The following is a 135,367-nucleotide window of genomic DNA, read 5'->3' as shown; positions in this document are numbered from 1 at the left end:
GCACAGACTTTTGAGTTTATTAGGAGCAGTCATCACTACATTCACGCCAGCTTTTCGTCCTATGCTTTTCAGGCGATGGGAAACGTTGTGAATATACGTTATTGCTACTACCGGTCTCCTTTCTTTCTGTTTCTTTGCCTCATCTTGCTGCTCAGGCATAGCCTGCATGAAGTGCTTTTTCATCTGCTTGGCAACAGAAACCAAAAGGTGCGCGGCGTAACCAGAGTTGCCAAGCCGTTCCGCCTGGCGATGAAAGCTCACTTCCATTTTGTGAACACAGGATTTCCTCAAGGCATTTGTGAGGCACAAGTTCACAATAGCCCTCTTGGTCAGCTTGGAGTGAGCTCATTGGAAGGGCATTGGCGCTTTCTCCCCTCTGGGCTCATAGGCCCAGCAGGCATGCCCTCTAGCGAACTCAAGTCTCAGGTCTAAAAACCTTAGTGACCCTTGAGCAAGAAGCTCGCGCGTGATAATAAGTGGCTGCAAAGCCTGCGCAAAGCGACCCATCTCCTCCATTACTGTTCCTAGCGTATTCGCGCGTTGGCCATCACAAAGAACCAGGTAGTCATCAACGTACCTAAATACCTTTTTAACACTTTTTAACGAAAGGCTACTAGAACACGAAACTAGTTTCGAGCAAGCTTGCAGGAACCTGGGAATTCATTGCCAAGATTGTCCTTCAACAAGTTGTGCACCTGTTTTCCAAAAATGCAAAGCTTTGGCTAATCACAAAGACCAGTTTCCGGGAAATAATCGAGGCAGCTTCGATAGCGAGTCTGCGGGACGATTGTTTCAGCACGCCGTTGGTTGCTCTGACAAAGAAAGAATTCGAAATGTTAAAAATGTGATTATAAATCTCTGTGATTATTTGTCTTATGGTTTTTTTTGCACGCTTGAACGATATGGTTGTGGCGCATTTGTTTATTGAGGGGGTGAAGAAGGTATAAGAAGCAGTGTTTCTTCGAAATAAAGACCAGTTGTAAGTCAGCGCTTGTTTTCTGTCCCGGTGTTTTGCGCTGTTGCGTCACAAACTGAGCCATAAGATGAACCTTACCTCTCGCTACACATATCCAGGCATAACTGAGTTAAGCTATGGCCATTTTTTTCTTTTCTTGTGTTACTTTCATTTTTGAGAGAAAATGTTTTTAGATGCACAATAGATTAGAAGGATCTAGAAGAAAGACAACCACATGCTGCCGGTGGGATTCGCTCGCCATTTCCTCCGCATTGCGCGTATACAGTGCTCTGCCGACTAATCCAAATACTATGGTGTGACTAAGGTGTATAACTGTGGTGTGTATAATGATCATCAATAATAACTTTTTTGCTGGGATGGCTTAGCTAATGAAAATTAGCAGATGCAATAAGCATGATAAGAACGCCGGACTTGGGTATGTTCGCTACTGGTGGGCGGGTGTGGAAGAATTTCAAGAAGATGGAGGGAAATGGTAGCTTAAAATCTGCTACTGCGGCATTTGGGGATATATGACTGAAGGTTGATTTGAAAAGGTAAATTTAAAAAAAGAACAACAAGACACCCCCCCCCCTCCCCCCGCTGTCTCGTGATGGGTGCTATGAATGCTGTTTTGGCCGGGAAAATTGTGGCTGTAAGCATTTTTGCGTCACATAATGTCTATACGGGTCCTTGTAGTTTTGTGAACGGTTTGAAGCTATGCTTATTATAGAGCATGTTTATCCCAAGGTGGTCAAGGGTTTTGACGTGGTTTCTATTGGTAAATGTGGTAATTGTCTAGTGGTGTGTGTTTTGGGGTGGTCGGGGTTTGTGGGGTTTAACGTCCCAAATCGACTCAGGCTATGCGAGACGCCCAAGTGAAGGGCTCCGGAAATTTCGACCACCTGCGGTTCTTTAACTTGCACTGACATTGCACAGTACACGGGCCTTTAGACTTTCGCCTTCATCGAAATTCGACCGCCGCGGCCGGGATCGAACCCGCGTCTTTCGGGTCAGCAGCCGAGCACCATAACCACTGAGCCACCACGGCGGCATTAGTGTGTGTGTTTTGTCGCTTCTCGGCCTTTTGGCTAAGATCAAATTGTGTATGTTTCGAAAAGGAGTGTATTTTTTGTTTATTGTGAATTACAGTTTTGGCTATTTGTGCTCATTGTAATTCATTATATGGTTTCAGATATATGGCATTTTAATTTAGGAATGAAAGTGAAGTAGCATCAACATGCAATTAACTTTGGAATTTGAATCAAGTGGATATAAGGATAGTAGTTAAATCACTGCGCTCGGGAACTTTTACAGTTATAGGAGTGTAATAGTGTAGAAGAGCTTCTTGCTGGTCCAGTTGGTGCACAGCTTTCTAGGGATGGGGTTGCGCACACGAACAAACATACACAGGAAAGAGCAGAAGACTGAAAGAGCGCAAACTATCAACTGAATTTATTGCTTTCGCAACAGAATATATATTGCCACATTCCTGTACATTCTATTGGCGCCGTCTCCCGGCCGAACTGCCTTAACCGCTATCCTGGTTAGCCTTAGCCATGGTGGCGGGCAGTGCTTCTTCGGGTTCCGCTCGGGAGTTCGCTGCTGCCTGGCGCTGCCCAGTAAAACGTGACCTGGCTGTCCCGACTGTCTAGTCGTGACATATTTGGTGGAGGTGCTGGGTAACGTCCCATGTACACTGACTCTGAAGACACCTTTGAAGCCAGCTCTCAGTGCGTGGACAAAGCCCCCGTCTACAAAGCGAGCCGCGGATTTAGGCAGCGGCTACCGGCAAATAGAGGTGGACGAACGTGACCGGGAGAAGACCGCATTTATTACCCCGGACGGTTTGTACGAATTCAGGGTGCTCCCCTTCGGTCTATGCTCAGCTCCGGCAACTTTCCAACGGATGATGGACACTGTGCTTTCTGACCTCAAATGGCAGTCCTGCCACGTGTACCTGGATGATGCCATCTTCTCCGACACTTTCGAAGAACACCTCAGCCGCTTACGCGCTGTTTTCGAAGCTATCCGTTCAGCTGCTCTTAAGCCAGAAAAATGTCACCGCTTTCCAGGAGCTGAAGTTTTCAGGCCACATTGTGAGCGCCCAGGGCGTTAGTCCAGACCCCGACAAGACTGCCGCCGTCGCTTCTTTTCCCATTCCTGCTGACGAGCGAAGTGTGTGCCGTTTTCTGGGTCTCTGCGCCTATTATCGGCGCTTTGTGCAGAAATTCTCCCGAATAGCTCAGCCCCTTACCCGCCTCACCAAAGATAACGAACCGTTCTTCTGAGGTCGGGAGCAACAACATGCCTTCGAAGAGCTACGCACGCGTCTTCAAAGTACACCCATACATGGGCACTTCGATGAGGCAGCTGGCACAGAACTACACACAGACGCGAGTAACGTTGGCCTTGGTGTGGTACCTGTACATTGGCGGGACGGTGTCGAATGCGTAATCGCTCACGCAAACCGCACGTTATCACGGTCTGAGGGGAACTATTCCACCACTGAAAAATTCAGGGGGCACTTCGACTGTCTAAAGTGGGTAGAGGCGGAAGCGTTTTCCGCACCACCTTCGCTGTTTCTGTGGCACTGGCGGCGTCACATATAATTGAGTGCTAATTACTAAGTGATGACAAATCACTAATCAATGGTTAATTACTGATTAATGCCTGAATACTAATTAACTGCTAATTAATGACGCTTAAGCTTCGCGTTTAGGAGTGGAACGCGACAGCGCGTTGTAGCGCTGCCAGGGAGTCCACGGAACGCCACCACTCGTTCGGCGCGATGCCTTGCCCTTTGAACGCAACGCTTTTTGAAGAAAGGAAATGGCGCAGTAATTCTCTGTCATATCGGTGGACACCTGAACCGCACCGTAGAGGAAGGGAGGAAGTGGGAGTGAAAGAAGATAGATAAAGAGGAGCCGTAATGAAGAAAATGAAAATTGTATTTGAGGAAAGGAAATTACGCAGTAACTGTCTCACAAAATTCAGGGGGGCACTTTTTTGACCTAAAGTGTGGTCACTGATGTGTGGTTAAGATGTTAAGCTTCGCCCCTAAGAGTGGAACGCGACAGCGTCTTGCAACGCTGCCAAGGAGTCCATAGAACGCCATCGCCCATTCGGTTCTACGCCTCGCTAGTCGGTAAATTGGTTTTTGAGGAAAGCAAATGTATCTGTCTCTCATTTGTCGGTGGACACCTAAACCTCGCCGGAAGGGAATGGAGGAGGATGAGAGTGAGTGAAGACACCGTATTCACTAGACGCGCCGTTGTTCATTCCAAACCATCGAGCTGGCATGGCGAAGTGGATAGCATGCTCGTCTCTCACGCCGAAGACCGGGGTTCGATTCCTGAGCTCGACCAACCTCTTAAGAAATCGGTTTTATTTATTTATATGGCCTGACTAGTAAAGCTAATTAGGCTAATTGGGTAATTAAGCAATTAACTAAGCTCAGTACCACTTACTTGGAGCATCACTATACGATCCCTTCAATTGGTTGCATGCTTACTAGCCAAAGTACAATTGGCCCCGTTTGAAATTCGCGCACTGTGACGTCACGACCGTTTCCACCGATTGAAAAGCGCGACATTTTCTGTCGACAACTGCTGCTTACAACGATGAGACATTAAAGGCTTCCGCCTTAAAAAGAATGTCTAGCTACTATGTGGGCAGCAACGAAATTTCGACCCTATTTGTATGGCCGCCCTTTCCGAGTTGTGAGCGACCACCACTCGCTGTGTTGGTTGGCAAATCTCAAAGGATCCCTCTGGGCGACTCGCACGCTGGAGCCTCAAACTGCAAGAATTTGATGATCATGTATAAATCAGGGCTAAAGCACAGTGATGCAGATTGTTTGTCCCGCACCCCACTTCCAGCACACACCGCGGACCTCGACGACGATTCCCTTTTCATTGGTGTCATCTCCGCGTGTGCATTGGCTCAACGCCAACGAGACGACATTGAATTACGGTCACTGATTGACTATCTGGAAGGAAACGCTCAGACTCCGCCCTGCATCTTTTCAGTAGGCCTGTCGTCATTCTGTTTACGGGAGGGCATCCTGTACAAATAGAACTGTAGGTCCGCGGAGGCTCTCTATCTGCTCGTTATACGCAATGCCTTTCGCGATGAAGTCTTGCAGGCGTGCCACGATGACCCTTCCTCTCGTCACCTTTGTTTCTCCCGAACGCTGACACGCATACGGCAAAAGTATTACTCGCCCAAGCTCGCGGAGGTTCTGAAACGCTACGTTCCAACATGCCGCGAGTGTCAACGTCGCAAGACGTCGTCGACTAAGCCGGCCGGATTATTGCAGCCTATTGATCCACCACAAGTTCCCTTCTACCAAGTCGTAATGCATTTACTCGACCCCTTTCCGGAGTCTTCGCAGGGTAACTGGTACAATGTGGGCGCCACCGACTACCTCAATCGATACTGTGAGACGAAAGCTCTTCCCCGTGGAACAGCTGCGGAAATTGCCACCTTCTTCATGCACAACATCGTGCTTCGTCATGGCGCACCCACGGTCGTTATAACTGACAGAGGAACGGCCTTTACCTAGGCGCTGACACGTGAAGTTATGCGACTCCGCGGCACGAGTCAGTGACGAACTACAGCTTATCGCCCCCAAACTAATGGACTCACTGAGGGCCTGAATAAGACGATCGCCGACATGATTTCCACGTATGTCGACGACGACCACCGCAACTGGGAGGCAGTACTCCCTTACGTTACATTCGCATATAACACTGCGCTGCAAGAGACTACTCACTTCACACCGTTTCGCTTAGTCCATGGACGCGAGGCCATGACTATGCTCGATGCAATGTTGCTTCCTGGTAGTGAAAAGTGCACTGTTGTGGGGGCCGACCGCTTTGATCACGAAGCCGAGGCAGCCCGCCAACTTGCTGGGCTGCATATCCGGCATCAACAAGAAAAAGACGCTCGCCGTTACAACCATCGCCACAGGGATGTCACTTACCAGCCCGGAGAACATGATTGGGTGTGGAGACCAGTCCGCCAACGAGGGCGCTCTGAAAAGCTGCTTCGGTGGTACTTTGGCCCCTAAAAACTGTTACGCCAACTCGGCGAGGTAAACTATGAAGTTCTGCCTCAAGGAACTGTTCGTTCCTCTAGACTACCAACGTTCGAAGTTGTGCATGTCGCACGAATGAAGCCTTACTACGTCCGCTAGCAGCTCACTCGTCTCTACCTTCTCTCTCTCTTCTAAGCTCTTCACCGTGCACACCCATCGAAATGGCCATCGTGCTGAACCGCCTCATGGAATTAGGCAACTTCAACGTCCATTCCACACTTGCCGTGCTGCTCAACCACAACACGCTGCAGCCTGAATATTTCGTCGGACAGAGTACCCATGCTTCAGTGTCGGGAACGCTGAACGACCGCGTGCTGCTCGCACTGGAAGTAGCCGCCAGGACTACTGCGCCTCTGCAAGGGCACTCCATGATCAGCAGGTGTTCGTGCCCTAAAAGCCTGTGGCCGGGCAAGCGGCTGTCGGTCCACACGCCCTGCCACGCCGACGGCGGCGCTTTCCAGAGGCGGGGAGCAATGTCACATTCCTGGACATTCTCGTGGCACCGTCTCCCGGCCGAACTGCCTTAACCGCTATCCTGGCTAGCCTTAGCCATGGTGACGGACAGTGCTTCTTCGTCGTCGCTTCGTCGGCTTCTGCTCGGGAGTTCGATGCTGCCTGGCGCTGCCCCGTAAAACGTGACCTGGGTGTCCCGACTGTCTAGTCGTGATAATATGCAGCATTCACACGTGCAAGAAAAAAATGGGGAGAGGGAAAAAGGGGGGACAAGTGGGGTGGGGAGGGGAGAGCAAGTGAAGCCTGCATAGGTCAGCAAAAACCGCGAACCTCCCCCCCCCCTCTCCCGCTTTTTGCCACGAACCTTTTTCTCTCTCCCCATTCTTTTTTGCACGTCTGAATGCTGCACATATATTGTGCTGCGAAAGCAATAAATTCAGTTGATAGTTTGCGCTCTTTCTGTCTTCTGCTCTTTCCTGTGTATGTTTTTTCGTGTGCGCAACGCCATCCCAAGAAAGATAGGAGTCTAAGTTGGCTACTCATTAAGAGGGCTTTATTAATGTTTAGGAAGTTTAACACGCACGCACACAGAGACACACTGACGCACACACACACAGTTGGTTATTTTAAAGTATATACAGGGTGTTTCAGCTAAGACTTGACCCAAATTTTAAAAAGGCATTTTGAGTTAGAAGAGCGTTTTTTTTTTCGGCATAGCTTTGTCAATCATGTAGTACATCTGAATACATCTAAAACGTGCTATTGATATGGCTAGGTAACTAATATTCAATAGTCAACCTTTCAGCCAATACTGTTAGACTCCTTAATTTCTTAAACCGGTGGACCCCGCCGTAAGTAATATCCATATTACTTTCAAGAAATTACAAAACACCCTTGGCTCTGCGGCACAACACATTTTGGCTCTATATCCACCAGTTAGGCCAACTGCAGAGGTCGCTCTGCCTGCAGGCTTCTCAAAACCGAATCTTTTTGACCCAATGCAGCTAAAATTTGCTGCGCCCCAGCGCCAATGGTAACCGTTTTTTCGAAAATCTGAAAACTCGTATGAATATCACTTGGGGTGGGCTACGCGCCTCTGAAAATTAATAAGCCCAACAATATATTTAAAGATATAATTACTCATCATTAGTTAACCAGCCTTCTAGTTAGCACGTCGTAGCTGTATACTAATCTTCTATACTGCTGGTAATGCTACGGCGAAGAAATCGCTCTTTAAGCTCAAAAAGCCTAATATTGAAATTGCGTTCAGTCTGAGATGAATCATATTGTACATCCTGCGCACGTCCTCATGTTTGAGCCACCAGCCGTATGCACCTGGGTGCTCTCTCTCCCCCTTTCCTAATTTCAGGTTTCTGCTTCCTGCTGTCACTCAGGCACTTTCTTTCGGTCCATCTTTTGGCTCTCGCTGCGACCTCTTTCCTGATTTTTACCTGGTTCCCTTCCTCTCCATATGCTCCTCCACACCTTGTAGCTGCCACCCGTGAATTCCTGTCCCTGTCCAAGCCTGCTTGACCTACTCTGCGTTCACTTCCCACGCAGGTGCAGCCCGCACCCACCTGACTCGGGCGGGAATTTCCGCCATAGCAGTTTCCGATGACAGTGTCCGCCATGTTTTCTCGCATTTATACACATAGATTTTTTTTTTGAAGGGTGTTCACACGTGACGATAATGTGGAGTTTTCTTCGCCAACTCTGTCCGACGTGAAAGCGCCCTCTTAAAAAAATCTCACCAGCATTACAAACCAATACAAAGCAAACAACATCACAAAGGCTTACTCGCACTTTTTTTGCGCCTACAAGGTTGGAACCTGGACACTGCACGTGAGGAGTCCCAGCCCGGCCCCAGTGAAGGTCAACGTCGGGGTCGAGACGGAACCAAGGAACAACGACGACGAGCCGTTACGAGTCCACTGCGAGATGGGCGTAAAAGAAGTGGACAAGTTCAACGAAGCGGTAGTCTATGTCGAGGTCACCAAGGGCGAGATGCCAGTTCTAGATGCCGTGGTCGTCGCCACAGTAAACCGCCCGAACAACGATCCGCACGCGATAAAGATCCGCCTTCATGACGACGGACTTGGTAAGAGCTATTCATATGTATGGTAAGAAACATTCGACCCTCTTCCGCAGTGTAAGACTAAGAATGGCTAAAACACTGGACTTCTCTCATAAAACGAAGGCTGTGCTCGGAACTTGTCCTGCTTCTTTTTGTCTCACTTGTTTGTGTTGAGCCACACAAGAAAGCCGAAGGGATTACCAAACACCTGAACCTACCCTATATCAAGACTTGAAGGGGATATCATGCTACGGAAAGATCAAAAAGCGCGATAAAGAGAGAATGCGAGACTATAGATTTTTTTTAGATGTCAATGGTTAGCGTCAAGTATCTAATAATGATTCTGCAAAGCCGCAGGCACGTGATACGGATCATTTCTCGTAACCAGTCACTGAATATCGTGATCCATATCAGAAATGCGCTGTGACGTCTGTTACGTTGTTGTTTCCTGTGTTCCGGTCTCCTAGCCTTTCTTCCTCTCTTTCCTTCTTCCTCTTTCTCTTTCTCATCTTCGTGCTCTCTCTCTTTATTTCTTCCAAACTGTCGCTTTCTTTCCACCCTTCCTGCTTGCACTCTCTCGCTTTCATTGCATCCTTCTTCCTTTCACTCTATCGCTTTCGGTCATCATGTGCCTTTCCTTACTTTTCCCAGCCCCCGACAATCACCAACATGATGGCATCTACAGCGGCTACTTCTGCCAGTTCATAGGCAAAGGACGATACACCGTCACGGCGGAGGTCTCAAACCAGAATACGACTCGTGTGCCGTACCCGCCGACGGTCTCGGATTCCTTGACCGTAATAAGAGTCATTGATCGTGAGTCTGGTGAGTTTTCATGTACTCGACACATTTGCCCGCTCAGACACTCGCATATCCTCCACTCGCACTAACGAGTCAACTCCTGTCCTAGGTGCAATCACGCGGGCTGCCCCCCACGAACAGGATATCTACCATTATTCGAGCAAAATGCAACATTGAGCGAGTGCCGGCTTTGCTGACTCTCGAATGCAGAGGTGCGGTGGAAGTTAAGACACTAAAGGTGGCGTAATGTAACGTCGCTTTTCTTTCGTATATATCGTATCTTTATTCCCAAGCCTCGACGAAAGGCTGGTGATTTTAATAGCAGTAGAGTGTCGCTGCTTGAGCTAATCACGAATGGCGAGAACGATGTGAATAGAATAGATACGGAATAAGTTGGTTTCTTTATCAAGGCTATGTCTTCATCATAAGGCCTTGTTGTGGGTGATGTTCGTGGTTGCGGCTAGGCAGAACCAAAGTACACACGACGCCCGTTCCCACCACCAGGACAGGAGCGCCGCTGAGCGAAGGAGTCCGAAGGTGGCGAAAGAAGACTGAATTTATTCACATTTTTAAATGGGTCCGGATCAGAAATTTGGTCCTCGACCGCATTCGACACCGAGTTTTACAGCGTGCTCCTTCCCTAACTTCCCTACGTTGATCACGCCGTCGTCAGGGTGGGAGTGGCCAGAAACTCTCACTCGTGCGGACAAACACGCTCAACCAACACTTGTGGACACGCCCCGTCAGGTGTTGAGCCTGGGAGAGGAGAATCCCTCCGAGGTAAAGACGACTGCGGAATGCGACGTTCTCGGACCCGCCGATGGGTTCCCCTTGCTGCCGCGAACTGTCCGTCAGGAGAAATCCGTCGCGAAAGGGGGCAATGCGAGGTCGGGAAAAGACTTCCGGAAGTCGTCCTTTGTCCTTCGGGACGTTCGCGTAGCTTGCGGAAGTCCCCCCAGCCCGCCGCGGTGCTCGGTCCGCAGAAGAGCCACCGAAACGAGGTGCCTTGAATTCCGCCATGTTTATTGCGAATTGTGAGAGGTAACGTCCACCTGCTTGACGTCTCCCGCACGTGAGCCCACCCCGGAGAATTGGGCGCTTTTGTGTTCAGTTGTTTTTTTTTTGGGGTACTGCGCGGAGACGCAACAAATTGCGTTACCCTCACTTCACGGTCAATCCGGCACGCCCTGAGGCAAACGTCGTCGAGTGGACAGGGGTTTCTCGAAACCATAAAGGAGAAACATGGGTGCTGGTTGCTTCCTGCTCACGCCGTTCTTAACAGCCTGGAGAATAACGGGGCTCTCCTGCGACGACCGATGTCGAAGCTTCATCCGCTTCCTTTACCTTCTAAATGAATTCAATAAATAGGAATCAGTTCAATGACAGCGCTTGGTTCCCCGTAACACTTGCGATAGTGCAGCCTGTCTGTGCATATATGCTGTAATAGGTGTGTGCGCTCGAGTGCGCGGCGGTAGGGGGCATCTGTGTCGCTAAGACGCACTGGTGCATACGTAAAAGCTAGTTGGAATAATACCGCTGCTAGTGCCATTTCGCCAACTGCCAGGTGGGCGTATAATTAATGTTACTGTTGAGATTTTCGTTCATCTTTGCTTTTAAAGGGGCAACTTTAGTAACAGGCAATTTGAGTTCGATTTCTTCATATGGTTGGACTCAACGCGGAGGCTACGAGGTTTCTGCGTTGGGCTACTTATACAAGATGGCCAAAACGGGACTCGGTCGCGGGGCAGCATTTGGATGGAGGCAGAATTCCAAAAAACCTGGACAGTCTGCGGTGCGAGGGCACGTCAAAAACGCCCACGTGGTATAAAATATTAGGTTGCGATCCTCTACGGCTTCGCCACTATAAAATGTGTGTCCCACTGGAGCGTAAAACACCGCACTTCTACAACGATTATTTCGTCAAATTCCTGTCTACTTGCCTATGCATGTGAAGCATCGGTCTCATGGCGATATGCCCCGGCTTGTGCATGAAAGTTTTAGCTCATTTGTACTCATGTGAAAATCTGCTTGGCCAAAATAATTGCTGCGCTCATTTTAGTTAGAATAAAAAGTTGCAGATATCTCACACTGCGCTAATGCGCGCTGGTTTGGTCTCCTGACATGGGTTCTCAATCCTAGAACGCACCTCTGAAAGCCGATTACACCAACTGTTGCGGGGCTGTACGCAACGCCAAGCGGGCCGAGTGGTGCGCGCTATTAAGGCGAAAAAAGCCTTTAATGCCTCATACTGTCGTTAGCAGACGCGTCGGCAGGAGTGTCGACAGACGCGTCGGCAGCCGTGTCGACAGACGCCTCGGCAGGAGTGTTGACAAACGCTTCGGCAGCCGTGTCGACAGATGCGTCGGCAGATTCTTCCGCCTTTCGGCGTCACTGCTTAAGAGGCTCAAGGTTCCAGCATGAATAAAGGCGCATCTAGTGAATGCATGGGCTTCATAAATAAAATAAAACGAGTAAAGTCAAGAAAAGGAAAATAAAAAAATAAGAAGATAAACAACAATAAAATAAAAATAAGATATGAAAATGAAAATAAAAACAATAAAAATTAAGAAAACGAGCAAACAATAAATAAAAAAAGAACATATGAAAAATAAAATAGTAAATAAAACAAACAGTGGCCAGGAAACGCTTTCGCCTTGCAGCACTTTAGACGAGCCAAAGTGCCCCCTGAATTTTGTTGGCGACAGTGGCGAACGGATATACCGGTTGGAATCGAATGCAGCGATAACGTAGTGTCCCCGAGGGCTCGAAGGTCGGTGTAACCGCCTCGCAGTGGTCTGTTCCAAACAAAAATAAAGATACAAACGAGATGGCAAGAAACTATATGGACTGGTATTCGAATGCGGGTAGGGGTTGTGTGCCACTACCGTTATGCAATACCAACGAGGTAAATACAAGATGTGGCACAGCTTCCATAGCATTCATGAACGCGCCATTAACTTGCGTTTCCAGAAACATATCCTACATGAGGTTGGAGAATACCATCTACCGCAAATCACCTTCTCATGCGTCATGGTAAGCATGAATCATCACAAACGATACATGCTTAGAATTAAAGGTCCACAAGGTCACTTTAATATCGAATGATTTGGGCAATGTCACCTTCCCTTCCGCGAACAGGCACCTTGCCACTAGAGCATCAAATAAACCTGATATTTATAAAGCGGTAGCTTCACTTCTGGAGGTCCCGGGATGAGACTGCCGTGCGTTGCTGATGACCTTCAAGGCTCAACCAAGGTCAATCCTTCAGTTCATAAGTTTGTAGAACGGGTGGATGTTTAGTGATCATGCCAATGGTCAAGCAACGGGACATGTCAAGGTCAAGTGAAGGTCAAGGCGGGGCTGTCAATGTCATTTCAAGGTGAAGTCAAGTTCGAGCAGGGGACATCGAAGTCAACTAAAATTAGACCATATCATCGACCATGGTCTCGAAGAACAGCCTAAACGCGACGTTTACTTGATACGGCGTGACGTCCCGCCATCTTTAACTGAGTACATCACGGTAGGAGCAGCGGCGTGCCTACGAATAAGTCCGTGTACACGTGCTAGGCCGTCACGTCATGGCCTCCTAAACCGAATACATAACGGAAGGAGCACCGGCGCGCCAGGCACGAAGTGCACATGTCGTGTTCACATGCTAGGCCGTGACGTCCGGGTCTGCAGCAGCGGCGCGCCTACGCACGAAGTCACACATGTGGTGTTCGTGCTAGAGCGTAAGATCACGCGTTCAGGAGAGCATGAAAAATTTACCTTTGCTTAGATTTGGTTAAGGATGGAGAAGCGGTAGCTCCGCGCTGGTTTAGCGAGGAAAATACCTAAGAAACGCTCTAACGAACAGCATAACAAGACGTTACATGGCTAAACCAACGTGACGCTACCGTTTCTCACTCTCCTTAAGCAAAACTAGAACACCGCTAAATTTTTTTTCCCAAGCTCAATCTTTAGTTTGCAGAAGTAAGGATTTCGTTTTTCTGGTAAGGGTTTCACACAAGTAGAGACGTTTGCCCTTCTCTGCAAAAGAACTCGTGTTTTGATTGATTTGGCTTGGTTTTGGGGGTTTGTAACGTCACAGAGCGATTCAGGCAATGTGACACGCCGTAGTGAAGGGCTCTGGAAATGTCGACCAACTAGGGTTCATTAGTGTGCACTGGCATCGCACTGTACACGTGCCACTAGAATTTCGCCTCCATCGAAATTCAATCGCCACGGCCGGCATCGAACCCGAATCATTTGGGTGAGCACCCCGAGCACCATAACGACTGAGCCACCGCGGCGAAGCTATTGGTTTCTTTCAGCCTGTCGTTGAAAGCGCTGGTGTTGCTCGGTTTTGCCGGAAGCCGGTCGTAGGCCTCAATGTCGCCCTCACTAACGTCTCCGACATTAATTTCTCTAGTCACTTCGTTCACTTTGGCTAGGAAATTCTCTGGCTAACTTTCAGAAACACCATGAACTTTTATCATCTTTTTTCCTACTTTTGAATTCCAGCTCCTCCAAATCAAGGTTCGGCTGAGCGGGTTGTTCTTCGCAGCGCGTATTTTCTACCCGTGCCGTTCTTTTCCGCAGGTGCATGATTTCTTTGGCTTGATTATCCACACGTTTCATGATTTCAGCAAAGTTCTCAGGCTTTGTCTGAACGAACTGCTCAACTTATTGACTCTTTCTTTCAGTGGCATTAAACTCTTGACTTTTGATTGAGCTCAAAAAAAGCAGAGGCGATAACAGAACCAGGAGGCTCGGCCGTGGGGGGCATATTTCTGCAGCGAAATGATTCTGTTTTGCGCGTTGGATAGTGGAATGCTGTGCGAGAACGAGAACTCAATGGTTTGCCCTACTCACGAATTGCTGAACAGCCTTCTTCATTATGTGGGTAGCCACATTCTTTACATAGGATTAGGCCCTGAAGAGTGTCAATGGGTCTGTTGCAGGCAACGAAAACTTATTCATACGTACACATGTCATACATTTCGTTTGGATTTCATGCACAAACCACTTTACGACAGGTTTGGCCGCAGCAGTGGCGATACACGGGAACTAAAAAAACAAAAAAGAATGCACCAACCCGGAAAAAGAGCCAAAGAACGTTCAAGCCTTGTAAGAGTGCGTCCATCGCTCGCCACTGCCACCGAAAAACACGATATTTTTAATAGAGCAACTTCTATGCGGGCCTATAAACTCGAACGAAAACGTAGTGCAATAATGCATTTCTGTGCTAGCGGTGCTCTTGCAGGAGTCTTTGATAGCGGTATTAGATACGTTTAGCGTAGTGTTTATCGAAGTCGCATGCCTCGACCACGCAACGGCATTGCGCATGCGCAGATCGTCCCAAGAGCGCAGGTGCGCATTGTGCTGGCCTGCACCTGTAGCTTGTCAGAGCCATCTGCGTGAGCACGTTACCACCGGGGGTAGCGGTGCGGGGTAGAAGTGATACCACACGCAATGCTGACGTTTTTTTTTACGATAACATGTTGTATATAGGACTCCGGTCCGCCAGCCTGATTTACACTCCTTATATTTACAACACTTTTCTGAGCGCAGCTCTAAAGCGCTCTTTCTTAGATGACGCCGTGGGAGGTGTAACCGAGCTCAGGGGGAGCGAGGGGAGATCTAGCGCGCTTCCCTCTCGACCAGCCATAGAACAGTAACACTTCTTCTTGGCGAGTTGGTGCATACTTGATTTGAAAAAAATAGCGCCAGAGCATGCAAACCATAGATCAAATCAGCCGTAGAGGTTCTTCCTAATACTTAGAGCGAAAGCTGGCGCCCCTCTATGGGAGTCTGCATGGAGATCCCTCAAGTCCACTTCAGCTACTATGGGCGCTGAAAGCTTCAAGAGCCGTTGAGTCCGACTGCTGAACCACATATTCCAGCCAGAAAGTAATGCAAAAATAAACGCTGTTCGATAATCAAGGGTGCCCTAACACTCAATATACTTTCTTTAAATTGCAGCAAACGAGCAGTAAAGCATGTAAATGCAAAGTCTTCCAGAATAAGAAATGGCTAGCTCTCCTATTGGCTAAATATTGAACACTACAAAAACGAATATTTCGTGCTTAACAAGCGCACTTAAAAAACAAATATGCTTAAAAAACTTAGTTGGTTAAACACTTTAAGATGTTTTTAAATGGCGTTTCGAATCAGAGAAACCTTTTATTGACGTTCTGTGCTGTTGCGTTTTCGCTACAATGGCGTTTCCAGACGACGTTCGCGCGAAAGTCGTCTGCATGCGGAGCGCGCCATTTGTACGACTCTTCTCGCTCTTCTCTGACACGGAGAACTGCGTTTTAAAGCAACGTAGTAGTGCCACTCCGTGTTCCCGAAAAAATCTTTCTCGCACCAAGTAGCTCACCGGCCCATGATGGTTTTAGCGCCCATGGTGGCTCAAGTGCAGGGCAGCCAGCTTTCCCACTAGGTGATAGTAAGACACTATGAGACCAGCGATGCCGAGCGAAGGAAACTGCCGCCGCTCGCTCACAGATACCGCCAAAGTGGTGCGCACCCCGCATGCGCATCCGTCGTCCATGGCTACTACACGTGTGGAGATAGGGCGGTTGAGGGAGATGTTGGGGGGGTGTCTACGGCGGTGCGTAGAGGAGTGGCTTTAGCGGTGTGCGCACCCACGCGCTGCCACGTGGCCGTGGCACCGCACTCGTCTGCGTTGACCGGCGCTGCTGGGAAATGTGCTGCACGCGAACGACTGTCCGCGTCAGCCACCACTCACAGCTTTGTGTTATAGTTTATGGTTCATGGGGCTTAAAGTTCGAAAGTGACTGAGGCTATGTGGGACGCCGTAATGACGAGCTCGAGAAATTTAGACCAGCTGAGGTACTTTATCGTGCACTGACATGTAAACCGTCTGCTTATGAATCTGTCATTGTTGGAGCAGGATGAACACATCTCCATATACATAAGTGATCGGGAAGTCACCTTCATTGCATTCAAAGACTGTTAGAGGAGTAGTACATGAAAGTAGTGTGTGTGTGTGTGTGCAAAATAACGAGAAATTCTTTACCTTAATACATCGGAAACCAAAACACCTAGAGAGCTGAAACTCAAATTTAGCAGTCAGGACTATCGTGAGCGTGCGTATATTTTTTTTTCTGAGCTTTCAAACTGCGCTGCTGGCCTGAATTCTTGTCCCCGTTCACCTTATGCACCTTTGCCGGCTGTGAACCACGCAGATGAATACAACGAATCCGAGTTCCGGAGCGAGTGGCCGATGGAGTGGTTCACGATTGTCGACAGCCCCGCCCAAACCGAAGACACCACCGGCCCACCCGGTGAGACATTGGGCGATTTCCAGAGGGTGGTGTCCGGAGGTTCCTTCACTGTGACGACAGATATTGTGGAAGCGCAAGTGCCTCCAGCATACACCAGTGACCTCGCCGTGAGAGACACGCGGCCGGGAAAGGACAACACTCTCCTGGCGCTGGTAACTTGGACGTGGCCAGGAGCTCACCTGACGTTTGGAAAGGGTAAGCACTTTAAGAAGCCACGTGTACTGTGGAGCTCACAGGCGCTTAATCTACTTATTAGGTGCAGTATTCCTGAATGAAAAACTGGGCAAGTTTGAATCGAATCTTGGGACAGTCTCATCGAAGACGTGACGATGGCTAATGAGGGAGGGAGGGGAGCATTTTAAAGGTTTTTTTTTTCTACTCTCATTACACTGTTCGCGCTATGTACCCCAGCGTTCATGAATACTCTATAAAAAATGAGGTTTGTTTTCAGGCATGCTGCATTATGTTGATGTTTGGTATCCACCGCATAAAACCTTCTCTACATACAAGTGTATTCTTTCAGAGAAATACAACGCCGCATTTTACTTCATGAGGCTAACGTACACACACCGCTTTTTGCACTGAATTCCTATCCACTATCGCCGCAATACTATTATCCTGTAGTGCTATGGAAAACTAGGAATATTTGAAGGAGCCATTAGAACGGTTGGTTGTCCTTCGGGCACCTCAGAGAACCGTCTCATATCCCCTTTCAAACTTTGAATCAAATATCACAGTGAATCCGAAATTTCGCTTGTAGTTTCCAAAAAAAAAAGGATAGTTCCCATTGCGTTAACCAACAGCCTAACCAAAGATGCGCGTATGTCTGCAGTGACGGGATGCCGGAAATGGCTCGTGATGTGCAGCGCCTTGCGTTTTCGGCAGCATAACGAAGATAGCAACTGGCCCCAATAGCTGCACAGCATTACTGCGGGTGTTTATTATTATTTGTGCCTAATTTCGCAGACAGGTTTAACACGAATCCTGTCGTCAGTAAAAAACGGAACGAATATCACCGGATAACGAAAATTTGCCCGGGAATTTTACATTTTTTTATATACAAGTTGCAAAGTCAATAAATTGAATTGAACTCTTCGACAATGACATACAGGCGATGGGAAACCGATAGCACAGCAGAGAGTTATACCTTAGCAACTATTTTCACTCCATCACAACGGATGCATCTCTGAAAAAGGTGCTAGCCTAAGCGCGCCCGGAATTGAGGATCATTTCCTGGTTTTGAGATGGAGTTGTTTCAACATGCATCAATTCTAAGCGTGATCGTATCACTTTACAAATGTGACGAAACACATCTCCGGATGTTTGGCACGCCATTAAGCACAGTATCTTTCATCTTCATAAGGATTTAAATGACGTGAGGATAGCTATTTGGGAAAAAGTTAGCTCACGTACTTTTGGCCCACCACGACTACTTCATGTAAGAGGACAAGCAGACGCCCGTGGCAACCTGACCAAGAATGACCCCTTTTAAAGTTCCCTCGTGAACTATATACAGCCAGAACGGTCACATGACTTCTGTGAAATCTAGGTGAGGGAAACGAAAGCATAGCTTTTATATCAGTGATTATCAGTAGCACAGCTTATGATGACGTCACACTGGATGGTGTCCTGTTTCTCCTTCAACGACGTTACTTTTTTGCAGCTTCCGCCGTGGATATTCGAGTCGGAAAAGAGTTCGAAGACGTAAAATTCGACTTCGAAAACCAGGCTGAAATCACAGAAGCCGACGTCGTCGAAGGCAACCTGGATCCGTTGCCATATGGTGACCGGCATTTCGTCACTTTGTCACTTCCTCGCAGCTTTTCCTTCCTTGGGCAAGATGGCGCCTGGATGTGGCACGCTCACCTGGGAGTCCGAGTGGCTAACAGTGATGGGCTGAAGTCCGATGTTTCGAACGTTGTTTCCGTGTTTTACGCCCCTTGGGCTGTTAAACCAACAGTGGCTACCACCGCGAAATCCACAGCGACAAAGGCCACGACGACGCAAAGCACGGCGACAAGGGCCCCGGCCAAAGACGCCACGACAACACAAGCTATGGATGCACCAAAAGGAACCAGTGAGGAGTCGCCTTTCATTGCGTCGCCCTTATTCTGGGTTCCACTTTCCTGCATAGCAGCGCTGATCGTGATTGTCATCGTGGTCGTGGTATCGATAATGCTGAACCGCAAGGAGGAGGAGGAGGAGACAAACCGCATGGAAGGACAGGGGACAAGCTCTACTTCACAAAACTAAGGAAAAATAAAAAACACGGTTCTTCCACCGTGGGAGGGCTCCTGAATGTCCAGGAGCCCTCTGGCCTGCGACTCATGTCTCGCCTGGGTGATCAGTCTGCGCTTGATCACCAGGTCCGCGGCAAGCAGAGCGACTACCAGGAAGAGCGAGATGGGTTCAGGGTGGGCCCGACGGCCGGTGGTTTCGGGCACGCCCACGGATAATGTCCACGTGCAGATCTTTAACGTGCCCTGCCACTGCATAGTACAAGAGCGCTATTTGCGTTTCGCCTTCATTGAAACGCTGCCGCCGCGCTCGGGCTCGAGCCCGGATAATCATACTGCGTAGCCGAGCGCACTATCCACTGGGCAACCGCGGCATGTTAAGTAGTTTGCTGCAGAAAGGGGTCACGAAGAATTAGCATTCGGTTAACTCGCCGTTTTCTTTTTCATGAAGTAATTTTGATTGGACCGGATGTCAAAAAAGGTGAGAAAAATGACACATGCGATATTTACCATTGCGTGTTACGCCCTAGATGGCTCTACACGTGGCAAGCAATGCAAAAATGTCTAAAGCGGCCGCTGTTTGTACCGTTTGTTTCGGTTATCTTATGCGAAATTTTGAGCTGCAGAAAAGTAGCCTCATATATAGAACAAAAACACCTTCATTTGTTTATTTTTATTTGTGATCATTTCTTTTTTTGCTCGCAATGGAGCAGCTATCAGCTAAGCGAAGCCTAGCACAACTGCGCAGAGAAAATGCCTACTTTAAAAGTCCATGACGCACGCGCGTCTCTACTGTTGAAGCCTCTCATTTCTTTGTGACCACCCTATTCTGAAGCTCTCTAATAAGTGCTGACAGCATAATAGTCGGGTGTGCAGTCGTCGTCTCTGCCACGGGGTTCGCGAGAGGGATCGAGCGGCGCTCGGAATGAGATTTCTCGTGTGTGTCTAGGACCGCGCACATTATCGAACGTACCCTCTTGGCCAGGTCCAGACGTGACAGTCAAAGTGTTGCGGAGGGATGGAGTGGTGAGGCACCCTGCGGGCCTCAGAGGGATGTTTCCGCGGAGAAAGTGTTTGCATGCGGTTTGTGAATTGGTGCAGATTGTCGGTGTGTTATGCTGCCTCGTCGACAGGTAGGGCTAGGACGACGCATTCTATTTACCCTGGGTCCCGAGTGCACTGGGCCGAAACGGTAGCGTGTATCGCCAGTGTGAAGAGGCCGAAGCGACGGCTCCAATTCTACTACTGATACGGAGAGAGAAAAAATAATTTATATGGCCCATATGTCCGGGTTCGCCTTCTTTTGGGAGCGGTGATCCGGTGCTGCAAGAGGTTGCGCCAAATAAGAGGCCGTTTTGCCGAGGTGGTCAAACCAGGCCTCCCACATGGGTATGTACCGAGAGCGTGCGCGACGTGTTGGCTCTTGGACAGTTACAGTATGTGTGATTAAGCGTGGTTATGGAGCCACACATTTTACAGTAGGGTGTATGGGGTCCTGTGTAAGGTGAAGTCGCTGGTTAGTGAGGGTTTTTGGGCGGTTCTGGGAGGAACGCCGCAGTCTGTGTACATAACATCCTGCTGATTCCCATATGGCGAGTGAGGTGTTGCGCGGGCTCGCCTACTGCTCGGGTGCAGATCCGGATTCATCCTGCGTGGCAGGGGCTGGAGTCGCAGTTGTTCAATTATAAGAGTAGGAATGGGTCTCGTTGCAGCGTCCGTAGTCTCCACAGGATGTGATACCCGAGCTGTCGTAGGAGTCGGGGGGTCATCGGGTGGGGCACGCAGACGCTTGTGATGGTTAGACTGATGGGCCTCTAAAAGTTCTCGTCAGCTGTGAGTTCTAGAATATTTCCCGCGTAGGCGAGAGAGAGAGAGAGCGAGAAACAACTTTATTTGCTCGAGCTAAATACGACGTCTGCTTAGATGCCGTCGATGGGAGTGGTTCCCTCTTCACGGGATCCATATGCATCCCTGGCCGCCTGGCCGCGTATTCGTCAACTGCACCCTGTACAGCCACAAGGCTTGAAACCACGGTGCATTGATCACGGTGACTGAAGATTGTCACTACGCCTTACCTAAAAGGTATAATAAATCCTCTTAAACGGCGTTATATGCCACTAAGCATCACGATTTGCGACCTAAAAGGGAAAAAATGGAAAAAAATGAAATTAAAAAAAAACAATAAAACTACAGTACAGAGAGCGGAGTCGAACGGCCGACCTTCCATACGCAACACGAGCCTCTAATCCACTGCGCCATAGCAGCGATGTCAAGCAGTCGTTCTCAATGAATATTTATAACCAGCCTTAATGTGCTGCTACCTGCCGGTGGGCGGCGCTGTCATCGCTGGCTGTACCGGCTGCATTTGGCGAACACGCCGCCTGGCCCCTGGAGATCAGGACGAGCTGGTCTTCCGCGGCGGGGCTGGTTAGCAAGGTCTCCCATCGCTCGGTAAGGAAGGATGAGGGATGGGGTGGGGTAGTGGGGCAGCTAAGAGGTGGGGGGATTTCCTTGATGAAGTTGCATACTCTAATGACATGTTGGAGCGTCCCGAACTCAGTCTTGCAGAAATCACATTCCTTCTGGTACCTTTCCGGGTACATCTTGGTGCTGAAGGTAAGGGTGCGGGAAGGATCCTGCCTGTATCTGCCTGTAGATCGCTTGCCGTGTAGGCGAACCAGGGCATGCGCAAGGCGGTCCTTACTGGCCTCCGTAGGATCCGTTGAGGACGGAGGGGCTCTGGATTTCGGTGTGTCATTCAGCACCACAGGTCCCGGCTTTAAAGAACGATCTCGAGCTCCATTAAGGAGGAAACTGTAGAGAAGATTTATTTTAGATACTTACAGTCCAGATGGGAGTGCTCCGGTCACAAAACTACATCCCATTAAATAGGCTTTGTATTCCCCAGATCCCGGACTGGGAAATAAAGCACGAAGAATTGCCTAAAAAATGAATAAATAAATAATAAAGAACGGTATCCAATCGGGTGGGCAGTTGTAGACGCTGGTCGTATTACCTACGGCAGGGGCGGTGCTGCGCTCTCTCGCTCTCTCGCAGCTCGGAAGATGGGAAGGGGAAGAGACAGAGTCATCAAACACTGATGAGTCGCTTTGATCACTGTGGCAAGTCTTCTGCTCGTTCCCTCCCAGCAGGTGAACGAACGTCCTCCTGCTCCCCCCCCCCCCCCCCCCCCCCGGGTGTCCGAAGCACTAGACTTCTGTCGAGGACACAGCCGTATTTCAATTAACAGCAGCAACCTGACCTTGTGCAGCACCACTCCGTCGTCCGGCGACCCGAAGGTAGACTCGGCCACAGGACGCCGCCGCCGCTGCTGCCGCCGTCGCCAGCTCTCGCTATATCTTTGCTTCGCGATGACTCACGTCTGGAAGTAATTCTTCCCAGGACCATGTTCTCCGATCTTAACAGCTCCTCTGCGCCAGGAGAATCTCGATCGCCCAGTGGTCACAATCATTTGCCGAGGTGAGATAGGCTTGGGTTGTAGCCTGGGAGGCCTTTCTTGATTTTCTCGGCGAGCACACAACAGAGTCCCAATCATCGCACAATGGAGGTATTAGTCGAAACCAACCTCCCAACATAGCACCACTCCCCAGGCCGTGCAAGAAATTCACCTGGGAGCCGCCAGGCTAGTATGCCCTACGAGTGCATTGTCGGCAGGTGCCTAAACACAGAATTTCGTAGCTGACAGCAATAGTCTCGGCTACTTAGACAAGCTTCCCTGTTGGCTAAATTGGTTGCCAATGCCCGACTTGCCGTTCACGACGCGAAGAAGGGTAGCAAAATGTGGAAGCAAAACAAGGATAAGAATGATGACGTCACTGCGCAGACAACAACAAAAAAACTGGCACCTAAATAAAAAGAGACGAAAAGGCGCCGAGATTAGACAGAACGGACGCCTCAATTACGGGAATAACCAGCTCAGTCCATCGGCATTGCCATTGCAATAGCCCTTTTTGTACCGCTCCAAAAAGTTATAATGCTGGAGGGCTGCACTCCATCGCAGCAAGCGCCCATTCATGGGTGACATTTGAAGGAGCCATGTAAGCGGATAATGATCTGTCTCGAAAGTAAATTTCGCCCCATAAACATAGCAGTGTAGCTTTTGTGAGGCCCAAACCAGGTAAGCTCATTCTTTTTCCGAAGCGCTGTAGGCTTCTTCCCTTACGGTTAAATTCCTGCTGGCGGTCCTGATGTGGTTCCTCATGCAGGTCAGTAATCTTGGCCAGCATTCGCGTGAGTGGCAACATGACAACATTAAAAAACAAAGGATCAATTACAGCTCCCTGTGGAGTGCCTTGTTTTGGGGAGGTAAAACGTTGGGTTCGACACCGCTGCTACGCTAAATTGTGCCGTGTCGTGGGTACTAGAAGTCTTCATGTATTTGCAGGTTAACGTCCCATATCCGGTGGATATGCGGAGGATGTGCTTGTGCGAGGCGTTGTCGAAGGCCTTGTGCACATTTAATGCCAATGTGTCTCTGGTATTGACCAGGAATTCGCGCGTTTGGCGAGTTTCTTTCAGCTGCAGCAGCATGTGCTGCACCGAATGGTTCGGCGAAAGCCATATTGGGTCTTGGAAAAGAACCCCGCAGATTCGATGGGCGTTTGCAGGCCGTGGAGCTCGACGTTTTAAAAGAATTTACCTGCGCAGCTCGTATTCAAGGTGACCGTTAGGCTCACGTGCTTCAGTTCCTTGCCCATCTTTGATATTAAATCGATGTGCGCATGTATCCAGGCAGCGGGAAGCGCAACTGCCCCTCAGTGTCCATTGAAAAGACCTGCCAGCTCTGCGAGGGACATATCATCCAGGTTTGAAAGCATACATCCAGGTTTGAAAGCATCTTCAAAAATATCTGATAGGGCCCCCGCGCCGGCCTCGCTGTATGGGAGAAAGGCCTGTCGGACTAGCACAGGCGTTATATACGCGTCGATTTCTGCGTTCCAAGCTGGGGGCTTCGGGGAGGGCTTGCTAGTAACTAGAAAAACGGGAGCCGGTACATATCGCTGTTTTAGGTTGCTGAGATTTGTGTACCCACAAGCGTCTGGATGTGAATAACAGGATGTGTGTTTGCTTGTGAGCGCGTCTTACTGATGGAGGGGTCCAGCAGTGTCCTGAGGTAGTTCCACAAGCGCTTGGACCCCAACGTTCCGCGCAAACAGTTTCACATGCTTGACCTGTTGGACTTCGTGAGCTGCGCGGCTTAGTCAGCCGCTCTTAGAGAGATTGCAGAGATGAACAGGTGAAGTTTACGGTTGAAACCCTGGCGTTTCCAGCGGCAGTCACGGCACTCCTCACCTCCTACATTTGGAAAACGTGCCGATCGACCAGCAGCGCATACGAGGTGTTTTGCACGTGTGTCGCCGTCTGTTGTACTTCCTTACGGAGGCGTTCCTTTCTTGTATATATGACGTCAATACTAGCAACAAGCATTTTCGAAGGGAATGTGGCTGCTTCCATACGTCATAAGGTATATATGTGCTCTAATGGTAGGAAGTAATGTAGCTGACGTGCTTAACTGGACCTATCTGTATAATATCCGTATCCCAAGAGATACTGTTCTTCAGGTGTCTCAGCGTCGAAAAAATTTCATGCATGGAAACTGGTTATAGAAACAAGGACGAAGGGCATCTATCAATGGCATGGTGAGATGAATAGCCTTAGTAATTCGATGAGTAAGTATAAACTCGTTAAATTCTTTTGTGAAATGATTTCCAGACTATTCTATGCCACTGTTAGGGATCTTGCTTCTGTTTGTCACCTGCAAGACGCCAGAGTCGAGTGATCGAAGCACACGCCAGAGTTTATCAGGCCGATTCGATGAAGTTTGAAAGTAAGCTTCATAATATCTCTCCTTCGCCTCTCGCATGTCGCAATTCTATTTATTCCTATAACCCTTGGAGCGCTGAAAAGTGAGAACATTTCTGGTACAAATAAGTAGCTTAGATAATTTGAGCTTTTCTTTAATACGCATGAAAAATTAAAGCGATATCTATGGCTTTGTTCTGGTGTCAGAAACCCTCTTTACTTTGGAGGGAAATATGTGTTATATATATGAATGAACTTGCCAGGAAATAACTCATAAGCGCTCTCCGCACCACTTTCTCAATACATTTCTTCCTACTAAACATCTAGAACATTTTAAAGAACTCTTTCTATAGAACCTTCTGTTACATATCATAATATAACACATTCATGAAGGTCACGCTCTGGAACATCCTGCTTGCTAAATAAATAAGCACCAATATGATCACTGATGTCACAGCAAGCAACTCCTTAGTGAATGAGTGAAGTGTCAATGCTAGTTGAGGTAAGATAAATGCAGTTTTGAGAGGGAGGGGAGGTTACATGGGTTGCATTGGTAATCATATTCGTAACACAAAAACATCGCAGCATAAGATAAAAAAACGCACTTGTAATCCTTGCACATATCTATATTCAACTCGCCATCAACAATTACACCACTGCAGAACTTTAAAAAATTACATAGGTTCAAAAAATGAGCTCAAATTACCAGATGGTGGCCTGTAAGCAACAGACATTAAAGCGTTTACTGGTGTAACTGAAAGAAGGTGAACACCATTCATCATATAATACAATTCGGCAAAAATTTCGTACGAAAACGTGCACCAGTATGCATGCATGCAACACCTCCACGAGAGGTTGTTTGATTTAAAGAAAATGTTTAAAACGAGATCCATCCATAGTTATCGCTGTCAGTTTTCCGAAATCATAACTGCATCAAAAGATAATCAAGGCTGCTTGACAAGATAAAGAACTAATTGAGTTGATTCCTGACTGACCTAACATTTAGATGGAAACAATTCAGTACTGAAAGCATACAGTTTTACGAATTTCGCATGGGAGTGGATATGTGTTCGGAGCCATCACATTTTTGTGTCTCTTCGTGCAGAGGTCACAACCGATACATGCTTACCATTACAAGTCCACAACGTCACATTAATATGGAATGATTTGAGCCGTGGCACCTTCCCTTCCGCGAACAAGCACCTTGCCACTAGCGCCCCAAACAAACCGCATATTTCTGAAGCGGTAGGTTCACTACAAGAAGTCTCGGGATGACGTCGCCCAGCGTTGCCGATGACTTCGACGCTCAGCCAGGGTCAGACCTTCAGTTTATATGTTTGGAGAACCAGTGGATGGTCAGAAAGACCAAAGGTCAAGCGACTGGCCAGGTCAAGGGTCAAAGTGATTTGAATGTCAAGTCAAGGTTAAGCCGAGGACACCAAAGTCGTGAAAGGTCAAGTCAAGGTCAGCCAAAAATCTCGTCACGTGATCGCCTTTGGGCTCGCCGCAGAGCCTAAACGCGACGTTTACGGGATAGGAAGTGACGTCAGGCCATCTTTAACCGAGTACACGATGGTAAGAGCACCGCCGCGCCTAGGAATAAGTCGACATGCGGTGTTTACGCGCTAGGCCGTGCCGTCCCGGCCTCCTAAGCCGAGTACATAAAGGAAGTAGCACCGGCGCGCCAGGCACGAAGTGCACACATAGTGCACTTCCGGGTCTGCAGCAGCGGCGTGCCTTCGCACGAAGTCCACATGCGGTTTTTATGTGCTAGGCCGTGACGTCACACGCTCATAGGAGCGTAAAAAAAATTAACGGGGCTTTAGGCTTGGTAAAACAGAGTGAGAAGAGGTATTTTGAGGATGGTTTAGCCTGGAAAACGCCAACGAGATGCTCAACAAACAGGATAACAAGACTTTACTAGGCTAATTCATCGTGAAGCTACAGCTTCTCACTGGGTTTAACCAATGCTAAAGCACCGTTATTTTTTTTTCTCCTAACAAGCTCTTTAGTTTGCAGAAGTACGGATTTCGTGGTTCTGGTAAGTTTTTCAAGAAACACAATGCATTTCTGTGTTCGTTTCTCCGTCTTCAGAATTCCAGCTCGTCCAAATCAGGGTAGCGCTGGGAGAGTCGTTCATCGCAGGGCGTATTTTATACCTGAGCCATTCTTTTCCTGCAGGTGCACGATCTCTTCGTCTTCATTATCCAGACGTTTCATGATTTCATCAAAGTGGTCAGAGATTGTTGTTGTTGTCTAAAACAATGTTACATACCCACGGCGGGAATTGGCCAGAGTTTGGTGCAGATCAAAACTGGAAAAAAAATAATCGACGTTTATGTCAAGTGGCTCTTAATTTAATTAGATGAATCTGTTAAAAAAATCGCGAATTTTGAGAGACCTTGAGGAAATCGGAATGAAATCGTGGAACAAAGCGGTGCCGGTTGAATAACTGAATTTTAATGTAGTAATCAGAAATAAGATAATTTTGAGAGAAAAGTAAAGACATCGAGAAGTTAAGACAAAAATCTCCCGGTTTCAGTAATATACTTGTGAAGAAGGTGACACACCTGCTTAAGGGCACGCCCTTTGACGGTTGCACCGAAAGAGAGGAGGACGGGAAGACTGAACGGCAGCGTTAGTTTAGCGAGAGGATTTTGCAAAAACTGAATTCCCTGCCGTGCGAACCGTCGGCAGTTGCTGATGAAACGGCATTGTTTCAACGTCCCCACATGACGCACCGTGAGCCCAGAACGGCATAAATATAGATTAAGGCGAGGAATCCTACAGAGGAACACCGTCATGGAAACGACGTCACATTGCCTTGATGCGCAAGAACATATATTCCATGACAATTTTAAATGTTAGAAATCTGTTGTACCAAGGATCGGCTCATGGCTCCGGTACTGGTTATTTGGTAACGTACATAACGGGCGCCGTCAGCAGGCTGAGGTTCGGAACACCATGGGCAGTTCATTGATGGCTGATTTCGTTAAGAAATCGTGCATCGAATTTGAAGTAATGCCACTGTGCCCTGGGATCCACTGATAAATGCACTTCTTTCACATGAAGTGGCACAAAGTACGCGTACATTAGGGATCGGTACAAGAGACTAGTTGCCGAATTTGCGAGCGCGGCCAAGACTGAGAGACAGTCCGATAGCATGATTACTTGAGGGATATTGCGAGGAACTTTTTGAAGGGAAAAAAACCAATCGCGACAACTTCAGCAGCGAAAATTAGTGTGTAATCAGGGATCCGGATAGAACAACAGCAATCGAATGTGTGGGAATGGAATAAACACCCACTGTTGATTTTTCGCCTTGTTGACAGGCATCTGTGAAAATAACTACATGGCTCGGACACTGGAACAGATATTCCTCCAGATGACCTTTTAGCACATTGGTTTATTGGGGCTTCGCATATAGCGGTAGTGTACGGTCGAAGCAAACAGCTACTGCAGCCTGCACTTTCCTAAAGCATTGCACGGACCTGAGCGAGACTGCAATTCTAGATAACAGGTGCTCTGGAAACTCTAATCGAGGCAGTTTGTAGATCGGCCAATGTTTATCTAGAAACAAAGTGCGTTAGTAAAAAAGTCGAATGAGTCACCCCAGGCAGAGGCTCAAGTCCCGTAAGAAGGTGCGCACTTTGAGAAGCCGGAAACGAGAGTTCAAGTGCAGTACGCGAGCTTCCTGAAAGAGGACACAATTTGCCACTGATTTGGAAAACCCAGGCAAAGCCTTAGGGTGCGCCTGTCCAAACAAACTAGTGGTTCAATATTGAAGAACCGTAGCTTGGGTCAGTTGGTGCATGATAAGAGGAAAACCAGCGAAAAGCACGCGTTCACAAGCACGAGAAGTACACAAGACAACGCTGCACAACCTATCCCGGACAACCGGCGAACAGAACACAATCGAACTCCGAAATTGGTGTTACGTAAGTCTTACAGAGAAATCAGTCTTTCTGTGCGCATACTGAATTAATTAATGCTGATTCGCGTCTAGGGACCGCGAACTCGCTCACCTTTCAGCACTTCTGATATGAGGTCGCCAGTCTAGATGAGGGTCGTATATTACACATAGGTACTTTAGGGACTCAACTTGCGGGATTTGGGCACAACGATACAGTGGCCACATACAGAGAGGGGACGCTGTGGAAAAAAAGAGAAAGGAAGATTTGTTCATGTTGAGAATTATATGTAACTTAGCCACGTAGCCCTGCAATAGCTGGTGAAGTGAATTAAAGTCTCCAGCAAAAGCAAAAAAGGTTATGTCGTCCGCATACACTCACACTTTCATGTCAGCTTCAATAGGAAACACGGAATCACGCAGGAAACATGGACAACAGGGGAGAATAGACAAAACAAGCGCCGACTTAAACAGAAATGTATTACCGAAAGTGAAGTGTATATATATATATATACACTTCATCCTGCCAGAGAAGTTGCACATGGCGGAAGTCTTTATTTTTTTTCCCCCGCCCTTTTGCTCCATTGTATCTTGTTTACTCGTTTAAGTGGACAACATTTGAGTACATCTCAAATCTATGCTGTGCGTCGGCCACTGTTTGTCTCTATACACTTTGCTAGCTGTCCGCTGTGTTAGGACTCAGTTCTCTGTCCATATTCCCCTCCCGCTCTTCCTTTTTTTTTTCCTCCCCTTTTTTCCTTTTTTCTTTTCTCCCCGCGACCGCATACGTGGGTGGCGGGCGACGACATTTACCCTCCCCACCCCCTGTCCCGTTTGTGTATTTTTGTTAATTTTTTCTTTTTTTTCTCTTCCCTGAGCCGTTCTTCCTTCTGCAGCGTCGGCTTGTTTTGGCTCAGGTGTCGAACACCTGTACAGATGAAGACCCTTTAAGAAGAGAAGCAAGAACCATGTAACCTCAGTCTTGAAAAAGGACAGGCTCTGTCCGAAACGTCGACTCCCAATAAACGAAGCGTTTCTCAATTTCGCATATATATATATATATATATATATATATATATATATATATATATATATATATATATATATATATATATCTCTTCTATAGAAGGCGTGAACTTACGAGCAAGTGTTGAACAAAAAAAGACAAAACCAACAAAAACACTCTGCCCAGAGAAACATAACACTGGACGCATCCTAAATCGCGCTATCAATCTATATAGGCACCCTTGAGGAAATCAAGTCCATTCACTGACAGCACTACAGAAATCCGTCTGACGCAAGTGTTTCCAGAATTATGCATGTGATAGGCATCCATTATTTCTCTAGTCAGTTCTGCAATTTCCCTTGCCAATTTCTCCAGCAATTATCTCACTCATCAGGTCGGGAACCCACAAGGAAACCCCATCTGAGGAGCACTGCTTGAAATGTAATAACGGGATCTGTAATACGGCTGTTAACAATACATTTAATAAGTGTTACTAAATTAGACAAGAGTGAAATCGCCCGAACGTTACTGATTACGAGCCCCTTCCTATGGTGTTTGAGAAGTGGGATTATTTTCGCTCTTTTTCATTCAGGTGCGAGCCAAGCTGTCTAAAGCGACACATAAACAATATGCAATTCATCACAGGTGAAGGCTTCCACAAGGAACTTCCACATATCGATAGAGACACCATCGCCTCTAGGAGCTGCAGGTTTGAGGCCAGCAGCTATGGAAAATAATTCAGAGGGTGCAACCGCAATGAGGTCTGCGCGCAGAGGGTGGAGGACTAATAGAATCACCAACCGCTCTTGAAAGCGCAAAGCAAGGCCTTGTGGTATCTGGTCAAGTTGTTCTTTTGCATCCTGAGGTGCCAACCCCACTGACTCTAGCGGCGAATTATGGTTGTGTTTTATGAATCGGTACAAAGCTTTGCGGTTATTAATTCTCCTTCCCTTTACCGATGGTCCTTTTAAAAGAAGCCGCGAAAAATTTATAATTTAACCAATTTCGTGGGCAGTCGTTATGAGCGAGGCTTTTCCGGGCAGATTTTCTATGTCGATGAGCTGTCTCACACCCATCATTACACCACAAGCAGGGCACTGCCAGGGAGGTCTGCTCGCTCATCGTCGTCTCCTTCGTAGCACATCTCCGAGATAGAGCGGACTCCTGCCAGTCTGCCTTGGCCGCCAGGTGGAGGGAAGATGCAGAAGAAGTGAGCTCAACCATTGCCAGTCTCCCTGTGGTGGGAATGCGTGGTGACTGAAACTTCTCAGCGACATCGGCGCCTCGTGGGTTGCGGCTAAGTACAAGGTGTGCTGCGCTATTTCTTGATTTTGTGCTTTGTTTCTTGCGTTCTTGCTTTACGGGGTGGCTGAAAGCGTGAACATGGGCGGATGTGCACAAGTTCGGCTGGCCAGGGGAGGTCCTCCTGGTCGGCCTGTCTCTTCCCTGATGAGTTGCTACTTGACTGCTTCTTCCGTGGTCGAGTAAAAGGCATCAGAGTTGCTTTCGTCTTCGAGAATGGGAGCTTAATCGCGCTAGATTACCACGTGGCGGTGCAGGCTGCTCTGAAATTCTCCACCCCCAGTACATGAGGAACACAAGACGACTGGAATTTCGGCAGTGGCGGAAATGTTTGCAGACCGCCTGACCAGGCATGTGTGGCAGGCTTAGACACGTGCACCTCCTTCGCGAATTACCCGGTGAGCGCGTATATATCTCCTCGTCTGGCACTTTCAAAAGGGTGCGTCCGCGTCGTACATCCACATCTGAGCGCATCAGACGCGCTAGAAAAACTTACTTTGAATCGCCATGCTCCGACGCAGTCGCGAAATGGACATGACCAAGATACCCAGCGAGAATTAGATATTGCTACGTTGGCGGGGCCCACTTTCCCAGCTGAAGCCAAGATGTTGGCATTGATCTTTCGCATTGATCAATTCACATCTCGACCCCCACAGTGCCGAACTCGCTATGTGTTTAGCCATAGCGCCAATACCTGTACATCAAGACCTGGATTTTGTGCGTTCGGAGAGAGCCACAAACCCGCAGGATGTTCTTCTCATTAGGCGAAGTGGGCTGAAGATCTTCAAGTGCAGTATTTAATTAACAAGCGCAGGTGTTCAAGACGAGAACCATTTGCAGCTCTAAAGAATAGGGATCTGGGTTCTGGTTTCGCTGTGAAAAAAATCATGAATAGGGATCTGGCTATTCAAGTTTGGCAGCGCGGCATGAATCTTTTTTGGATCCCACCTTGTTGCAAGCGATAGTTGCGGTGGCGGAAAACAGTGGAGAGTTCCATGAATCGCCATCTATCCGCTTTCATCACGCAGGGGATGACGAGTCAGACGTCCAATTCGTTGCACGCATCCACTGCTCTTCTATGTGCCGCATTCACATCAGCTCTGGCTGCACCTCCCCAATCCGCTCTCCACACGGCTACCAATCCATTATGTCAAGCGCAAACAGTGGCACTGCCTGCTCCTCCAACCAGGTCTCAAAATCAGTGTGATAGAAGTATCATCTCTTGAGTGCGTTGACTTGGATGCCGAGGTGCGAGCTCGAAAGCGGTGTGGGTAACGATTAGGTTTTTGCTCATCTCTCTCTGATGAAGCCAAAAACAATCACCCTAACTCTATACCTAAAGACAGTATTTCGGAAAAGGCGGTCTTCGCGGTGGCAAAATAGGGTCGCTGACAGGGTTATAGCGGAACTGCCTGTCAAGGCTTTCCGCCTCAATAGATTTATTTTCCCATGAAACACAAGGTGGGGTATGATGTGAAGCGCCCTGTGGATCCCATATAGTAAGCCCATTTGAGGCCAGCTGAGACTGCTGAGGGGTTTGCAACGCTGGCCCAAGTCTCCTTTCTGTGGGTTGCCCACATACGCTCCAATATGTCCCACTTGGGACCGATGCAGGTGACCCTCAGATGCAGATGTGCTGCTGCCCACATTCGGCCTGCATTTCTTGACGTCAGTGGCCCACTGAGCTCCCTCATCGGGCAACTTTGGTTAAATGTGGGCAGGTTCTGAGGGTGTACAGCTCATTTTCTTCTCACTTATCTGCTCCGAGACTGCTATGGGACCTATGTGGTTTGTAAAGGGGCTAGCCCAAATAGTTCCTATATTGTCCGATGTAGATGCCTTACTGGACGACCAACCCCAAATGGTCAAATTGTACCCTCAAACTAAAATAAATGCACTGATTCTTTTCAATACCAGCATGGCCTAAGCATGTAACTAAAACTTCGTGGTGGGAGGTGTTATGTGAGCTGCCCATAATCAGCCCGTGTTGCAGTTTTTGGAGGCAGTGCACCTTAGTGTTGGACATTACGCGAATAACCGGTGTTTTATTCCGACCTATAACGACGCTTGGAGATCGTCAGGTAGTGCAATGCATCTTGGTAAGAGGCCACAGCCATTCCTGTGCACGGTCTGGTAATTCTGTACAGTTTAATTGAATTCGAGAGGCCAAAGCATGTATTTTGAAGTAATGGAGTGAAGTTGCCGAGAAATATATTACAAATTACGTATATCAGAGAGTTATAGTGCACATAATACAAATTTGTGAATTAAAAAATGCATCTATATCACGATGGAGCCACGACACATCCTTAATCCTCGCAATAACCGATGCAGGAACGCCTACGGAATATGAATAGGCTGCATCCTTCGGGCTTGCGGCGTTTTTCTCGCATAGCGTCCGCATTTGTGTAGCATCTGGCAAAGGACCCCCACGAGGGACAGATGCGAGCAGCTTGTGGGAACGACCGGTTCCCTCCACCACCATGGCTCATGTGAGATGCTAGCGGCTTTTTTGTGTGGAGACCAAATTAGGCTTAGCGAGGTTTGTTTTTTTTCGCACAGAGCCTGCATTTATCCTATACCTACCCTCAAGTACCCCTCAAGGAACCGATAGGGGTAGCACGCGGCCGCCCCATTTTCCAGCTCTACCATGGGCTGTTTGGGAACTGCATCTGGTTCACGTGGGCAGCCCCGTTTTGGCCTAGCAGAGGCATCACGTACGCTACGAGGGACCGACGGGGCAGCAGTTCGGCGGGCCCTTTTCCCAGCGCTGTCTCGCCCTATCTGAAACCCACAGCGGCTTGGAGTGCGTAGCCACAGTTGGGCTAGCAGTGGTTTTTCGTGCATAGAGCACACACTGATCCGTCCCTCTAGTAACCGACAAGGGACCGATGTGGGCTAGATGTAAGAATGTCGCATGAGCTAGACCAAGCAACAACAAATGGGACCGATGTATCAACACAGGCAAGCCCAGTTTGAGCTGGGCCACTTACTCCTCACAGGGGGCCGAAGTATGTGATTTAGCTGTTCCGCTAGCCTACCTTGCACATGTGGACCGACTAGCGGCCCTATTGTGTACTACTTGGGTTGTTTAACGAATAATCTAACTCCAGTTGTGATTGTACTCACAAAAGACTCCAGGTAAAATCTAAGATATTATCGCTCTTTGAGGCGTAATCGTCTATCAAGAGGCTGTCGTCTGCTATTGTTTGTATACTCAACATTCTTACACCATGCACCGTGAAAATGAATCGTTTCAGTTATGGACAGCCAATAAAAATTCAGGCTGTGTATCTGAACCTTGCTGTATGCAGGCCACTATCGCTCGCTAATGTACTATAGCGATCAAAATAATAGGCAAGCGTTATCTCGGAAAAAAAATTTATTAGTGTGCTACCTCTCTACCCAGTCACTTGGTACGGTCACCAGCGGATCGAGCATGCAGGTCAACTTGTATCTTGACAAATATCAGGTGTCTGGATTACATGACCGCGCGGAAAAAAAAAATTCCCGCACACAAGTGTCTTGTTAACTTGTGATCACGACAGTATATTTTCCAACAGCTGTGCGTGACATTCGGCCTTAATTCTTGTTTTTATGTATTTGCAGGACAAAATTCTTAATTCTTGGCGATTACAATTCTTCTCATGTTCCGTGGGTGTTAAGAGCGGATTCCGGTGCTACACTAATGTGGGACTGGGCTTGTGACAATAACTTCACCGGCCTAAATTCAGGTCAGCCCCAATTTGTCCGAGACCCGTATTGCTCTGCATTAGACCTAACATCTTCCCCGCCGGGAGTAACTGTTTCACCTTGAGCGCCCGTGCACGGTGCTTTTGACAGTGGTCACCTTCCGATCAGTTTACAGGTTGCGTGCCTGTTGCTCACTCAGAAATGCCACTGGCGCACCTTCATAAATTAAAAAAGTTCTAAAAAATCTCCCTCAAATGCGCTCTTCAAGCATTCTCTAATTCAGAGAGTGTTGACAAAGATAACTTCGTTTGTTTATTTTCGGACTTAACTCAAAAGAAACCTAGCTTTACTTCGGGCAAATAAAGGCGCATCGCCTTACTTTCTGTGGAATGCAGAGCATACTGAAGAGTACAGGCGCTGGAAGGCAGCATGAAAGAAACGTCTACACAATCAGTGCCCCCAAAACTCGATCGACTGCGAGTTCATTGTGGTTAGATTTAAACGCACAGCATCTCGTGCAAAAGTGGTATAGGGCACTCAAGCTTACAAATTTCTGTCTCGGCCAGGTAATCGGCGAACATTATTTAGTTACCTAAACGAAAGGAAGCTTACCACGACTACAGTGAACGCTGTCTCCCTTGTTCAGAGGCAGGGCTAAAATTGCTGTCTTTACAACAGGCAAGCAGAGGCTTTGATCGTCACCTTATGGCTCTTCTTCCGTCTTCTCCGAGAACTGCCATCATATTGGACGATTTCTTAGAGATCACCCTCATTGAGCTCTCGAAAAAGTTTGTCCCGCTTTCCTAAGGTGGACCACTGCTGTGATGGTGTCGCTTCTTTGACGGTTAAAATTTTTTTTTGAAGTTTTCCGACGACTTACTGGCGCGTATAAACTACTCTATTAAGGGGCAATGAATTTAAAATGAAATTCAAAAGGGTTGAAAATTGGGCGAGTTGGTACGAATTCATAATGGTGTGGCACCACAGGGACAGGGACAGAGACAGAGTGACAACAACAAAAGTGCTCCGGCCTTTTTAAAAATAGCACTTGTGTTGTTCTCACTCTGTCTCTGTCCCTGTCTCTGTGGTGCCACACCAGTTAAAATGAAAGGCGTCCAGCGAAGGTTGTCCCTTTGCTTAAAAAGCAAGAAAAATCCGTTAGAAAATATAATTGTACATATTTTAACCTCGAACCTCGTAAAGTTTAGTGGGTGTCGTACGGCCGAATAATATCAATAATTTAAGGTAACCGATTGTTGAATACTTTTCAAACGGGCTTCAGGAGGCGATGCTCTATATGGTGCGCTCATACCAACCTCGTGAGCCGCATGCAGTTAGCTCGCCTGCGAAAGCAATAGGCCGCCCCTGTTGTACTCTAGATGTTTCTAAGGCTGTTGGCAGCGGGGAGCACGGGAAGGCTGCTGCAAAGGTTGTAGGTGGCTAGACTTTTTAGCAGTCTGTGGCATGGATTTCTAGATTTTTGGCTGACAGAGAAATGTGTTGCTTCCTGAGCGGTGTTTCTTCTGGAAAACTTCGGCAGACGATAGGAGTACCCCAAGGTCCTTTTCCTTGTTCTTTTGACCGTCTTACTTAGCTGTATTTTGAGTAGTCTTGAGGTGACAACCTAAGAATATGTCCAATGCGTATTCCTCTTTACTTTTCGAGAATGATATATACTCTCACTGCAAGTCCTTACAGTCTTACCTTAATGTCGAGGACCAATGTTTAGGCGACGTTAATCTCTTCCTTAACGTCAATATAAGTGCTTGAGTGGTTTCCCGGCATTCTTATCCAGTTGTTCTGTCTGATATTTATCAATAGCATGTAATTCCTATAGTGAAGACAATTAAATACTTCGGAACAATTTATAATGTCTCTTGAAACTTGGGAAAAAAACCCACCTAGGCGCAAATGACTTGCACGACACAAAAACACGACACGGCGCCTGTCCGTTGTCTCCTCGTCTCTTTTTGTGTCGTGAGTCATTTGCGCCTACGTAGGTGGCTTTTTTCCCAAGTTTCAAGATGAATAACCAACTAGCCCGACAACACGCCTTACTGAGTTATAGTGCCTCACCTTCCTGGCGGGCCAATTTATAGCAAGTCAGTGCTTGAAGAGTCCGAGTGGTCGGCATGCTGCGCAGGCTGAGCAGCATGCCTGCGGGCAGCAGAAGGCAGTCGCTTGTGGTGACTGAGAGAATGTATCTCCATGCACCATTAGCATTCGGCTCTACCTTATTGTCCGGAACTCTTGCGTATAAACATCGCTCTCTTCCCGTGAACCTAGAGGTGCTGCGCTTTGGTCGGGGCCTTGCAAAGTTGGTGGATAATTGCGTTATCTACCTAAAAATGCGCATTCCATCCATCATAGCCCTCATAATTTCGCCTATTAATTGTCCAAAATTGTGCTCAAATGTGTGACGTTTTCATTCATACCCAACGTTTGTCTTCCTTTCTCACCCTTGGAGATTTCTCAAGAAAAGATTGCCTCGTTCCTATTGAAATAGAAATGAAAATCAGTTTTTGAGGGACGAAAATGACGGAGAAACTTCCTCAGATATGTTGGTGGACATCCGGACCGAGCAGGAAGAGAAGGGATAAAGGAAAGAGTGAAAGAAGGAAGGAAGAAAGAGGGCCCGCCGATTTAACACCGATTTATTTGTCGAAATTTCAGTAGTAGTCCGGTCAATGACTAACTAAAACGGATCTTTCTCGTCTGCCACAATTATCACGGATTCATTATCGCTGCTCTACTCAGTAACGGCGTCAGCGGAGTCCCAAGCACTCCGCATACTCAATTTTTTTGGTAACATCCCACGTGTGTTCATTGCGCTGCGTTTCGGTGCCTGGGCTCAGAGGAATTCATTTAAATGAGGTTGCTGATACCTAGGCGAAGGCATGTCTTCAAGGCCCCGTCTTGACTTTCCTTCCAACCGGCGCATATACTAGAGCGGCCAGGTTCCGTAGGTATCTGTTATTGAAAGAATTTTCAGCCTCTGCGCTTGCCTCCTGTCTCGAGTTCCCGCATCTTCTCTACGTGTGGGGCAATAAAGATTCCACCACAGGTAGAGAAGATGCGGGAAGTCGGGCTGCGGGAAGTACAAGGGCACTTACTGGAACACCCGTTACGACAGCCTAGAGTAAATTTCTCCGCGGAGGATGTTCTGCCTCTTGGTGCTTCTATCCCTAGGATCAGCAACAGAAATGTGCTCTCCGCCATACAAAGTTCCCTTTGAAACACGAAATGGGTGACGTGCTAGAAGCTTTCCAAATTCTCTCTTATGGCTACTTCTGTTCAAAAATTGATCCGTAACCAAAACTTTTTCAACACTTCAATTATTGCTCAATTACCATTTTCAGTCACCAATCTCACAGTTTTCGATTTGTCCTTATTGTAAATAACCAAACCTGCATTCCTTTTTCTTAACAACTTCTGAGCGTCTTTCAGTCCCCGTTTGTGCCTTTGGCCAATCGACCGCCATGAGTGTGCTCCATTATCCCCTTGAGGGAAACAACAACAGAATCCGTTCTTTCACACCGATGTTACTCTAGGAAATATTTTTTATCAGACAGTCTTTCTTGTAAACGGCGGGAGCCTTTAACTTAAAGTCTGGTCATCCGACCGACGGCTTCTGTTGCGAAGGGAATTTGCCTTCTCTTCTGCAAAGTAAGGCACCGGTAAGGAAATTTTGCGGCCCAATCACTCACACTTAGTTCGTACAGAAAGAAGAGTTCTACGAAGGTAATGCTCAGTGCTCGATAAATGCGAAATTTTGAGAGTGGAAAGAATACACACCGCTGGGTTCCTTCGGACTTTACTCAGTGAATAGCTTCATTCTTAGCTTTGTTGCAAGTGTTGTCCAGGAAGCGGTGAGCAGCACCAGAGGAAAGGCACCTTCTGTTCTTCCCTACAGTGCACCAGTGCTGGTACCAAGCACAAAAAAGCCATCTTTTTTGCCAACTTGTCTGCAACAAAAGCCAAATTTCAGGACACTCTCTGTCCCTCTACATTCTCAAATCATTGCTACACAGTTTCAATAGAACAGCTGTGGTTGTTACGCCTTTAAATATTTCTTTTTACTACTTCCCAGGTGCACTGAGGGCGACGTGAAAGTGAGCGGGATGTTCGGTTTTACGCACGTTCTGCTGCTTCTGTTAACCACAGCGGCGTCAGTCGACATCGACAACTCAGATGGAGGCTACAAGGAACTGTGGGTATCCATCAGCGACAATGTTCCCCCGGACGAGTCCATCATTGACAACATCAAGGTAAGCAGCTTTTCCTCCTCCTTTCCCCCCGCGGCACTTCGGAACGTTTTTTCCCGGCGCATTGTTTTCAGCATGCGTTTAAAGACCGATTAGAATAACTGTCACGTTAACCAAGGCACTTCGAGCACGTGGTTAAGCCTTTCGTTTCGAAGGCTCTCCAGTTCCGGAAATGCATGAAAATTGGACACGTGAGTAGCAGTTGAAATTTCTCCATCAGTTGCCCACGCGGTTCTCATCCACACAGCGGTGATTCTTGCCTGGAAAGAGCCCTAAAGTTTACCAATTGCCACGGCGCTCATGAAGTCGCCTCAAAAGATTGTCCTTGCTTGAAAAAGGAACACAGAGGTGCCGCTGCTAAGGTGCGTCGACGTTGTCACTCTCGTCAGAGGTCTTCTAGGAGTGCTCTGGCCATTGGGAAGCATGGTCCATGATTTCTGAAACTTGTCCTCACCCTCAGCATACCACTGTAAAGAAAGGGACCCATATGACTGGCAGTGCAAGGACGATGGTCGTAGACGGGCCTTCGTCATGTCTGCTCAAGCTACACAGACCCGCAGTAACCAAGCAGGTATTCCGCCCCCCAAAATCCGGAGCCAATCGCTAAGAAGCACAAGGACCAACTCCTGTACAAGGGCGGAACCGGCAAGTCACTTGGCTGTCGCTCCCGAAGTAGTGCACACCCTCTGTGATGGAGCAATGGGCCTCTTCGATTTACCGCACTCGGGCAGCCCACTGGCTGCAACAAAGTTCGCCTCTGATAGGAAAACACAACATAGTCACACGGGCTGGCGGCAGCCGGAACCACCCTGCCGGCAATCCCGGCGGAAAGCAAGAAGCGGAATACGGAGCCCAGATGCTCCCCTTAGCCCCGCAGCTTTGCGTTCGGCTGTCTCTCATTGCTGCGCACGCGTACGGCAGAAATAGGCTGCTTGGGATCGAAAACAACGAAATGAAGTTGTTCACGGCTGCCGCGGACTGCAGGACAAAGAGCTGATCGTGCTCGCACCAGTGTTCATCGGCGACGACACTGCGAGCGTGTGCCTTCGGTGCACAGTGTGCTGTGTAAAATTCGAGAAATCCTCAAAAGCATGCGATGAGCAATCGCAATCTAATGTGTTTCAGTCGACACCTCATCGGAGGGAAAAACTGCCCGTGCGTTGCTTATCAAACGATCCGCCGTACTCTCGTATTTTCGCGTGTTTGTTTTCTGCGCAGTAGGTATGACTGGTATGGCCGCCGACAATCGACCTTGGATAACTCTGCTGTAGTCGTTGCGATTTCTACGCTCGTGGACTGCTTCCTGTAAGCTGTAATCAGCAAACAATTTGGATACGTTCCGTTCAACTGCAGTCTGTCGGCCGGCGGCTTTTGCTGCGGTCAAGCAATGCGCGCAAAATCTCGAAAAAAGTGCATATCAGCATGTTGAACGTTCATCTAGGACAAGCGCGTGTACTGTACAAATCTAGCTGCGTATCATATCTCTAATTCTACAGCTTTACCGCAGAGAACTGGCACTGGAATGAAAGGCGTTACAATCAAGCCCTGCATGTCGGCGCCTCACCTACGGCGTGTGCTTTCATGATCAGCGCTGGGAGATTCCTTTTATCTCTCTAATGAGCCAAACGCGGGGAGATGCATGCCTAAAGTACCTCTCAGATATTTTAAGCATGTGTAGATCAAGCGAGGAACAAGCTGTACAGCAGTTGGCGACGCCTGAATCGACACTCGCCTCGATAGGCTGCCGTAAGTAACTGTGTGGACACATATATGCCCGCAGGGATGCCCCGAGCAATGTGTTCGTGAGTGCTTTTAATAATGAGCATGTTTCAGTCAAGCGTTTCTCGAAGCATATCCGCCTCTGCACTGCGCCGAACGCAGTGAAGACCACATCGCGCTCTAGTATAACATCTCGCTAAACACGTTCAGCGCATGCTGAACGCAGGCGTCATAACGGGGATGTAAACCAGCCGAAGAGATATTAAGGCGCATATTCTATCGATCGAGATGATCACTGTGGCGGCAACAGTAGCGGCAATTTCGACGAGTCGTTTGACACCACGATGACCCCACCAAAAAAAAAAAAGAAATGATGATTGACTGGGAAGTCGCTTGCGGAGTTCTTGCCACCCTCTGCTCGGTGCCCCTTCGTTTCCCCGCAGGAAGCGACCGACGATGGACCGACGACAGGGGAAGAAAGGATTAACCGCGTCTGAGAGGAGCCGCAACGAATCGGAGGGAGCCAGCGCAGTTGCGGCCGCGGCGCAAGCACGCCACACCTGTGTTCGATAGACAGGTGCTGCTCGCAGTAATGTTGCACCGCAGTGCGAAAGAGCTGCAGACTTGCGTTTCCTCCTCGCCAATTCCCACGCGTGGAATCTGCAACAGGTGCCTCCGTTTGCTGTGCTGTGCTATGCTGTGCCGATCTGTGCGTCGTGGCGAATTGGCCACCGCCTGATGAAGGGGCGGAGCCTTAAGGCATTTAACCGGCGCCCTAAGAGAGAACGAACGCTCTGGGCCTCGGCGACAAGGCTCATCCAGTCGGTCGATACTATGAACTATTAATTCTTGATCGTTTGTTCTTTTGTACCATATGTAATTTAGTTTCTTCAAAGTGTCACTAAACCTGTTTGTGTTCTCGTTCCCAAATGTCGACTTCCATCCATCCTCGTCCCTTATCCGGCCCAACACGCTACCCTGCATCACAACAACTGGCCACGCTACCCGACTTATGATGACTGGTGGCAGCGGTGGGATGCTGCTACCAGAGCCGTAACAACTGGTGGCAGCGGTGGGATGCTACTACTACAACTATGCTGCTTCCCGAGCCGTAACAGCGCGCACTCGGACTTGGAATCTGCGGCTCCTCTCGTGAAAGGCCTCATGCACCATCGCAATATCAGCCGGAAGCACGAAATTAACAGCCGAAATATTATGTGAATCAGTAGTATGCGATCGTAATATGAATCGAACATCTGTGCTTGCGAGGTGGTGAGACGATCGAAGTTCAATCGCGGATCCGAGCGGAAAACATGAATAAACAGCGAGAACTACCGCAAAAGGTGCCATTGTAGGCGACACAGACGACATGCACCATGACCTAGACGAAACAATTAAGCGTCTGCATCCCGCAAAATATCGCATAAAGAACCGCGGTCCTTATAGTCGATATAAAAATGGCGGTGCGAGCTCCCCGCTACAATACCACCTCTCCGTCGTCTGCTAGTTGACCGAGCGCTGCCGGCACAAAATCGACCTGGCGAGTCTGGCTGCCCGCTGGCAGACCGAAACCGCCCAGCCGGAGAAAAACGAACGCATTCCGGGCAGCCACCGGAGTGGGCGGAGGAGCCCGAGAAAATGAGCGCCTGGCGCCGCGCTCTGGCAGACCGCAGCTAGCCTGCGGGCAGCCAGAGGCGGATAATCGAAGAGGCCCAGTCATAGCTCACCCAGTGTGCTAGGCCTTCTATTTGTCGGGCACTACCCGAGGTACCGGTGTAAGTTGAACACGAGCAAGTAATTGCAAAGCTGAAGCCTTTCATGAACACTATGCGTGTGCGGCTTTCCAGCTTTCACAACCAGCTGCACAAAATGCCCGCAAGTGCTTGATATGTTCAGTCCTGTCCTTGGCTCCTCCAGCCTCAACGTTCCGAAGAGTGCGGATACATCACTTTGTCATCTATATTACCAACCGCAACGGCAAGCAGCCTTTCCGCACGGTGGAACACCTGCACTGCGGCTTAAGCGAAGAACGACGGTCGAAGTGTCCTGCTCAGGTCACAGCGCTCGCCAGCAATCATGGTTGGTGCGCAGGCTGCATGCGTGCTGGCCTCTGACTTTCAGCGCGCGTACCACTACTTCATGTGCTTAGTACAGACAGCATATCTCCACTTCCTCTCATCCTTTAGCGCCGCCCTCATCCCTTTCCCTCTGTGCAGGGTAGCCAACCGTAACGCCCTTCTGGTTAATATCCCTGCCCTTCCTCAACCACTTTTCTCTCTCTCTCTCTCTGTCTTAGAGATGCGCTCTATGGCGAATTCCGTGTAGAATTTCAAGCGCGATTTTTTTAATCACTAAGCGATGCATTATTCAAGTGATTTCTTTGGCTGTGTTTCAGATCATTTAGGTATGCTGTGTTTGCAGCCTGCCGCGATGCGTTTCCTTTCTTTTTTGAAAAATAATAATAATGCGACAAATTAGGGGTCCCGTTCACGAGAACAGCAAGCGTCCGGTCATCCATATCACGAGAGCAGATGGGCGACGCTGTCAACATGTGCTCAGTCCATCTGTTTTCATCCTCCCAAAGACATTCTGCCCTGCGTGTTGTCGCGCCACTCATGAATACTTTTCAAAGTAATGTGCATTCCAAGCAAGGCAACTGAGGAGCAACGAAAGCGACAGATAGATAAAAAAAGGAGCAAAAAAAAACATAAAGATTATGTAGAGACAAGGTGCACGCCACGCCACTATAAAAGGAAAGACTGTAGTGGCGTGACTGATTAGCAACCACGGGCAGTTTCAGTTTTAATATATTGCGACGCGATGAGTACATATTGTGAGGATGATGAAAATGCACAGGGGCTGTTCCGCTCCTCAACCGAGTTCCTCCACAAGGCAACCAGTGGGCGTGTGTACTTCAAACACGTCACCATTGAGGTTCCCAAGACATGGGAGAAGAGAAATGGCACCCGAGCACTTTCGTCGAGTGGCTTCTACAGGAGCGACGTGCGCGTCGACATGCCCACGGAGGAGAACCACGACAAGCCATTCACGCATCAGGTGAAGCCGTGTGGCCGCCCGGGAGACTTCATCCATCTCACTCCCGGATTCCTGGCCACAATCAACAACTCTACGGCCAAGAGATGGCTTAACCCAGGTATTTGATTTAGTTTTCGACACAATATTTGCGCTTTTAGTTCATTTAAGACGATGGCCGCCGTTGCCGACGAACATGAGCGGAAGCGCGTGTGTTCGCGTAGCAACATCCGAGTCGTGTGAAAAGGAGAAGCGTGAAGAAGGGAAGGTGAAAACGATGCTGCCACGGTGGTAGGGAGAAGGGGGACAGAGTAGGAAAACAAACAGGAAGAGCACATTAAGCTGCTGTGGACGTGTCGAAAAAGCATTTAGTATAGATGGATCGGATGGCTACACCTGGGCGACTACAAATAGGGAACCCCTCCGTAAATAGGATAGAGAAAGTGGAGCCACAGTGCGCGCGCACCGAACACAATCCCCCACAGCAATAACAAACCCAATGTCACTGCATTCCCTCTGCTGACAGGTGCCGGGTCGCCGGTGTGTTCCTCGTACCACGCTCGTGTATGTGTGGAGCCAGGACAGGGTAGGAAGCCAAAGTCTGGATGCAGCCGTCATGCCGCCGAAATGAGTGTTACACTGTTACGAGGAATTCGCTCGCAAACGGGCCGGAATTATCCGTCTGTGCTTTGATGGGCATACAGTTTAGCAGAAATTAGAGAATCAATGCGCGCAGCAAAGTGACGAAATGTTTATGGTGCATGGTTTACAGGGGGTTTAACTTCCTAGATCGACTCCGGCAGTAAGGGTCGCCGTAGTGAAAGGCTCCGAAAATTTAGACCACCAGGAGTTTTTTTATCCTGCGGTCACATCGCACACTGCACGGGCGTCTAGAATTTTGCGTCCATCGTAAATCGACCACCGCGGCCGAGATCGATCCCACCTCTTTCGGGTCAGCGGCCTAGCGCCATAACCAGTGAGCCACCACGGCGGCTCAAAGAGGCGAAAGCAAGAGTGAAGCGGTCGAGAGGATGAAATTGCGACGCGTCACTCAAACTGAGGCACATCAAAAAGTAGCTGTACAGCACAAGGTTCCTGCAGTGCGCGGAATGACCCAAGGTAAAATATTTTGGAATAATGTTACACCATGTGTGCTGTCAGTGTGTGCATCACAGACTTGCAGCCATTCAGATGTCTTCGCGGTCCATCGCAGAATCAGGCAAGGAAGCGAGAATTTTTTTCATGAAGCGAAAATTAATGGTGGAGTGAAAATTAGCCGAAATTATTGTTTATATGGGAACGTACGTAACCGAAGCTGATAGCTGGCCGTGGTAATGGAGGGCGCCACGGATGACCGTGTAGGCAGCGCGCCCATTACGTAATAATTCAACTCTCGCGGGCATGCGCATTAATGTCTGCTCGCTCACGGCGTTTGCCTCGTTCATCAAGTTCCATCAGGACTGCGCGAGCGCCTCTCGGGCTGCACGGCAGAACTTCCATCCGGCCGCCGCCGGCTTTTACCACCACGAGAACACGACGAAGCTACGTTGACACGTCAGCAGCTCCTGTGGCAGAGCAGCACGTAGGCAGCAGTGGGAGAGAGTGAACGCAAAGTTTCTCCTGTGTTCGGCTCTGTTTTCTCCTCCGTTCTGGTGTCAAGTTCCAAACAGCATTTTATGCTTAAATGTATGATTAAGAAAGACACACATTCGCAGCATACGTGTTCGTGCACGAGTGGGCCCACTTCAGGTACGGCGTGTTCGACGAGTACGGCAGCCGAAACGACAGCAGGCACCCCCTCACTTACTGCCACAAGGGAACGGTGAGCCACACGGGAAATATTGCATGGGGTAAACAACGAAGGGAGGGGTTCACGGTTTCAGGCAGACAGTTGTAAAAAAAAGAGCAGATTACAAACAGATATTGAGCGTAGATAGAAAGACTATACATAGAAGGAAGCTCTGTCGTGAACCAAGATTTGAAATTGAAATATCTACGATCCGTGACCAACTCGGTCATTTAATTTTTGAAATCGGGTTATAATTCAGAGCACCTAGCGGGCAGTAGATCTAGAATTTTCTCCGTGGCGTCACGTAGGATGTTCACAGATGGTAGAGATCTCGAGCATATGTCCATGTTCTCTTTTGTTGAGGACGAACCAAATCTCTTAAGGTTGGACCTTGTTTTCTCTGTTTGATTGGCGCCAGAGAGTCTTTCAATATTAAAAACCCAACCAGACATACCTTCGTTAAAAATTTTCGCCTTTAAAACAACTATAGTGAACTTGAGACTCCACCTAAACTTTTTGTAGAAAAGGCTTAAATCTTGATAACATCAGCGGCATGTAACAAGTGGCAATGCGACTCTAGGTTGCACGCTTTAGGCGAAAGTTGATGTAGGACTGCGGATCTCCTCGGCAATGATAACCGCCGTTCCATGTTCTGGATCGCGAGGCAGAGGCGAATTTAAACGACATAAATAAAGCGCAAATATGGACTCGGACGTGCTCTGTAACAAGGAGATTAGAGCTGGGTAGCGTTTCTATAACATATACAAAAACACCAGTCCTTTATAAGCGGACGAAGAGCCCACAGCGGGTCATCCAAGAGCTCCGGCTCGTCATCTCTCGAGGCTGCCACGCAAGGAGCGAGTATTTGTACGTCAATAGCGCCCCTGAACGAATTCGTTTGAATGTTTCTAATATCTTTTAGCAGCAACGGTACACGCAAAGTGCATTTGCCCAGTTTCCTGCTACTAAAGAGGCGGGCCCTGGGGAAGAACCTTGCGACATGAAGCAGCGCATGGTGCCTTGAAAAAGGGTGTTCAAACCATTCCTCTGATATACAACTATATTCTTTAGATATGAAAAATATCATTTCTATTCCTTCCTAGCTTTATCACCAGCAGCACTTGACGTATTCAGGCTTCTGCAGATGATAGTGGTGATTAAAGAGCAGCTGGGTAACGCGAAGTTTGGTCCATGATACGACCAGAATACAGTTCGGGAATGTTTCGTCGCGGTCACGAACGAGATCAGACGTTTCTGGAAGTCAATCAACCCAGTAAAAGATATATGGCTTAATTAGCAAACAAAACACATCAGCTATTAGGATTGATTAGCATTTAAGAGAGATAAACACATCAAAAACTCCAATCAGCCTTGCTCTTTCTTTGGCACGGACCCCTTTTAGCCAATTAAGTAACTGCTGAGCTGTTGATTATTTAGCGATGGATAAAAAGGAAAATAAAATAAAAGCTGTACAATGTTTTTCATTTGCCTTGCATTGTTCACCTATCAGATCCGCTCAGCACTTCGTAAACGTGCGCGCGAATTCTCTTGTCAGGCACGGTTGAATGCCTGCTCGGGCAGTATCGTCTTCATCCCGACAACGGCAGAAGGAGAAAGGTGCTCGATCGACGAAAAGTGCCGCTTTGTCGACGACTGCGTGGTGACCATCCGCCAGCCGAAACCTGACCCCGTGGAATCTTCCATCATGTTCATGCCCTACGTCGCCAACGTAAGGAATTGTCGCTTACTGTGTTGGCGAAGTGCGGCCTCACCGGCTCTGTTTTAAGGGGCCTGGTTAGTGTCTGAAGCAGAGCAAGCAAGGGGCCTGCGGCTGAGAGGCCTAACAGGCGATCCTCATGTCATCATATAAGGATAGTACCAGGCAATAGGTCTACTCTCTTTCTTGCAGCCTATTGTGGTTGAACTGCTGTTTGTGCCAGAGATGCTATATTTAAGGTAGTTGGCAGAAATGTCGCCCGAATTCATATATTATTGGCAAAGTCCATGTGGTCAAAATCCAATCATCAGTAATAAAATTCTCCTATTGTCTGGGCTGAAGAGGCTTCACCACACTGCAGCATTCCCACTGGCCGCAATGAAGAGATTTCACCACAAGAAAGAATAACGCTGCAGATGAGTACAAAAAAAATATCGATGTAACCAGCCGCGAAGTGAAGTCAGCAGAACGAAAATGACGCAACTTTTGGTAAATGAACTAAGAGCTGCTAATACTATCTGATTGCCAACACATAATACATTGGGTGTCCCTGTTAATTTTTGTATCCATTACGTGCCAGCCGTACAAAGGACTGTTTCTAGTTTTGAGGGAATGAAACTTGCCTGACAAATTGCGACTTTGCTGCACGCACATCCTTGCCTGACGTCATGGCTGTTCAACCCATCTTCCTTTCTCTTCTTGCGCTTTTACATGCCGTTCTCTCTCTATCCGACAGTGCAGGTTAGCCAACGAGAGCACCCTCCTTCATAACCTGCCTACTTTCCTGTTCCGCTTTCACTCTCTCTCAGTGATTGTCGCTCCCAGCTGAGAGACTTTACCTCCTCGTCGTCTTCTTTAAAACATCGACCCCCACGCTGATGATCGTCGACCCACTCTCCCCCGTTACAGGTCAGCCAGTTCTGTGACAGTATGGACGGGCCCCGACGCCACTTCCCGCTCGCCCCGAACAAGCAGAACTACCTCTGCAATCAACGGTCCACTTGGGATGTCATCAGCAAACACGAGGACTTCAAGAAGTGAGTGGGATGATCCTATCCGCTACCGGTCACTGGGGATTGTAGCAGTAGTTAACCAGAATAGCAGTAATAATATTCACAACTACTTCCAATATTCCCTCAGTGATTCTGAAAAAGCCATGATGGGTCTGCACAAGCCTTGTTCACTTTTGTACAGCTATTCCAGAAGCTCACCAGGCTAATTTCAAAACATAAATGTCGTGACATTTGTACAAACCTCAGTATTATTGATCATGCATCGTTTCCTTTCAGTACTGTTAGTCCCATAAAAAAGGAGTACTTATTCGTCATGAATATATTGTTTGTTGGGTTAAACAAAATTTTCAACAAGCAAACTGATCCATGTATGTAAACTTATTCAAACTCATGTTTCAGAGATATAAAAAATTCAACTACGTTTCAATTACGTAAAAAAACAGTTATGCTTTAATCACAACATTGAGTGGGCATGGGAGCAGCGACACGATGTGGTTCACCAATGTCTTTCGTTTTTTCATCCTTCAGTTTCCTGTCCTCTGCACTGGCAGCGTCGCTTCAGATCCAGTTCTGTGCCACGATGGAATCCCATGAGCGCTTTTTGACTGGAGTGCGCCGGCGTCAAGCGACAAATGCTCTAGCGGCCCATGGAATGCTTTCATGACGCAGCTGATCACCGCTTCGCAAGATTTTTACCCCGGATCGACATCGACGTCAACCATCGCAGAAGATATAAATGGGATGCACCGTCGCCACCCCTTCAGTGGGCATGGGAGCAGCGACACGATGTGGTTCACCAATGTCTTTCTTTTTTTCATCCTTCAGTTTCCTGTCCTCTGCACTGGCAGCGTCGCTTCAGATCCAGTTCTGTGCCACGATGGAATCCCATCAGCGCTTTTTGACGAGTGCGCCGGCGTCAAGCGACAAATGCTCTAGCGGCCCATGGAATGCTTTCATGACGCAGCTGATCACCGCTTCGCAAGATTTTTACCCCGGATCGACATCGACGTCAACCATCGCAGAAGATATAAATGGGATGCACCGTCGCCACCCCTTCAGTGGGCATGGGAGCAGCGACACGATGTGGTTCACCAATGTCTTTCGTTTTTTCATCCTTCAGGTTAGTCCAGTTTCATCCAAGCGTTCAAATGATGTCTGCCTCGTTATGCTCCCTTGCCCACAAGTGCTGTTGGAAAATGTATGCCAGTGTTATTGTGTGCTCAAATTGCTCTTGTCCGGAGACGTTGAATTAAACCCTGGCCCTGGCCATAGCACTCGTAGCAACACTCAGAACCCGACGCCCGACTCTGACAGCGGTGCCATACTCACCCTTCTGGAGGATCTAAGAATGCGCTCAACAAACATTGAACAGGGGCAGGTCGAAATATTGAACTCAATTAAAACTATTACATGCAATCAAGAGGAACTAGATGTGAAGGTAACTGATATTTCAAACAGGCTTACCAATGTTGAGACCAAACTTGCGGGTTTTGAATCCTTCCGTCAGGACCTGAATGCTCTCAAAGCAACTGCTGAATGCCTCGCCAAAGAAAATTACTCATTAAGGGCCCGAATGAATGACCTCGAAGATAGATCGCGTAGAGATAACCTCTTATTTTTTGGTATATCTGAAGACGCTGGAGCCACCGAAACATGGTTGCAATCAGAAGAAAAAATTGTGAATGCAATACAGCAAGAAATGTCAATTACCATTTCTAATACTGATATCGCCCGGGCACACCGAATCGGCATTGCAGACCCTACCAAAACGCGACCAATAATGGTAAAATTTTCCAACTATAAAACAAAGCAAATGCTTTTGAACGCTCAGTCTAAACTGAAAGATTCAGATGTTTCTATGTCTGAAGATTTTAGTCCATCTACAAGGCATGCTAGAAAAAAACTGGCAGAATTTACGAAGGAAACTGCGCCTAACACGCGCTTTAAACTGAGGCACGCACGGTTATTCTTAAACAAGAAATGCTACACCTATTGTGCTGAAAGTGATAGAGTTTGTGAACAAACTAGCCTGTATGCTACTACTTCACGTGTTGATTCTAGTGCCGCGGGCGGTTCTGATGATTCGAGATAGCTGGCTGGGCGCTTTCGTCCGCGTGCGCAGCCGATCTCTGGAATTTCAGTGCTTTTCACCAATATACGCAGTGTTGTGCGAAATCGTGATGACCTTTCCTGTGCCGCCGATACCACATCGGCCGACATTATTGTCTTAACGGAAACATGGCTGAATGATTGTGTTAAAAACACGGAAATCCTCGCTACCGAAAAGCGGTACTCCATATTTCGCCGTGATCGCGCAGTCGCACGGGGTGGCGGTGTTCTGCTCACCGTCTCGGATCATCTTGATAGCCTTCACATTGATATTCCTACGACACTGGAGTTTTTATGTGTTCTGATAACGACTGAATATCAAAAACTTGTATTTTGTGCATGCTACCGTTCGCCTTCCACTGGGATTGGTTTTTCCACTGAACTTCATGACACCCTAAGCGCTGTGTGTGCCAAATTTCCGAATTTTCCTGTTTTTTTATTTGGTGATTTTAATTTCCCTAATATTGCCTGGTCTAGCTTTCCGTATTCCACTACCAGCTCTACGTCAGAATTGTCTAATTTTTTAAACGTTTGTTCAGACTTTTGCTTAACTCAGGTAATAACGCAGACTACTATTGTCACATCTTCAACATCCAATGTATTAGACTTGTTGCTAACAACAGCCCCTGATGCTGTATCTACCATTACCTATTTATCAGGTATAAGCGATCATTCTTTATTACATGTCATGTTGAACTTCCCTGCTCGAACGTCGTATAACAATATAAAACTAATATATGATTATGCTAAGGGAAATTACACTGCGATCAATAAAGCACTTGAAGACTTCCTTGACGAATTTCTGGCAAACTTCAACGATAGATCTGTAAATACAAATTGGCACCTTTTCAGAAACAAGCTTTGCGAGCTGGTCGACCTGTATATTCTTCGAAAAAAGCTTTTAACCAACCGGCAGTGTCCATGGTACAGCCGCTCATTAAAACGTCTGGCAAACAAAAAAAAAGGAGGCTTTTCCGCAAAGCGAAGTCTTCTGGAAAGCGTGAGCACTGGTCAGCACTCCAAAAAACTGTTAACATTTATAAGAAGTCTTTGAAGGAATCGAAGCACTACTACTTTAATGTGACGTTGCCAACGCTTCTAACGAGCAACCCCAAAAAATTTTGGAGTAGTCTCAATCAACGAGACCAGTCACTTGTATCTCTCGTTGACTCTCTATCACACCCTATTCCAAGCACTGACGTCGCTGGCATCTTTAATGAGACCTTTAGTGCAGCGTTTTCAAGTACCGCAACTGACATTACTGATATTAGAGACTATGCATGTAACATAAGCTTTCCAATGGACCCTGTCAGGTTTAGTTATGACGGAATTATTAACATAATTAACAATTTGAAAATTTCCTCTTCTTGCGGCCCTGATAACATTAACACCAAAGTGCTGAAGAATACTAAAGTGTACTCCGCAATTTTTTTACTGAAGATATGTGAACAATCGCTTCAAACAGGAGATATACCACACGAATGGAAACTGGCTAAAGTGATTCCACTCCATAAATCTGGCGACAGACATTCACCCCTTAATTATCGTCCAATATCATTAACTTCCATTTCCTGTAAAATCATGGAGCATATAATTTTTTCTCAGTTAGCTAGTTTTCTTGAATCATTTTCGTTTTTCACGCCTACACAACATGGTTTCAGAAAGCAGTTTTCCTGTGAAACACAGTTATTATCCTTCAGCAACGAAATTCATTCGATTCTTGATGAAGGTTCAGAGGTCGACGTCATTTTTTTAGATTTTTGCAGGGCTTTCGATAAAGTGTCCCATAGTCTTCTGTTGTATAAGCTTGCTCATCTTAATATCGACCCAAATGTTCTAGCATGGATTCGTTGTTTTTTAACTAATCGCTCGCAGTTTGTCTACGTTAACGCTCTTCAATCCTCTTCTATGCCGGTTACGTCTGGGGTACCACAAGGATCGGTACTCGGACCCTTGTTATTCCTTGTGTACATTAATGATCTGCCTAACAATATAAAATCCTCGATCAAACTTTTTGCAGATGATTGCATACTGTACCGTGAAATTAAAAACACTAATGATGTCAACTTATTGCAAGCTGGTGCACAGACTGGTGCATTAAATGGAAAATGGTTTTAAACACATCAAAATGCAAAACCATGCGCTTTTCACGTCAAGGCGTCTCGCCACCAGCCTCTTACAGTAACAACAGTGCTTCGTTAGCCCCGGTTACCTCGTATAAATACCTCGGTGTACATCTGACATCAAACTTATCCTGGAACCAGCATATCACCTACATTACTGGAAACGCTAACCGCATGCTTGGTTACACAAAAAGAAACTTTTCTAATGCACCCATTTCAGTCAAACTCCTTCTGTATAAAACACTGGTTCGTTCGAAGCTTGAATACGCCGCGTCGATATGGGATCCTCATACTAAGTCACTTATATCTGTTTTGGAAGCTGTTCAGAACCGTGCCGCTCGTTTTATTCTTCACGACTATGGCCGTACATCAAGTGTCACACAAATGAAAAGCACATTGTCACTACCATTACTTTCACTGCGCCGAAAAATTTCACGACTCTGTCTTTTTTTTTAAGATCTACAATTTCAATCATGTTTTGAAAAACGCTTTGCTCATTCCACCCACGTATGTTTCATCGCGCATTGACCATCCACGCAAAGTGGGCGTTCCACCTTGTCACACTACTGCTCGCCAAAATTCTTTCATTCCAACTACATCATCCGAGTGGAATCACTTGCCAGCAGATGTGGCACTCACCGACGATCTCGAGCATTTTAAGAAAAAGTTGAGTGCCTGCTTTTCTTGCTCATGACATGTGTGCCCTTAGGTTAGTAGTGCGACATGAACTCTGTGTTCTTGATTTGTAGTTTTGTTTTTGTTGGGTTTTGTTCTCTTTTCTCGTTTTTTTCCTTCTTCGTCTAGGCTTCCATGAATTGTTGAAATTTGCAATAACTCAGTGCAGTGAACAATATGTAGTCCTGTAACCCGTGATCGTATTTATTTTTGTTATCTGTGCTTGTTCCACTCCCCTCAATAATGCCCTCAGGGCCATGAGGGTATTTGAAATAAATAAATAAACTAAAGGACAAAAAAAAACGAGTTTTGCATATTCAATCTTCCACTCTACTACCGCATGCCTTCCTTACAGACCGAGTGAGCTGACGTTGCCGGTAATTCAATTCAATTCAATTTATTCTCCAGTTATACACTGAAACGTTCTCCGGGCTAAAAGGATCGACTGGGCCTTGACTGAGTCCCGGAGAGGTTTACAGAGCAGCGACAGGTAGAGAAAATTAAACAGAACGTACACATATAAAAAGTACATACTTATATGCAAAAGACACATGTACAGAATTATATAACCACAAAATGCGAGGCAGAAGGCAATTACAATTTACTGAAGTATTCGTGTAGCTTTTTGAGCGAAAAGTTATTCATATCTTTATGGCGATTTAATGGCGATATCTTTATGGCTCTTTATCCAAGAAGGTTCTTCAGTTTCTAACTACCTTCGATGCAATAACTGGATTATGTTCTATACCAGGCGTCTCCCGCTGATGACCATAAAGGGTGCCGCGACCTGATAGGTTTAGCAGTGTAAGCTGACAATCTCATGCCACACAGAACAGACAAAAAGGAGTACCCAACACCACACAAATCCCCCAATAAGTTAGAAGAGAACACCCTTAGGAGATTACAATCCAACACATACCCAACACCAGCTAAATTACACCAGTGGTACCCTACACTATACTCTCCGCAGTGCCCACCCTGTGGAGGTGTAGCTAACCTCTACCATATGATGTGGGCATGCCAATTTAATCCCTTAGTTAACCCCATTCCAAACCCCTCGGAGGAGCAGTGGGAGGCTATTCTGCTGAGCGATGACCCTGACCGTCTGCACTGGCTGCTGGGGATGGCCAGCGAAGCAGCAGCAGCCAGTGGACTACCGGACTAGGCGGCCCACCCACATGCTCTGAGAATATTGAACAAATAAAGATGTCTTTAATCAATCAATCAATTGGCCAATGCAGTGTCTGGCCATCTGTGGTTGTCGATGTGTATAGTCCGAGTACCCGTATCTCGTCAGTTTCGCGTATGGGACCACTCTCAGGACAAAGAGAGAGTTTTGTTGTGCATTTTTGTAAGGGGCGGAGGTGCGAAAATTCCGATTTTTGAGGGGAGCATTGAAGACCGCAGCGGAGGGCGTAGCGGTCTACTATCGTCGCTGCTGTCTGCAGACTGGTTTCAATGTCCCCGGTGCTGCCCTGCGTGGCCCATACGGTGATGTCATCGGCGTACAGGGCGTGCTGTTCGCCGGCGACACCACCCAGCTGGGCTGGCAGGTACATCATAGCCAGATTGAAGAGCAGCGGGGAAAGTACCGCGCCTTGAGGGCTCCCCGCGTGCCGTGTAGGTAAATACCATGCTCTCTATCTTGGATTTGGATGTAGGATTGACGATCCATTAGAAATTGACATATGTATTGAAATGCGTTGAGGCCACAGTGGGTCTGGCTTAAGTTAGTATGATCTCGTGTGTTATATTGTGAAGTGCCCCTCTAAGATCCAAGGCGAGTACTACCCGATCAGTATCGGGGCATTCGAGGGGGTCAAGGACTTCCCGATTGAGTTGCACGAGGACATCCTGTGCGGATCTGTGTGGGCGGAATCCGAACACTGCTCGCAAAGACATGTTTGTGTTCAAGATATGCAGATAACCGATCCCACACCATCGTCTCCATTAGTTTGCCCGCACACGAGGTGAGAGAGATGGAGCGAGGGTTATCTGTGTCAACTGGTTCGCTTGCTTTAGGAATAAAAGTGACCAGAGCCGTTTTCCAGTCGATTGGCAGGGAAGTGTCTCCGCGCCAAATTGCATTGATGTAGTCGAATAGGGACTGGTATGCCAAGTCGGGCAGGTTCGTCAAAAGCTTGACAGTGACGTTATCTCTTCCTGGCGCAGTGCTCCGTTTAAATTTGGCGAGAACCGCCCGCAGATCATGGAGCTGGAAAGGTTGATCCAGCTCCGTGTTCTTTTTGCCTGCGTAAGAGTACGCAGATCCACGGCGGTCTTCAGCTGTACACAAATACCGGTCCCGACGTTTCTGTGCCAGTTGAGTTGTGTTGCCAGGGAAAGCGTGCATAACTCGCTGCAAATGTTTTCGTTCGTGTTTGGGTTGGGTCGATTAGGGCTCGAAAGAGACGCCGCGTGTTGCGGCTGGACATTTGCCGCGCGGTTGCGTTGCATCTATCCATGCAGTTGGAGTCCGCAAGTTGGGCCGCATACTCTGCCGCTTTCTGGGAAAGCTCGGAAATTCGAGCTTTAAGCTTTCTATTGTGTTTCTGGCGTCGCCAACTGTGGCCGAGGCTACGACGGGCTTCCCAGAGGTACAGAAGGTGGTTATCAGCGTCCGTGACCGCCTCTGAGAGCTGGATCTGAGTTTCATGCGAGCAAAGGTGTGTCAGCAGCTGTTGGGACCATGCTGGGTAGCCTGGCTCGGAAATGGGTGAATTACCAAGTGATTGAAAATTTTGCCTGAATTTCGTCCAATCTGGGATACGGGCTTGTGTTCTGAGATGCTTGATGGGGCGTGCGCGTAGCGTAGTGTTAAGGATGCAGTGGTCGCTACTGAGGGTCTCCTGAGGGTTAAGCCAGTCTGCGTGTAGTATGTTGCGAGTAAAGGTTATGTCCGGACACGTATCCCGCGTCACATAGTTTCCTAGCCGTGTTGGGTGAGGTTCAACGTGGACGCAAGTTCCGCCAGCTTACGTCCGCGCGACTCCTCCTTGCGATACCGCCACAGCTGACTGGGAGTGTTAAAGTCGCCCACAATCAGCAGGGGAGCACGACCAGCTGGTCTAAGCGCGCGGCTTGATAGCTCCGCGAAAGTTACTCGCTTGAGTCTGGGAGAGCAGTACACGTTGAGTATATGCAACAACGGGTCCATGCGGCGGAGTGGTAGGATAGTCACCATTACATAGGAATACTCGAGCTGGAGTTCGAGATCCGTTAAGTTGGCTGTGTAGGTTTTGTGAACAAGAAGACAAGAGAACGGATCCTGTTTGAACGTCGTGTTATTTCAAAGTGTGGCGCCCAGGCCTGGATCCTGGAGAGCAACCGCGGCTGGTAGGGACTCGAAGGTTTCAAGGTAGAAGCGGGAACTGGCCCGCTTAGCGCGGTCTCTAAAGCCTCTACAGTTCCAGTGTGTTATTGAAGTTTACATGGCCGAATTGTAGATAGCGGAACTCCTTTGATTAAGGGGACACTGAGGAGAAATTGAAGCTGGCTTGTATCGAAAGAATACCAGCTCCTGATTACAAAAACGCCACTCATACTGACAACAAAGCTCTTGTAACGTATAAAAGAGCAAGAACAAAAACACAGGTATCGCCGCCACAGGCCAAACTCGCAAGTACAAGCGTGATGACGTCATAGGACAAAACAGTGTTGCTAGAACCATTGGTTCTAAAAACACGAACACGAGGAGGCCCGAATCACTGAGGCGCAGCCAATGCATGCGCAAATCTCCTTGACGTCGCCAGATGGCGCCACGTATCCGGCAGCTACGCGCGCGCCTGCAGCATCAGGACCAATCAGCGCCTGCCCCCCGGCAGTAGGCGGGCTTCCGGTATTCCGCTAGCGGTAACAAGGTACACGGTATGCAAAAGGTGTCTATTTGCTAGAACTTCTTTGACGACTTCGAGAACGGGATCCATCGTAACGCTGGCAAAACGCCTGTGCAAACGTAAACGAAGCGACGGTAGCGACGGCCGCAACAGCCGATAGATAGATGCCTTCAACGTGCGGCCGGCGGTAGCTTTGTTTTCGGCTGCTGCCAGGCCGCACTGCTGGCTGTCAGAAATCACGGAGTCTGCGTTACGTCATGTGCACGTCATGTTTCACGTCACTTAGTCCTGTGCCGTCATAGGAGAATCCCAAGTTTGAATCAGAGCGGCGGGAAAAACCTTTTCAACTTCGAATCCAAATTTCTTAGAAATAAATGCATCTTTCGCTGCCGGCCAAGTGGCAACAAAGCCATGAAATGCCAAACTATCGGATTTTACTGTAAAAAAATATTGATAGAGCTCTCCTCACTGTCCCTTTAAAGTGTCTCTTCATGATTTAAAATTTTTAGGGGTGAGGAGGAGGTAGCGGCTGCCCCAGAGGCAGCTACTTGCACCATCAAGTGGGTGATGACGGAAGAAGCGGGGCAGCTGTCCTCATTGTCCGAATCAATAATCAGACGGTTGAATTTTGAAGGACCCGTCGGGATAGGTCCCTAATGGGCCCCGTCCGACGGAAGAGGCGGGGGTTGTCCGAGATGTGTTTTGAGACCACCGCGGGTACGGAAGATATGACCTTGGTCGAGATCTGGTCCATGGCGGTCTCGATCATAGATCGCAATTTACAGGTTAAGATTTCCACGGGAGCCGTGTTGCCTCTCAAGAGCTCTAGCCCGCGCTTATCGCCTGTTTTTGTGCATGTCGGTGTCCGTGTTACGAGGGAGCGGGCAGACCCAGAGCATATGGCTCCACTGTCCTGGGATACGCTCCGCCTCCCCTGGAGTGCAAACGTGTTGGATGTGTAAGCGGTCAAGCAGGCGGCGTCCGGGAGCCATCTGCATGAGCCGTGCGTATGGATCCACGAGGTGGGCCTCCCGCTGCTCCTGGTACGAGTTTAGCGCCGCCAATGCCTTGAGAGTTTGGCCTGAGATGTAGCCACCGGGACATCCAGGCATCACTTAGTTGCCTTGCGGATGATCGCGTCTATTCGCGCGTCGTCTTCCTTAGCAGTGCGAAGGTTCGGCACCACGTAGAGGATCCGGCTAGTCACGAAGGCATAGACGAGACGAAGCGCGTCCTTGCCCCGCAAACCGCGCCGCTTGTTGGAAAAGGGGCGGATCATGCGCCTTACCTGTTCGCCTACTCTCTTTAGTTTCGCAATAGTGGAGTCAGGCCTGAGTCTGTGGGGAATGAACAGGCCCAGAAACCAGGCCTCCTCCACCTCTCTAACAGGACCTCATGAGGGAGAGATGTGTATTGCTATTCTATCCTGTGGGTTCGCTCTGACATGCAGACGCTCTGATTTTGCTGGAGCACATTGGAGCCCACAGTCAATAGCTTACGCATCGACTATGGAAGCGGCCTGCTGAAGGCGGTCCTCCATGTCCCCAAGGCTCCTCTCGGTGGCCCAAATTGTAATTAGAGGCAAAGCTTAACATCTTAACTATATAAAAGTGACACAAGCAGCAACACCACCCTTAAGGGTTTCGCCTCAAGGCACTTTAGATCAACAAAGTATCTCCTGATTTTTTTGTAAAGAAGCTCCTCTTCTGTGCTTCATGATGGCCAGTGAGAGCACATCTCTTGTGACTCGACGTTTTATTCAACTTCGGTATAGGAGGGCTGCCCAATGGACTCTCGGTCGTCGAGCGGACTCTTGCAAGCTGAGCATCTGACCGGCCACATGTGCGCATGTGCGGTGCGCGCGACGTTCACAAAGTCGTAACGAGTCCGGATACAACGCGAAATCAGAGAGAGGTAGCAAAAAAAATAAAAACGCTTCACAGTAAAAGACACAACTTTATGATCAAGCAGTCAACTATTGTGTCCAAACTATGCAATCGAGAGGGGCGTGGGAATGTTTAGGTATTTTATAAATTCGGCGCCGATGTGAAAACAAGTTTTGTTATTTAGCGCGGCCTGTATTCCAACATCTTGCTTGTACCTTTAGACTTGTCAATGACATCAGAGGGAGTTAAAAAAAGGCTGCAATGAAAAAGTGCCAACCAGGATCAGTGTACCATGGACATCACAAACTATTTTTTAAAGGTGCCGGCGCTATTGTTGCGGCTCTTACAATTCCTTGCAATCGTCACAAATTTTTGAACGCGCTACTGAGCACGCTGAGTAAGGAAAGACTGAATGGGAATTCTTTTCTTATTCCAGCCTCCCAAGGCCGGACATGTCCAAGCGAATCGAGGTGACGTTCGATGAAGTACAGCCGGACGACAACCTCACCGAGCCCGTTGCGCTGGCGCTGGATGTTTCAAAAAGCATGAAGGTGACCACTAACTTTCGCGGTCATTTCCTTGTATGTGAAGAGATACATGGCGCCCTGTAAGGATAATACGCGCGCAAAGCCTATTTGTGCGTGTGTAAAAAACTGTCCAATAGCTGTCCGTTCACTCGCTTTTAATCCGGCTGCTGGGACATGATGGCGATTATATGGAGGAGCTCTTGTATGCGTCAGCTCGACTTGTGACGTCATAGTCAGAGTTCGGCTGCTGACACTGGCAGCTGAATTCCGCATGACGTTTGGCAATGTCTTGAGCCTATTCTGACTGTGAGCAACGAGTTTCCAGTGCGCAAAGTGAGTCTCCAGTGCGCATGCGCGGTCGCTCTGCGCTATCGATGCATGTGCACTGGCACTGACGTCGTGCGGTAGCAATAGCAGTGCTGTCTATATTATAATTAGGGTCTTCTAGTTGCTGTAGCAAAGGAGCTGTACGCCTCCAAGGGCCGTAGAGCTGTAGCCAGAACGGTCGCGGATAGACGCGCTGAAGTTTCTTTGTCGCCAGGAACTAGACTAGACCAGGAGTGCATGACAGCAACTGGAATGTTTCCTCTTTTAAGCGAAAGCTTTAAATACCTCATCATTGTTGGCAGAAGGCTGACAGCAGAAGCTTGTCAGCAGAGGTTTCACGCTTTTGGCGGGTATTGAGAGTCGGCGTTCCGGGCCTGGTGTGCAGACGCGTGTGCGTATGGGCTCCGGCCATTTCTGCTATTTTGACCGACTTTTGACCTTCCGCCGAATCTTATTGTGTCTCCCGAAGTTCACGAAGCTGCTCGGCACCTGCCCAGCCCATTTTCGGGACCGGCACTGCGTTTTTGTGACCTGCATGGACACTTGTTTCCACCGAGTCCAGCGCCAGCCTCGCTAAGCCTACCGCCGCTGGCGATAGGCTCTGCTTCGCAGCCGGGTCCAGTGCTTCGCCATGCATGGACGTCGTCACCGTGGAGGGGGAGGATCTAGCCCCTCAAGATTATATACCCACGGACTGGACCTACGTAGCCCGCTGCTACGAACGCGGCTCCGCCGCTTCTTCATCGAAACGCACTCCCAAGCCACCGCTGACAGAGACGCCTTCCGCGTCCGCCCAGCATACCGCGTCCCAGCAGCTACCTCCCTCCACGTCACGTAAGCTACCTCGAGGTGCACCGTCACTGCCACGTCTCCCTCTTGAAGACTTTAGTCATCATTCGCCCTCGCGGGGGCCTCAATCTGCGTTCCTGGGGCGAGAACGCTCTTCGCAGAGCAATCACCTCAAGCCTTCGTTTGACTTACTCCGATACCGCAGAGGACCGCCTTCGGGTGAATTTCGTTCACAACACCCTCACCTTTAGCACCCCGAACCGGGACCGCGCCATCACTTACACGAAGCTACAGGAAATCATCCTGGGCCCGACAAGCTACCCAGTTGGCACCTATTTGGCCCCACCAGGCGCATACGTCACCAGTACGTGGATGAGACCCAGGAGGAAATCATGGAGTACTTGATACCCAAGAATCCAGACCACTGCATTCTCTACGCCCGCCGTTTAGGCAAGACCCAATCTATTGTCATCACTTTCGCAGGGACAAAGGTCCCCCGCCAAGTCTCCTACGCAGGCAGTGCTGTGCGCTGCTACATCTTCAAGAACAAAGTGGAAGCCTGCCTTAACTGTCGCAAAACGGGACACCGAGAGGACGTTTGCCCGTCTCCCAAGCTCTCCAAGTGTCCTCACTGCGGAGTTTGCGACCCTGACGAAACCCATGAATGCACCCCCACTTGTATAGTTTGTTCTGGTCCTCACCAGACTGGTTCCTCCAAGTGTAAACGCCGCTACAAAGTGCCTGCTGCCGTACTGAAGCGCCAGCTACAAGCTGACTCAGACAGTGCCTCCACCTCCCATCGTTCCCGATCCCGGACCCGTCGCCAAGGGTCTGGAAACACCTCGGCCAAAATGGATTCTCACCGCCCCTCCTCCTCTTACCGGCGCTCCAGCCGGAATCGCTCCCAGTCCTTCCCACCCCTGGACTCCAAGTCGTCTCCTCACCGAGAGCCCTCCACGAAAAACCAGGTGAGCTGGGCAGCTGCGGCTTCTCACTCTCAGCAATCTCAGTCTCGTGATTCAGAGCTGCAAGCCCTGCGCGACGAGATAACAGCCCTTAAAGCTAGCAATCATAGACTCCAACAACAAAACGCTTCCTTAAAGCGTCCACCCTTTGCACCCGATCCACCACCTCAAACAAATGCCACTCTCCCACTTCAACCTGTTCCTACCATCTCACCTCAGGCGCCCCCATCTACTCCCCCGCAACCCAAAGATACTACCTCTAGTCCTCCCTCTATGCGGAAAGCTACCTCCCGCTCAGAACGCTATGTTAATTTTGCCGACCTTGAGGATTTTGAGGCTCGCCTAGAGGAAAACTTCGAGGCTAAAATTGATGCTAAGCTCGAAGCGAAATTTGCTGAGTTCTCCCAACAAATCCAACAGCAAATGCGCCAGTTCCAACAACAAATGCAGCAGCAAATCCAACAACAACTTAACACCCTCATGCAACAGATCCAAACACGCGTCACAGGCCTTGAAGCTAGGGGAGACGCAACGGCCGCCCTCCACACGACGCGCGTTAAACCATACGGTCGCTTGCCGCACGCTCACACCACCCTACCCATTTTAGCTTTACCCACACTTCACCATGGGCCCCCGCCACGTACTTAATGTGTGGCAATGGAACTGCAGGGGGTTTCGCCGCAAGCGAGGCAACCTGCAGCAGTATGTCCAAAGTTCCGACATCCCCCCTGATATCATCGCCCTTCAGGAAACTCATGGCCCAGTGAAACTACCTGGCTATAAACCATACTCCCCCCTAGATGTCACCACTCCCGACACCGCTATTTTGGTTCAACGCAACCTGACGGCCGTCCAACACTCCTTAGACGACGTTGGCGTAGACTGCGTCTTGCTCGAACTCCTCCCTCGTAAAAGGGGCGACCAAAGCCTCTTCATTCTTAACCTTTATAGCCCTCCAAGAGACAGAAGACGCAACTTCACCACCCTTCTTTCCCGGGTCAACAGGCTTGCGCACCATTCTGGTCTCCTCATTGTATGAGATTTGAATGCCCACCACCCCGCTTGGGGTTACCGCACCGCCAACCGAAAGGGTAACACACTGTGGTTGCGAGCACAGGAACTGGGTTTCACCATTGTTACTGACCCTCACACTCCCACCCGCGTAGGAAACAGCGTTTCTGTTGACACTTCACCTGATCTGACATTCTGCAAAAACGTACGGTTCGATCAGTGGCTGAACACTGGGAATACCCTCGGCAGCGACCACTATCTCCTCGCGGCCACCCTCAGCATGTCCCCGTTCCGCCGGAGAGGTCGCCCGACCCTAATGACGGATTGGGACAAGTTTCGTTCCCTACGCGCTCAGAACGCCCCTACCCGGATTAATAACCTGGACGAGTGGATCTCCAAACTGCAGGCAGATGACTCTGCTACTACTCAAGAATCATCTATCACGGCTGATCAATCCAATACAGACAGCCGTCTCCTCCACCTATGGCAGGCCCGCGAAAGCCTTCAAAACCGTTGGAAAAAACTGCGCCACAGTAGAAAGCTTCGGCGTCGAGTAGCTCAGATAGACAAACAGATTGAGGCGCACACTATCGCACTGACTACCCAGCAATGGGGTCAAGTTTGTGACAACATGCGTGGACAGCTCGGGCTAACTCGCACCTGGCACCTTCTCCGTTACCTTTTAGACCCAGACGGTTGCAAAACATCCAAACGAGACACCATTTCCCGCATAGTTCATCAACACCCCGGCTCAGACCAGGATCTTCTCGATGAACTTCGTGTACGCTATCTCAATACTACTTCCCCGGACCCTCTCCCCCCCTACATGGGCGGTGCCAACCCTGCCCTCGATCAGGAGATTTCGGAAGCTGAGGTAAGATTCGCTCTCACTCAGCTCCATCCTAACTCTGCCCCGGGACCGGACGGCATTTCCAACAAAACTCTCCGTAATTTAGATGACCCGTCCATTGAGGCCCTCACTGCCTTTATGAATGATTGCTGGAGAGAGGGTAAAATCCCCGCAGCATGGAAACATGCACGCGTGACTTTCATACCGAAGCCAGGCAAACAACTAGCTCTCGAAAACCTCCGGCCCAACTCCCTCACTTCCTGTGCTGGGAAACTGATGGAGCACGTCATTCTCAACCGTCTCAATAATTACGTTGAAGATAACCATCTCCTACCTCGCACCATGTTTGGCTTCCGCTCAAATCTCTCTACGCAAGACATTATGATCCAGCTCTCACGAGAGATACTGTGCCCCTCTACCAGAGCGGGCACAAAGGCTATTCTAGGGCTTGATTTAACTAAAGCATTTGACAGCGTCTCGCACCGAGCTATTCTCACTAACCTCTCCCTGTTAAATCCTGGTCACCGTACCTACGAGTATATACGTACTTTCCTCTCTGGTCGTACAGCTGAACTTAGCTTTGGCTCTCTCCTCTCAGACCCTATAAACCTCGGTAGCAATGGCACCCCCCAGGGATCAGTTCTCTCCCCATTTCTTTTCAATGTCGCCTTGCTCACGCTACCTTCTAAATTAGACGCTATCCCCCGGCTATCCCATACCTTATACGCAGACGACATTACCCTCTGGGTTTCAACAGGCAACGATGCTGAGGTCGAATCCGCACTTCAACAAGCGGTCGATGTCATTGAGCGCCATGTAGCCGCAGCCGACCTCTCGTGCTCCCCTCAGAAATCCGAGCTGCTGCTCATCCGAGGTCAACCCGGCCTCCACGGCCATCCTCCCATCTGCATTACTGCTAGTTGTCAGCCCATACGCGAAGTATCCACCATTAGGGTATTGGGGCTCCTCATCCAGAGCAATCGGAAAAACACCGACACTCTAGCTAAACTTAGTCTCTGTATCGCACACCATCCGTCTAATTCGTCGCATTGCTAATAAACATAGAGGCATGCGAGAGGCTGACCTCCGACGTCTTGTTCAGGCGTTTGTTATCAGTCGCCTCACATATACCCTCCCTTACCTCTACCTTAGCTGCCAGGAACAGGACCGCGTTGACTGCCTTATTCGACAGGCTTACAAGGCGGCTCTTATCTCCCCCACCGGACCCCCACGTATAAACTACTGGCATTAGGGGTCTACAACACTGTGACGGAGCTCTCGGAAGCTCATCTCACTTCTCAGTACGAGCGTCTCACTTACACCTCCACGGGGCGTCACATACTCGACAAGCTTGGAATACGCTTCGAAACAACCGCACCCGACAGGGTCCAGCTTCCACACCATATCCACAGTAACCTTATCGTTACCCCTCTTCCTAAAAATATGCACCCAGAGTATCATGTCGCTCGCCGCAAGCACAGGGCTAAGTCTCTGCACAAAAAAATATTTAACAGATCAGACAGCAGTCTATGTCGACGCCGCTGAATATCCCGACCGCGAAGCTTTTTCGCTCGCGGTTGTAAACTACTGTGGACGGCCGCTAGTTGCGTGCTCCATTCCCGTCAGATTGCCTGAAGAGGCCGAGGAGGCGGCCATAGCCTTGGCGATGGTCTTCACCTCTGCAGAAACCATCTTCAGCGACTCTAAATCGGCGATTCGTAGTTTCGCCAAAGGCCGGGTCTCCCCTGTCACCCTCTCTCTCCTCCACTCCACCAAACTTCAACTCCGCCCGATCCAATTGATCTGGGTCCCTGCGCACTCGTCGCATCCAGACAACGAGTCGGCATAATTATGCCCGAGGATTCGTCGACCGGGTTGTGGTGTCGCCCGTCCTGCGGACGGCGAGAGATCGTATGGTCACATTTCATGACATAACCATGCACTACCGCTTAGGTAGACTTCTATATCCCCCCGCACATAGTTCTCTCACCAAACCCCAAGAAGTTGCGTGGAGGCAACTCCAAACGAACACCTTCCCCAACCCCGCGATATATGCCCGCATATACCCTGGGGTCTACTCCCCTTCCTGTCAAATGTGTGGCCAACATGCCACTCTATCCCACATACTCTGGGCTTGCCCTCGGGACTACCCTCGGGAGGCTTGCAGCTCTCGAATCCAGACCAGTGGGAGGCCGCATTGCTCAGCTCCGACTCGGACACACAGATCCGGGTTGTGACAAGAGCCCTAGAAGTCGCCGAACGCCACGGGCTCATGGCCACTTGATGGGGCTATAACCCCACACCGTCAGATACATCTGTCGACGAAAATAAAGTTTATCCTCCTCCTCCTGGCGGGTATTCACCGAGTTATGCGAGACTGCGTAATTTCCTTTCCTCAAATACAGTTTTCCTTTTCTTCATTGTTTTCACTCTTCTTTCTTTTATTTCTTTCACTTCCTCCCTTCCTGTACGGTGCGGTTCAGGTTGCGTTCAAAGGGCAAAGCATCGCGCCGAACGCGTGGTGGCGTTCTGTGGACTCCCTGGCAGCGCAACAGCATGCTGTCGCGTTCCATCCCCAAAGGCGAATCTTAAGCGTCATTAATTAGCAGTTAATTAGTACTTAGGCAGTAATGAGCATTAACCATTATTAAGTAATTTGTGATTACTTAGTAATTAGTCAGTAAATAAGTGTGACCTCATCCAGGGGTGATGTCACCAGTGTCACAGAGGCAGTCAAAGTGGTGGGGAAAATGCTTTCGCCCCTATGCACTTTGGACGGTCAAAGTGCCTCTTGAATTTTTTAGCTCGCAAGCTTATCATCGTATTCAGCTTTCATGGTAAAGTATTACAATCGTACTTTACCATCTTATTCAGCTTCATCAGTTTTGTCTTTTCATGTTAATGGAGCAAAAAATACGGTTAACTACTTTATGCAAAGATGAATTCTTTTTTGTTTGTTTTCCCACATCAAAATTACCTTTCACAGAAACTCTATATTTGTAAACGCTTGCGAAATCAAGAGTTTCTTGGTAAAGGCCTGTATAGCCCTCATTCTTTAAGAGACGCCAGTTCCATGTTATTTAACATATGTCTGTTGCAGATATACACGTCTAAGACCTTTAACAAATTGGCCGGTTACAAGCTAAGAGAGATCCAGGCTGCTGATAAAGATGAAGCCGAGCGTTTGAAGGTCTTCGTTCTATCGATGGGCGCCGCGAACTAATTTGCCGTCGGCTTCTAACACATGGTTTTCACGTGTCCACCTGTACAGAATACACACCAACCATCGCTGCACCTTCTTTTGCTTCCTCCTTTTTTCTTCCTTTATGCGTGAGGTCTACTTCCACTACAGAGACTTCCTGCATTCAGTTAATTCTTCCTGATGGTCTCGTCTCTCAACAGCTGCTGGATGCCGACGAAGAGTTCACGAGTTGGCTTGAGAGGAAGTTCCAAGTGGACGCCGCTATCGGAGACTCGACGGTGGTGTACGTGAAGCGAAAAAGCCCTGGCAACATGCGAATCCACGCCAGCCTCACTGACCCCAGCGGGAAGCCGTGCCAAGGTTGCCATGAAACGGCGAACAGAGACGAAGTAGCCATCGCTATACCGAGTCCGGCAATGGTAAGTGGCCGCTTGAATCTGTGAGCTCTTGACCAGTTTGACATTTCGTAGAAGACTCCCTTAATTGGAGCAAGTTGCCCATCACTGTTGCGTATACGTGCCACATCGGTGCCACATCGGTATACGGTGGTCACATCGCGAGTTGAGCCGCTGCCTAGCAACCGCCGCATCTTGCAGCGCCGCTCGCCCGATGGCGCTCGCCGCGCCATCTGGCATGACGTTAGAGTAGGAGCAGGTGAAACCGCGTGGAAAACAGCAGAGGAGGAGCCAGCGTTGCATCGTATATATAGAAGGGGCGGCTTGGTGGGATTCGTCGGCAGATATGGAGACTCGGAGAGACTGTTAGAAACCAGGCTTCGTCGTCGGTACGAAACCAAGAGCAAGCAGCGAGCCGTGGGGACGGAGGATGAACGAGCAGCACGCCTCGAGAAGCGTCGTAAGTACGATGCGGCCTGGCGAGTGGATACGGATAAAGAACGATGGAGTCTGCGTCTACCTTATGGAAGGAATCGCCGGCAATCCGTTGCCTACCGTAGCAGTTCGCAACGGTGAATCGTGTGCCGTCCGGCTGGTAGAAAGTGGTCGGGCCGTTGAAGCGGTGTACTTGTCACCAAGCAACTCTATCCGGGAAACCATTGAAGTAGTGGCCACCGGTATCCCCAAGCGTTGAATTGCCGAGGAACTGTGTGTCGTGGCAGGAGACTTTAACCGTGCCACGGACTCGATTAACGTTCCATTTAAAGATAAGCCTAACCTGGATCTGGTCAGTGACCCCAACATGCAGACTACATTTTGGGGAACCACGATCGACCTGGTTTACCAGAGACAATCCTTGGCCTAAAGGTACTGTGTCGGAGCCATTGAGACGGCTGCTTGCTACTTCACCGACCATCGGGCCGTCTTTGTGGCAATTGAAAAACAACAAGATGAAAACTTTGAAAATAAATGTGTTACACTTTACAAAAGTCTAGTATTTAATGTAACCATAACTTAACGATAGGTAACAACAAGACCTAGACATTGAGACGTTCCAGGCTAAGCTATAAAGATGTAATCTTGGAGATAACCAAGCTTAACGATAAGATTAATCATACCTCTCGCTACGCACATCCAGGCATAAATGAGTTAAGCTACTGCCATTTCTTTTTCCTGTTATGTATTGCTTTGTTTTGGGGAGCAAAATCAACATTTTTATATAACAAATAAATTAGAAGGATCTAGAAGAAAGACAACCACATGTTGCAGGTGGGATTCGCACCCCATTACCTCCGCATGTCGCCTACGGTTATCTACCGACTAATCCAAATAATATGGTGTGACTATGGTGTAATACTACGGTGTTTATAATGAACGTAAACAATGACTTTTTTTGCTCGGATGGCTTAGCTGATGTAAATTAGGAGATGTAATAAGCATGATGAGAAGGCCGGGCTTCGGTATCTTGGCTACTAGTGGGCGGTTGTCGAAGAATCTCAAGAACATGGAGGGAAAATGGTAGCTGAGAATCATTGCTCTTGCGTCATTGCGGATATATGACTGGAGGTTAATTTGAAAAGGTAAATTTAATAAAATAGATTAAGCACATAATTCGATGCGGCACGTCAAATTTTGGCTCTTTCCACCAGTTACGACAAGTGCAGAGGTCGCTTTGCCTGCAAGCTTCTCAAAACCGCATCTTTTTTGACCCGATGCAGCCAAAATATGTTGAGACGCAGCGCCAAGGGTAACCGCTTTTTCGAAATTCCACAAACTCGTATGGATATTACTTGGGGTGGGCTCCGCGTCTGTCAAAATTAATCAGCCTAACAATAACAGTTAAAGAGATTACTCAACATTAGTTAAACCAGGTCTTTGCTGTATACTAATCTACTATACCGCTGGCAATAATGCTACAGTTAAGAAATCGCTCTTTAAGCCAAATTGTGTCAAGTCTGAAGTGAAACATATTTGTACATCCTGCCAGGTCCTCATGTTTGAGGCACCAGCCGTAAGCACCTGGGTGCTACCTCCCTACTAATTTCAGGTTTCTGCCTCGTGCTGTAATTGAGGCACTTTCTTTCTGTCTATCTGTTGGCTCTCACTCCGACCTCCTTTTTGGGATTTACCTTGTGCCCTTCCTTTCCATGGCCTCCAGACTTCCTAGCTGCCACCTGTCCAAGCCTGCTTGACCTACTCTTCGCTCACTGCCCACGCAAGTGCAGGCCGCATCCACGTGACTCGCGCGGGAATTTCCGCCATAGCAGTTTCCGATGACGGTGTCCGCCATTTTTTCTCCCATTTCTACGCCTAGATTTCTTTGAATGGTGTTCACACTTGACGATAATATGGGGTTTCCTTCGTCAACTCTCTCGAGATGTGCACTTCATATGCAACATCTGCACATAAACTCCCCATGAAAAAGGTCACCGGATGAAAGGTCCGCCGTGGAAGCGCCTTCTAAGAAACAAATCTCACCAGCATTACAAACAATTACAAAGAAACCAACATCACAAAGGCTTACTCACATTTTTTTTTCGCCCACAAGGTTGGAACCTGGACACTGCACGTGACGAGTCCCACCCCGGCCCCAGTGAAGGTCAACGTCGGGGTCGAGACGGAACCAAGGAACAACGACGACGAGCAGATACGAGTCAGCTGCGAGATGGGCAAAAGACAGGTGGACAGGTTCAACGATGCGATCGTCTATGTGAAGGTCACCAAGGGCAGAAAGGCGGTTATCGACGCCGTGGTCATCGCCACAGTAAAGCGCCCGAACAACGATCCGCACGCGATAAAGATCCGCCTTCATGACGACGGACTATGTAAGAGCTATTACTAGGTATGGTAAGAAACATTAGACCCTACTCCACAGTGTAACTGTAACACTGGCTAAAAAGCTGGTCTCCCTCATAAAACAAGGGCTGTGCACGGACATTGTCCGGCGTCTTTTTGTCCCCCTTGTTTGTGTTGAGCCATACAAGAAAGTCGAAGGGATTACCAAACACCTGAACCTACCCTATATCAAAACTTGAAGGGGATATCGTGCTACGGACAGATCAAAAATGCGTGATAAAAAGAGAATTCGAGAGTCTCGAATTTCTTTTTCTTTATATGGCAATGGTTTTCGGTAAATATCTAATAATTCATTCCGGAAAGCCGGAGGCACGTGATGCGGGTCAGTTCTCGTAACCAGACACTGAATATAGTGATCCATCACAAATGCGCTGTAACGTCTGTTACGTTGGTGTTTCCTGTGTTCCCGTCTTCCTGCCTTTCTTTCTTTCTTTCTTTCTTTCTTTCTTTCTTTCTTTCTTTCTTTCTTTCTTTCTTTCTTTCTTTCTTTCTTTCTTTCTTTCTTTCTTTCTTTCCTTCTTTCTTTCTTTCTTTCTTTCTTTCCTTCTTTCTTTCTTTCTTGCTTTCTTTCTTTGTTCCTTTCTTTCTTTCTTTCTCTCTTTCTTTCTTTCTTTCTTTCTTCCTTTCTTCCTCTCTTTCTTTCTTTCTTTCTTTCTTTCTTTCTTTCTTTCTTCCTTTCTTTCTTCCTCGTTCTCTTTCTCATCTATTTGCTCTTTCTCTCTCTTTTTATTTCTTCCCGACTGTCGCTTTCTTTCCATCCTTATTGCTTGCATTCTCTCGCTTTCGGTCATCATGTGTATTTCCTTACTTTTTCCCAGTACCCGACATTCGCCAATATGATGGCACCTACAGCGGCTACTTCTGCCAGTTCATAGGCAAAGGACGATACACCGTCAAAGCGGAGGTCACAAACCAGAATACGACTCGTGTACCGTACCCAACGGGGGACTCGGATGACTTGATCGTATTTAGAGTCATTGATCCTGATTCGGGTGAGTTTCCATGTACTCGGCACATTTGCCCGCTCAGACACTCGCATAGCCTCCACTCGTACTAACGAGTTAACTCCTGTCCTAGGTGTAATCACGCGGGCTGCCCTAAAGGAACAGGAAATGCACCGTTATTCGAGCACAATGCAACTCTGAGCGAATGCCTACATTGCTGACTCTCGAATGCAGAGGTGCGATGTAAATTAAAACACCAAAGGTGGCGTAACGTAACGTCGCTTTTCTTTCGTATATATCGAATCTTTATTCCCAAGCCTCGACGAAAGGCTGGTGATTTTAATAGCAGTAGGGGATCGCTGCTTGACCTAAGCACGAATGGCGAAAACGATCTGAACAGAATAGATATGGAATAAGTTGGTCTCGTTATCAAATCAATGTCTTCATCATTAGGCCTTGTTGTGGGCCAGGTTTTGGGGTTGCGGCTAGGCAGAACGACGGTCCACACGACGCCCGTTCCCACCACCAGGACAGGAGCGCCGCTGAGCGAAGGAGTTCGAAGGTGGGAAAAGAAGACTGAATTTATTTACATTTTTACAATGGTCCGGATCAGAAATTTGGTCCTCGACCGCATTCGACATCGAGTTTCATAGCGTGCTTCTTCCCTAACTTCCCTAGGTTGATCACGCCGTCGTCAGGGTGGGATTGACCAGAAACTTTCACTCGTGCGCAAAAACACCGCAGCCCCGCACTTGTGAACACGCCCCGTCAAGTGTTGAGCCTGGGAGAGGAGAATCCCTTCGAGGTAAAGAAGGCTGCGGAATGCAACGTTCTCGGACCCGCGGACGGGTTCCCCGGGCTGCCGCAAACTGTCCGTCAGGAGAAATCCGTCGCGAAAGGGGGGCAATGCGAGGTCGGGAAAAGGCTTCCGGAAGCAGTCCTTTGTTCTTCGGGACGTTCTCGTAGGTTATGGAAGCTCCCCGCGGTGCTCGGTACGCAGAAGAGCCACCGAAACGAGGTAACGTCCGCCGGCTTGACGTCTCCCCGCACTTGAGCCGACCCCGGAGAATTGGGCGCTTTTGGGTTCAGTTGTTCTTTTGGGTACTGCACGAAGACCCAACAAAGTGCGTTGCCCTCGCTTCACAGTCAATCCGACACGGCTTGAGGGAAACGTCGTCGAGTGGACAGGGGTTTCTCGGAACCATAAAGGAGAAACATGGGTGCTGGCTGCTTCCTGCTGACGCCGTTCTTAACAGCCTGGAGAATAACGGGAATCTCCAGCGGCGACCGGTGTAGAAGCTTGTTCTGCTTTCTTTACCTTCTAAATGAATTCCATAAATAGGAATCAGTTTAATGACAGCGCTTGATTCGGGCAGCCTGTCTCGCATATATGTCGCCTGTCGAATTTCACAGCTGTAATAGGTGTGTTCGCTCGAGTGCGCGGCTGTAGAGGGCGCGTGTGTGACTAAGACGCACTAATGCATATGTAAAATCTAGGCGGAGCAATACGGCTGCTACAGCCATTTCAAACTGCCAGGTGGGCGTATAACTAATCCCATTGTTCAGATTTTCGTCCTTCTTTGCTTTTAAATGGACAACTTTACTAACAGGTAATTTGAGTTCGATTTCTCTATGTGATTGGACTCAACGCGGAGGCTACGAGGTTTTTGCGTTGCGCTACTTATCCCAACATGGCCAAATCAGGACTCGGCCACGATGCAGCATTTGGATGGAGGCAGAATTCCAAAACACCTGAATACTCTGCGGTGCGAGGGCCCCTCAGAAACCGCCACGTGGTATAAAATACTCGGTTGCGATCCTCTACGGCTTCGCCCATATAAACCGTGTGTCCCTCTGGGGCGTAAAACACCGCACTCCTACAAAGACTATTTCGTTAAATTCCTGCCTACTTTGCAACGAATCTGATATGCACCGGCTTGTGCATGAGAGTTTCAGTTCATTTGGTCTCGTGAGAAAATCGGCTTGGTCAAAATAATTTCTCCGGTCAATTTAGTTAGAATAAAAAGGGGCAGATATCTCACACTGCGCTAAAGCGCTGGTTTAGTCTCCTGACATGGGTTCTCAATCCTGGAACGCTCCACTGAAAGCCGATTACACCAAATGTTGAGCGGACTGTATGCAACGCCAAGCAGGCCGAGTGGTGCGCGTTATTTGCGACAGTGGCGAACACATATTACGGTTGGAATCGAATGCATAGAGAATGTACTGTCCCCGAGTGCTCGCAGGTCGGTGTAGCAGCCTCGCAGCGGTCTGTTCCAAACAAAAATAAAGATTAAAAATAGATGTCAAGACACTATATGGACTCGTATTCGAATGCGGGTAGGGGTTGTGTGCCACCACCATTATGCAATACCAACGAGGTAAATACCCTATCTGGCACAGCTTCCATAGCGTTCATGAAGGCGCCATTAACTTGCGTTTCCAGAAACACATCCTACATGAAGTTGGAGATTACCATCTACCGCAAATCACCTTCTCATGTATCATGGTAAGCATGTATCCTCACAAACGATGCATGCTTAGCATTAAAGGTCCCCAATGTCACTTTAATATCGAATGATTTGGGCAGTCTCACCTTCCCTTCCGCGAATACCTTGGCACTAAAGCACCAAATAAACCTGATATTTTTAAAGCGGTAGCTTCACTTCTAGAGGTCTCGGGATGAGACTGCCGTGCGTTGCTGATGACCTTGAAGGCTCAGCCAAGGTCAATCCTTCAGTTTATTAGTTTGTAGAACGATCGAGTGGATGGTCAGTGATCATACCAAAGGTCAAGCAGTTGGACATGTCAAGGTCAAGTGAAGGTCAAGGCGGGGCATTCATGATCGTTTCAAGGTCAAGTCAAGGTCGAGCCGAGGACGTCAAGGTCAACCAAAATTAGATCTCATGACCGACCATTGGCTCGCAGAACAGCCTAAACGCGACGCTTACTTGATACGGCGTGACGTCAGGCCATCTTTAACTGAGTACATCACGGTAGGAGCAGCGGCGTGCCTAGGAATAAGTCCGTGCACACGTGCTAGGCCGTCACGTCATGGCCTCCTAAAGCGAATACATAACGGAAGTAGCAGCGGCGCGCCTTTGCTCGAAGCGCACATGTGGTGTTCACGTGCTAGGCCGTACGATCACGTGTTCGAGAGAAGTAAAAATTAACTTTGCTTTAGCTTTGATTAAATATTGACACTCGGTAGCTCCACGCTATAACATCGTAACAACGCTTTACAAGGCTAAACCAACGTGACGCTACCGTTTCTCACTCTGCTTAAACAAAACTAGAGCACCGCTAATTTTTTTTTTTTTTACAAGCTCAATGTTTAGTTTTCAGAAGTAAGGACTGCGTTCTTCTGGTAATGTTTTCACACAAGTGCAGACGTTTGACCTTCTCTGCCAAAGAACTCTTGTTTTGATTGTTTTGGCTTGGTTTTTGGGCCTTATAACGTCCCAAGGTGATTCAGGCTATGAGAGACGCCGCAGCGAAAGGCTCCGGAAATATCGACCAATTGGGCTTCATTGTGTGCACTGGCATCGCACAGTGCGCGGGCCTCTAGAATTTCGCCTCTATCGAAATCCAATCGCCACGGTCGGGATCGAACCCGAATCATTCGGGTGAGCAGGTGACCACCATAACCACTGAGCCACCGCGGCGAAGCTATTGGTTTCTTTCAGCTTGTCGCTGAAAACGCTGATGTTGATCGCTTTTGCAGGAAGCCGGTCGCAGGCCTCAATGTCGCTCACACTAAGTGCGCTTACGTGCGCTTAACAAGCGCGATTAACAAGCGCATTCAAAAAAACAAATATGCGTAAAAAATGTTTTTCCTTAAACACTTTAAGATGTCTTTTAATGGCATTTCGAATCAGAGAAACCTTTTATTGACGTTGTGTGCTGTTGCGTTTTCGCTACTATGTCGTTTGCAGACTACGTTCGTGCAAAAGTCGTCTGTTCGCGAGGCGCGCCATTTGACGGCTCTTCTCCCTGTTTTCTCACACGGAGAACTGCGTTTTAAAAACACTTAGTTGTGCCACTCCGTGTTCCCGAAAAAATATGACTGTCCCGCACAAAGTAGCTCACCGGCCCATGATGCTTTGAGCGTCCATGGTGGCTGAAGTGCAGCGCAGCGAGCTTTCCCTGTAGGTGATAGTAAGACACTCTATGAGACCAGCCATGACGAGCGAAGGAAACTGCCGCCGCTCGCTCACAGATAGCGCCAAAGTTCCGCGCATCCGTCGTCCATGGCTACTACACGTGTGGAGATAGGGTGGTTGAGGGAGATGTTGGGGGGGTGTCTGCTGCGGTGCGTAGAGGAGTGGCTTTAGCGGTGTGCGCACCCACGCTCTGCCACGTGGCGTGGTACCGCACTCCTCTCTGTTGACCGGCGGTGCTGGGAAATGTGCTGCACGCAAACGACTGTCCGCGTCAGTCACCACAACACAGCTTTGTATTCCTAGCTTATGGTTCATGGGGGTTTAACGTCCGAAATCGACTCAGGCTATGAGAGCGTCGTAGTGAAGGGCTCCAGAAATTTAGACCAGCTGGGGTACTTTAACGTGCACTGACATGTAAACCTTCTCCTTATGAATCTGTCATTGTTGGAGCAGGTTGAACCTACCTTCATATACTGATCTGATCGGAAAGTCACCTTCATTACACTCAAAGACAGTTAGAGGAGTGGTACATGAAGGTAGTGTGTGTGTGGAAAATAAAGAGACATGAAATTCTTTACCTCAATATATCGGAAACCAAAACACCTACAGAGCTGAAACCCAAATTTAGCAGTTAGGACTATCGTAACCGTCCGTATATATTTTTTTTCCTGAGCTTTAAAACTACACTGGTGGCCTGAATTCTTGTCCCCGTTCCCCTTATGTACCTTTGCCGGTTGTGGTCCACGCAGATGAATTCAACGAAAGCGACTTCCGGGACGCGTGGCCGTTGGACTTGCTCGATATTGTCAACGACACTAAAACCAACGACACCAACGGCCCAGACGGTGAGACAGTGGAAGATTTCCAGAGGGTGGTGTCCGGAGGTTCCTTCGATGTCACGACAGATATTGTGGAAGCGCAAGTACCTCCAGAACCCATCAGTGACCTGGCCGTAAAAGACGTGTGGCCGGGAAAGAGCAACACTCTCCTGGTGAGGGTAACTTGGACGTGGCCAGGAGCTCACCTGACGTTTGGAAAGGGTAAGCACTTTAAGCAGAGACGTGTGCTGTGGAGCTCACAGACACTTAATTTACTATCATGAGACAGTCTCATCGAAGGCATGACAGCAGTTCAGGGAGGGAGGGGAGCATTTTAAAGATTTTTCTCGATTGTTTTGTCACTGTTCGCGCTATGTTGCCGCATACATTCATGAATATTCCACAAAAATTGGCCTTGTTCTCGCACGTCCTTCATTATTTTAAAGTTAAGATATCCACCGCAAAGCGCGTCCTCTAATACCTTTTAGATAAATAAAATGCTCCATTTTACTTGACTGAGGCGAAAAATATACACCGCCTTGTTCGCAGTGTTTGTATCCGCATTCTCCACGGTACTATAATCCCGTATCGCTGTGGAGAAGTTTAGGCATATTTAAAGAAGCTAATAGAATGGGAGGATGTCTTTCGGGCTCGTCAGGTAACCGTCTCATATCCCCGTACTCACTGTAAATCGAATATCACAGTGAATAAAAATATTCGCGAGTAGTTCACCAAAGAGGACAAGTTCCCATTGTGTTGGCCGGCAGCCTCACCAAAGATGCCCATACGTCTGCAGTGACAGGATGTCAGAACTGGCTGGTGATGTACTGCGGCTTGTTTTTTAGACAGCATAACGAAGATACCAACTGGCCCCGACAGCTGCATAGTATTACTGCAGGGGTTTATTAATGCGAAAACATTACTAGGCTATATTCGCTGGGTCGTGCCACTAAAGCGTGCCATCAAAACTTGTCGGCAGTAGTTGGGGGTGTACTTTAAAGAGACAAAGTGAAACGAGTGGTTGCAATCGAAAGAGGATGTGAGGATGCTACGTAATAAAAGAATTTTCGAAATCGGCTGAGTAGTTAATTCATCATCATCATCACCATCCGTCAGAGTGCGCCCACTGTAGGGCAAAGGCCTCTCCTATATCTCTCCAATTAACCCTGTCCTTCGCCAGTTGCGGCCACCGTATTCTCCCAGATTTCTTAATCTCATCCGCCCACCCAACTTTCTGCCGCCCCTGCTACGCTTGCCTTCTCTTGGAATCCACTCCGTTACCCTTAAGGACCAGCAGTTATCTGACCTTCGCATTGCATGCCCTGTCCAAGCCCACTTCTTGCTCTTGGTTTCAACTAGAATATCGTTAACACGCGATTGTTCTCTCACCCACTCAGCCCGCTTCCGATCTCTTAACGTTACAACTATTATTTTTCTATCCATAGCTCACTGCGTTGTCCTTAACTTAAGCTGAACCCTCTTTGTTAGCTTCCACGTTTCTGCCCCATAGGTGAGTACCGGTAATATACAGCTGTTGTATACTTTTATATTGAGGGATATTGGTAAACTGCTATTAATGATCACCGAGAACCCGCCATATGCGCTCCACCGCATTCTTATTCTTCTAGTTATTTCCCACTCAGGATCCGGATCAGCTGTCACTACCTGCCCCAAAATGGACATATTCTCTTACTACTTCCAGCACCGCGCCATCAAGTGCGAACTGCTGTTCTCTTGCTAGACTGTTGAACATTACTTTGGTTTTCTGCATGCTAATTTTTAGCCCCACTGTTCTTCTCTGCCTGTGTAATTTATTGGTCATGTTTTGCAGCTCATGTCCTGAGTGACTTAGCAAGGCAATGTCATCAGCGAATCACCAATTACTTAGGTATTCTACATTAACTGTTATCCCCAACTGTTTCCATTTCAGGCCCCAGATTACCTCCCGTAAACAGGCAGTGAATAGCATAGGCGAGGTCATGTCTCCCTTTCTGACAGCTTTCCTTATTGGAATTTTATTGCTGACTTTATGGAGAGCTACGGTAGCTGCGCAGTCGTTATAAATATGTTCCAATATTTTCACATAACTCTTCCACACCCTGATTCCGCAATGCCTGCATGACTGCTAAGGTTTCTACTGAGTCCAATGCTTTCTCGTAATCAATGAACGATATATATAGGTGCTGGTTAAATTCTGCGCATTAGAACCAAATATGTCCACAATGTGGGCAGAGCTAGAGCAGAGTGTGGCGCCAAATTTGAAAACACCAGAAGTGTGGGAGCAGGTGACCGGACCTGCGGGCGGAGCCATCACCTAGCGCCAAATTTGAAATTCCGAAACGGGTGCACAATGTAGAGTTGGGAAAATCGCGGTCTTAATGAGTTAGTTTATGAATTAAGGACAGAAATGAAACAAGTGATGGACTAAGGGGAATTAAGGATGAATTAGGGTGAATTAAGGGGAATTATGGGTGAAAAAGTTGTGGCTTCATTACCGTCTTGCAATTATGGCAAATAATGTGTGGTGGTGGTGAATTATCGGTGCGGTTACTATGGCAATCCATGGCGTCAAGTCATGTTGTCATAGTAAGTTTCGCTGCGACGTCACCGGGGCTGCAGAGGCGAGCGCCCGCCGTAGCTTCTCGCTCTCACTGTGACGTCAGAGGCGTAGAGCGACGGCGCAACAAAAAAGCGACTTGAAATGATTATAGGGCCCCTTCCGCTTCGGCAGGCCGCTCCTACGCCGGCCGTTCTCTTCCCCCTCCTTTTCCCCCTCCTTCCCCTCCCGTTTCCCCTGGTCCCCAAGAGTGATGCCACTGACAGGCCTAGATACGTCGGGACCAGTATCCCCACCCTTGAATAATTCATAGTACCCGCTACCACCACCACCAGCAGTCGTTCTCTCGCTGTTGGCGCGCGCCTGTCGTGATCGTTTGCTGCGTGACGCGGTGATCAATTGCGCGTGGAGTGCCGAGGAGGCGTCAGTGCTATCACATTATCCAATGCGGGCCACCGCAGTAACCTGGAACGTTTCATCATTTGTACTTAATTTCGCAGGCCGTTTTTATACGAATCCTATCTTCCGTAAAAGGCACAACGATTATCCAGGGATAACGGAAAGGTGCCCGGGAATTGAAATTTTTTTTGTATATACATGTTGCAAATTCAGTGACTTGAATTGGAACAAACCTTTAGACTAAGAGAGACATGGTGCGGGAAACCGCTTGCACAGCGGAGAGAAATATAACTTCGTAAATATTCGCGCTTCGTCTGCAGGGATGTATCTTTGGAAAAAGGGCCAGCTTAAACGACTGCGCAATTGAGGACCATTTCGTGCGTCTGAGATGGAGTTGTTTCGACATGCGACAATTCTACGAGTGACTAGACCACTTCACAAAGGTGACAATGCTAATATTTCGATGTTCGGCATATTATCAAGCGCAGTATTTCATCGTCATTAGTATGTAATGGACGTTAGGCTAACTATTTAGAAAACGTTAGTTCACGTTTTAACCCGTCACGACTAATTGATGTCAGAGGGCAGCCAGACGCTCGTGGCATCATGACGAAGAATGAGTCTTTTTAAAGTTACGTCGTGAAATATACACAGCCAGAACGGTCACATGGCGTCTGTGAAAACGGCGAAGGAAACGAAAGCAAAGCGCATATCTGTCTGTGGCACACTTGGAGGAAAAGAAACTGAGGAGGGAGCGTCCGGTGACAACCTGGAAGCCTAGTCTTAACAAGTAAAGATAGTGAAAAAAAGAGTTTGTCCCAGCGTGATCACACCACGGGATAGGGTGCGGTAAAGTCTAGCCCCGCTGCGCACGCGCATGTGCGAATTAGCGCGGCAAACTGACTGTAGATCAACCTCCTTGCTGTAGACGCCCGCGCCGCGGGTCGCGCTTACACGCGCACTAAAACATACCAGCATCAAAACATAAAGGACTGACTAGGAAAGTGAGAAACTGAGGGAGAAAACGGCTTCATAAACACTCGGCTTGCGAACGCTGGCCGCATGACGACATGCTCCCTACTTAATTTTTTTTCCCTCCATGCTTGCACATATTATGATGGCGTCACAGTTGATGATGTCCGGTTTCAGCTTCACAGACGTCGCTTTTCGCAGCTTCCTCCGTGGATATTCGAGTCGGACAACAATACAACGACCTAGACAAAGACTTCGATAACCAGGCTGAGATCAAGGAATCCGACGTCGTCGAAGGCAACCTCGACCCGCTACCATCTGGTAGCCGGCATGCCTTCACTTTTTCACTTCCGCGCTCTTTCTCCTCGCTTGGGCAAGATGGCGCCTGGACCTGTGACGCTCACCTGGCAGTCCGAGTGCTTAACAGCGATGGGCTGAAGTCTGAAACCTCCAACATTGTTTCGGTGTTTTACACCCCTCGTGGTGTTAAACCAACAGTGGCTACCACCGCGAAAGCCACAGCGACAAAGGCCACGACGACACAAAGCACGACGACGAAAAGCACGATGACAAGGGCCCCGGACAAAGAGGTCACGACAACGCAAGCTATGGATTCACCAAAAGAATCCAGTGAGGAGTCGCCTTTCATTGCGTCGCCCTTATTCTGGGTTCCACTTTCCTGCATAGCAGCGCTGATCGTGATCGCCATCGTGGTCGCGGTATCGATGATGCTGAACCGCAAGGAGGAGGAGGAGACAAACCGCATGGAAGGACAGGGGACAAGCTCTACTTCACAAAACTAAGCAAAAATAAAAAAAAACGGTTCTTCCACTGTGGGAGGGCTCTTAAATGTCCAGGAGCCCTCTGGCCTCCACCTGATGCCTCGCCTTGGTGACCACTCTGCGCTTGTTCACCAGGGCTGCAGCAAGCAGTGCTACTACCAGAAAGAGCGAGATGGGTTGAGGGCGGGCCCCACGGCCGCTGGTTTCGGGCACGCCCACGGATAATGATTGAGGTCGGCCGCCGGGGCTTGAAAGGTGGTAGAGTTATTCAGTTGTACCAAACCCAGCATAGCCGCTCTCACCCCCCTGCGAAAGGGCTAACCAAAAGAGAGAAGCATTGGCTCCGTCACTTATATACCAACACTGTACTGTGCCCGGCAGAGCTGCAATATTATAATCCGGTTTTTAATGGGAAGTGCCCCGCCGCGGTGGCTCAGTGGTTACGGCGCTCGGCTGCTGAATGGAAAGGCGCGAGTTCGATCCTGGCCGCGGCAGCTGAATTTCGATGGAGGCGAAATTCTAGACCCCCGTGTGCTGTGCGATGTCAGTGCACGTTAAAGATCCCCAGGTGGTCGAAATTTCCGGAGCCTTTCATTACAGTGTCCTTCATAGCCTGAATTCCTTTGGGACGTTAAACCCCAATAAACAAAACCTTTAATGGGGAGTGCCCACCATGTGGATACGCGTTCTCGGACGTGCACCACATAGTGTGGGCATGCCCCTTGAACCCTGCTTTCCCCCCTTACCCGTCACCTGAAAGCGCCTTCCTCGCTCTTTGTAAGGGGCTGGCCCTTAAGACCGGTCCCCACTCTCTCCTGTAAATAGCCTAAATAAATGTTATCCACCACCACCAGCTGTGAGGTGTGTATAAGGCTGGGTGCATGCGGCTCACTGTTAGCGGGGAGACGGAAGAGTGCCCGGCGCTGCCTCCAGACTGCGCTGTCACGTGTGTAGAGGGAGTGGTGTGGCGGTGGAGTAGGGCGCCCACTCTCGCGGCAACCGGTAGATTTAGAACAGGTGGCTCGAAGCTTTTGGGGTTTGGTTTGGTTTTGAGGAAAGAAAATGGCGCAGTAAACATCTCACACATCTCAGTGTACAGCCGAACCGCACTGTAAAGGAACGGTTAAGGGAGGGAATAAAGGAGGTGCCGTAGTTGAGGTCTACGGAATAATTTCGACCACGTGGGGATCTTTAACGTGCACTGACGTCACACAGCACACAGGCACTTTCTGCATTTCGTCTTCATCGAAACGCTGCTGCCGCGGTCGCCGGATAGCCGAGCGCCTATCCGCTGAGTCACCGCGGCATGTTCACTAGTTTCCTGCAGAAAGGGTCACAAAGACTTAGCACTCCGTTAATGCGCCGTTTGCTAATTTATGGAGTAATTTTATAGCGCAGCTCATTGGCGCCCGTTCCCGCGGTTCGCGGCGTAGCCGTTGTCCCGCGTTACCAGCCCTGCAGCCGAGCCAGCTCACTGCGCTAGTTGGGCGCGCTTTTAATGGGGTCCAAGCAGAACCCCCCCTCCCGTTCTCCTTCGTCCGCGGCGGCGACAGCGAGATAGCGCGCGGTGTTCTCCGCTTGCCGAAGCGCCGGCTCGGCATCAGCGGATCACGGTGCGTGCATCCCAAGCCGAAAAGCAGAGCCATATTCACTTGACTCGCTAGCATCGTCAGCGGCATCAGTCAGTCGCTGCTCTCTCTTCAACGGGCAACGTTCCTATGCGCCAACGCGCTGCTTCCCGCGACCTCCCCATAACTTAATTGCTCTCTTCTCTCCTCCTCGAATTCCACCCCTGTGTGGCAGCAATCGGAGGGTCGGATCTCGATATCTGCATCACCCGAGCCGAAACACACAGCCGCAACCGTTTGCCACTGCGCACCGCCTGCCTATATAAATAGTTTATTCTCTGCCAGTTTTTTCTCAACCAAAGAGCGGGACAACCGGTGGAAACCCTTCGTGACAACCTAGCGAAATACTTGCATAGACCTCGTCTTTGAGAACCATGCATTGGAGCGGCAAGTCGAGCACAAATCTCTCTTCACAAATCTCTTTCTCCGACCACAAAACTTCCTTGATGACAGTCAAGAACTGTTAGTGGAGTGTTTCTTGAAGAAGGAATATGTGTGAGAAATAACCGGTCATCTGTAGTTGTACATATGTGTCTTGATCGAATTCTTTGCCTCAATCTATCGAAGAGCTGAAACAGCTGACGTGTTGCGCTCAAATTTTGCTTTAGGAGGTAAAGTAATCGTCGGAATTTTTTCATTTGTGCGGATGTCAAAAAATGAACAAAATTACATTTGAGATCTTTACCAATGCGTCTTACGCCCGATATGGCGCTACACTTGTCATACGGTAAAAAACGCCCAACGCGGCCGATGTTTTTACCGTTTGTTTCGGTTATTTTATGAGAAGTTTGTGCAGCAAAAAGTAAACGTATCTATGGAACAAAAACACCTTCATTTGTTTATTTTTGTTGGTGATTACTGCACTTCTAGGTTGCAATGGTGCAGCAGTCAACGAAGCGAAGCCTAGCAACACTGCGCAGAGAAAATGCCTATATTAAAAGTCCATGACGCACGCGCGTCCGTATTGTTGGAGCCTGTAATTTCTTTGAGGCCCCCAAGCCTTAGGGACCCTGTTCTAAAGCTCTCTAGTAAGTAAGTAAGTAAAGCTCTCTAGTAAGCCGCCTCTGCCACGGGGTTCGAGAGAGGGTTCTATCCGCGCTGAGATTGAGATTTCTCGTGCGTGCCCATGAACGCGCACATTACCGAACATGCCCTCGTGGTCAGGTCCAGACGTGACAGTCATGGAGTGTTGCGGAGCGATTGATTGTTCAAGCACCCGTGCGGGCTTCCGTGGGATACTGTCACTGAAAAAGCGTCTGCTTACGGTTCGTGAATCGGTGCAGATTGTCGGTGTGTAGGGCAGCATGGTCGACAGGTAGGGCTGGGAAGACGCATTCTATTTACCCTGGGTCCCGAGTGCCCTGGACCGAAACAGTAGCGTGTGTCGTCAGTCTGAAGAGGCCGAAGCAACGGCGGCAATCTTACCATCGATAGAGAGAGAAAAAAAATATTAATTTTTATGACCCTTACGTCCGGATCCGTGTTCTTGTGGGAGCGGGAGTCCCCCAAGGCGGTGAGCAGGTGCTGCAGATAGTTGCGCCAAATAAGAGGCCGTTTTGCCGAGGTGGGCAACTCAGGCCTCCCACGTGGGCATGTAACGAGAGTGTGCGCGACGTGTTGGCTCTGGAGCAGTTCCAGTATGTGTGGACAAGAGTGGCTATGCTGTCACACACTTGACAGTCGGATGTATTGGGGTCCTGTTGCATATTGTGTAAGGTGAGGTTACGGTTAGTGAGTGCGTTTGGGCTTGTCCCCCTGCTGACTCCCTAATTGGCGAGTGAGGTGCTGAGCAGGGACTCGTCTACTGCCCGGGTGTAGGTACAGATTCATGTTGCGTGCCAGGGGCTGGAGTTGTTCAACTATAAGAGTAGCAATGGGTCTCATTGCAGCCACACGCGTCTCTATTGGATGTGTTATCCGAGCTGTCGTAGGAGTGTGGGGCCATCGGGTGGGGCACGCAACTGTAGTGATGGTTCGACCGATGGGCCTCTAAATGTCCTTGTGGACTGTGAGCTGGAGAACATTTCCAGTATAGGCGAACAAGGGCATGCGCAAGGCGGTCCTTAATGCCTTCCGTAGGATCATATTGGCCTCTTCTGACTACTGGAGTGTGAGGTGGAGGTAGGAAAGGAGGTATGCGAGGCGGCCGACAACAAATGCATCCACCATGAGCAGCGTGTCCCGCTCCCCACGTCTGCAATTGCGGTTTGCCACACGCTGATGAGGTTGTCTTTTTATGCTATCTGCTTTTCCAGGAGGTGTATGGTATATACGGCAACCGCGTTTGCTTACAAGTCTAATCCAAGCATGTGGTGGAGCTGAACCATGGGAACGGGTTGGCCGCTATCGGCGACTTCTATGGAGGGATCATGTGGTTGCGCCCTGATCACAAGTAGTTCTAATTTCGGGGGTGACCAGGCCATGTCCATCTCCCCTGCGATTTTAAGGGTGTCCTGTGCAGTGCCGATCGACCCTATTGTCATACAGAGGGCGATGTCGTCCGTGTACAGTTCGTGATGAAGGTCGGGAAATTCGGCCAGCATCCGAGCGAGTGTCACCATTGAAACTTTAAAAAGCCAAGGATAAATTACAGCTCCCAGTGGAGTGCCTAGAAATGAAATAGACTTCATACTATGTGCTCACCCTGGCATCGTAGAGGATGTGGAGGTTCTCGGTAAGGTCCGTTGTAGCGACCATAGAATGGTAAGGTATCGTATTAGCTTACATTAGAAGAAGGAACGGAGGAATGTGGTGAACAATGAGGCAAGTGGGGATAGTTGGTATTTCATTTTTGGAGCTGTAATAGAAATACGCTAAGTATAAAAACAAAACGATACAAGACTGGACAAAGGGCTAGTGAAGCGGAGGCCGATTATTAAGTTAGCGGTAAGAATTTAATATGCAGGGAATCGAGCATTCTCTAAATAACAGATGCAGTCTAAAAGCGTTGAAGGAGAAGTTAGGCATATGTAAAAACCTGATGTATGCGTTAAGAGTCAAAGAGAGCAATGTCATTAGCAATATGGGTAAGATAGTTCAAATAGCCGTAGAGCTTTACACAAATCTGTGCAGTTGCCAATGCAATCACAATGTTAATGATGAGCGGCGTAGATTAAGAAGTTTGCGGGGATACGGTGGCCGCAAGTGGCAAGGGACAGGGTTAATTGGAGAGACATGCTGGGCGCAGTCACGCTGATGACGATGATGTGGAGTGCGTTGGTTCGGAAGAGAGAACGTTGGGTTGGACACCACTCCGACGCTGAATTGTGGCGGGTGGTGTGCAATACAAGCCTTGTCGTATTTGCATATTAGCGTGCCATATCCGGTGGCGGCCAGTGTGCGCAAGATGTGCTCGTGCCTGGCGTTGTCGAAGGCCTTATGTACATTTAATGCCAATGTGGCTCGCGTATCGCCCGTGAGTTTGCGCGTTTGGCGAAGTTTCTTTCAATGGTAGCAGGATGTCCTGCCCCGAAAGGTTCGGTCGAAAGCCATATCGGGTCGGGGCAATGAACCCCGCAGGTTCGAGTGGCGTTTGCAGGCCGGGGATCACGACGCTTTCGAACAATGTGACCAGGCCAATGTAACGTAGCTCGTAAGCGAGATGGACGTTATGTTCAAGAGTTTCAGTGATTTGCACGGCTTTGAGATCAAATTGATGTGCGCGTGTTTCCAAGCAGCGGGAAGCGCACCTCCTGTCGGTTTTCATTGAACAGGCCGGTAAGCTCTGTGAGGGACATATCATCCAGGCTTGGAAGCATCTTCATTGTAATCCGATCGGCCCCCGGTGCCATGCTTCCCTATATGGAAGAAAGAGCCTGTCGGACTTGCGCGGCCGTAATCTCCGCGTCTATGTCCGCTTTCGGAGCCGGGGTTTTCGGGGACGTTTTTCTCGCATCTAGAAAATGGCAGCCGGTACGTATCGTTGCTTTAGGTGGGATGAGGTGTGTGTACCCTCAAGCCTCTCGATGTGAATAAGACGATGTGTGTTTGCTTGAGAGCGCGTCTTACTGGCGGTGAGGTCTAGCAGTGTCCTGAGATGGTTCCAGGTGCGCTTGCTCCCCAACGTTCCACGCAATCACTTGCACATGCTTGACCTGTCGGGCTCTGTCAGCCGCTTTGAATTTAATTGCAGAGATGAACAGGTGAAGTTTATGGTTTAAACCCTGGCGTTTATCGCGGCGCGGATCACGGCACGCCTCGCCTTCCACGTGTGGAAAATGTGCCGATCTACCAGCGGCGCATCCGAAGTGTTTTGCATGTGTGTCTTCGGCTCGTGTATCTCCTTAAGGAGATGTTCCGCCCATGCTTCTGTCGTCGTCGGGACCAATCCCGTAGCCGCCATCGCCTCCCGGTACGTGTTCCATTCACTTGTGGCCTGTCGTTTGAGCGAGAATATTTTTGTATCGTGTGTGAGCCCTTCTGGTTCGTGGGCCATCACAAGAGATAGTGCGTGCTTTGCGAACGTATTGTGGATCATGTTTCCTTTAGGGGTGTTGGATGGGTAGATGTCAAGCTCTGTGTGTCCCGGGCCGCCGTGGTGGCACACGGGCAAGGATACTCTGCTGCTGTCACGAAAGACGCGGGTCGATCCCGGCCGCGGCGGTCGAATTTTGATGGAGGCGTAATCCTGAAGGCCCGCGTGCTATGCGATGGCAGTTCACGTTAGAGAACCCCAAGTGGTGGAAATTTCCACAGCCCATCACTACTGCGTCCCTCACAGCCTAAGTCGCTTTGGGACTTAAGACCTCATAAAATCATAAACCTCTGCTTCCCGCATTGAAATCCCCTACAATCACGTGGTGAGGGTGTGAGATTCGCGCGACGAGATGTCTTATATGTTTGCTCTTGCCTTTGAGTGGACGGTTTACTTTCACTACCAATAAACTGGATTGCGTCGCTGCGTTTGGGAGAAGTAATTCCGTAATCTTGTGTTCGGCGGCCGTGGTCGCGGTGGATGTGAGATCGGCAAAGGTAAGGGTGTTACGGACTAGGATGGCCGTGCAAGGTGCGGTCGCTGCAAGTTCATAGCCAGGCAGAGCCCTATACCTGTTTCCTGAAGTGCGAAGACGTGCCGGGGTGATGGAGTGTTCCGAATATATGTCGCAAGGGAGCTCTACTTTTTACCGTTCCATCTGCAGTTCCACTGTGAGATCGTGATATTGTGCAGCTGTTCTGTCCATGATCGGCTTGTGCGCCACTACGAAGCTACTACTCGGCGCACAAGGACAACACGTGAGTGCCTTCGGCGCCCAAGAGAAACCAGCTGTCACTGGTCTCATGTTTTAAACCGTAGTCCAACCCCCCCCCCCCCCCTTATCCTAATGCTTTCAAGATGACTTCTACGTAGGGCGACGTTTCCCCCGATATCTTGTAGTTCCCCCAGGCTCCCCCATCCTATCGCTTGCCGCGCACAACTGCACTGCACTCTTCGCAGGAGTTTCGGTTCTACAGTTTCGGTGCCATTTGAAACACTCGAGAGGCTTTGAATGCCCGTGGTCACAGTCTTAGTGTAGTTCCCCAGGAAGAACGTGCCGGAAGACGAGACGATAAGGATAAGGATAAGGCTATGATGAGTCACCATGGAGGATGGACTCTGATTTTACAGTCCAGATATCAAAAGGAAACAAACGCCACTATGCGAAAAAGGTGCCTCGCCTCTCAAAAAGTTTCGTACTTGCTCAAAGAAATAGTGAATTTACAGCTTCCAGAGACGTTGAAGTGACCACTAAACCAAGGTGAAAGAAATCCACGAGTCGATAAAGGGTCTTTGGTAGATATTCCCATGCGGACTCAAAAAGCACATCCCTCTTGGAGAACACCAGCCGCCTTTTGTAAGCTGAAGGTCACTATGCAAAAATGGTAGGAACATGGTGTCCAAAAGGCAAGCTGCTAATTCGTTATATCCCCAAGTTCCGAATAGGCGCAGGAAGTTATTCAGTGGCAGGTACGCTTCAAAAAGAGGGGCAGATTCTGATGTCTTCAGAACTTTTCTACTGGAGCACCATAGAAGTATATGGCTATGAAAACTTTGTTCTTTTCGAAAAGTGTTATCCAGAACAAAAAGGCCAGGAGCTTCGACTATCCCTCGGATATGGCGTCTTCTGAATCGATCGGCCGGAGCACTGATGTCCACGGCTGATACACTGGTAAACTGGCAGAGTGCAGCGGTGAACTCCTCCGTGAATGTCTTCGCATCTCATTCTGCCCAGATGAATCAACGGACTTATTGCAAGCTTACAGCCTGACGTCCCAATAGCTCACGGATATTGAGGTTCTGGCTCGAGTGCAAAGGGGCGAGGATAAGCTTTTTTCTGATATATATAAGGGACATTGCATCTTTTATATTGAATGAAGCAGGTCTCAGCCATTGTCGAAAACAAAGGGGGAAAATCGCAATCTAGGTCATAGTACGAGGCCTTCAAAAATTTGATCAGAATGGCCAGGTCATTGAGACGTGCCACGAGCTCTCCCAAATACGGCGGCGTGTAGGTGAGGCTAGTTCGCGCAGGAGATGCCTTCGAGGCCTGCAATACGCTCAGCATCGTTTCATTTCATTTCATTTTTATTTCCTTAATTAAAGACCGCCTGTTGGGGTTCGTATCCGCCCTAGACTGGTGGATACGACGTAGTGTACCGTGGCAACAAGTAGAGACCAAAGCGTCAAAAATGTTCCTTAAGAATACTGTTCAGCAAGCTTCACGTGGCGGGGATATGCTCTCTTTTCAATAAGGAATCTGTTCGTATCTATAATTGAGACTTTGTAGCTTACTCATCTGTCTAGAGCGTCGTACTTTTCAAGAGTTAAGATAAATAAATATTTCGCAAGGGAAACTACTCAGCCTACGAACTGTCATCAAAGCGTTACTAGAGTTTTTTGCGTGCTTCTGGGCAACAACTCGGACAATGGGCTACTGCACCCGCTTGGGCATCGAGAATTGTCACGCTGTTCTCTTATAAATCGGCATGGACATCATCCCGTGCGCGTCGTGCTGAAACCTCCGAACTGGAGAGAGCATTTCTACCTAGTAGCAGGTTTTGGCAAAGTACAAAACGAATCTGTACAGCTAAAGTCATAATTTATTTATTATTTATGGGATGCAACGTGGCAACATCATCATCAGCCAGACTACGCCCACTGCAGGGCAAAGGCCTCTCTCTTCAATTAATCCTGCCCTTTGCCAGCTGCGGCCGCACTATCCCCGCAAACTTCTTAATCTCATCCGGCCACCTAACTTTCTGCGGTGACCTGCTACGCTTGCCTTCTCCTGGAATGCACTCCGTTACCCTTAAGGACCAATAGTTATCCCAACATCGCATGACATGCCCTGCCCAAGCCCCTTTCTTCCTCTTGGTTTCAATGTGGCACCAATGCAAAAAACAGAAATAGGGCGGGACACTATGCTATTGTCTATCGGCTATAATTATACAGCCTGCAGGGCTAACCAACTTCAGCATCATGTAACTGACTCGCTTTGCATCGTTGCCTCTCGTAATTGGTCGAGTATGTGAGGAAATCTAGTCTTCATCCATCGGAAGCTTACGACTTCTAGAGGAGCTGACAGTCCCACTACATGGCTTAACGGGAAGGGGAGGCGTGATCGTAGGTAATTTTTTTTTATTTTTTGGCTTTGAGCAATGCAATTTCGGCAGGCTTTTTGGGAAGTCCACTGGATGTGTAAATGAAACAAGTTGCTGAAATAATTACTTTTGGCATTTTGAATTTCTATATACATTATTGCTATAGCACATTGCAACACATATCGCAGTCGTAATTCAATTGTTTTTTTTATTTTTATCGTTGTCGTTGTCAGGTTTGCAATAAGCGTCAAAAAACAGCATTGATTATATCTTTTCGTAAAAGACGAGAACGCGAAATATACAGTAACGTTTGCTTCTTCTTCGCATTGCACCTTGCGAAGACTCAGGCACGAGACGCGCACATATGCGGCAGAAGAAGTAGGAGCCTCCACTGAGCAGCACCACCACCGACCGGCCTTTTGAACAGGCCTTGCCAGGATGTCTTCGTCACAGCCAGAGAGCAGCGGTGAGCGATGCTTCCCAGTTATTGCAGCAGCTTTGGTCGGACATTAGTCTACGAATAATGTTTTTCACTGCGTTTCTCAGATATTTCTAGCCGTAAGAAGTGTTTGTACACATGCTCAATCTAACCCTAATACTGGCTCTGCGTGTGCCCAAAATCTGCGCTCCTTGTTGGTTTCGGCCACGGTGCCGTGGTTTCGGCGCATCGTTCTTGTCTAAGGCGCGAATATTTTGTGAGAATAGCGAGTTTTGCAATGGCAGCTTGTATTTTAGCTGCTAGATCGAGCGCAGAGTTTGAACCTGTCGTAGCCGTGGATCGTGTTAGTGTCCCGCGCACATTCGCTACCAGAATTGTGAAATTTTCCCGCACGCCCTTACGATGGGGGGTTAGAGTACTGGAACGGTATGAAACCGCATAAAGGCTTCTTGCATAGCCTCTGTAGATAATTAAAGAGCGAATTTTTGACTTATATATACTCAGAAACAGTGATCGAAAGAACATTTGATGCTGGTATCAAACAAAACGCGAACCAAAGGCTACGCATATGTGTCTCGATGAAAGCAAAACGCAAAAGTAACCCGTGTGCTGCGGGATGTCATCGCACGTTAAAGATCCCCAATGGACAAAATTATTCCGGAGCTCTCCACTACGGCATCTGTTTCCCCCTTTGTTCTTTCACTTCCACCTTCCTGCCGTTTCTGACGGCGCTGTTCGGAAGTCCACCGAGATGTGAGACAATTACTGCGCCATTTGCTCTGCTCAAAAACCAATTTTCTAGTTTGTAATTTTTACTCGAAGTACGCTTGCCTCTGCTGCATTACCGCCGACACATACCGCCACAATGACTTGCTGCTCACGTCCCTCCTACTGCAAGTTTCCGAAAGAGGGCACTGGTATTTTGCTTCCAGAATGATTCGTCGTCATTATAGACTGCTTCTTCACCAAATCAGTGACTGGCTTCCGTAAACCTGGATCGTGTTACCATCCATGGTCGGCGCACAGGAACTGTATAAAGAAGCGCGGACAACTGTATTTGGCGCAAATGCTGATTTTCTCTGCAAAACATGGTAGCGTTACAGCTACGGAGCCGTACTCATAGGTAACGGAATTCTATGCTGATCGACATTTTCTTGAGTGCAGTCTTGATTAGAACTACGAAGGCCACTTCGCGAAAGTCCATAGTTAAAGAACTTGAGGTGGTCTAAATTTCCGGAGCTCTTCACAAAGGCGTCCGTCATAGCCTGTGTCGCTTGGGACGTTAAATCTCATTAACCGAACCAACCATAGAGGTCGATGCATCACTTTTGGTACGTGTGCAAGACTAAGAGAAAAGCAGTAAAGTGTATTCCTGTGGCTTAATGTATGCACTGCATTAACAACGTTTGTGAACAGGCATGAAGCATAAGTAGCACCACAGAGACTGGGGTTCCGCCCGCAGGGCGGGTACTCCAGCCTACGGCTGCCCAGTCGGTCTTGCACTGAATGTTATGTCATCGAATCATTTTGCGTACTTGATGCCACATTTATTTAGCTAAAAGTTAGCTTTGGGGCTAAATAGGATAATACATGCCTTTTAGCATTATTTTCACCTTCGCAATACCTAATATATAGTTAATTTTATGGGTTTTTTATGCAAGCGAGGTTATCTAACATAAAGACATACAGAAAAATTTCTGTTTAGCCTCGGCACTTTCAGCGAAATGTGAAGTGGATAGAAATGGGTGCAGGTATAGGGCAGACCACCTTACCCAGAAAGCATGGGCTTCCTGAGACGCAATGTCTCTCTAATCATTATATTGTTTTTATTCTCATTTCAGCGGACCAGCACGAGTAAGAATGCACTAAAAAGTGTGATCATTAGATTATATTTTCTGTGGCACAATGACCAATTTGTTTGCTTTGCAGAGTTAAATGAACGGAACACAGAGATACTTCGGTAGTGCTTGAAACAACAAATTTGCCTACGAAAATTTCGTAGCAAAAGGCGCACGTTAAAAGACGGTTCCACTCTTTCAACTCCTAATTTACTCTGTACAGACAGCGCTTTGCGCTGTAGCATTTGCAGGAGATAATGGAAAAAGTGAATACACGAACCGCTTTTCGACATGGACTCTCAGTGCTGGCATGCTTTCAAACTTTCTCAGATTACCTTCATTTTTATACAAAGCATTTGCCTATGTGGAGAAATTTCAGGCGTGGGGCATAGTGGTCAGAAAGCCCTTAATATAATAATGATAATTAGAAGTTACTAGTCACTACATACAATTTGGGATGTTAGCCTGGCCTACCTGGGTTGTATTCATTGATTGCTAGAGTGCAACAGAAATGGAAGAAAAGCTTGACGATATTTAAATGACTCGCGTCGTCTACTTCCCTTTTCTCTTTTGATCTGTTTTTTTCTTCCTAGTTTTCTAAAAAGAAACGTGGAGGGCATGACTATTATACCTGCTCATGGAACGTCCTTCTGGACTGATTCAATCTCTGCGAGGGTCGCGTTAAATTCTTCATCCACCCGTTCGCTTCCTCAAAAAGACTGGCTCTTCAGAATAGACGGTGCAGATAGACGAAGAAAACACTACTCAGTGAAGTCAAGAAGAATCGAAATAACTAAAGTTAAACGATCCCACCTGCGCATTCCAAATGTAGAACCACTTCTTCATGAAATCTCCAAATCACTTCTTACCCGTACAGAAAGAGAGGGAAGCAATACAGTGATCGCACGCCAATGTTTATGAGAACCGTTGTTTCATGCTGATTACCGCGAAGCAAGAACATACCCAACAATTCTGTACAAAAACATTTTTGACAGGGAAACCTTTTATGAACGCAATTGTTTCATACAATGCACGATTTCACTATAACAAACAATATATGGGCAGATCACCCGACGGCAGTCTTGCATTTTCTTTTCTATTAACGTTTTTGCTGTTGTTAAAAGCGTTCTCGATTGGTTTTCTTAGGGAGTATAAAATGTTCGATGCAATCTATGGGAAAACTTTAAAAGAAAGATTTCGGCTCATGTCAGAAGATTGGGCCATTATCTTTAATATTTACGTAACAGTGTCTTACAATTTTCCCATTTTCAAAATTTTTGTCCGACAATGTTACACGGAGTCCGGTGGTTGGCGAAGCACACATATCCCACATTTTTTTTTCCTGCAAAAAGTTTTAAAATTTTTGTCCTGAGTTGTTGGACATCCGACGTCCACTTTTCGAGAAGTGCCTTGTTTTTTTTTTTTTTTTTTTTTTTACACGTGCCAGAATACAGCTGCGGAGGCACTACCATGTGAGACAGATACTGCGCTGTTTCCTTTCCTCAAAGACCAATTTTCAATTCTCAATTTTTCACTGCCATTTTTTACGGTAGAAGTCACGATGAACGTAGGCAGCTATGCCTTCAAACCACCGGGCAGCAAAGGGGAAAAAATGTTGGATGTATCGGCCTTGCCAACCGCCCCATCTATAACATCACAGTAGTGAAGATACGAATCGCTAGAGCGATCTGCGTCCAGCTTTCCCGCAGAGCTTCTTCTGACTGCTCTCGACGCATTGTTGCCCTCTGTACTACCAGGTCGGTAGAAGGGAATGTCCCTTTCAGTTCTTCCGAAAATTATCTGTCGCTGCTTGCTATTTCGCTCCGAATCTGGCAATCCGGTTTATCTACTATATTCGTTAGCTATACTTCATACAAGCTATCGCATCGTCCTATTTTGTCGCTACCCTGCCTTCTACCTTTTGGGCAGCGGAATATTTCATGGGCCCACCATTCAGTGAAGCTGTTACGGTGCCACGACTATTCCTTTCCCTTTTTTTGCTAAACCGCCTATGACGCTACCATCCTACTCCTCATCATCAACAGCCGCCGCGGTGGCTCAGTGGTTGTGGTGCTCGGCTGCTGACCCGAAAGACGTGGGTTCGATCCGGGCCGCGGCGAATGAATTTCTTTGGAGGAGAAATTCTAGAGGCCCGTGTACTGTGCGATGTCAGTGCACGTTAAAGAACCTCAGGTGGTCGAAATTTCCGGAGCGCTCCACTACGGCGTCTCTCATAGCCTTAGTCGCTTTGGGACGTTAAACCCCATAAACCAAACAAACCAACCATCCTCATCATCATCAGCCTGACTACTCCCACTGCAGGGCAAAGGCCCCTCCCATGTCTTTCCAATTAACCCTCTCCTTTTCCAGCTGCGGCAACCGTATCCCAGCAAACTTCTTAATCTCATCCGCCCACCTAACTTTCGGTCGCCCCCCTGCTACGTTTGCCTTCTCTTGGAATCCACTCATTAACGGGAGATCATAAATAGCAGTTTGCCAATATTCCTCAAGATACTACTACTATCGGATACAAAAAAACAACGGAGCGGCAAATGCCCATCAAAGGAGGCCTTACAATCATTGGGGTCTACCGACTGCCATAGCGTTGGGGTTAATCCGTGGTTAATCTGCAGTTTTGTGACATGTGGGTTAAACACACATGTCACACTTCAAGTTTTGCGAAATCATTCATACCCAAAGCCATTATTGATTGGAACCGGCTGCCTTCCACAATCGCAACTGAAACTAACGCGACATCATTTCATGAACTTTTAAAAAATCAAAGCGATGTGTAGTTTTCTTCTAGTTCTGTTCTTCCCACCGCAATGTGTTTTAGTTTCGCTCTTCATTCTGTTTATTCCGTTGTTTTTATTTTGTGTGTTTTTTGTTGTTTTTTTCATTTTGTTTATTTTGCGTCTTGTTGATCCGCCACATTTAGATTCTTGCTGACTACCAGTTATTGTTCTTTTCTTGCATCTTTTTTTTGCCCTGTTACTCATGTTAGATGTTCCTTCTATGTATTCAAGTTGTAATTTTTACCACCCCCTTTGTAATACCCTCGTGAAGAGGGCCTTTAGGAGTACCTTGAAATAAACAAATAAAGTTAGGCATGGTCAATTCTCTGCTAGTCTAGCGTGACAATGGTATTACCCACTGATTGACCGTGATGTTATGAAAAGCGGTCGAGGTCATTGGCTGGAAAGCCTCCTTTAAGGGCCATTTGGCGCTTCCTTCTTGAGTTGTATTCGACTAGAGCGCTGAGTCGTGTAAGGCTCTCATCGCCTGATGTGCGTCGCGAGATGCTTGTATCCACACCTACGAGCTTGCCTATCCAGCTTGCGGCAAAGGAAGATGAGCTCTTCATTCCGCATGCGCAGTGACGGCGGGAGCGTGGAGTACAGCGGGGGACGTGGAGGCGGTGCGACCAATCGGAGCGGCAGAGTATTCCTTGTCGTCGGCGTGCTGTCTGTCGTAGCGACCCTGGTTCTCTTTCTGCTCGTGGGCTTCTTCAACGGCCGCGCCGCTAGCTCCGCCAAAGGTATTGAGGAGCATATGCAGTCACATTGCGCTGCCTTGCCTAAATATTCCAACGCTGAAAATTTTCAGGCTTAGCAAGCGCTTTCATTTACTTTTTTTACCGGCCTGTGGTTTCCTAAGGTCATTTTTATTTCGAACATAACATACTGATCTGCTTTCACACTTACCGCGTGAAGGAAACCGCACAGGTGTATGCCTTTGCCTTCTTGCTACCTACAGCGAAAAGAGTTGAAATGAGAAAGTGAACCAGTAGCGTTGTTTAAGAAAAATAAACAAGTTTCTGCATGGTAACTAACGTGTAACGTTAAAACACTACTAAAGCTGATGGTAACAATTCATAACAAACACGACCACTCCGTAGAGCAACCTTCCATGACACACTGGGTTTGAACGTTCCGTAACAAAATGTAATTTGCTCCGCACCTATGATGGTGCCTGAGATCCCGTCTACAGCATGTAATATAAATCATGTGGGCCGGTATGTTTGTTGACTGATATTTTTATTTTGTTTTGCGCTCTATGTTCGCTTTGTCATAGCATTGTATGTCTATTATTTAATAGATGGACTTTTATTTTTCGTTCTATATTAACTTTAGCATTGCATTATATGTCTTATTTTATCGATGCACTTCTTCCGTATGAGTTAAATTTCAGTTGTTTTTATTTCCCGCAATTTTTCGCCCGTGCACCATGATATCTGGCTCTATCACGACTATAGTACTCTGAAACTGGTGCACTTGGAAAGCCACATTAGGGTGCAATGTAAAAAAAGAATTGTCGCTGCGAAAAAAGATTTGTATTTATGCTGTGGTATGAAGATTTTTTGCCAATTTCGGTGTACGAGGCAAGCTCTTGATTCTCTTTGCTCAGCCCGCAACGCACGAGGATCAGAGCCGCTACTGACAGCCAGCACCGGCCATTGCGTGAATCCGTGCCGCAGCCCGCACTACTTTTGCCACCCGGCTTCCGAGAAGGACGACAAGGGGTGCTTCGAGCCCGGATGCGCCTGCTGTGAGCTCACCAATCCCCGCTTGAGTCACGTGTCACAAAATTAATTGCATTCATTAATCTTTCTTTCATCAATGCTTGGAAAGATGGCAAAGGTTTGCATGCACTGACACCAGTAGGTTGACAACAGTCGACAACATTTAAGAGCAAAGCGGCAAATATGCTCCTCAATCGACGCCCTCCAACCAATGGCCTTGAGTTACTGTGGACCCTTCCAAAAACTTTTTACGCAATCTATAGACTGTCCATACATTTCTGTCTAAAAGTCCATAGACTCTCTATAGACAAGTCCTACAGAACAATCTGTAGGCAATACAAATGCTATAGACAGTGCATAGACATTCTGTAGGTCTATGGCCATACACTTTTAGTAGATTTTTGTCTATAGAGTGCCTATAGACTATGATTAGTCAAAAATAAATATCTCCTGGAAGGCAGTAGAGTCTATAAGAACTCTATGGACTGTCTATAGGCCATTTTTACAAGGGGTGCCATGGTTAGCCGCTTTACACCTGCTAGCCTGCGCGTGGTAGCAGCTGTGGAAAGTGGGTAGTGGTTTATTTGGACGAAATCACAGGCCAGCGCCATTCTCCGAGTGTACGCTTTTAATAAACATTTGCCGCTTGGGTGTTGAGGTGTTCTGGCGAAACTAAACTTGCTGACAATTTCCTGCAGCGCTCCGGTAAGTGCTCGCAACAGTTTTGGCTAGTGTGTTTTCACGCGCTCTCCAACCAACCACACTGATGAAGAGGCTGATGGCGAGCTCCTACTGCAACTTTGAAGAATTTTTCCTCTTGGAGGGCAAAGTTGGGCTCACTTAATGGTGACAAAGCTTTTGCGTAACGCGGTGGGCGAGTTCCATTGCCCGCCACCAAGAGTGACCTCACGAAGACGCTGTGTTGATGAGGGAGCCACACATAGTAGAAAAATCTTTGGCGCACTTCACCAACGCGAGAATATAGATACTGGCGTGGATTATTGGTCACAGACTGCTTTGCTGTCTAGTACAACATGTGCAAAGGACCACAGCGTACGCGTTCAATTAGAACCTAAATCAGGTTTTCTTTTCACAGTTGGGAAAATGTGTTCCACTCGAAACTCATTTCACTGCTTACAGTAAGTTATTAACTGGAGATGTTACGTCAGCACAACAATTACAAAATGCAGGTTTCCTATACAGCACATCCCTGTTAATAGTGAAAGGCTTTTGCGATACTCTGTTCATAACTTGGTGATCAGAAAAATAGTTCTCCCCATCATGATTTCAGATGACTGTCCGCTAAGCACTTTGAACACCTCACATTGCTACTGAGTTCTTTCTGTGTGTTTCACGGGGAAGGGGTCCCGGATCACATATTGGATTATGCTATGAGGCGGCAGGCATTGTTGCTGAATATATTGGTGCTTGAAAACAAAGTTCAGGCGTCCGTGATGTGTTTGTCTTAGCTGAACACGCCGCAGAAGGCAATTAGTTACTGAAGTTGCATTGCCCACTTTTTCAATGAGTGTTTCGTTTTGATTTTCTTCTTTTATTTGTTGTGCAATGGCTGATTTATTCTTTGATTCGTCTCTTATCTTGTTACTTCTTTCTCGAATTCTTTATTTCCTTTCTTTCTTCTTTTATTCTTTTGAAACAGTTCCTGAGCACTGCCCCAAGCGATGTCCACCCCACCAGGAATGCGTTCTGGGATCACCAGTCAACTACAGAGGATGCTTCAGGCCTAACTGCAGATGTGGTATGTGCATGCTGAGATGCGCGTAGGGCGTTGAAATGGACGAGAGGAACTTACGCCTAAGTTGTCTTGTGTGATATAAGGCCGCAAGCACAGTATTACGCCAAGTGCTAAACCTTTCCCTATGTAGGAATTATGCCAAGTAGAGAGCGCAGCATTTACTACACCGACCCTTCTTGACCCAGTTAATTCACCTTTTATTAGCTCTCTCTGTCACGCTTACTAGCACCTAGACTTGTGACTGAAAAGAGTGGCTCCTTTATCTTGTAGGCGGGTTTTTCGAATTTCGTTTCACTGTAAGAGATAACTTGCCCTTAACTTGCAGCTCAGCACAGTCATTCAGGCGCTAAAGAAGTTACGCAGCTTTGAAAAAGCGGCTAGCTTTTCTCATACACCGTATACAAAACAGAATTACCATTGTCCCGCCGTTTGCATGAAGCTCTGCGGTTGTTACCGAAACTGGGCTGACATGAGCTTTATGAGGGCCTTTTAGCGCTCTGTAATAGCCGTGCGGCCTTACCAAGACTGATATGAAAGCAAATAACTTTTAGTAAGTGGTCCCATAAAGGCCCTCAACCCGCGCTCGACTATTCATCCCGTTAGCAGCTCAGTAACCGGTTTTCAATGAACATTGAAGCAGGGGGCAAAAGTGGTTAAATTTATCCTGGGCACTATTTTTTTATGTGGCTACTTTTCTCGCTTCCAACACCTTCACAATCGCTCTGCTTTGTCTTGCCATTCCAGGCTCTATCAGTTCTGCTGTGCCTGCCATCAACTGCAGCTCCGTGTGCCCGCAGGGCCAGAGGTGCCGCTTCGATGCTCCCGTCGATGGCCACGGCTGCCCACTCCCAGGATGCATCTGCGGTGAGCCTCCACCTCTGTTTGCTTTGCATATAAACTTTCCGCGACCTCCGCGAAAAGCAAAAAAAAAAACAAGCATTAGGCAGAGGACGCGCCACTTCTATGGTCACCGCGAGGCTTTTATGGTACCTTTTGGCCCGAGAAAAGTACGGATTGTGACGCAGGTTGTTCGTACGGACTAGAGGACCACAAAATACAGATCTTCCAAAAGCAAGGTCAAACCATACATTACCAGTTGTTGGGGAAAAAAAATTGACAGGTGAGTAAAACAGAGACGGCCTTCAATGCTGGCTAAAGATTGAACGTACGGTCATCGCAAAATATATATTCCAACTGGTTTGCTTTTGTGTCGTGCAGTGGGTCTTTTATAGAACCCGTGGAAGTCTTCGGAGAATTGACAAAATTGTTCTTTCGACACTGAATCCATTTAGAACGTTGGCTATTCAAAACGGGCCTAGAAGAGATCCCGGTGGGCTGTTTTTTTTCTCGACAAAGGCCGTATAAATTAAAACTTTCGCTTTTCTACTGTGCGTTATCATTCGAAACGCCTGTAAATGGTTTATTTGCCAGCCAAATATATTTACCGACTTTAGCACTCGCTGCTCACCGGAAGCGTTGTCGGGTTTCTTGTTCGTCACAGCCACTGGTGGGATTCTCAATAGCCCGAGTAACGAGGATTTCGATCGCACTAAGAATATTCCTTTCTCTGATTTCTTTCTCCCACACGCTGCGTTGAAGGACCCAATTGATGGCCCAATTGGTGCCCCTCGACGGTCCTCCCACTGCCCTCGTACTTTAATGCGAAAGCATTTCTAGGCTATGTCGGCGGGGTTGTGTCACCAAAACGTGTCCGCAAAATGTCTCCGCAGCACTTGTGACGTTCTCAAAAGAGATAGCTTCAAACGAGTGGTTCTGACCGATAGAGGAAGATGTGAGGATGCTGCGCAAAAAGAATGTAGATAGGGCGATTACAGTTAATTAATTAGGGCCAAAAATGTCGACAAAACATCGAAATAGCGCAGATGTCGATATAGTGAGTGGGCGGGAAAACAGCCATGGACGGCAAAATAGCGAGAAAATAGGCAAAGGCGTCAAAATAAAGTTTGAAATGAATGGATATGTATTTAACGAGTAATAATTAATCGAACAAAAAGTTTCATTGACAATGAATAATTAATTAATTAATTATCAGCAATAACATTGGACGGTTGTATAGGCTGGACGGCGACATAGTAAGTGAACGGGAAAGCAACCACGGCACCAAATTTGAAAAAACAAATGTTTGATTGAAACAAAAGAAGGTATAATCAGAGTAAACAAATGGATCTTTATTTAAAGCGTAACATAAATACGCTAATTCAGTAGGTAAATTAGCCAACAAACAAAAAGGAACTGATAAAGAGAGGCAACCAGAGGGGAACGAGCGGCGAGGAAGTGTCAGCGGTTTCGCATTTTCCAAATGTGGGTCGCCGCAGTGGTCTCTAATTTATTGCTGTGTACTCCTCGCAGAACCCGACTGCGTGTCGCCGTGCCCCGTACGAAAGCGATGCGCTTCAGGTTCACCTATCGACGAGAACGGTTGTCCCAGGCCAGGCTGTATATGCGGTGAGTAGAGTTGGCACGGCGCAGCAAACGTGAATTTTGTGCATGCTTGTTGGAAATATTTTCTCCCTGCTGTTGGGCACATTCGCAGACGCTGCATGTTGGTGAGCTGCTACGACTTGCAATGGTAGTGAGAGCTTTCTTTGCGCGCAGTAGCATCGGCAGTAATCTTCCTCTATCTGTAAAAGTATCGTGTGCCACATCACGCTTATATAAAGAACTTATCTGTTAAGTACTTGATGCAGGGCTCGTTGGTTCATGTTACAATACTTTTAACGGCGCAAACAAGGCACACACACAGGAAAAAGACAAAGAAACGGACAGTAAGAGCTCTCTTACTGTCCGTTTCTTTCTGTCTTTTGCTGTGTGCGCCTTTTTTGCGCCGTTAAAAATATTGTAACACTATCTATTAATGGTGCTTGAATAAAGTGGTCATAACCGTCACATTGTTGCCGGTGCCTTCCATGAGGGCAATAGCTTCTCTTCACAAACGCAGGGTGCCCGTCTAACCATCAATTAAACATATTCAATATTTCGCACATTAATACCGCATAGCTGTAAAGAATAATCCCTGGAAAAAAAAGTTGGCTTGTGCTCAAATTTCAATGGTTGCCTCATCATGAGGCAACAGGCCAGCATTGTCAGAAAATAAATTCATGACCATGTAGAGGTGGGGTCGTATTCAGCTTCTGCCTGGAAATGCTGCGCCTGCAGCCATGTACCGAACGGTTCAATCAAGAGAACCCCGATTTTTTTAGCAACAAATGGTACCAAAGTAGAGAGCTTTCAAATTACGCTATGCCCGCCTTACCACACATTATAAAGACTGTACAAGCTTCAGAAATTTTTATTTAGTTTCGGGCTGAACGTTGTTATGTTCACGGTGTTGCACAAAACGCGCTGGCACACTTCCCAAGAACAATGCCAAGATATAAGCGGCGTAATATGCGGGTTCCACTCTGTAGAATCACTCATTGCAAGAGCTCACCACCCCAGCGATTCAGTATAAATATATAACTGTCGTACTCCCCCTCAGCCATTCCTCGAAATCCCTGACAAACGCTTCTGTCAACGATATGTTTTTTATGAACGCAGGTTTTCGGAAATTGCTCCTTTACAACCAATATATTTGCAGACCACTCCTTGGTCGCTTGCAGAGTTCGCTATTAGAGAGTTTTAGTATAGCGTTAGCGTGATAGCGGACCTAAGGGAAATTACGTTAGCTTGCCGCAAGCAACTTATCCCCGCAGACAGTTTTAGTATAGCGTTCTGAAAACGTTAAACGCCACCTGCTTGACATGGATGCGAACGGTCCTTCTAAAATGGTCGACACTGCCGCTACCTAGACAAAATATAATATTTCCGAGTTTTTTAAACAAATTATTACTGTAGTGCTTATTTTCGTCTGCGAAATGACCCCGAAATTTGAATAAAATGAAAAAACAAACTTAAAGCAGTGGCGCCATCTAGTCAATGCAATGTTAACTACAAGCCGTTCGAGCAAGGATATTTGCCATCACATGACGTGTAATGTCAAAAAAACTATTTTAAATTTAATATAAACTCGCTTTACATCATTTAAGTCCATAAAACACTGCGAAAAAGCTCCATATCTATTTTTGTTTCGTTCCGGACGTTTGTGCTAGGTTTCGGCTGCCTTTCGGGCAGTTGCAGACGGTAGCAGTGCAGCTGGAGGTACCATTAGGCTTGCGCGCTCCAGAATCGAGAGCGTATCTCAAAAACCGGGCTGAATTGCAGCTTAAACTTTATCGTCGAAGCAAGGTAAGTCATTTCGAAAAGCAAAAACACCAGTAGTTGCTGGTAAACGTGCCGACCGGAATCGCAAGAGCTGCTGAATCGGCTGAAGCGGGCGGCTGTCGCTTGAAAGGACGCCGCCATGTTTCCACGCTAAGGGCGCAAAAGCCGCAACTGCCGCAACGCTAAATTCTGAAAATTGCGTGCGTACGGTAACGCTATTTCCGTTAGCGTTCTGCGCATGCGCACTCTGGACCCGCTATTGCGCTATGCACGCAATTACGCAAAGCCCGCAATACTAAAACTCTCTATTATTTATTGTCAAAAACTCGTCCTATTGGTTTTTAATGGCATACTTGACTATTCGTTGTGAGCACAGGACAAACTTTACAAGGAAGATTTCACTGTGCATCTGAAGATCACACTATTACAATCAATGTGTTCATAACTGTACCGTACAAATTTCCACAGCCGCCTCACCATTAACGTGACATCCAAGGAAGCTGGACATGAAGGGATGAAAAGGCACTGAGTTCGGCTGTTTCATTATACCTGAATGGCTATGATGCTAATTAGTGGATAGCTTCTGTACCTATTCTAAAGCAATTATTAAGGCGGAAGCCTTTAATGTCTCATCATTGTAAGCAGCAGTTGTCGACAGAAAATGTCACGCTTTTCAATTGGTGGAAACGGTCGTGACGTCACAGTGCGCGAATTTCAAACGGTGCCAATTGTACTTTGGCTAGTAACCATGCAACCAACTGAAGGGATCGTATAGTGATGCTCCAAGTAAGTGGGAATGAGCTTAGTTAATTGCTTAATTACCTAATTAGCCTAATTAGTTATACTAGTCAGGCCATATAAATAAATAAAACCGACTAAGAAATTGGTCGAGCTCAGGAATCGAACCCCGGTCTTCGGCGTGAGAGACGAGCATGCTATCCACTCCGCCATGCCAGCTTTTTTTTTTTTTTTTTTGTTGCCAGGATTATAGTCAACATGAAAGGGTACAAGGCGTAAAACATATCAGCCACACTTGGGCTAACATGACACTAAAATTTTTTCAGAGACACCAATGCATCCAGACAAGCAATCCATTCTGGTGGATCAGGGAGCGCTCGATAAACTTCTCTGAGACATACGATACTTTCGATAAAGTGGTCTCTGACAGAACGCACGACAGGTTCGGCATGTTCAAACTGCATTCACGTTTTCCACAGCGCGTGGAGGCCCAGGACCATGATAAGATCGTACGGTATATCGTCCGAAGACTCCGCCATGCCAGCTCGATGGTTTGGAATGAACAAAGGCGCGTCTAGTGAATACGGTGTCTTCACTCACTCTCATCCTCCTCCATTCCCTTCCGGCGAGGTTTAGGTGTCCACCGAGGTATGAGAGACAGATACATTTCCTTTCCTCAAAAACCAATTTACCGACGAGCGAGGCGTAGAACCGAATGGGCGATGGCGTTCTATGGACTCCTTGGCAGCGTTGCAAGACGCTGTCGCGTTCCACTCTTAGGGGCGAAGCTTATCATCTTAACCACACATCAGTGACCACACTTTAGGTAAAAAAAGTGCCCCCCTGAATTTTGTGAGACAGTTACTGCGTAATTTCGTTTCCTCAAATACAATTTTCATTTTCTTCATTACGGCTCCTCTTTATCTATCTTCTTTCACTCCCACTTCCTCCCTTCCTCTACGGTGTGGTTCAGGTGTCCACCGAGATGACAGAGAATTACTGCGCCATTTCCTTTCCTCCAAAAGCGTTGCGTTCAAAGGGCAAGACATCGCGCCGAACGGGTGGTGGCGTTCCGTGGACTCCCTGGCAGCGCTACAACGCGCTGTCGCGTTCCACTCCTAAAGGCGGAGCTTAAGCGTCATTAATTAGCAGTTAATTAGTATTCAGGCAGTAATCAGTAATTAACCATTAATTAGTGATTTGTCATCACATAGTAATTAGTACTCAATTATGTGTGACGCCACCAGTGCCACAGAAACAGCGAAGGTGGTGCGGAAAACGCTTCCGCCTCTACCCACTTTAGATGGTCAAAGTGCCCCGTGAATTTTTAAAGCAGTTAACTTTCCGTCGCAATGTCACCAGCGGTTTCCAAGAGGGCGTAGTTTCTGTTCACAAATGGATGGTGCCACCAAACATTGAAACAAACGACAGGAATAATCCACTTATCTCTATCGGCTAGCGCCTGAAAAAATTATAAACCACTGCTTGGGATCACATTATGTTCAGGCTAATCAAGAAGTCAATCATGTCGCATGAATGACTTCCGAGGGGCATATAGAAGATTACGTCATCGATCTTGCAAGCACTTGTTCCCGGCGCCTTCGCAAGACAACGCTCTCTCTTAATTCACCACTTTCGCTTGGACTCGATATCTTTTCGTTTTTCTTTAAGCTGCTAGTAAAGCATACAAATGAGGTAAAAAAAAAATTACAAGCTACCATTATACATTAACGACTGAAATGCTTAGGAATTCAGGAAACTTTCAAGAATTTATTGTGAAGGAAACTCTGCGAAACGTGTAGTGCGTGGTCCACTCATAGGTTGAACGTGCAGGTTTTTGTCCGCGTTTTCCATAACGCCTGTGCCTTCTGCACGGCCGTGCACCGTACAAAAGCGGCGCAAGCTCAGAAGGACTTGGAGGTGATGCTTCTAGTCATCTGCCACTCCGCTTTGATGCGTGGCCGGGACGGATACAATTGGATTCCAATGAGTGTGACCACGCACTTGAGTCTTCACGTTAACAGCGGATCACCGAGTACTTTGGAAGCGCGGTAATCGGGTTTTGAAAATCGCTTTCGAATGAAATCGAGAGCTTACGCATTGGCTAACAGCAATACCAAAACCCTTTTTATTTATGAATTCCTCGTCGACTTCATCTGACACTGGTCGCTCGGGATGCCGGCCAAAAACAATTACCAATCAAGTCGTGTCACCTTGCGGCATAAAAAGATACGAATCTACATGTGCCACTGTGGAGAATTAATACGGGATGCACGCAGAACCCGACTGCATACCACGGTGCCCCGCGGGTCAGGAGTGTACACAGACTTCGCCGAGGGATCTCCACGGCTGCTTCATGCTTGGATGCCTGTGTGGTAAGAACTGACGCTGTTTCAAAAGTCGCGGATAAAAAAAAGGTTATATTGTGCCTCTGAAACTGAATGCACAATGGATTCTAACCGTTCTGTCTTCTCTTTGCCCAGAATCTTCAAGAAGAAGCCGGTCCAGCTCGCAGGATAAACCCAGTGAGTATACAACAGTTCTAGAGGACGTTTGACATCTCCAATCGCCAACAAGAAATCGAGCGATAAGCTACCAGAGTTGAATGGTTATCGACAAATGATGTTCCAGGGAACTTAAACGAGGGACAAGTAATGGGCGATCTCTTGCAGTATTCTTTGCTTGTCTCATGCTTACTGTACTGCGCAATGGTGACTTGCATCTCTACTACAACGCAATTTGCCATAGCCGATATAGCAAAACAGAAGTTGAAGAGTTTTGTGGCATACATTAAATCAGGGCTCACTGGAACGAATTCCAAGGGCAACCGAGCTGTCTTTGTTATGATCTATGTCTTGATATTTACAAGGATGACCTTTAGCACGATTACCGTTGCTAACACAGAGCGCCTTCGTTTAAAACCGGTCAGCAAGAATGGGTGCGGAACAACAATGGTCGTTCACATTTATTTGAACTGGTTATAGGGTTGGTAACATGCAATAGGCGTTGATCCCTAGACTAGTTGAATGCGGTTCCACCTACATTGCTAAAAAATAAGGCGCTATGTATTCTTCTTTGTATCAAGTGTAGTGGGTGTCCGTTTGTGTTTCTTCCGTCTTAACAGACTGCGTCTCCCCTTGTCCGCTGGGAAAGCAATGCACTCAGAACTCGACCAGGGACGAACGTGGCTGCTTCATCCGTGGCTGCACTTGTGGTGAGCAACGTTGTACTTTTGTCAAAATAGCCAGGGATGTTCACGTGCAGTCAGCCATGAACACCCGTCATCTTCATCAGGGGCAAGGAAGGCAGAGTAATAGACGTACACCTCTCCCAGCCTAAACCGTCCACGCACCGACTCGAAGGCCCACACGAGTGTAGTCCGTAGGGTGGCCCGTGCATCCTTGCACCCCTGTATTTCTATAACCATTACGCGATATTGCGCTATCTCAAAACAGCGAAATCCCGGGATCGACTTCTTACTTTCAATTAACAGAAGCACAGAATGATACCGTTAGCGTGTGGTACAGGGCGACGGCAGTTCGATTTTTCATAGGGAATGCCCGGTGAAAGCTATCGTGGCAGAATAAGCAGGTCAATGACAAATAATCTTGAAAAGACGCAATCACATCGCTGCCTCTAGCGCGCTTGTCTTATATCTGGCAAGTATTATCGCTGCCACCCTCGGCCGCTTGCACTTCCTCAATGCGAATGCAATTTCCTTCCACACTATCCAAAATTCGCATTGGTGCTGTCACGCCACTGTTCTTACGAACTCCATTCCGGGCTCAGCTCTTTCATCTCAACTTCACGGACCCTCTCTTCTAGTATGGGAACATACTGTTTTCTGTGGACACCAGATAAGAGGCAATACCATACATATCGTCCTTTATAAGTGCGTGTCAAGGGAGAAACCAGCCAAAAAAGACGGAAACACAAGAAGAGAACGACACAGGACAGCGGCTGGACTAACAACTAAATTTTTCATTGAGTACAGACCCGCCAGGTAATCACCACGCATGTGCCAAGGCAACACTCAAACATAATCACTCAAATAATCAAATTCTTTTGCCGTTAATGCTATCGATGGTGAGCTGACGCAAGCATCACCATGTTTGGCAATCTGGAAGGCCTCAAAGATTTCACGAGCCTTCCGTGTTTTTCCGCAGCCCAGGATGGTGACATCTGCGAAACGTGGGGAACATTTGCCGGGACATCTACTGCAATGCAGAGCAAGATTACCATCTCCACCAGCGCCGACTTTCGTTCTGTGCTTGCGCAACCTCTCGTTCACACAGTCCCCTGTCTGACCTATGTAAAATGTTCCACAGGTCAGCGGGATCTTGTAGATCAGTTCGGGCTGCGGAAAAACACGGAAGGCTCGTGAAATCTTTGAGGCCTTCCAGATTGCCAAACATGGTGATGCTTGCGTCAGCTCACCATCGATAACATTAACGGCAAAAGAATTTGATTATTTCAGTGATCATGTTTGAGTGTTCCCTTAGCGCATGCGTGGCGATTACCTGGCGGTCTGTACTCAATGAAAAATTCAGTTGTTAGTCCAGCCGTTCTCTTGTGTCGTTCTCTTCTTGTGTTTCCGTCTTTTTTTGGCTGGTTTTCTCCCTTGACATGCCTTACCAACACGCCCACCATTCTGCCATGCTTTATAAGTGCGGTAACGTACCCTATTTTGATGCCTCGCAGAGGTTACCTGCCCATCGCGTTGTCCGCCTGGTCATCAGTGCAGAGAAGCCTCACCGAAGGACATCGAAGGCTGCTTCCTCTTCGGATGCGAATGCGGTAGGTGTATTTAGGAGCTTGACGGAAAACTATACTGTTAAATAGGAATTCCGCTTCTTTGTACGCACATCTTCCTTCTGCGCAACGTTTCGATCGCGGTGGAGACACACAAGAAATAAACTATCTCCAACTGTTCGTCTCGCTCCGATTAGTTCACAATGAATCAGGTAACTCCGAACGTAACGTGGGGAAGCCTAATACCGTCCTATGGCATATGCTGTGACTTCTCTGGAACACGGAACAAGTCTTGTTTGTGCCTGCAATCTTTCTAAGTTTGACTCATGGGCCGAGTACTCAGGTAAAGACAGGCTGTAGTGTGAGTGTGCATGCAGCGGGCCAAGGGAACAACCCATACGTTCATTGTCTAGGTGGGTGGCACTGTTTATTTCGCTTAGATAGCCAGCGCCCGTTACGCGCGGGCTTCTAAAGCGCGTATGTTATCTTTCCGGCAATGTTTATTTCGTAGACCACCGGAGCATCGCCACTTCTGTCGAGCCGTTATCGCTAGCGTGGACCTCATGACTGGCTGCCTACAGCTCACAGATATACATCTTTATGGTCGCTATCTTTTGGGTGGCAACTGCTGAAGCCGTTTCTGAACCCTTTGCAATCGTCGCCACCTCAAATAGCTAAACGATATGAGAGCTTTAAAAGAATTTAAACTACTGTGCCGCGTATATATATATCTGCAAGCAGCTCAGAAAAAAAAAATTACTCTGAAGATATTACAACCATACCTGGTATCGCACATGCCATGTTTGCGGCAGAAAACTTCTCTGCAGAAATGAGCACTAATATGGCAACCAAAAATTTCACGCAAGTTGATGGTGAATTGTTAGTTAAATTATTTTGTTTCAGGGAACTCCGAACAGATCAATGGAATTGAACAGTGAGAACACGACGACAGACGCAAAAATAAGTTGAAACGGTAATTGACTTCGTATTCTTTGTATTTCTACATAGAGCTCATTTCTGGAGTTCATGCAAGACCAAAGCAGACCAGCGTCAGAAGAAGAGAGGCTGGTGCAAGAGGTACGATTTTGAGTCCTTGGCACCGCCATAAAAACCGGTTATGAACGCTATTTTTCATATAATGTAAAATTTCGCTATAACAAGCATTATACCGGCAGATTACTCGACAGCTCTGTATTTTTTTCTATTAACGTTTTTTCTATCATCAAAATCGTTTCCATTGGTTTTTATGGAAGTCTTAACTGTTTGTTGCTATCGATAGAAACACTTAAAAAAAAGACTGTTGCATATCAGAAGAATGTACCATTGCCCTAAATATTTCTACAACAGTATCTTACAATTTTCAAAGCTTCTGTCCGAGCCTGACCACAAACACAGCTGACAAAATAGACACCACAAACTAGCTGAGAAACGAATTCTTTTGTTCGAGAATGTTGGACATGTTTCATCGATTTCATTTCGCGGCTATAGCCTTTATAGGTAACGAATAGCAGCGGACAAGCTGGTGCTCCCTTGGCAACATCCGACACGTGTGAGTGAGAGAGGCGGGGCAGGAAGAAAGGAAATTGGGAGAGTGTGTGAAGGAAGCGGTCGTAACCGAACATGAAGGAACAGGCGCCGTATTGGAGGCCACCATAGCGCCTCCATTTATTTAGACGCGACTGCCGTGGTGGCGATTTTATTCGGTATTTTTATGGTCGGAATGCGGACGCTGGATGAGGCAATGGACCGAATTTAAACTTATGTCCTTGTGCTGAGAGCTTATGCCAGAGAAGGAGCTGCCATTGAGGTAGCGATCTTGAACTGCATATGCATGACGCTGATGCAAACCCAACTGCTAGAAATCGCTCAGTGTTGGATTCGTTCTTTTGAAAGGACTTTCGTATTGTAGTTTGCTTGCATTAAGCGACATACTTTATGTTTAATATTGCTGTAGTTTGCGTTTTTTAAGTCCGTGTATAGTATCTATGCAAGCGTGGTGTACTGCAAAACATGCATTGAGTATAGTATTGCCGAAGTTCCTTGCAAGAATACCACAAAGAACCAGAAATTTTTTGAACGCATTGTTACGTGGCGCCGGTCGAAGAATGAGGCGTGGTGTGCGATGGATAAGAGAGGATTTAACGGCCCATCGCCTAGCGCGAGCGCTCTGTCCTGCCCTACTGCCAGCTTCGTCTTCTTCGTCACAAGAGCAAAGAAAAGATCAGCCGTTGGTAATAACAAGTAGTACTTTGTGCGGCAGCAATAATTTTAGGGTCTGGTTCCTAGCACATATCGGTGAAAAACAGGAGCAAATAAATCCATTTTGGGGTGTCTATATAGAAAAGGGACAATGAAATTCGACTTTCCGAGACCAGACGTGGTCCCACACGACTGCACCAGGAAGACGAATGCTGTTCAAACCTCTAGCAATCCCAATGAGTCCAGGCGTTGCTGGTACTTCAAAGTTGAGTCCAGGCAGAAGTTTCTGACACCTTTGAGCATATTTGTTAGAATAGATCAGCCAGCGGTACGTCAACATTCCTATATTTACGGATGAAACAATTTACAACGCAATGCCGCGTCACCTGCTGGAACAACGCTACACGTGTAGCATGCACTTGAGGTCTGCTGTTTGAAAAGCTTGCCCTTTCCCCACACGTCAAAGGCGACAAATCAAGCAGCCCATACTTGGAGTATACCTCCTTAACTTGGTAAATTTTAGTAGCAAAAGAAGGTAAATTAGACTGTGATTTATTTCGCCGAACAATATTTAACCTTTGCGCAAACCAGATGCATGCCAGACACATGACAGGTTATTCTGAATATAACAATCAGAAAACTGGATTGATTTGGCCGTGATGCTTCTTGAATACGATAAATTTTGATGTGTATTGGATAATTCCGGAAATACAGTACTAACACATTAAGAATCTGGACTTCGTTAATCCACGAGGCAATTTTTATTTCTTTTTAGTTTCTGTGAAATTTTCCGGAAACTTTCGTCGTCCACGTGTGCATTAAACTACATTTGCACAAACGTTCTGCAAAAAAAAAATATCAGCGGCGCAAACCAAATTACCTATGCATCTTCAAGACACAAACTTAAGTTGCCCTATAACTATAGTATACCGGTTCCTAATAACAAAGTATCTGCTTTCGCTATAAACGATGCTTTTATACGGTTCAAATTAAAAAGTGTAATGAAGCTTTCTCCACCACAGGCCGTTTTTGCTACGAAACTCCGGTGAAGTTTTTGGGGTCGGTGATACCGGAGCCTGTGCTATGCGGCAATTCCTTTCTACTTCAATGATCACGGGGGCATTTTTGATTTCTAAGCATGATTCCCAACAATAAACGCTTCTTTTGTTGCCCAAAAATATCACCTTGGTGAGAAAGCGCCAAAGATTGAAAATATAATTTGCATGGGCTGGTCCTCAGCTTTTATTTTGTTGTTTAAGGAAAACTAATTAATGTTGCAGAACGCCTGTGGCCGTTGGGAGAAGACAGGCCACTGCCCGCTGGCGTGGATCACGACAATCCTCCTCAGAATTTCCAAGGCAGCCGCAAATTTACTCGTAAGAACTGCATCAGTGTAGTGACTGAACATTTTAAACAAAAACACAGCAGTAAGCGGGGTGAAAGTGTGAAGAATAGATACGCCATCCCCGTGCTTCCGTGTGCGTGTCTCTTCGGTAACATCTTGTCCCGTTTGTTGCAGAGTTTCTCGTTGGGTATGTCTACATAAGAATTGAGCCAGCAGATGTTAACAATGGCGTTAGTAGGGACGCCCTTACGTTTTAGTATCATTTAGCCTCGTTGCTTTAGAGGTACTGCAATATGTAAAATGTTGTGCATAAAGCTTGCACGATAGGCTCGTGAATACCGTAACAAAAAAAAAATTGATTGGAAGTTTTTGGGCAGTACGTTTCTGGACAATTCTGGGCAAAAGCATTTTTGAGCAGGAAGCCGTTTATAAGCACACTTTTTTCATATAATGTAAAAATTCAGTATAAAAACCAATATGTCCACGAATCACCCGATGGCCGATGTGAATTTTTTTTTTTTACTAACGTTTCTGCTATCGTCAAAAGCTTTCCCCGTTGGTTTTCTGAGGCAGTCTTTAATGTCGGATGCGATCGATGGAAACACTTTAGCCGAAAAATTTTGCGACGTATCAGAAGAATGGACAGTTGCCTTCAATATTTCCATAATAATATTTTACAATTTCACACTGCACAAAATTTTTGTCCGAGAATATTGGACATGGTTAGGGCTATGTACTTTTGGTCGCTGCAGCTACGTTGCTACAATGAAACTTGACCGCTGAGTTCTCTTTAACCCCTCACCCTCATACAAACACTGCCCCCTTTGCTCTGTTCAGCCACTGCTGCTTTAATTGACCATAATTTATCCAATACCATTTCTGCACTTGCTGTTAGTGTTCTTACTTGGATAGTCTTCAGAACAATAGCACGATGTTGCGGCCTTACAGAAAACAAAGAAACAACCGAAGCCAGGGCCATATCCTCGCATGGGCACGCGGATTACCACTCGACCATCAGCGTCAGAAAGCCTTTGTCAGAGAAGCTCTCCAGCGTCGCAATCTCGCCTTCCACCTCCGACAACAGCTCGTCAGGCCACATTGTACTTAGCGACACCGCAGCGACGGTGCAAGAGCACGACTCCAGCAACACTCAGTCAGCGGCAAGGGATACAAGCACTGCAGCACTGAACAGCGATCCAAGCCAGCTGCACGGGTCTTTGTCAACAACAGGCGGGGAGTCGATAACTACTGAGGGATCCGGCGCACCAATCCGAGATGGTTGAGGAACTGTAAACGCCTCTTACTTGCTCGATGAACAGGAGGACGACGACGACGAAGAAGAAGAAGACACTACTGGTGACAACGATTCGGAGGTTCGCCGCACGACCTCGAAGTTCGCCAGGTCGGTCTCGACGCCCGAGCGGCACAACATGCGACTTGCTGCAGCCCAGACGGTTCCGGGTAAGCTGGCCACCTAGTTAAGCCTGGGCAGTGAGGATTTTTTTCTGTCCTCCTCTCTTCTCTTCCGCCGCAGCTTTATTATTTCTACCTTTTTGTTCGTTCATTTATGCTCTCTTTCTTTTCTCCTCTTTTCTTTCATTCTTTCTATTCTATGTTTGCCTCTTTCTTCGTTCATGTATTACAAAAAGTATGTTTTGCTTAGGGAGCATAGTTAAAGTCGACTAGGTCTCTCATTGGTCGGTGTCACCATCGCAGAAATGAAGTAATAAACTTCAAGACTGTTGTAAATTAATGAAGAAAATTTCAGTCCTGAACTTGACCCGGCATAAACTAAATTGCGGATGTACCTGTGTATCTGGCCAGGCCTGCGATGGGCCTTCAGCTGCTCCTTCTTTGCTTCTACTGTTTCTACTTATGTGTATGCAAGACGTAGCTGCGCTAGCTACACTGATGCCAGTCCACAGCTGTGTGCACTCATAATTTTATAACACCTTCATACTACTTTTAAATTAGCAAATGGTAAGTTGGCATATAATATTACATGTTAAGCCTATAGTTAAAAAAAATTGGAATGATTTTGTAGCACCTTCACGACTTTGCCTGCACAGAGGCGCTGGGTAGTGACCCTAGAGTTCGGGTGGACAGGGTGTGAGGCGCTGACTCATGGGTGTGCGTAATTATGAGCGCTCTTATATTGCATTTTCTGACCGTGAGAACACACTGCGATCATGCTTTGTTGCCCAACGTCGCAGGACACGTCATAACCACCAGACTAGCCCAGCCAGCCGTTCCTTCTTACGCCGTTGGAGGGAACGAGTCTCTACATTCCCCTACACCTACTGGAGCACACAGAAGAGGAAGTGAATAAACCGTCTACCCTCGTGCATTGTTTGGTGGTACCTTTAAGCTTTGATTTGTGATAGCACGAACTATGTCGTTATGTTCAAAGCCACCTTTTTCCCAGACTGTGAAATGTCGTAGTCTGCTGCTACCCAGGCGCAGTCATGAGGCTATACTCTAAACAACAATAACCCTATATGGAAGTAAAAAGGCAGTTAGCCGTCCTCTGGTGCACTCTCGTTTAGAAAAGTGAGTGCTCTAGAGGACAGCTTGCACCTTTTTTACTCCTTTATGTTTATAGTTTACGACGGAAAGCGGTGAAGAGCTCCGTGTGGCCTAACGACTGATGTCGATTTTATCTGTTCCAGCAGTTGGGGCGACTGAGCACTAATATGAACGACAATCCAGAAAGCTAACAAGAATAGCCGGCCCCCTGTATAAGCGCCACGAGCGAGCAACAGTTCTCGTGACTGGAGGTGGATATCAATAACAGCTTTGCCTTGCTTCGCAAATGTAATTTGCGTGCTGCGATTACGACACAGTTCCAACACAGTTCCCAACACAGTTCCCACTTCACAGTTCACTTCACAGGTCAACACAGTTCCCACTTCGACAACACAGTTCCCACTTGGAGTTATTGATCAATTCGCTCTCGCCCTACCATAAGCTTGCCGTCCCGGTTAGCTCAATTGGTAGAGCGACTGCTCCGGTGAAGCGGTGGTCCCGGGTTCGATCCCCGGACCAGGACGAATTTTTCTTTAACTACGAAGTTTCTGAGAAAGCTGTATAGTTTTCCTTTGTAGCCGTATGGCTGCGCTCGGGTGTACATCAATGAGTAATTACTCCCTTATTACAAATCTACTCCACCTTGGGGGATTCCCCTAAACATTTGGTCGACCGAAACAAATTTATTAGTCTAGGAAGAAATCATGTGAATGGAAAGGGACCTTTTAATAGCAGATTTGATAGACCAATGCTTGTTAGAGAGGGGGTATCCTAAGGGAAATAGCAAGCGTACCTTGCCCTTATATGAAGTGATAATTGTACGTTAAGGCAGCACGTAGACAACCATGTAGCGAAAATCCGCATGGTATCTTTCCACGCCAGGCAAGCGAAAACAGCACTGCGTCTACAACGCTACGCAGAAAATAATTGCTCACAAGTGACAAACCAGTGTCGATACAAGAATTGAACAGATTGCCTGTTTCGCGCAATTTCTACCACATATTTTCGTTTTCACTTAGTCGATGTGCAGGTGCGATTAACCTTACTGATTAGAGTCCATGGTAGAGAGAGGGTGTGGTAGATGGCCCTTGGCGATCACAAAATGAACAAGGGAGGGGAAAACCTCAGGTTGCTTGAGCCAACGTTTCGACAAGGGGACTTGTCTTCGTCTGGGTAAAGCGTTCATCATTGGCAGGGATTAAATAGGGCCTTCGCTCCGAGGAGGAAGGCCCCGGGTGGGGGAAGGAAAGTGGTGTGAGAGGGGATGCGTGTCATGAAGGGGAGGGAGGTGAATCTTGATTCGTTAAGCTGCAATAGTGGAAAAACTTATACCCGGGGGGTGTGTAAAAAAAGCTTTGAAGGGACTGCGACGGGGGGGAGGCGCTGGGTGGACCTGTAAAACTCAGATAAGAGGATTAGTCAGTGTGGCACAGGGAAATGAGAACAAGACAAACAAAATAGGCTAGCACTGGAAGGAGAAAGAAAGCGGGGGCATTTCTAATGAAGGACAAGGCAGGGGAGGGGGGAGAATAGCTCGAGTTCAGAGAAAGCCAAAAGGTGAGGGCGCAGGGTGTAACAGGAATGTCATGGTTTCCGAGAACTGATAGTAGGAGATTACGAGAAGAAAAAAAAAGAGGTGAATAAAGGGAGAGGGTGAGAATGCCGGAAATGTGGTGGAAGATATGACGTGGGAAGGGTTCAAAGAGCGATAATATACATATGCGAGGTTCTAGGAAATGGTCTGACCACGTGCAAGACATTTGTTAATTTAAATTTATCCTAACCCTGGAGTGTACCTGAGAGATTCCAGGTTTCCTCTGGACATGTTAATCCCTGTTGGTTGCAGTGTTTTAAATTTGTGCTTTAGGAATGCTTCTCTATTTTCTGTCCCTTGTCGATTTGAAGCCTGACTGAAGAATGAACAATTTGAGTTCGTCACATTTGTGATGGCGTCGATTAAAATGGGTCGACACTGCCTTCTGTTCATTCCATGTTGTGTCAGCCAGGTGCCCGTTTAATCTGGCACTCATTGTTTGCCCGGTTTCTCCGATATATTGTTTCTGGCAGAAGGAGCACTGGAGCATGTAGATAATATTGGACGATGTGCAGTCAAAACTGGTCTTTATATCGAACTGAAATCGCTTGCCGTACTTTTAACCGTAGTGTCCCTTTGTAAATGCTTGCATGTCTTGCATCTAGGTCGAGAGCATGAAGTTACTGTCGGTGGTAATTTCTTACCGAGCCTAGCATGCACCAGGATGTCCTTCAGGTTTGTGTTGCATCTGTATGTTACCCTTGGTGCGTCGGGAAATATTTTCTTGAGACGGTCGTTACCAGTTAAAATGGGGTGGTATTTCCGCAGGATATTGTTTGTTTGGAAGCGCGTTTGAGTATTTCGTTATAAGTGCAGGAGGTCGTTGATTGTTAGCTTTTGTTCGTTTTTTAAGAACTACATCTCGTCTCAAAGTGGTTACTCGTTGGAACGCATTATTAAGGATTGTCTATGGATGGTTTCTGGTGATTAGTGTGTTTTTTAGCGAGTGGAGGTGTTTCAGGTAGTCGTCGTCGTCGCTACATATTCTTCTTAGTCTTGTTGCCTGTCCTACGAATATACCTTGTTTGCAGTGTCTTGGATGATGGCTAGTGAAATCTAAGTATTGCTGTCGGTCAGTAGGCTTCCTGTAAAGTGTGGTTTTGAGCTTGCTATTTTCTAAATGGACAGTGGTGTCAAGGAAATTGACTTGCGTTTTCGAGGAGTTAAAGGTGAATTTAATACTGGAGTGACATGAATTGAAATGTGTGACGAATGCCTTCAGGGTCTCAGCCCCATGTTCCCATATCATAAAAATGTCGTCTATGTAACGCAGGTATATAAGTGGTTTTTTTAGAAATAAATTTATAAGTTAAGATTCTATAGTAGCCCCATAAAAATGTTCGCGTATGTGGGTGCGAAGGGAGTGCCCATGCTTGTTCCAAATATTTGAAGGTAGTAAGAAGAATCGAATTCAAAGTAGTTGAGTGTTAGTACCAATTCAAGTAGCGTGAGGTACACTTCAGTTTCGTGCGGGTGAGGACTTTAAGTTAGAATTTTGGAGAGTGCGTCGATACCTTCATTTATGGGAATATTTGTGTACAAAGCGGCGACGTCCAGTGTGACAAGTATGCTATCTGCTGGGATAATGGAAGCGTCATTCAGAGACTCTATTATGCGGAGAAAGTGCGAAAGGAACGTTGACACGCTGCTTCCTAACGCAGCATGTACCGTAAATTATCTCCGGATGGGATTGTTTACTGGGAACTCCACTTTCAGAAAAGAGCGAGTATGACGGTTCCGGGCTTATACTACACGCAGGTAGTCCAGCTGCATTCTAACCTTTTTTTAGTTTATTCTGATAGCATCAGAAGCCTCAAGTGGAGAAATGTGTAGTGGTCATAAAATTCCTCCATAGGAGGGAGGAAAGCCACGTCACCAGACGTCAGCAGTCCCATGAGAAGTGACATCAGCAAACGGGAGAATTTCATTTAGATGTAGGCAAGTGACGTGACCAAACTGGAAATAACAACATTTCCGGTAAAGGCATCAACGTCTGCTAATGCTACTGCATTGGCAAACCAAAATAGAATTAAGTGTTTCTGTGAATTTCGTAGTTTAACTCTCGGCAAAATCGTGTCCTGTCAAGTGGCATGCAGTGTTTTTCATACTGTTGTCATAGTGACCAGTTTTTCAAGCACCTGTGGATGAAATTATCGGGATCAGTGGGTCAAATACTTGCGGACGAAATTATGTGAGCAGCTTCTGAGTAGCCACATGCTAAACGAGGGTTCGTGCTGGTGAGGGTTTCCCATAGCGATGTTCCCTGCAGCCACGGCACTGATCGCCTGCAGGTGCGCTCGTTATCTCGCTAGGGGTTACAACGCACCATAAATCGCATAGCACAAAAAAGGGTCGTATCCTATGTAATCACGAACGGCTTCACGAACCACGTGATACCCGTTAGAGTGAACTAGTATTCTCTAAGGGTTTGCGTATCTGAGTTCGGATAATCGGGGTACCTCCTATATCGGTGGACAATAATGTTTCTTCCCCCCCTCTCTCTCTCTGGGGTAAGTGCTGCCATCACTGGCGGAAGGTACGAGTCAAGTATTAGCTTAGAATCATTGACTAGCGATACGAGGCTTCTCTCTAACTCTGTGTTCAACTGTGTTCAATATGTGCTGTCAAAAATTCAATTTTCTCTGCCCTCTACCTGGCTTTGACCAATTTCAGGCACTTGATATGTGGCAAAGCATCATCGCTCGAATATTCCGTCTTTCGACATCTACGACGTCTCCCAGTTGGCCTGAAACCACATTTCAAACTATCAGATGCACTAGTAGGCATCAAATGGTTCAGTACCACTCGTAAAGATGCATTGTCCCCCACCCCTTGCTTCGAACTTGAAAGTTTTGAGTTTTCAATATTTACAAAGGGTTGTTATGAACTATGCATCTGTTGAAATGGCAATTAAAAATATTAAATGCGAATCTATTCAGGAGCAAGTATCGTAGCCATTTGACCATGATTATATGAAGTCTAGATGGAGGGAGGAAGGGGGTGGGGCACGTGTGCTATAGGTTGTATGAACTTGAAGTGGAGTGAGCCACATTGGTAGTAGAACACCTTAGAGAAGGTAGTAAACGAACGCTTAATACCTACCATCAGCAGCGAAGGTAGAGGAAACTAGCTCATATTCAGCCATACTTACAAAGGTCACACAATAACACCCGGTAGCTTAAGGAACAAACTAAACCTCAAACAACTTGAAGATGCGCAGAAAGGTAATTAAGGGGAACCTTGTTACAAGTGAACTTTGTATCACGTTCCACACATGCTGTATGAAACTCATCATTCTCATCATTAAGTCCAATTTATTTTCCTCGCTTCAGATCAACGCCCTACAGGAAGCTACTTTATTCGTAGCTTTGTACAACGCAATTTCCCGCGGCCGGTCACTTCCTGTCAAAAAAATCTCTGTTGACAGCGCGACCAAAAACATTTTTAAAACTGCCAAAAATATTTCCCGCAAGGTGGACACCAACTTGCGCCGCTTCAGCTCCTGTTTTGACTGCATCGTCCACGACTCCTCTTCCTTGCTCGTCGGAAGCCCCCGCTACTGCAAGGACGTCAGCACAGCACCGCAGACCTTCTGCGTGGATTCACAAATTGTCAGTTCCTTTCACTGAGTGGGATGCAAATATTGGAATCCCTGCTGCAGGAGTTGTGACCCCAAATGGCTCTCGCCTAACTCCGCAGGGACACTGACCATGACTGTGAGGGGAGTAAATTGTGAAAAAAAAAAACAGTTTTGAGAACAGAGTGCGTCTTTGCGCGACGCGCTTCCTCGTGAATTCTTTCTTTTTTTTGCCCCGGATATACATGTATACCCGAATAGTTCATCAAACAGTGGTGAGTGAAGCAACTTTGTCTAAAGTACAATTGTGTTAAGGCTATTTGCTTGTATACTAGCTCGTTTTCGGCCGCTGAATAGTAACAAATACAAATACAAATACCTTTATTTAAACATCAGGGATTTTAGGGGGTACACCCAAAAAGCCTATGACTGGCTTCAAAAAGAGGGGCGCACCCCGGTACATAAAACCCGGCAGCAACAGAACATGGACAGAACAATAAAAAAGACTACAGTGCATAGGTAAATATCATTCAATAAAGATTAGTGAACATCCTCTTGAAATTATAGATAGTTGAAGTCGGCAAGATTAACACGCAACGCTCAAAGACACAAAAAATAAACTAAGGATAACAATCACAAAAGAAAACGGGATAAAGGAGGAAAAAACTTGCAGTAAGAAAAAAACCGTACCGTTAGGTCCTCAGGGCTCATTGCGCCGATTAAGAAGAATTGGAATTATATGTCGCAGCATTTGACAACCATAATTAGTACGGAAGGATGGCACATACCAGACGTCATTGTTACGCGTCAGGTAGTAATTAGCTGTGGGCCGTAAGTTAGCTGTGATATCAAAGAATGCGTCTTGATTTTTCCGTTTTCTTTCATATCGTTTACTTAGCAATAGATTATATAGGTCGTTAATAGGAGTTACTTTTAACGATGCAAAAAGAGGTTGAGTGTGAGCAGTAAACGGGGCATTTGCAATGATACGAATGACCTTTTTCTGTATTTTCTGTAGCCTATATGTATTTGACCATGTTGTTGTACCCCACACCAGATGACAATATTAAAGGTTAGATAGAAATAGTGCATTATAAACTAACAGTCTGACACTCAGAGGTAGTAAAGAGCGGACTTTGTATAACATGCCTGTGCATTTTGCAAGTTTCTTAACCAGATTGTCGATGTGTATGTCCCATGAAAGATTGCACTGCAGTGTCACACCTAGACACTTTACTGACGGCGCTATTTCAATGTTTTGAGAACCAAGCGTTAGTGCAGGTAAATGTTCTAGTGGTTTGTTCTTAGGTCTAAAAAGTACAGCTTTAGTTTTGGTAGCGTTAATTTTCAACAAAGATTCAGTACTCCATTCGACCAGTTTGCGCAAAGTTTCATTAGCGTTTAATGTCAATTCACTAAGTGTTTTAGCCCTAAAAAATATGCTGACATCATCTGCATACATTATATATTTAGCGCTGTTGTCAATGTTCACAATGTCGTTAATGTAGATGTAACGAGACATATGTTAAGAAGAAACTAAAAGAGCGTAGTAAACTTTCTTTTGGACGTAGTGTTTTATCAGAAAAAAAAAAGCCAAAGACGTAGGCGTGCTAGTCTAGGGCACTACATTGCTGTACTGGCAAGTCAATGCAGCTAAATAGGCCGTCTCTTAGGGTAATAGTGCTAGTAGTGCCCTTGTAGCTTTCTTGCCGGTGCCACTGCACTGTAGCGCAAATATTGTCTGCACGCTCGCCTTAAAAGTTTGCTTGCTCCGCAGCAGAGATCAGCGCTCGACTGCTCTATAGACAGGCCTCCTCAGTATAGCACAAGAGCCCGACCTCCATCGATACCCAGAACATTAATACAACGTTCTGAAGAGTGCGCTGTCATGGAATTGACCTGCACCTACCATCCCGATTGTTCAGCAAGAGGACACGTTAGTTTGTGGTCATGACATACGGCGGGGACGCTGATGTGTTTTCTTGGGCTTGAGTTGGTCATGCAGGTTAGGTTTTACAAAAAGAAAAACTTAGGTGCTCCTTCAACTCCGTCCAATAGGCCTAGTTCTTTGGGCATCCGCCTCACGTGAATGCGGTGTTGGGTTCGATCATTCGTGCTGTCGCCTATGTGCCATGAAATCCAACACAACACACATTCGTGCTGTGGAGAGCGCAACGCTTTTTCCTTCCAAGCTTCCCTCATCTAGAGTTCGGCTTTACAGAACATAATTGCTTTGGTCAAAGTCCCGTCGCCTCTCCCTTAGTTGCCTCTCACTTGCTAAAGTTGTATGCGGTTTCTTTTTAACACGTTGGAGCGAGATATTTTCTGCATGTTTGAATTTTGAAATTTTGAGCGCTGCCAGTTGTGAAAAGGGGCGCAAAGTAATAGCCTTGTAAAACGGTCATTTCGAAGGCCCTCGAAACGATAGTTTGCCAACCGAAAGGCCAGTTTAGTGCTGCTCCGCAGGCAGCCGGTCATCGAGTTAACAGAGCAGCGCCGGACACTGTCGAATATTTCAAGGGACTCCGAGCGGCGGTTGCTTGCACTATCGATCGCGGAATCCTCCCAGCGACTCGCTGGGGAATACAATAAGAACAGTACTATATCTGAAAACTATGAAAGTTTAAAGTACACAACTAATTTTCGAGAAACAAAGGCTGCCCAGGCTACAAAATGCTGCAGCATGCATAATATCATTGCTGACAGTGACACAAAAACAACCATGACCAACTTGCTCAAAAGTGAGGTTATTACAGACAACGAAGTTCTGTTAAACAGTTATTAACATGACTGTAATTAAAAACATACTGTTTTTATTACCTTTTCTGGGTAAATTTGTTATTTCATTCATAAAAAAGGGAAAAAATTATTGGCGCTGACGTTGGCGCCAGAACATGTTTGTATAAGATGCCGGAATTCGATGACGGTGATCGAGATTGCTGTATAGCAGAGGCACAATTGCTTCGAGTTGGATGGTGATTCAGTATTTGGAAAGCTTTCAACTCAATCGCCTTTGCAAGTGCCCGTGTGACAGCAGTATTATTCATGTTTTAAAGTGTTGAAATTGCCTGTTACAACGTAGCAGGTCCCACCACATTCTCAGTATTGTAATTTTTTCTTCATGTCTCGAGCAGCGTCATCACTGTACGATGGGAGCTGGCGAGGAAGACGAAACGACAGGAGCCGCGTGTCAGAATGGCTTGGGCTACGGGTCGGCTTGAAAAGATCAGAAGAACAGTGTATATTTTTTTGCTTAATCCAGCAGACGACTGGTTCGGCAGGTTTCGGACTGGCTGGATCACCATTATCACAATTTTTTCCGAAAAGGCTTCTCTACCGTCGTCCTTCTAGCCTTGTTCATTAACGCCATAATCTTTAGTATTCATTTCAGCTCCAGTTAATGCCTGCTTTCACACTTTTCTAACGCATTTCACACAGCTCTTCCCAAAGAGATTTTTTCTTGAACTCTCAGGGCTGGGTCTTGAGTGTTTTGTTTTTGTTTTTTCTTAGGGATTGGATTTCTTCTGATTCCATGTGTTCATTGCTTTTTTGAAGCTGGGTAACCGCAGGCCACCGTCCTAGGGCACCCCGTCTTCCTTACTTGTATAAATGTCTTACCAGCTAAGAAATGTTCTAACGTACGCATGTTCGTTGACTATTGCGTAAAGTATCGACCTATTAGCAACTCCAGTGACCTCTAGCTCTTTAAATTTTTTACTAAGCCCGTATTAACATGAAGGGGAAGAAAACAACTCCTACTAAGCTTCTTTCGATGTCACTCACAACCATCTTTAACGTTCTTTACCTTCAAATGTGATATCGCCACTAAATGTGTACTGCGACAACATAAGTACTTAGCTTTCATTTCAATAATCATCCAAACTGATAATTTCAAATGGCGCATAACGCAGACCATTTCCCACAGCCGCCCCTCTACAAAAAGTTGTCGCAGATGAGACAAGCATATTTGTCGATAGATGCAAGGTGAGAAACTAGTGGAAGCGGTCAGTATGCAGCCAATAAATACCCACGTCCATCTTCCACCTATTCTCTCCCTAATGCGGCTGCTGAGGAGCTTGGCAACATGATCATAGCAATTAATGTATGATTGGCCATGTACGTTGTCTCTGTATTCAGGGCTTCTTTAACCGTAAAGGCTACAGGTGGACAACTAAATGGGGTACGTGGTACCTTTGTATTGGAAGGCAGCACTTCTACTTGGCTAGTGGAAACGTTGGCACCGGAATAAAGCTCGGCTAGCCTTCTTTTAAGCGTCTCGTGGTTTATTCGTCTTAAGCTAATTTATATGCGTGTCTTATATGGTTCTGTTACTTGCATGAGCCCTACTTTAGGCTAGCAGAGTTAGGAATTTGTTTCGGTGCTTAGTAGATATGTTGTGGTGTCCTAGTATTTTTCGTGCAGTTCGATCTCGGTGCCCTCTCCGCAGGGCTTAATTCTGGGAGAAGGAAAAAGTTTTTTTACCCACTTCTCCGCACCCGGTACATTGTTCGCGCCCAGCACATAAATAGCTTTGGAAGTTTTTTTTTTTTAATGCAATGTTGATTGCCTCAGGGCATAAAACGTTAATTATGTAATGATAAATGAGGATGCCTAAATAAATGAGTAAAGCTTCGCTGATCTAATGAAATCGAGCAGTGAACGATGATGATGTCCTTGTGTCCAAGCGGTGTATGAAGCACTATTACCGGGCGAAAGACCCGCTGCCGCCAGGTGCCGAATTCTTGTCGGCTTCAACGCCGGGCAAACCCACAGCAGGTGGTGAATATCGGCCTCAAGATTTCGGTTCTTGCAGACTGGACACCCGGGGCGGGAAAATACACCTTCGAATTGCGGCCACTTTCGTGTAACGGCCGGAGTTAGAGCAACCCCGACCCGGATCCTCCGAAGCGCAACCTCCTCTGCACGGGTAAGACCACGGGTGAGGGTTACCGCACACGGAGGGATTAGAGCGCGTGTGCGGCGCCGGAGGTGTTCCTTTTTTGTTAAAAGGAGAGTGGTGGAATCCAGTGCTATAGGATTCGAGGCGAAGACGAAGTTGGGGTCACAAGGTGGGAAGCAGAATCCGCACTGCTTTGCGAACTCAGGAGTTCTCGTGGGACCCACTGAATTCGGATTGGCTGCGGGATGCGTGCTGCAAGACAATGGATGTCCTGACAAATGTCTGGGGTGCGGCTGACGCGTCGTAGTAGGCGTATGACTTGAAGAGCGTCGGTGCGGATGACAATGCGAGCCGTAGGTAGTAGGGGAACGGCGGCCACTGAGCAAAGTGCCTCTTGAACGGCAAGCATATCCGCACAGAAGGAGGAAGGAGGTTCTGGGAAGCGAAACCTGGACGTTTTGTTGGGGGCAGGATTGCAAGGCCAGTAAATTGCAGTTGTGGTTTCGCAAGCCTGGATGCCTGCGTCAACGTATAAAAGGATGGAGCCATGCGGCAGATGGGCGTCTTCTTGTGTAATTCGTTCGCGAAACGACGCCACCGCGAGGGTAAATAATGGCCGACGTAGATCAGTTGGTTTGTTATCGCTTAGCTGCACAAAATGCCAGGGAGGGAGAACTTGCCGAGGCGGCTCTAGAATGGAGTGCGAGGAATCATACGCCCTGAGTGCACACGTTGCGTGTGTAAGGTTAGACTTAAGCCAGCGAGCATCACGTCTTTGCTGCACCAGCTCATCTAGAGTATTCAGCCGCGCATGTTCTTGGAGCGCCACGATCGGGGTGATGCGGGGACGGCAAGTGATGACCCTCATTGCCTCTAGATTAGCGGCTTCAAGACGATCCCATTGAGCCCTTGTCCAATGCTGGAATTGGGCTTGGTACACGAGGCGCGGTTGCACAACCGCCCGCACCAACTGCCTTGCAACATGAGCAACATGCTGTATTGGGAAATACTCTAAAATAAATGCTGTGCAGTCGGCGCCTTTTCTTTGCCTCTAAAGCTGAAGTTTTCAACGTTTGAATAATGCCGCCAAGCATTGTAATGTTTATTTGCTCATCGCCACAGCTGCCGGCGCACGGCTTTCAGGACGAAGAAATAAACATGACAATGCTCTGCGGCTCTTCGTTGTAAACAGCCTTCTAGAAGAAATTCAGGAGGCTTCCCACTACGAAACAACGTTTCGGCACCTCAGGGTTGCCCACACCCTCTGCCGCATTCAATACGAATGCGACTGGCAAAAACTGTCCGCAGGCGTCGCATGGTGAGTAAAAAATTGCCGAGACTAACAGCGATGAATGATGCTACGGACCGAACCAGCAGGACTCCTGAAGTTAATTCCGCGATAAAAACGCCATTCCAGCAGATCGAGATGGACCTCCTCGGCCTCTGAGCGCCGTGGACGACCGAAAAGAAATGTGTAATGCGACGTCGCAGCAAAACCGTACCAAACGGCGCAGCAGGAGGGCGATAGCTTTTGTAGAGTGCCTTTTGCTGCGGTTGCTCTCCCGTAGTGCTCGTCACAAAAAGGGAAACCCTGTCCACGGCGGAGCTGATGCAAGGCGTCCTGCGCTAAACTCGGACAAGCATCCAGATGACGACTGCGCATTATCTGCAGACAAACGGGCTCACGGAGCGCTTGAACAATAAGATTGCAAACAAGCCTACGATGGATGTCGACGTTCATTCTTGCCTTCTTTCATTCATTCTTTGTTTTTTCTCACTATACAGAGGAAACGTAGAACGCAACATCTGCAATGTCGAAAACTGACTAGCTATGCTGCCCTTTACAAGTAGACAGCTGGCAGTCGAGCGCATGACCTGAGTTTAATTGTCCACTGAGATCGCTAACAATTACAGTATGCAGTTCGAAGTCACAGGACGAGCATAGGCCTCTACACAAATATACAAGAAGCCTCCAAGCCGACCGTAATACTTACAATGGCATCCCTGAGTAATGCGTTAAGCGGCAGACAGTTGGAAAACAGTTCAGAACATAACTCCACGTGGCTATCCGTGCTGTTGAGGTTCGATGTACCCTTTCACGATACGATGCTAAGCAGTTTTTTTTTTTTTTACGCGACCTGGAGTGTGTACGAATTCAACCTTTCCAAGCGTAGGGTCATTAACAGCAAAGAAAAGAGCATAAGGTCTCACCATACGCCATCATGGCAAACAGAAGAGCCACCGCAAAGAATCTTGCCATCTTGGTCTGTTTGAGTAAAAAAAGCAAGCATAAAATCAGCTTAGTACGATAATGAAGGATATATCTTAATCTTAGGAATTACCAGCAGATGTAGCAGCTGTACAATTGATAGCGATCGAAAGGAAACAGTTTCGAACAGAAAAAAAAGTCGAAAGTAAACACCGTACCTACCCTTCCCGGAAGCGCTAGCTGCCATATTTTCACGCACTAGAAGAATAAGCGACCAGTGTCGTTGGAAGGCACGCTCGGCCAATAAATCATGCCATTGCCATCCTTAGTGTCCTTATATATTCTTAAGCTTGCTGCCACATAATGATATTAATATTTTAAGCGTTTACAGGAGTGGAAACGAAAAAAATTCATCAAGATTTTGGGACTAGGCGTTGCTCATGCGGAAAAAGACAACATTGTGTGCAATCAGTACACTCTAAATCATAGAAAAATGAAACAGAAACACAGCACTGAATAGATGTGAAGGAAACCTCCTGGATGCAAGGATGCTCATCACATGGTCACAAGTATCTAAATTCCAAGCCCGCAACGTCTGCACCTTCCTGAAGCCCCATGTACAGTGCGCCTTCCTGACTACGCTGTGTCGTGTACATCTGAAGGAGGACAGCTACAAAGCAGAAGCCCGTCTGTTGTAGCCAGTTATGTTATCTAGATTCATCCCGGTGCAAGTGCCCTCCGGGGGTAATTTTTGGCTCTCGGGTCAAGAAATCTCGGTGCCACATGGGCAGCGCTGATTCCCTCCGAGAAAACTTGCGGCGTTCGCTTTATTATCGTTAACTTCATTATTATATCAGAGTTAGACATCAGCGCAGATAGGCGAAGACAAAAAGAAAGGTCATGCGCAGATGAGGGCTGTTTTATAAAGAAAAATGCAACAATGCAACAAATATGAAGCATTAAGAAGCATGAGGAACATGACAAAATTGAAATAGAAAAGGCGTGTCAGATACGTTAGGAAAAACAACAACAAAAAACCTTAAACATTCCCCGGAGAGATGAGATATTTGTTGCAAGATGCCCTAGCATTCTTTTTTTTTACTAAGAGATTTAACGACCGCTGAGTCCGCTAACACGACGTTGGCTATAAGACTAGCTTGCATAACTTCCCGCGTGCGCCTCTCGTGTTCCTTTTCCACACCACAGTTACGTGGAAAAGTAGGCGGCATTCGCACCTACCCACTGTTCATATAAGTGAACGCTGTCTGCTCTCATTTTATATTTCACTACGACGGAAGATAAACTGTACATGAACCTCCCTTTCGTCTATCAGGGTCACCGTGAGCTCCTCGAAGCATTCAGTATACTAGTATATTTGTATGGGCTGCTAACTCACTGAGTACAGTGGCTGGATACTATCGCAGTTGCTTGACGATGCGAACAAATACTACGCCTGCGCCTTTCTTGTTTTTGCTTATTGTGGTGATCCCTTTAATTTTCAGTAGTAATATCGACTCCTGCCGTCGCTCCCACTTGTGCTTTTCACGCTCCAACGCCCAGAATACACAACCCTAAACGACGAAACATCCGGTAAGTGCTGGCGGCCCGCTTGCCTTTTGCGCGGGTACTGGTTCTTGAGAGGCGTTTTATCAAGTCGCTGGTAAGCTGCGTGAGGCCCGCTTCGCCGTTATAAAACACCAGAAATGCAGACGTCTAAAAAAAACGTAAACAGATTATCAAGAATGGGTAAATTCCACCTTAAGTATCTAACCTTTCTACTTACATTTTTAAAGGCTTTCGCGCAGTATTACTGTAGCTATACAGTGCTAACACTCCTTGTACAAGTGGCATAAAACCTCTAGCAGCAGAAAACCGAAGCCACGATACAGGGCCACAGCCGAAGCTTTTTATACAAAAAAAAAAGATCACTGAGCATTTTTAGGCTTCTCATTCTCAGCTGGATTTAAAGACACTTTAACCAAAGGCTCATTAACTGTTGGATTCAGTATATAACCTTGCTTGGAGTAAAATGAAATGCTTCAACAACACTAATGATATTGCAAGTATAACTTTACACCTTTCACTTACGGCATCAATGTTAAGGCTGTGACGGTAAAAATGCCTTATAAAAATGATGTATATATAGTCTATAGACTTCTTGTAGATTTCATTTCCTTCCTATACATATTTCTTTTATCTATTCATAGTATATAGACTGTCTGAACACAAAACTCTACTAAAACTGTATGGCCATAAATCTATAGATTGTCATGGACTGTCTATAGCATTTGTATCGCCTATAGACTGCTCTCTAGGATCTGTCCATAACCAGTCTAAAGCCTTTATAGACAGAAGTCTATCGACTGTCTATAGACTGTAAAAAAATTTGTAAGGGATTTCTCTAGATTGCAAAGCAAAGCCGTACCTGCAAAGTTCCTGGCCCAAAAGCGTTCGGTTCACTCTAGTTCGGGGATAAACATATACTGCGCAGCTTTAAAACCTTTCCTTTCTCTAATGGCGGCAGCGTGCCACAAGCTCTGGCAGAGACATTTGTCATTTGTATGCCTTTATTTCTTGCGGATTACTGGAAAATGAGCCAGCTGACGCACTCTGAACAGAACGCAGAGAGCTGGCAGATCGCCAAGCAGCCACCTGGCTGCGTTTGCAGCGCGGGCTCGCGCGCAGACACATTTGCCAATAGCAAAAATAGCAAAAATAACACACACACACACACACACACACACACACACACACACACACACACACACACACACACACACACACACACACACACACACACACACACACACACACACACACACACACACACACACACACACACACACACACACACACACACACACACAAATATGCCGCAGTCACCTGTCCAGCACACACGTGCCGCTCTTTCCACGAAGGCATTGCGCACGGGTTAGCAACACAGGTTCACGTTTGGTGAAAACAGGCCTGTACATTTGTACTTGAAGCCTCCATCTTGACACCGTGGCTCAGAAGCCCAGGAGTCCAGACAAACAGTTCAAATCTATCGATGACACAAGGACCACTTTGTTCGACAACTTGCTCCATGAGAAGTTTGTCCGGCTGGCATCACGTGGCGCGTGGCGCTGAACACTCACGGTCGCCGCGGGAATTTTGATTGTTCAATACATCCGAACGATTTTATATCGTCGACGGATATGGTAGCGCTGAGCGCAGTGAGCATTTTATAAGAATTTTCAGCGAGGAAGAGATGACGGCCGTGAAAATCACCAGTTTCGCGCAAAATTTCCCAGGAAACGCTAGTTTTCTCAAAAACACTAAGTTTCAAATGTTCGACTGCAGCCGTGGCGGTGGCTCAATGGTTATGGTGCTCGGCTGCTGACCCGAAAGTCGCGAGTTCGATCCCGCACGTGGCGGTCGTCATTCGATGGAGGCGAAATGCTGGAAGCCCGTGTACTGTGCGATGTCAGTGCACGTTAAAGAACCCCAGGTGGTCGAAATTCCCGGAGCTCTCCACTACGGCGTTCATCATAGCCTGAGACGCTTTGGGACGTTAAAGTATTCGGTTTCCTAGGGCACGGTCTTCCCTGTCGTCCGGGTGCTCCTGACACTAGGACAAAGACACAAGAGTTGTTACTGTTACACTGACCACACCTGCAGCTAATATATATACACTGCATGCAAAAACACTCACTGCTGAAAATATCCTTTTGTAATTACGTCACGAAGCGATGAAAGGCTTCCATTTACATCTGACTCGCGGGGCTGGTGCAGTCGGAAAACTGTTCAGAAGCCATAAACAAAAACAGAATGCCGCCTGCAACATTTTGTTTTTCATCCAGGATGAAGGATGGCACGCACGTACTTCCTTATTCCAATTGCTTTGGAGGGCAAAATCAATCCGGAAAACATGTTTACTTCCTACCGTGGCGATCGCTGTTCCACCAAATGTCTTAAAAACGATAAGCCGTACCGCAATTTTCTTTTCAATCCGGAAGAAAGGTTGCACGCAATTGTGTGTCCTTGATGTACACCCGCGGAATTGCCTTTTTTGGGACTGTGTTCTGGGTCAATAATTGCCTCGGTTGTATACTGCGTTCATGCTCCGGTTGGGTTTCCAGGTAAAAAAGGAGTTTTCTTTGTGTCTTAGGAATCTAAAATCGCAGAAAAACGCAGAAGCTGCAGCGCCGTTTTTCCTGATTCCGTACCATACCGGCTGTTCAGATTGATTTCAAATTTAGGCAACCGCTTTGTACTTCTTCACGGTGCTTCTCCTAACACTACCTTTAAAATGGAATGTTTTGATGCTGAAAGCGGAATACCTAGTTGATGTCCGGTATCCCCAAGCAAATAACTTTCCGATATCAAAATGCTTCATCTCTTTGTGGAATGCAATTTGTCTACGCACTCCAGCCGGATATACGTTTATTTGAGGAAGGAGCTATTACCGTACAAAATGTATAATGAAAAACTGGCTATGACGAAGGAAAACGTGTAGAAACTATCTTACTCTCGTGGACCGCTCGACGGAGCTCTGAAAAAAGGAATAAAAGAGGGAACGCAACAAGGCATATGAGATAAATAGGTGCAAGTAATTGGATGCCTGTCGACAAATTTCGAGCAGATAAACTTGATTTAATGTGCCCTCAGGGCATGCGCAGCACACTAGGCCAGTTTTCATTCCGCCGTCATCAAAACGAAGCTGCCGTGGTTGGCAGATTTACAGTTCTGCGGTGACTTGCCCAGCGCCGTCTTTATCGTGCCAGCACGAAAGTGTGAAGATTTTGAATAGAATTAAGTACAATGATTCGTGAGAAATTGGCTCATAAAAGACGAGAAGCCACTTCGATCTTGTCTTCGATAGTCCAAATTGTCTGCAGTAGGCTTGTCTGTGGTACCCCTGTCTATAAGACTCCTTATTCGAGTATTCCCCTGTTAATCGACTACTTGACACCTAAAAGTTCAACGCGTCCGTGTCCTACGAGGACCTGCGTAGGAGTACACCTGTGCGAGCGTCCTTTCTGCACGTCTTTCGATGTATCATAGCCATTTCACATCCGAAATTTTCCTCGTTGGTACATGAACCGTTTCATTTTCTTCTCTTGCCTCGAGAACGCTTCGTACCCAGTTAGAGCTGGCGGATATGCGGAAGAGGTACTGTGCCAGTAGCAGCGCTCAGAGCGGGAGTTGCTCACGTCCTACACGTTAAGCACGAATACAGCTATACGGGAGTAAAGGGGAGCAGCTGTGCTCTAGAGCGCACCCTTTTCTAAAGAGTGTGCGCTAGAGCAAAATTTTACATCCTTTCTACTCCTTTCTGTTCACAGGGTAGGCTATGCGACGGGAGCTTTTGCATATGCTTCCATGCTCGCAGTTCCTCTGTCCTTGACGAAGAAAAAAGATTTCTTTCAGGATACACTCTGACAACAATCTTCGGCTTTTGTGATTTAGTTTTCCAGCTGCATGCGCAGCCTTTGCATCTTGTCTGCGCTGTTGCCCAATGTGTAGAGCTTGTGCTGCTTCCTGCATTTAGACAGCGTGCGTCTCAACCGTATAATTTCTTAAAGAATGCTCTTCGGACATTAGTTTGTCGTCATATGTCAACATGCTTCCGTGTTTTCAAGGTATTTCCTTGTAAGATGATTAGATACAAAAAGTAACCGTAGACTGAATTCGTAATAATAAATTGCCATTAAAAGTAAAACTTCCTGCAATAATCTTCCAGTCGATGGGAAGGGAGTATAAAGTCTAAACAAAGCTATCAATCATTCTTTAAGCATAGAGTCCCCTTTGTTAATCTAGCATGGCTAAGGATCCTTATATTTCTTTTTATGCACGAAGTGTATACACTGAAAAATAAAAGTGAACACTGAATAAAACAGAAACCTAAACCTACCACCGGATACTTCATCTCAGCTTAACAAATATTACCAAGGTTTATTTGTTTATTTTTATGTTAGACAAGATATCACTAACACTAGTTTACATTTTGTTCCACCCTGCTCTTTTAGCCAATTACTCCCTTATTAGTTTTCGTTCTGTGGATGACTGCATGATGTTGAATTTGTTTTAAAATCGTTTCGGTTTCCTTCAAGTTTCAGCTTTCATGGGGATAACTGTCTCGACATAATTATTCCCTGTTTGCTATTACCTCTTTCAGTATTGGTATAGATAAGCTTATAAAAATGCCACAAAATATTACTAAGAAAGCTGCGGTTCCCTCCCACTTGTGTTTTGGTTTGGTTTGTGGGGGTTTAACGTCCCAAAGCGGCTCAAGCTCTGAGGGACGCCGTAGTGAAGGGCTCCGGAAATTTCGACCACCTGGGGTTCTTTAACGTGCACAGATATCGCACAGTACACGGGCCTCTAGAATTTCGGCTCCATCGAAATTCGACCGCCGTAGCCAGAATCGAACCCGCCTCTTCCGGGTCAGCAGCCGAGCGCCATAACCACTGAGCCACAGCGGCGGCCTCTCCCACTGGTGTGTTTGTATGAGATGTCGTTACTAGTCATAAGAGTGAACACTAGCTATACACACGCGCCTATTTCCTGGCACTGAGAACGACCGGTCTCTGTAGAATTACATGCTTGCAAATTGGCGATCTTTGTTGACCTCGTAAACGACCTCATCCGATTCCAGATTAGAATGGCTATTCGGAATTCGCTTTCCGATATATCAGCCACCATTAAAACTCCTACGTGGCGGAACCAGGGTAGGGACGAGTCGACCGGCAAACGCATGCTTTAGAAACTACTCCTGCTGGCGGCTTCCTATCGCCACTAACGGGACTGACGTAGGGCGCTCCTATACTGTACGTATAACACTCGACGATCGTGGAATTGAGGCGACATTCTTAAATTTTATTACGTGCAGTTTTCTTTATGTCTTCTTTCTAATATAAAAAACAGCGTAACACTTTTCAGGGTCATGTTTTATTGCCATAAATTTGTAAAGAAGGTCGATTGCAGCATTACATCTAAGTGCAAGGACAAAATTGTCAAAAATTTTGATAAACTGCACAACTCGCCCGAGTCTGATACCACTGGGCTTCCAAGTAAGCGAAGTAGCTTCGGGAGGAACTACATATTAGCGGAATGTTGTGAGAAAGAAGCACAGAAGCAGATGAAACTGCATGCTGGGTAGGCCTTATGGGGACACTGGTACGTACAGTTTTGAGAGAGTGTTTGACAAGGACGTAGCCGGCTAGCTAGAGTATTTTTACGTACCACCTGAGGCGATTTGGGGCGTTAAACCCCATAAACCAACCTATTTTTACTTACCACATAGGTTCTGCAGATGAAGCACAGCTTTGTGCCTGTTTAGCACGCGTCGCTCGCGCCACAAGTGGTCAAATACGATCATCATCATCATCAGCCTGACTACGCCCACTTCAGGGCAAAGGCCTCTCCCATGTCTTTCCAATTAACCCTGTCCTTTGCCAGTTACGGCCACTGTATCGCCGCCAACTTCTTAATCTCATTAGCCCACCTAACATTCGGCAGCCTCCTGCTACGGTTGCCTTCTCTTGGAATGTATACCGTTGCCCTTAAGGACCAGCGCTTATCTTGCCTCCGCAGTACATGCCCTGCCCAACCCCATTTCTTCCTCCTGATTTCGACTAGTATGCCTTTAACCCGCGTTTGTTCCCTTACCCACTTCGCCCGCTTCCGATCTCTTAACGTTACACCTATCATTTTTTCTTTCCATAGCTCGCTGCGTTGTCCTTAACTGAAGCTGAACCCTCTTTGTTAGCCTCCACGTTTCTGCCCCACAGGTGAGTACCGGTAAGATACCATCACGTGGCTGCAAAGCCTCCTTCACTGTAAAGAAGCGAACACCTCAGAGTTGTTTCAAGCTTGACAACTACTGGACTCTGCTGCTTTACCCAATGTCCTCATGCTTTTTAAGCTTTCTTTCTGCCCAAGCGCTTATTTTCACTGAAAATAACTTTTTATGAAGAACATGCAGTTTAAGTTTTGTGCTGTCGTAGTTTTCAGGGAATGAAATAAATTTCAGGGACACAAAAAAGCGAATCGACAGACCAACGGCCCTTAATTTAGCGCAAACCATTGGCAAGCGCCTAGCAATCTGGACGTGCATGTAGGAGAGTCGGCTTTCCGCTAATGACACGGATGCATTGGACAGCCTGTTCAGTTCTTCGACCATCTAATTTAGTTAACACGAGACAGCACTAATGAATTGCATGGTTTGCGTAGCACGATAACTGATCAACACTGGACTCGTGTCCGGTAGGAGGCAATGCAATAACTTCAAGCCGGAGTCCGGCCTTGGCTTGACACATCGGTCTTTGTAACTCTCCGGCCCCAAACAGCCCACGAGGGGATGCCTTTCACCCTTTAGTCTCCGCAAGGCAGTGTGCACTGTGACGACTGTTAAAGGTAAACGTGCACAAAACAGAATGTAGAAAGCGGGATGCACTCTTTATCTGTAGCTACAGCACTGCGCACTTGACGTGATGCCCCGAAACAGCCCAGATCGTTTAGCCGTCTAAGCCTAGTTCCCTTGTGATATTTGTGATGTTCTCCATTAAGGCTCCGTAATGTCCCGTGACTGCAAAAAGTGCTTAAGGGTACTGAGCCTGCATCGATTTCCACGATAATAAAGCTTCGCGCGGCAACACATTTCGACCAGTCTTCTGAACAAGTCCAACGACCTTCAGTACAGCACGCAACGCAAGTTTGTTTTTCAAATAAAATTCACGCATGGCTTGTATATGTGCGCATATACAGAAGAAGAGAAAAACCTCCATTCAAGCCAGTTTTATCTCTCTGTGGCCCTGACGAAATTTCTGCCGCAGCATTTTTTTTCTCGGAGGAGTGACTACAGAGCTGCCGTTTCATTTTTTTAACACAAAAACGTGCAGCTCAGTGTAATCTTTTTTTGAATCCAATCCGGCGGTTCTTCAAAAACATTCTCTTATCGCCTTGGATCAATGCTTTCAATCAACAAGCACATTATCAGTGGAGTGGACGAACAAGGCCGTTTGAAATTTTAGGCACGTGTCATCGTTTCCTGCGCGGTTATCGACCACAGCCCAAGAAGGACAAACACAGTGGGGTCAGTGTCATTCGCTTGTGTGCCGTTCCTCTATCGTTCTTTGTTTCTAAGCAACACGGTAACAGCGCCAGCTGAGCGTAAATCAGCGCTGCCCAGT

General features: G+C 47.4%; 2 protein-coding genes, 2 long non-coding RNA genes and 1 pseudogene across 5 annotated transcripts; 4 read left to right on the top strand and 1 right to left on the bottom strand.

Annotated features, from left to right (window-relative positions):
* The first annotated feature begins 16,747 nt into the window (after positions 1 to 16,747).
* On the top strand, positions 16,748 to 80,221 carry LOC149335513 (calcium-activated chloride channel regulator 1-like). Its single transcript, XM_089553949.1, has 13 exons — positions 16,748 to 16,871; positions 38,738 to 38,915; positions 43,488 to 43,785; positions 45,380 to 45,486; positions 47,009 to 47,182; positions 48,080 to 48,207; positions 59,249 to 59,363; positions 66,684 to 66,902; positions 69,427 to 69,703; positions 70,553 to 70,726; positions 75,591 to 75,881; positions 79,789 to 79,915; positions 80,086 to 80,221. The coding sequence occupies exons 2-13, from the start codon at positions 38,769 to 38,771 to the stop codon at positions 80,219 to 80,221; spliced, it is 2,193 nt and encodes a 730-aa protein (XP_089410075.1). The 5' UTR covers positions 16,748 to 16,871; positions 38,738 to 38,768.
* Positions 48,330 to 55,726, top strand: LOC149335514 (uncharacterized; annotated as a pseudogene).
* Positions 80,222 to 89,949: 9,728 nt separating the features above from the next.
* Positions 89,950 to 98,994, top strand: LOC149335512 (uncharacterized). Its single transcript, XR_016284490.1, has 5 exons — positions 89,950 to 90,041; positions 95,230 to 95,390; positions 96,260 to 96,400; positions 98,035 to 98,133; positions 98,875 to 98,994. It is a non-coding gene; the product is annotated as an uncharacterized LOC149335512 (long non-coding RNA).
* A 6,349-nt stretch (positions 98,995 to 105,343) lies between these two features.
* On the top strand, positions 105,344 to 113,663 carry LOC149335511 (uncharacterized). The gene is made up of 8 exons (XM_089553822.1): positions 105,344 to 105,464; positions 105,573 to 105,614; positions 106,214 to 106,303; positions 107,791 to 107,886; positions 108,850 to 108,918; positions 111,321 to 111,416; positions 112,334 to 112,846; positions 113,599 to 113,663. The coding sequence occupies exons 1-7, from the start codon at positions 105,359 to 105,361 to the stop codon at positions 112,666 to 112,668; spliced, it is 834 nt and encodes a 277-aa protein (XP_089409948.1). The 5' UTR covers positions 105,344 to 105,358; the 3' UTR covers positions 112,669 to 112,846; positions 113,599 to 113,663.
* Positions 113,664 to 118,799: 5,136 nt separating this feature from the next.
* LOC149335510 (uncharacterized) lies at positions 118,800 to 128,755 on the bottom strand. Of its 2 annotated transcripts, XR_016284488.1 has the most exons (4): positions 128,617 to 128,737; positions 127,805 to 127,904; positions 126,194 to 126,248; positions 118,800 to 119,097 (listed from the first exon to the last, which is right to left on the bottom strand). It is a non-coding gene; the product is annotated as an uncharacterized LOC149335510 (long non-coding RNA). The 2 variants fall into 2 exon arrangements; XR_016284487.1 differs by lacking the exon at positions 127,805 to 127,904 and having other exon boundaries at positions 128,617 to 128,755.
* Between the last annotated feature and the right edge of the window lie 6,612 nt (positions 128,756 to 135,367).

This window comes from Amblyomma mixtum, chromosome 7, assembly GCF_055824585.1.
Source record: "Amblyomma mixtum isolate Tamu chromosome 7, ASM5582458v1, whole genome shotgun sequence".
Classification (NCBI taxonomy): Eukaryota; Metazoa; Arthropoda; class Arachnida; order Ixodida; family Ixodidae; genus Amblyomma; species Amblyomma mixtum.
The sequence above is the reverse complement of the archived record's forward strand: the minus strand, read 5'-3'. Positions and strand labels throughout refer to the sequence as shown.

What these genes read in the sequence shown, in the direction of transcription:
- LOC149335513 (XM_089553949.1), top strand. Translation starts at nt 38,769, where the DNA reads ATGTTCGGTTTTACGCACGTTCTGCTGCTTCTGTTAACCACAGCGGCG. An exon ending in CAAGAGATGGCTTAACCCAG is followed by an intron (nt 43,786 to 45,379) that starts GTATTTGATTTA and finishes ACACATTCGCAG; the next exon opens with CATACGTGTTCGTGCACGAG. An exon ending in ATGTTTCAAAAAGCATGAAG is followed by an intron (nt 59,364 to 66,683) that starts GTGACCACTAAC and finishes GTCTCTCAACAG; the next exon opens with CTGCTGGATGCCGACGAAGA.
- LOC149335511 (XM_089553822.1), top strand. Translation starts at nt 105,359, where the DNA reads ATGCACGCAGAACCCGACTGCATACCACGGTGCCCCGCGGGTCAGGAG. An exon ending in CAGCTCGCAGGATAAACCCA is followed by an intron (nt 105,615 to 106,213) that starts GTGAGTATACAA and finishes CCGTCTTAACAG; the next exon opens with ACTGCGTCTCCCCTTGTCCG. An exon ending in CCTCTTCGGATGCGAATGCG is followed by an intron (nt 107,887 to 108,849) that starts GTAGGTGTATTT and finishes ATTTCTACATAG; the next exon opens with AGCTCATTTCTGGAGTTCAT.